General features: G+C 40.9%; 1 protein-coding gene across 4 annotated transcripts; it reads left to right on the top strand.

Annotated features, from left to right (window-relative positions):
- Positions 1 to 24708: 24708 nt before the first annotated feature.
- Positions 24709 to 143328, top strand: LCLAT1 (lysocardiolipin acyltransferase 1). 4 transcript variants are annotated; one of them, XM_057400054.1, is made up of 8 exons: positions 24711 to 24876; positions 25000 to 25111; positions 34571 to 34679; positions 65598 to 65766; positions 68664 to 68862; positions 80216 to 80362; positions 89154 to 89270; positions 139231 to 143328. In XM_057400054.1, the coding sequence occupies exons 3-8, from the start codon at positions 34651 to 34653 to the stop codon at positions 139737 to 139739; spliced, it is 1170 nt and encodes a 389-aa protein (XP_057256037.1). In that variant the 5' UTR covers positions 24711 to 24876; positions 25000 to 25111; positions 34571 to 34650; the 3' UTR covers positions 139740 to 143328. The 4 variants fall into 4 exon arrangements, with proteins under 4 accessions (XP_057256040.1, XP_057256037.1, XP_057256038.1 ...); XM_057400057.1 differs by lacking the exon at positions 80216 to 80362 and having other exon boundaries at positions 24709 to 24876; XM_057400055.1 differs by lacking the exon at positions 34571 to 34679 and having other exon boundaries at positions 24712 to 24876.
- The last annotated feature ends 851 nt before the right edge of the window (positions 143329 to 144179 follow it).

The raw sequence follows: 144179 nt of genomic DNA, 5'->3' as shown, positions 1-144179 counted from the left end.
CAGTGGTCACGTCATGTACCAGCAGATGAAGTGATGTGCATTATCAGGTGTTAATTTTCCCCACAGTGACAATATGCTCACTGCAAATAAAGACTGAAAGGAGCCTTCATGCCGTAACTCCTCTCTACCAAGAGTGTATTGGAAGGACTGCAATATTATCTGTCCTTGTGAAGCCTTAATTAGGCTGTTACATCAGTATCTGTTCAGAGATCCTGGACTCTGTAATTATAGGACTATGTTGTCTTGAAACATGTGGACCATGACTGTGGGGAACCCTGAGCAGTCCTAGAGAGAGGTGTTAATCAAAGCCCTCTGAAGTCTTTGGGATTCTTTGTACTGATGTGGATGGGTTTTAGACTGAGGTCTCAAAACCCAGCAGGTTTAAGTAAATTGGTATGGGTAACAAGTTGTTTCTCAAAAGCTCGTTTTGTCGTCAACAGGGAAAATGCACTGCAGGTGCTCCAGATGCACAATTCAAACAATTCAAGAAGTTGTGGTTTTTCCTTTTGAACAGAGAAATATTTTTTCTCAAAAATACTGAAACTCTGAGGGTTCTTATCAACTTCAAGCAAAACTGCCTCCACTTCCCCATCTCTCTTCTGACTCAAAGCTGCTTTTTACTTACTATTTAAAGTAAAAGGAGATGTACTGCTAGCTCAGGAAGATTTGCTCCGAAGGGGGTAAAAACCTGTAAATATGAGCTAGACTGCAGGTCAGCATGTTAACTGGCAAGTAATCAGCCTGTTCTTTAGCTTAGGTTCAAAGTTATCCCCTAGTTGGGCTCTTATGCTCGTTTTTGTTAACATTCTCATCAAGAAACACTGATGGGCTAGAGAGGAGCCAAAATATCCTGCCTGAACACCTGCAGACCTTGGACCTGGAAGCAAACAGGGCTTTGGCACTGGCTCTGTGTTGGTGTGATGGGTGAGATCACAGTCAGGTCTGTGTGGTTTTCAGGGGGGTCAGGTCTCAGCCTGGCACTGAACTTTGTCTTTTGGGAAAGGCCAGCTCTTCCCTGCTGTCCTGTCACGTGCCGGGTGGTGGGATGAGCCAGGCGACGGGGACAAAGCATCACACAGCACAATGAGGAGTGTTAATATGAGTAATTGTTGCAGTATGTCACTGTGCTATTTTAAGGCTGCTTGCTGCATGCCAAAGAGTGCTCTGGGCAGGGTTTTCATTACAAAATCCTGCCAAGGCACTTCCTGAGGGGATCATGATAAATATAGATAGCAGAGAGCCAGTCTGAATCCATTGCAGCGAATAGCAGTGGTGCACATGCCTTAGGGTCCTCAAGGCCCATAAAGCAGAAGACACTTGAGTTGGCTGATGTCCCTGAATAATTTGGCTGACTCCAGTGAGAGGTTTTCAGGTAGCCTTTTGATATGGTATATAAGAAACACTGGGGAATCATCTCCCAGCTCTCCCTACCAGTGCTGTGGGGGTCACTTTTATTTCTGGCCCTTGATTAATCGTGATGGAGCCTTGTCAGATGTTTTAGGCCAACCGCTTTTCTCTTTTGTTACACAGCTTCATTGCTGACCATCTGTATGACATTGCTCTTTGCATCATGGCATGGCAGAAGAATAAAGAACAAAGGGAAAATGTCTGGCTGTTTTTAAACTCTCCCTTTATAGCAGGATGACTCCCAGTTGCACATGTACATGAGCAGCACTGCCCCTTATTTTGCAAGCAGCTTTTTGTTCTCCTCGCTGTCCCTGAGGCTGCCAAAGGTGCCTAACCCAGCTGTTGTATCTGCAGTGTTGTCTAGGGATTACTGTCCATCTCCCAAGGCTGCCAGGCCTTAACGTTCCATTCAAGTAATGCAAAGTAATGACTGCGCTGAAGCATCTGTACGTGGGGGTCTGAGCAGGTTCATCTCACCTGGACCAATTGGTCTAGTAGCCCTGGTGCTGCTGCAGTGGGACTGCTGTAAGCCAGTGACCCCATGTGTGCAGCAAAGGCTGTGATGGCTTTGGCCTCTCTGAGAACACTTCTGGAGCACAATGGCATGCCTCATGGGATCAACATGCATTTCATGAAGGCTGATTTTCACCACCAGTCCTGCAACACTCAGATGTGCCAAGAGGTGTTTTGTGTCTCAGTGGGGTAGCGGAGTTGAGGGGCAGAAGCATCCCCATGGTGATGTGGGAGTGGAGATGTGACTATGCTAATTTCTGCTTGGAAACCTGTAGTCCCTCCTTCATGCTCTGTCTCTAGGGGCTGGTGTAACTTGTTTCCCCATGTTGTTGTAGGTTGTGGGCTGTTGCCAGTTGTGAAATTGACATTCTATGAGCTTGTCCTGGGTTTCTGCTCCTGTTTGGCACCAGTGTACCCTTTGCTGAGCTCTCTCCTAAGGTCTTACACATTTCTTAGATTGAATGTTGATTTAGTTGAAACTTTCTCATCTCTGTGTCTGTTGGAGTCTCCTGTGGAATGCTTCTCCAAGAGATTCTTTTGAGTCCTCCTCCCATCCCGGCCTCATAAGTGACTTCATCTCCTCTCCCAACAGAAACCGAGAAGCTTACTCAACACATGAAGTCATGAGGAGTAGTAGGGAAAGCTAACAAAGCGGACCCATTCCTTCCGCAAGCCAAAAGCCATTCCATTCAGGGACAGCAAAACACCCCTTCTGTAATAATTCCTTGCTGTATCTTCCCTTCTCACCTCATTTCCCTTAACGTCCTGGCTCTGAAAGCCGCCTGAGAGAGCTCCAGCACAGCCCCTGTGGGCTCCTTTCTGCCTTCTCCATTCCCCCATCCTGACCAGGCACGTTTCATCACCTCCGCACCGTGAGTGCGCACAGGGAATGGAAACATAGCAGCAAGTTAAAACTTCCCGTAGCTTCCAACGAGTGTGCTGTGTGTGCCATATGCTTCTCCAGAAAATACCTGTGTGCTTTGAAAATAATGCTGCCATAATGGCTCTGAATGCTTGAGGAGAAGGAAAATACTGGTCAGCTCGCTGAGAGGGCGGATAGCGCATCAGCAGCAAATGAACCTTGGTGTCTGTAGCTAATAAACCTCACAGCTCTGTGGGCTGTGGGAGGGAAGATATGAACTTCATAGTTACTTTCAGTTCTTTTTCTTTAAAGGGTAAAGTTCCAATCAATTCAAAACTGCCCACACTGGATAAGGGAGGGTTTGTACATGTGTGTATGTGGTTATTGATGTTTATTATTTATTTTCTTGGTCATGACAAGATGAAAATCAAAGCCCATTCTCTTATCTACTTGGGTAAACCAAACTTCAACTGTCTTGTTAAAGAGATGCTAATTTGCTCTTAAGTTTGTTACAGAGCAATGCAGACAAGGTACCTACTAATCAGCCTGAACAAAAATGCAGAAAAGGGTGTTCTAGTCCTCTTTGCAGCATCTGCATTGCTTTCCTTGTAAAAGAATAACAAGTGACTTTGTCATAGTGAAAATGTCTACTCCAGCAGTTCTGTTCCTCTGCAGAGAACTCCCTGTACCTGCTGGGAGAGCTGGATCAGTTGACTGCTAGCCACTCTATTTAATCACCTGTTTTTGTGAGTGCTGGGAGCTGGAAAACAGGAATAACAACATGTTTAGAGGTCTGATCCTTTCTCATGACCCACAAGGACTGTTTCCACCATTCATTCCAAAGGGAGAGTTGCAGGTAGCGGAAGTGGAAAAAGTTACGAGGTAAGATAGCTGTGAAGGTTTGATTTGGACATGTTCATCCAAGCTAAAAACAATGATTATTTCCACTTCCCACCCTCATTGTCCCAGACTGCAGTCTGACCTGCAGTTGCATGTGAAGACGTGCTTTTGACATACTTCTCTGTAATACACAGAAGACGAGTCAGGTGTGAAGGGAAGATTTGGGGTTCCCACCTCTTTTCCACCCTAATCCTCTCCTGTTCCCTCAGCATCCTTCTCTTCTCCGGTGTGTGCTTTGACTCCTCTGCATGGTGCTTAAAAGGAGCAATGAGGTATTCCAAGCCCCAGAGGTTGCCACCTCTTAGCCACAAATAAGACCAACCATGGCAGGGAGCATGCACCAGGTAAAACACTGCCAGAATGACTCCGGGGACCTGTTATACTAGTGTCATTCCTATTTCCCTTTCATTTTATCCCTTGGTTTCACCCAAGCAGGCTGATGCAGGGGTGGACCAGGTCTCAGGCATAGAGAACTGGTTTTGGTGAGAAACCCTGTCTCCACAGGACGCTGGTGACCTTCAGACTTGCGTAGTCGCTCGGCCTACGGCTGTCTGTGACTGAGAAAAAAGGCTTCTTGAATAGAAAATACCAATCGTTGACCTCATCAGGACAAAATTCATATTTGGGGGGGGAGGGAGAGGGGGTAGAAAATAGCAGTAAAGAGCTGTAATTGGAAGCACAATCTTGAGCTGTGACCAAATGGGAATTGGAAAAACCTGGAAGTTCCGACTGAAAGTCACATTTTTCCCCTTATGCAAAACTTCGTATTGCCCCTAGAGATGAGTGATCTGTTTTTACTTCATAAAGCTTACAGCAACAGACCTCAGAGCTGCATTTTGGCTTGTAGAGTCTATGTATTTCCTAGCAGCACAGTTCTCACAGTGAATCCAAGCCTCCTGGCAGCATATGCACTTAAGTGTCCTGTGCTGGGCCCCCTGTAGCTCCCCCAAGACCCTTAGGGACCTGCAAGCGGTAGGTTGAACATCTCTGTCCTCCAGCTCTAAAGCAGCATCCCAATTGGAGGTTTCTTTTGTAACCTGAATAGACCACGTGGAGCTTTGGGTTGTATTGGAGAAGGTGGCGCTTTGCATCCATCTTCACCTGTCTGGGATAGCAATATATTGCTTGAGAGCAGCGCGTAGAGAAGCACCAGCTGCTGTCATGGCTCAGCAACCTGAAAACTCCCTGGAGGCAGAGAGCTCCTCCCCAAGTCATGTAAAAACTATGTTTGAAATGCCTTTTTTTTTTTTTAATTAAAAAATACCGTTCTGGTCCGCCTTTGCCGTGGCACAGATCCCCTGCAGGCTGAGCAGTTCCCATCCAACTGGAACACATGTTCAACAAGAGCATCCCCCACCGCTTATTTAAGCAAAGTGCCTAGTAAATCTGTGGGTGTTGGAGCTGACTGGGTGCAGACAAGCCTGGAGCTTGTCTGAGGGATCAGGGTCTATTTGCCAAATCACTGTGACCTCCAGACAGTGACGTTGGCTTGGTCACAGCCACTTGTTTCATTCCATCATACTGACACAGAGCCAAGCACAGCGCAGGCAGTTTTCTCCAAAGCCATGTAGCTACTGGGGACATCCAGTTTGGAATCCCATGTATGTCCAGTTTAACCAAGACCCTTCTGGTCTGAGAGTGCTGGTGACCAAAAGCAAGGCTGAGCTCCCATGGAAATCCCAGCAGTGACTTGCTGTGGGTCCTTGGCTGAGTGATGCAACTTCTGAGTGCTTTGGTTTTCCCAATTATATAACTAAAGTGAAAACTCTGAGGTGTTGTCTGACAAAAAGCTGTAATAATCTGGGGAACTTTGACTCCTTCTGCTCCAACAACACAGAATAACTCACTTCAATTACCGGTGCTGCATCTCAAGGGTTAGTCAATATTTGTATACCTACAGGATCATGTTAAACACTGTATATATGCTTTGGAATGTTACCACTGTTCTTTTCTCACTTGGAATTCTTCTCTTTTTTCCCACTTTTGTCTAGTATATAGAGAATATATAGGAAGGGCAGAAAAGCAGCAGCAGAGTGTGTGAATAATTCTAGGTCTTCATGTGTGGGGGTGATCCAAGGGAAGTTCACATCAAGCGCTGGTTCCCTAAACCTTGGAGAAATTTAGAGTTCAGGTCCCTGCTTGACTCTTAGGACTGCAGAATCACCTAATGAGGAGACTGATTCAGGAACCACTGCTCTTTGAAACATCCTCTTTGCAAATTAAATTTCAGACCAAAGCCTGAAAGCGGTAGGTAACTTCTATGCCTTCCTCATCTCACTTCAGAAAATAGTTGTCAAAAGTCATACCAACAACTAAACCCCAGAGGAATCTACAGCTCCTGCTCTGTTCTGTTTGAAGGCTTCACGTCTCTTACTGTAGTGACAGGACAAGGGGTAACGGGTTAAAACTTAAACAGGGGAAGTTTAGATTGGATATAAGGAAGAAATTCTTTCCTGTTAGGGTGGTGAGGCACTGGAATGGGTTGCCCAGGGAGGCTGTGAATGCTCCATCCCTGGCAGTGATCAAGACCAGGTTGGACGAGGCCTTGGGTGATATGATTTAGCGTGAGGTGTCCCTGCCCATGGCAGGGGGGTTGCAATTTGATGATCTTAAGGTCCTTTCGAACCCTAACGATTCTATGATTCTGTGATTCTATTCTTTTGGACTCTCTGGGGCAACAGCCTGGAGACAGTCCATGTGCCTCACTACAGCAATAGAAAGCGGTGAGCGCTTTGTTCAGCACAGTGGTGGTCAAGGTCAAAGTCAAAGCAAATCTGGCTTTGCCTGTTGTGGAAGCACCAGCCAGGGGTGAGGCTCCTCACAGGAGTGGGAGGGAATGGCTGCACAAATCAGTGTTAGATCCTGGATGGCGCTGGCAGTGTGGCTAGTGCAGTGTTCAGCTCCGTGGGTACCACTGCTGTCTGCAAACTCCAAAGGATGTGCTTCCAGACAGATGGGTATCTTCCCAGTCATTAGGTAAACAAACTTGCTAGCCCCCTTTAGAGACTGGGAGAAGGAAATGGCCCCAGACACACATATCACAGTGTATGCAATATTCAACAGTGGAGAGATTCTGGCAGAAAATTGCTCAGTTATACCAACTTGCATGCCTGAAGTGCCTGCACCTGTATTGAAGGACTCTGTAGTCAACCAGCAGCTTGTTTATCAGAAGCCCTGAGTACCCACTATTGTTGTTGTCTTCAGTAAGAGCTAAATGTTTCTAAAACAAAGTGAAGGAAGTCAGACTATGGGAGCGATGAGCCGTGGTCAGCATGTAGGGATGCCACACACCCTGCTCATCCTACCAGCCAGTGCACAAGCCTCGAGTGACTCTGCAGCTCGCTGCCTGCAGATGCAAACCTTTGGGATCTTGGTTCAGCATGCTCTCACTGTGTCCTGGCTGCATGCTTCAGCTGCAGACATGCATTGATTGTGGTGGCCAAAGGCTTCTGTCTTTCCTAAAGGGGTTTTGGTAGAGAAGTCTGTGATGTTTTTCCCAGTCACCATAGGTTTTCCTGGCACAGTCGACCTGCTTTGTCACCTTCTTGTATAGTCACGTGCATTGGGTAAGCTTGGCATTAAGTGCATTTTCAGAGTGTTTTTTTCTACAGCTGTGCTTTTCTCTTCCAGTGGTAGGGTATCATAGCCCTTCACCCCTCTGCCATGAGCTCTGCCTTCTGCAGTCTGGTCCTTGCCTAATCAAGGGAGACAGCTTTCCTGTTGTTACTGTTGAAGCTGCAATAAATAGCATATCCATTTCTCCATTTATCTGCTTTTTGAAACCCAGCCTGTAATGCCAGCAATAATTACTCTATTTCTATATTTAGAGATCATCAGCACCTCATGAATATCAAATTGTACTGTTATTATCTCTGTACAATATGGGCCAGTCTCCTCTCAGTGTAAACATTTATAACAGTGATTATCGGTAGGACTGCAAGAGGTCCCAAAATAGACAAGGCTGAACAGAAGTCTGCCATTATTTGTTTACTGGGAAGGCAGGGGGAGAGCAGAAGAGTCGGCTGAAGGTCTCATAGCACAGAGCCCATCTACCACTGGGGTGGGAAGGCTGGTGCACAGGGATCTCTAGCTGGTGGGACCATTAGGGGCAAGGGTGGAGAGCCCTCTGAGCCTAAGCAGCATCTTAAATCCTTGGCATAGACATCCTGCCCCACAAGCAAATTCCTTTGTATGCTTCCTTAGGGTTTGTTTTTAGTCTCTTCCCTTGTCTGTGAGAAGCTGATATTTAAAGCTCTAGTCTGACTGGTTTGGCAAATCATAGAAACTTTATTTCCAAATTATGGATTCAACTAATTTTACTGTCAGCATTAGCTGGCAAAGGGGAAACGGTTGATGTCCCTTCTGTGCCAGAAAACGGTGGCATCTGAAGGCGTTTGGGCACCCCTCACGGCAGTGCCTGCTGTTGGCTTGAAATGAAACTGTGCTCTGCGCTCAGGCAAATGGCAGGATGCACAGACGGGAGGGCAGTGGAAGACTGCTGAGCATGGGAGAATGCCAATGGGTTTCTGCTCTCGTTTGAGGGCTTTTTTTTTGTTTTGATGGATGTGCTGCATTGCACTGAGAAGGGCTAAACTAAACCTCTGTCAAACAGCTGAAGCTCAGTGAATCCGGCTGCCTCCTAAGAGACCTTTTCTACCTTCTGGATCTTCAGCTGAGGAGCTTCCCAGGGGACGCTCACTCCCCATCACCATCTTTCAGAGCTGTCAGGATGCTTCAGCAGCTCAGCTCTTGGCATGGCTTTCCAACCTGCCCTAATGTGGCCCTGGTCACATATACTGTTTTCCATCCAGATGGATACCTCCCTACCACAAAGGATTATTGTCATTAATAATGGCAATGCTTAATCAAGTTACTTGTTTCTTTCCCTTACTTTTCCCTGCAATTATTGCTCTGGAGTGTTTACTTGGTAGCTCTGTTCCCACCTGGGCATGGCTAGGCAGAGCCACCTCCTGGCAGGATGCTAAGCACCCAGTACTTACCCTTGCACAAATATTTGCCCGCTATCAGCAGTGTGTCCCCAGTCTGCAGGCTGGGAGGACAGGGTTACATCTCAGTACCCAGCTTTTTCCACCCAAAAGGGTATATCTATGCTTCATAATAACTGTTATGTATATAAAGTGGGGGTGCCAAAGTCCAGGTAAATGAAAATAGTGGCTGGTTCATTACTAGACCATACAACTCAGGGGTGGGCAGGTGAGCTGCTTGGAGACAGGGATGATGGTTCTGAGGGACACCAGGAAAATGGTAAAGCGTTATGAGCACAGTTGATGCTGTGAAATTGCAGGTCCTGTGTTTTACTCCAAGACACTGGCACATGCACACCCAAACCCACCCTTTAGTTTCCAGCTCAAAACATTTCAGTAACACTGAAACCGGGCCTCAGCATCATATTTTCTGCTTCAGATAGAAAAAAGCTAGTAAACAAAGCTGGCTTCTTATCAATTCCTCATCCATGAAAGTGCTGTAATACACCCACCCAACAGTTTCTGTCCTAGCTAATTTCTAGAATCAGCTTTCTTTTCAGAGAAACCTCTGCCAGAAGAGGACATGACTAAGCAAGAGGAAGCTCAACTACAGAAAAATGTGAGTGAAATAGAAAATAATCACTGAGTAAACTAGTGCTTGTCTGTTCAGTGGGAAACAGATTCTAGATCATTCCCTGCAGCTTTGAGACTCTGCTGGCTTTAGCACAGCTGGACTGGAGAGGCAAACAATGCACAAACCAGGAGTTAAGGGCTCCAGGGCCTGTGCATGGCACCTAGCTCTCATCTCTTGCACAAGGGGATGTGTCTTTCTGACAACAGAGCTCTTGTACACGTGTTTATGCTGTGAGAAAGCTGTCTATGTTTGGTTTGGAAAAGCTACGCTTGCTTAACAAAACCTGAATTTATCCCTGTAATCCTTCCCTGCATCTCCGTGGCCAGATTGGAGCAGCCTGTGGAAAAAATTCCTGTCTATTTTCAGAAATAGATAAAAGCATTCAGATTACAGAGTGCAAATCTCAGCTCGAAATGGCTGGAAAAATCCATTCAGCGCCACTGTCACTGACCCCAGCGACCTCTCCATGTAATGAATTTCAGTCGCCTCTGCCTCCTTCTCCTGCCGCTGCCGGAACTGCCTGCATCTGCAGAATGTCAGCCTGTGTCCTGCTGTTTATCCCATGGGGAGCTGGAAGGGAGGTGTTATGTAAAAGAGTGGAGTTTGTGGAAATTGTTATTGATCTCGCTGCTTGAGACCATTGTGGGATCTTTTTAGGCTGGTGCTCATTCCGGCAGAGCGCTGGTGCACCAAGGATGAAGGGCTTTTTGCCACAGAAATGAAATGCCAGGAATTTGCCTCATTGCCCGCAGCCACCTCGGGACTCTACTCACTGCTATGCCTGGAGATGGGTACTCTGTCGTGCTCTCCACTGCTGGGAGATCCCAAAGCAAATGAGCCTTTAGCATCATTTATTAGTTCATGAGAGTGAAGATTCGATGGAGGAGATTACTGCTCATTTAGAGGGATTGTGTGCTTTAGGTAGCCCCTAAGGCTTGATGAATTCCTGCTCATGGTGGATTAGATGCCCTGTTAGCAAGCAAAATATTAAACACAACTGCAGCAAGTTTACATATCACTCATATTTTGCTTATGGATTACAGGACTAGTCTTTGTAATTAATCCCAAGGAAGAATGCATCCAGATGGACTGCAGCTTTTGAAAGATTAACATTAATGGGATTTCTTTTTTTCATTTAAAACTCTGTTTTTCTCTCTGTGATGTTCAGAGCAGACCTGAGATGCTGATAACTTTGTGCCCAGCTCATCAAAGTGTCTTAACAGCAATCCTGTGGTCCTCCCTTGGGGTTCACCCATCTGATGATCACTGCGTTTGTGTCTCCTTTCACAAAACTGGGCTGAATCCTGGGAGGTTCTGAGCAACCTAATTTAGACTTGAGGGTGGTTCAGATGTCTTTCCTTCTGTTGCAGGATGATGAGCAGGATATGAAAATCTAAAGGAGTTCTGTGTGACAAAATGAGATGTTGGAGAGATCATGTGCTATGATGAGTACATGGCTCAGGATGATAACATTTCTGGGTGCTGCTCTCAGCCCTGCTAACCAGCAAGGAATGAGCTCACTTCACTAGGAAACTTATAAATATACCTACTTTGCAACAGTGATGAGAGGCTTAATTTTCATGTATCTAGTGTGGATAGAGAAAAACATAGAACTGAGCACACTGCTAGTGAAATAAGTGAACAGGGACAGAGTACATGACTAAACCAGTGGGGTATTTGGTTCTTAAGTTACTTGAAAATACTTCAAGATTTTTGATTTAAATACTTCAGCAAGGCATCAAGCATGATATAAGCATGAATTATGTATCTATTTTTCGCGTATATTCAGAGCTGGGTTTATACCTGTGTACATACCTGCGCGTGTGTACTTACATGTGTGTGGTTTGATTATACAAACACAGCTCAGCTGAACATAGAAGTGAAGGAAAGGGGGATCTGTGTGTGTGTGTGTGTATATACATACACATATATTGAGTGTGTGTGTGTATATATACATACACATATATACACATATATTGAGTGTAAGTGCCAAAATACACTGGAAAACACAACACATGTATTATACTCTGCCTACAAGTCTAATGCTACGATCAGAATGCGTTTCATCCCACTGCCTCATTTTTAAGGCCTAGAGAAATACTCATAGTAGCCAAAATAATCTGACTCTTGAGCTCATTTCAGTATTTTCCATGTTTTCCAACCAGCTGTCAGATGAAACCTCCAGCATTTGTAAATGGTTGTTGAAACTTTAAAAAATGCTAGAATCTCACCATTTAAAAACATGCAAAAGTGCTCTTCTTTTAAGGTATTGCAAGCATTTTTCATCATCTTTAACAAAGCTTATATTGTTATTGAATATAGTATACCTGAAGCAAAGGGTATAACTTCAGTACTTCAGATAATGGTGCACCAACAGGGATACCACAGGAAAGACCACTATTGCCTACAAAGGTTAATTAATTTAAATCTCCTTTAAGTAGTCATGAAGGGATACGTATTGATTCAAGGTTCCTGGATCCACATATGCAGAATACAGTCTGAATACATAAACCTAAAATGTATCTATATATGAAAATGAAGCTGTTCATTAGTAAACGGAACCAAATTGCAGGTTGTAACAAATTTACTTTAAATATCAGAAGATTTGGAGGTGTTCCCATTGCGATTGTGAGCCTGAGAACTATAATAATGCATTCCTCAAGTAAAAAGCTGACCTGTTCAGCGAAAACGTGGAGACCCAGAAAAAGATTCAACTCTGACCCATTTGGAAGATACAATAAGCCTGTGATATCCTGTTTGCTCACCAGGGAGTCATACTTATCATTGAATTGCTACAGCTAGCCAGAATACAGGTAGTTATATATTCTGTATGATCCAAGTCCGTAAAACTGTTCTCATCTGTTGACTTCAGCAGAGATGAATGAAAGAAATTAAAGGACTGCTGTGATCCAGGCTCTTCCTGCCATGTGTAATGAGCCCAGGAATATCTGTGTACATCATTCCTGTCCATTCCAGGAGTTCCCAGGGCGTTGTGCAAACCCTACGGCAGAGACATCACCATAACTACAGCTGCCAAGTCACCCCACCGTCTGGGGCCAACTGGTGGCTGCTCAGCAGGGAACGGCTACATGGTACAGGTAAGTTGTATCCATTTGGTTGGGGACCCTCTGGTAAAAGAGGGGGGAGGAATAGGAAAAAAAAAAGAGAAAAGAACAGAACTAAGATGAAACATTTCAGGACGGATGGGGAAGATGAGTCCTGTTCCTCACTGAAACTGTCCAGACTCTCTTACCTCTGTCCACGTCGCATGATGTGTTTGGACAGCTAGGTGAATGGCTGGATGTGTTATCCAAACACTGAGTAATGCTTGTCATTGCTCTGCTGTGACACTGACCAGTCAACACGGCTTCCCCTGGGCATCAGCCACATGTGATGGAGGCAGAGAAGAGTGAATCTGCCTGAATAATGCCCACGGACAATTCATGTTGCCTCTTTGCTGCTGTTTGGACTATCTCTGTCTTTTCCATGTAGTCTTCTTCTTCGGTCCTTACTCCTGCCTGTTGCTTCTTGCTCTGGACTCAAGGCCATGAGGTGTTTTAATGGGCGATTCCACAGTAGGAGAAAGCAGCTCCCTTTTCTTCTGGAAAAGGTAGGTTTAAAGGGCCTCCTCAAAAGGTTTCTCTTAGGTTTTCTGATTATGTTTCTAGGTTCAGGATGGGCAAAAAGTATAAATTAGGCAAAAGGCTGTAATATGCAAAACCTGGAAAACATCCAAACCTCCCACACTTAGCATTTTCCACATACACCTTCCCCCAAAACTCCACAGCTTCATCGCTAAGATTAATGCTTAGTTTCAAACTTAGTTGTATGTGGCAAAGAATCCAGCCTAAAGCTAACTGAATTAGTACCCAGCCCTTGTGTAATTCAGTAATCTCCACACATGCCCAGTAAGGCAGAATGGAGGGGGAGAGCAATAGGTTTTGTAATTGAAATGCTGTCTGTCTCCTAAGGTTGACTAAATGACTTAAATTTTCTAGGCCTTTCAGATTGAAGATTAGCATTTACATCTTCAGCCCCAAATTATTTATAAGCAGTTGCAGATGATGGCGCACATGTAGAAATACCTCTCATGGTAAATACTGCCTTGGGCACAGACTAGTCAGCATGGAGCAGCAGCTTCCATATAGTTTGGAGTTACAGTACTGGACAGAGCAGGTTACAACAACCCAACAGACAGGAGAGGTGAGCTTCTTGCCTCTGAACTGGAATGATGCAACCTCCCAGTCAAGCACAACTGATCAGATAGAACAGTTCTGGAAAACACATTTATTCCTTTCCAGCCTTAAGGACCCTTGTGCTCAGGACATACTGATGCGGACACCTGACTTGTATGGCAGTGTCTTGAAGAAAGCAGCATAACAGTTACACAGGAAAGTGGTCTGTCCCTTGCATACCTGGGCTGCTTTAACAACATGCCATAAAGGTGTCTGGAATAGTGCTTCTTTCTCAACCTCTGCCTGTAAGTTCTACCAGGAGGCAAGAGTGCGATAAGAGTAAGCGCAGTGCAAGAGGGTAGACCACACTCCAACACCAGTTTGGGTGTTTGGACATGGGTTGATGGCACTCTGTTGCTTAAAGTCCTGCCTTGCAGCTCCATACTACATGGCTGATTCATTCAAAGGGTAGTATGGAGCATCACCGGGTCTTTGGGTGATTGTGCAGGAAAGCTGAGGGCTCTTCTATCCATAGTACCGGCAGCAAAGCTGGGGTCCTCCATTGCTGCCTTGGCTAGGACTGGTCACTGATCCTGACCCCAGGTGGGGTGCTGGAGCCACAGGGCTCTCCCTGTGGGACTCTTTTCACTAGAGGGAAGTGGACCCCTGCCAGCAGGTCTGAAAAGAGGGGTCTTTTGCTCATTATCTGGATGTATATTGCCATTGCTGGTTTTGCTTGTCTTTATGACTGTGCTCCCTCTTGCCTAATAAAGATCCAGGAATGCAAGTGAGTGGTGGAAATCCATCTCTTTAAGAGCTCTTGGGGAGGATATTTTAGTTTTCTCAGGTTTCTAAGTGGAGATTGGAATTTAGTCCTTTATCAAGAGGGGCCACGGGTATATTAAATCCAGACGTTTTCCTCTGCTGTTAACCACCTGGCAGAAAGGTTACACTAATTACATCAGATGTATTTTTCTCAGATTTTCCTGCTTCTATTATGAGCATGAGGCTTATGTCAGAGGAACCAGTCTGACAGCTGAGAAATGCAACCTCTCTTATCCATGTCTCACTTCCCACATTAGCCAAGTGACAGACCCTCATGGAAGGCAAGGTGTGGACATAGAAATGGGCTGGTCAAGGGAGATGAGCACAGAGCCCCAGGTCCATATGCATGTGGCAATGAGTTGGCAGGCACTGTGCCAGCAGTGTGCAAGACTATGTGGCTTGGACTTTGGCTTAGTAGGAGCAATGAAAGTAATCTTTATGCTGTGCAAATGGCTCTCCACCTTCCTCCTAATGCCCAGCAGACATTTTTAGGGCTTGCCATTGTGAGAATGATGGGAATGGTGAAGTAGATGTTGGCTTGGTCCAGAGTGGGAGGAAGAGAAATGAACAAGAGCTGGGAAAGGCTATGTTTATGATACTGAAGATGAGCCTTCATATCCTCCAACAAATCTGTGCCCCTCTACCAAATACCACACTGTGGCTAGCCATCATCTCAAGCCCTGCAGTATGACTCATGGGAACTGGGGTACTTGGCCTTTTATTAGTTGTGTAGTATTCAGTATTTTTTCTCTAAGGGTGCAGCATATCTTGGACATGTTAAGCTGTGGGCCAGGCTTTGGTGGAAACTTACAGTGCTTGGATTTTCCTGGAAAGCAGCATTAATTCTTATCTCCATCCAAAACCAGATTGCCCAGAAGTGAGAGTGGCAAAGCCAGGTTTTGGTAGGAAAGAAAACCATCGTCATGCTTGAAAGAGAGAAGCACAGTAAAAGCTCACTATTGAAAAGGGAGAAAAGTAAAACATGATTTAACCTTGTTCTTTCAAGATGAGACTCAGGCATAAAACCACATTGTGGGTTAAAACCTTTACATTTAAAGATAGGTCTTCAGACACGCTCCCACCAGATGCTTCGATAGATTGGAAATGAGCACCAGGGAAGAAATATGGTATTTTCTTTACATGATGCAACAAGATGTTGTATTTCCTGGCCACATGTAAAACGAATTTACAACGGAAACATGCCAGAAATGCCTGAGGGTAATGCTAGCCATAGCAGAACACTGAGTCTTTCTTTTTTTTCTCCAGCTTTTAATAATGGGACTGAATGTCATTTTTTAAAACAACCCCAGGATGAGTGGCCGGAGAAGGGAGATCAAGGGTCCATATTTCATAAGGCACATCAGGAAAAGGTTATCGTGTAATCCGATCTCATATGCACATATGTCCTCTGCCACACATGCTAAGATAACTCTCGAGGTTATTTGTTGCAACAGACCCCTATGGTGATGACAATTTGAAATTAATGTTATTACTGTGAATAATTGCATCGTTTTCTCTGATCCTAGTTATTCTTCTTTTCTGCTAATACATGCATGTCAATGCTAATTGCTGCAGTGACTGTAAACATTTCACATGGTTTGCAGTGGGTAGGTTTAACATCCTCCAAGCAAAGGGGAAAAATACACTTGGACTCTTTTTTGCCTTGAAACTATGCAACTGGTTTGCAAAATATTTAAGCACGGGGCTATCTGATCTCTGTTAAGGTCATTGTAACCTATAAAAACACTCCCACTGATTTCATTAGGCTTGATGTTACACTGAAAGGACCAGAGCAGTCAGAGCTGCCTGTTAGTACAAAGAATAGAGAAGAGGGATAACCAATCTTGCAATGCATGTACAATAGTAAATTGACCTGCACCGAGTCCTGCATGTCTCAGAGGGCTGAATGTCAGTGCTGAGCAGTAGGTGATGAAAATCAATATGGCGAGAAGAGTGGATTCAGGTGCTGATTGCAATAGTGCAAAACCTCCCTTTCAGCATAAGCAATCCCTTACACTTTATTCAAGGAACAGGAGAAAACACCACTGAGGAGTAAGTTGAGAGACCTGGAAGATCTTAATGCCATAGTTAGGGCTTTTTGCCTTAGTGTCAGCTCCTCCACACTGATGCACATATGCTTTCCTAACCACAATGCTATCCGAAGCCCCCATCTTGGTTAACATTTCATCATTCACACTCCGGGAATTATCATTTCCTCTAGACATGCTGACAAAGCTCATTGTTTATTGCTCACAGCATGTCAGAACTGCTGGTTTTGCTTTGGACTGCAAGATGTTTGGAAAGCCACATGCTTTTTCTGAAGCCGGTTCCATCCCCTCCGTGCCAGCCTCAGCTGCTGTGTTTGCTTACGCCCAGAATGCCGGATCTTGTCCACAATGAGAAAGAGCAGAGGAGAATGTCAGCTCAAGACTGACCAAACAGCACTGGATTTCATGTAATCATGGCCAAATTCTTCCTGGCAGTCACTTGTACAGCCTTCCCAAACCAATGGGTAAGCCCATGGATAAGAGTGAGCCAGGGAGGGTGTGCTGGAGATGCTCATCATGCTGTTCCCCACACCCAGGGGAGATTACAGCTCTTCCTGGCAGCAGTATTGCCCATGGATGGATTATAACAGGGGAGGAGACCATGCACCACCCCTTCTGGAAAAGGAAGTGATCTTCAGCAATGGCTCTGTGCTCTAGGTCTCCCTGTCCAGAAATGGGGGCAATATCTGGCTGCTCACTGACCTATTACAACACTGCAGTCACGAACGGTTGCTAAATGTTGCAGTTGGAGAAATGCAGATCATTATTTATTAGGTACTGCAGTTCATATGACAGGACATACACAGTCCTATGGATGGTTACATCTGGCTGCACATTTAAGCCCTCATTTCAGTACAGCAGGAGCGAGAGCCGAGTTTTTGATGGAGGCTCCATTTCTGTCTTACAGGGGAAGTCTTGAACCACATAATCTGATCTCCCCAGCTAAAACTTCTCCTGGACAACCTGTCCTGCTCAAAGCAGTTCTGCAGGCAGGAGAGAGGATGCATGGCAGAGGAGCTGCCCCGGGTTCCTTTACATGAACTGAAGCCACCCAAATGCAGGCAGGGAGGGCAAGTGGGCAGACATATGTGATGAGTGGAGGCAGAGTAGCTGGAATGGACCAAGCTATAAGTCCAGCACAGCACCGGCCAGGGGCTGACCTCAGTACATAACGGTTTATGGCCAGAGGTGAGTGGGGTGATGGCAGCACTCCTTGTTACATGGGGCAGATGTGCTCAAAGGCACAGGGCGCATCCTTCAACAGGATGTAGGTCTCTCTGCATGCAGTGATTGCTCCCAAGGTTGGTTGCTTCCCCCATGGTAACCCCAAAGGGACTATTCCAGGCCAGGAAGATAGGAAGGAGAGGTGGTCGGTTTGTTACCACTGGGAAATCAGAGTGTTTCAAATAGTTTTTGGGAAGGCAGAAAACTCCTGAGGGTCACTGGCACTGATGACAAACAGCAGCTTGACCATGAGCCCATGGGCAGGTATGTGTTACTGGGAGTGCTGTCTTTCCTCGCTCCCCACCAGCACCTCACTCTGCCTCGCTTTGCTGTGTTGGCCTGACAAGCTTCTGCAGATGTGACCCGTCTCTTGGAGCTTGTTATCCCACATTTTATTTGCATCACACTGGGTCTGTCCAGGTGATTAAACAAAAGGCATCTTTTTATTATTGTTGTTGTTTTTACTGTGCAATTGCTATGTCCTTTATTAGGGCTTTGCTTTTCCTGTGAGGAATAATCCATGGAAACTTGGACAGGATCCTTTGGCTCACACTAGAAAAGGTAATAAAATCCTGGGAACCCAAAATGCTTCCCTGTTGTTTTCACCAAACATCTCTTCCCATCTTGAAAAATGTGTTTCTCTGTTCTCATTTGTTTCCTAATTTAAGGAAAATTTCTTCCTAACCTGCCAGCTTTCCTCCTGTCCAGCAGACCAGGGCATTTGAGAGGCTGTGACCACATGCTCAGAGGGCTCACAGGCCTTAATTCCATTCCCCACCACACACTTCTGACTCTCCCCACAGTTACAAGGAATTCACTTATTTTCTCATTGCTCTGGGTTCTTGGTCTGCCACCTTATCATATAATATTTAGTTACTTTTTCAAAGCATTTTAAATCTCCATAGGAATGCATTATAAAAGTGCATTAGTATTATTACTATTCTCCATTGTGTAACTTTGAGAAATAGCTTATATAAGGCTGGCTCCTCTATCCCGTCTCTCCAACCCCCATCCATTGTCCCAGTGCTGCTGCTTCTTCCTTCCATGACAGCAATAATTAAGCTCTGGTTTCCCAGTACCTCCCTAAGGCTCCTACCCAGACCTTGGGGAATAATCATCCAGTCCTCTCTACATGAGTCCAGAGACTGGGAACTTTGGATTCAAAGATCCTGCTGCTTCTCTCTGCACCTCTGTCAAACATGCCTGCATTAAAGTCCTATTCTATGTTTTCAGAGGCTCCAGAGTTACTTGTATGATCTCAAAGCCCTTTTTTCTGGCATCTCTAAAGTACCCCATCAACAACAAAATCAGGTATTTCCTTACAACTATGACTTGAGTTGTACTGGAGGACATTTGTAACCTTTTCCCCCCGCACTCTCTCAGACTTTCACAAGCCAAGTATAGTAGGACCAGAAGAACAGTCAGCCAGTAACCTGAAGTAGAATGTATTCAGATAGTATGGTGGGAAGACTGAAGCTCCCTATGAGAATGGCATAGCTGAATGCTAATGTGCTACCGACCGTGACCTGCTTTCTCTGCCACAGCATTATTCTTTTTAGTAGGCATTTTGGTTTTGTTCCTTTCATTTTCTGTCATGCCAAAGCACCTATTTTCAGTGAGATAAAAGGTTTGTCAAAACAGTAGGTACTTGAACTAACAACACCGTGTAGGGGTTTTTGCTAAACAGGATGGTGACAGGAATCCAAAGGCTGCAAACTAGTGACACTCCTCCATGCTCTTTCTCCTCTTTCTTTTCCTCCTTTCCTGAAGGATATTGGTCCACATCCTTACCACTTTATGTGAAACAGCTGCCAGGTTTCATGCCAGAGATGACTGCATTTCAGAGACAAGCAAATGTACTGCTGTATTGCTGCCAGTTACTGATCTCATGTACATTAGCTTTGGTTTTCCAAATGGCTCCGTTGGACTTCAGTGATGCAGTTCCAGCCTGACCCCAGTGGAAAAGAGATCTGAGCCCATTCCGCTATTTTTTGGCATTCAAAAAATGTAAAGTATGTCTTTTATAACAATGTACCCGTACATTCTGCCATCCTGTTAAGTCCTGCCTCAAGCAGGCATTCTCTCTCTCTTGTAGCCAATTATTTAGACAAGAACTGGTGACTAATAGGAGCAATTTGTAGGTAACATGCTGTTCTCAAGTGACCAACAGCAAATTGGTAATGACTGGCATTAGAATGACCATTCTCCGAAGAGGAATAGTTGAAAGCCCACTGTGCACAGCACTGATCACATTTAACAGCAAAACAACCCTCCCTCACACTGGCACCTGCCATTTTTCCTGGCGACTCCTTTCGCTGGTACATCTGCAAGGGCAATTACACTGAAATGCAGCAACCACGTATTTACTTACACAAACATGAGATGTGATTTAAAACACTTCGGTAATGTGACCTTCTAAACTTGATGGACAAAATATTAAAGCCCCAAATGCACTATAGGGAGCAATTCTGGGCTGCTCAGGAGGCGGATCATAAGGCTTAATAGATCGTTTCCATCTCTGAAATTTCTGAGTTGCGATGAATGGAATTTCTGAGTATTTGAAACAGGAGGAGTATTTGAAAAAGGCTGGAGAGGACTGCAGTGTAAAATCTTTGCACTATAAAAAAGGCAGCCTTGGCTTTTATTGCCCCTGTGGGGAGTCTCCTGTGAACCAAACAGCAACTAAATCAAATAAACATTTGTGAATTAAATCCATCTTCTCTTTAGCTTTGGGGAGCTAAAAACCCCCAGTAATTTATTGAATTGCCTTTCATAGTTATACCTGCAGTTGCCTTTTGAATTTGATAGCAAAAACATTTAAACTCATAGTGTTTCCCAAATCAGCTAAATCCATTATATCACCTGTGCCAGTTACTATATTTGTAGGGCAGTAAACAGTGGCCTTTATTGTTTGCTGTTCATGGGGCTGTGCATAAGAACGAGCTTAGTCTGTCTCCAGAGATATACACCTACCTTACTGGCACCAGAAATATTATACCAGCTTAAATCAGTGCAAGCATTCCATGCTGTCACTGCCTCCCCTGTTTTGATATAATCTCTTCTCACTGCTGTGCTGATACTCTTTGAGTCAAGGTCCCTTCTCTACTTCTGCTGTTTAAGAAAAGTAATTTAAAAAGTGCAGCTTAGGCATGTTATGAACAGTTAGCAAATTTCCACACCTAGGAAGGTATGTGGGCTCAGATATCTGCTTTTCTTTGCAAGCAGATGGAGAGGTGAAAATCCTTATGTGGGCTTGTCATATCCTTATCTCAAACCCTCCAGAAAAGTACAAAAGTGAAGGTGAGAAGGTGAATGATCCAGACATCAAGTAACTCAGCTCTTCTCACAGGCAGTGAAATTTGCTTAGAAAACCCAGGAGAGAAGAAAAATCTAGGTAGATACAGAGCACTGCAGTTTCAGCAAATGAGATACATGAGGTGTGTTAGGGCAGAGCATGGGATTAGGGCAGAGCCAGCCTAAAGGGTTTTAGGAGAAAACACTGTAGAAGCTCTGATGAAGGTATGTGCACTGCTCTCGGGGGTGGAGGTCTATGGGGAAAGCATCAACAGCTCCTACCTCTTGCATTTATTATGATCCCTTCTCATCTTTACTTCACACAGTCCTCTTCTTTCCACTCTTTCAGTAACATCTCTGGGGTTAATTCTTCAATTGTTTACAAGTCATAGGACCATTAGGAAATCATTTAACATGTTCTGATGTGATTTAGGAGGTGGAAGTAGCCATGTGAACAGCAGGCTCTTGGCAGACCCGTAGTAGCTTACGGGTCACAATTTGAAAACCTTTTGATGCAAGCGCAGCCCAGGCCATTTAGCAACGAGAGTCTCCTCATTCAAGTGACTGAGGCTTTTGCTAGGAACAGGAGAACATGAGTTTTCTTTCTGCTGTTTTTTGGCAGCTCTAGGGAGGCGTGACTGGCTGCTTAAAGATATTTTCCATATTGCTTATCTTTTCTCTCCTTCTGAGTGCCACATGGTCTGTCATTTCTCTCAGCTCAGATATAGGCCCCAGGGGGACTTAGTCTATGAGTAAAACACAGAATTAAGCAACAGTGGTTAAAACTAAAAAGTTTTAGGCATACTGCTGTAGTTAATGACACACTGATTTCAAGTGCTTTCCCCTCCTCTCTGTCTCCCCTCTGTTATGAGCTCCAAAATGCCGCTTGTCATCCAGGTGAGCTATGCCAACAGAGGATGGATGGAAGGGTTCCACTGCACAGCATATCACTAAAAACATTTTGTAAAGCCTACCTCGGCTATAGCCAAAAAACCTCCCTTTTCCTGTTCCTACAAGATCTGTTAGTACAGCACACCAGCACGCCAGAGGAGCGAGAACTAAATTCATGCCCCCACTGAGCAAACATTATTGTTTCTTTTGGCAGCTGGTACTCACTGGCCAACCCGCACCTCCTGCTTCTTGCTTTGCGGGGCTGTCATCTGTGGTATGGGGAGGAGACAAAATTAATGCAGTAGGGACAGAGATGAGGGATACAAGGAGCAAGTTTATTGGCAATCAGGCCTTGCTGTTTCCAGGTCTTCCCACAGGAATTGTTTTGTGGTTAAGTTAAATCTATATTGTTTCATTTCAAACATGTCCAAAGCTTGACTTCAGCTTGAAATGGCGTTATTGGTATGGAGGTAAAGCCAGTACCTTGATATTATTTCAACAAAGCCTTCTGAAATGCACATACATTTCCAGTCAGCTGGATTCTTCCTTTTTTGCTGAATAGTGAACATTCTTTTCTTCCCCTCACTGTTGTCTTTGGCTGTAGAAATTGTACTTTCCACTTTCACAAAAACTGTAGGGGCATTATGAATGCCTGTATTTTTCTTGAGCAGACCTTTTGCTTTCTAACAAGACGGTTACACTAACTCACCTCAAGCAAGTTCAGCGCTAAGTGCTGCAAAGCACAAGGTGCTTATCTACTTTGCCTGGGTAGCTGCAACTGACAGTGAAATTCTCCTTTGTATTTTCTAATAGCGTGCCATGGAGAATGGTTGAAAAGATGTCATGTTCTTCTTCAGTCGGCTGCATGTCGACGTGATAGACAAAATGATTTCTCTACAAACAGTCCAAAATTGCTTTGGGCTCCTCAAGGAAAACAAGAACACAATTACTCGTTGTTATCTGTCTTAGCAAATTGTTTTCTCCACAGTTACAAGTCAAATAGCTTAACTGGACGCTTGCATAGCCAGGTATTGGTATTGCAAGGAGAGCTGGATAGCATTTCACATTTTCTACTCAAATTACAAACTTTGATTACTATCTCCTGTCAGCAGTCTCAGCAAGAAGGAAGTGTCATTATTCGTACTACACTGACAGGGAGAGGGAAGTGATTTTTCCAGGGTCACCCTGGAAATGGCATAGGGTGGACTGCAGTAAGATTCAGGCCCATGTTTTGGTGCTCAGTGATACAGAATGCCAAAGCTCCTTACTTAACTACAAAATCTTCAAGATTTTATGAACCCATTTTAACATGGATTTCTTCCGTACAGAGATCTTCAACCTGAGACAATTAGCCACATGCATTTTTTCCTTTATCAGTTTATAAGCTAATGAATAGAACTGTGACTTCCCTGCATTGCAAATACCAGAAGCCGCACGTAGACGACTGCAGTTTCCCCTCTCTCACCTTCCTATACAACAGCAGTAGAATAATGTAGGACAGCTTTCCATTTAGCATTCCAGGGTTGTACCAGGAGGCCTGTATTGCAGATGCCATCACTACAGATGCCCTGATTCAGTTCAGACTTTTGAGGCTGCCCAGGAACTTGGCCACAAGTCAGTGGCTGACAGCCCAAGACACATGTTCCCCTCGGAGGCAGTCTGCCTGTGTTATTTCTTCCATTTTAAGGCTTAGCTACTTTAAATTCTGAGGTTTGCCTTCCTCTTCTCCTGATTTCCAGTGAGGATTCATTTTACCTGGCTTTAACTGTCTGACCAGTAAGAGCACTACCAAAGTCAGCCATTTCAGCTCCCCATGTGCTGAGCTTAGACATCCCAGCTCGGGAACACACTAGATGGGGGAACCTCGATAACCAAGTCTGACCAAATGCAGGTTTTATAGTTAGCACAGGCCAGGTAAGCTGAGCCACTGAGCAAACAGCCTCCTGACATGAGAGGCAGTGGTTGTCTTCATTGCTTCAGCTAAGTAATTTTGAAGGCTTTAGGATGCTATTATGACTTTTACTGAAGGCCTTGTCCATACCAGTGTTGAGGTTGCACAAGGTCTTTGGACTTTGTACAAGTCTCTTCCACTGCTTGAATTCAATCCCAATATCTATTTGGGATTTCTCTTGCTGCAGCAGGGAACCAGTGCCTCTCATCTGCTTGCTGTGCCCCTCTGAGAAGAGTCTGGCTCCAGTTCTCAATAACCTCCCACCAATGGAAGACAACGGCTAAGTCCCTCCATAGCCTCTACTTCTCCAGTCTGAATGAACAAATTTAATCCCTCAAAAAGGGTTGACAATGGAGTGCCAAACACTTTTTTATGACTTTTAGGGTGAGATTCCCTGAGTGCTAATTCCCTATTTTAAAATTTATTTATTTATTTAGCATTTCAAGTATTGACAAAACTGATGAATGATTCTCAGCTCTGGCAAGGTACTTATTAAGGCAATGAATTCTCCCTGGATGATGGTAGGTGCTTCAGAAGAGCTGATGCTGTCCTCAAAACTAACTGCAGTGGAAAAGCGGGATCCCACCAGGGACAAATATCCCTAAATGGGTGTGGGATCAGGCTCTGCCCTGATGTTTGTATTTCGCAGGACACGTTCGTCTGTGCATGTTAAATGCTCGTGGGGTCAGAAAGAACCTGGGTCGCTTTGGTCCTAATCCGGCAGCTTTGGGCAGCAGGGCATGGGCTCACCTTGCTTTTGCGCACACATAAAACTTCACTTAAAACCTCCTGGCGTTTTCCTTCTTGGAACCCCAGGGCAGCGGCATGTTCCTTCTGCTGCCCCCATGGCTCCTCCGAGCACCGGGGGCTGTTACCCAGCGCGGGTGCGGGCATGGAAGGAGGGGGTGTAGGGGTGCATCGGGTGGCTGCTGGCCCTTTAAGAGAGGCCGGGGCAAGGAGCGGTGCCATGGCAACGGCTTGACAGCCGTGACCGGAAGTGATTGGCGGGTTAGAGGTCGCCGGTGGCAGCGGGAACATGGCGGCTGCCCTGGCGGCGCTGGGTGCTGGCGACGGCGCGGCCGCGCTCCCCCGGGCGGCCGCTCCTTGAGCGGGGCGGGGGCCGAGCCGAGCCGAGCTTCTTCCCGCCGCGGTGCTGCCCCGTGTGAGGTGAGAGCGGGCGGGCTCGGGAGCTCCGTGGCAGGCGGCAGGCCGGGACCATGGCCCTTCGCCGCTGGCCCGGCCTTGCCGGTTTGTTCTGGCCTCTCTCACCCGCCGCCCGTCTCTCCGCAGGCATGGTCGGCGCGCTGTAGCAGGGCTGGGAGCCGCGGCGATGCCAGAGGAGGAGCCGCGGGAGGAGAGCGCTTGAGCCGGCCTGAGGATACGTTCAGTGTGTGTGAAACGTGTATGTTACCGACAGCGGGGGTTTGGTGCTGCTGCTTCTGTTGCCCCTAGAGCGGCGAACGGAGGCTTGTTCTCATTCATCTTTAGTATCGCTGCATTTGGGAAGAGTAGCGCCTCTCGTTCTGACTTGCACATACACCAAAGTCAGTTTTTGCCAGCTGTAGCAGTGTAGTTTTCCGTGTTTGCTGTGTGTATTGCCCTTCTCCCATCCGTGTTGTCGAGTAGGCTGCTTCCTCAGCTGGGGTTGCCCTCTGGCGAAGCTAAACTTTGACCCGAATGCTGTCTTGTGTAAGAAGCACAGGGTGAGTGTCAGAGCAAGGCATGTAACTGGCACAAGCAGGCTGTTTGGAGCATAACTCTGGCTGCAAAAAGCTGCAGACTGAAAAAAGAATGCTAGAATTAAACTGTGTGTGCAGCTTCACATTTGTGCTTATGTGAATTCATTGTGATACAGGACTTGCTTGTCACTAGTTTCCCTTTTTAATCTTTGGTTGTGCCAGTGGATGGAGTGGACTATGCTTGCATGATGGCTAGTTTGCTTGTTGATTACTACAACTTGCCACATCTCACTCCGTAGTAGCTTGTTTTGAAGACACCACCCACTCTCTGCTTTTGGACCTTTGGACTTTTTAGTAGTAGTTACCACAGCAATATTTTAATGTTTCTCAAGCACAAACTTATTTCACTGAAACACAGATTAACAGATGGTTGCCACCAGCACCCCTCTTCTTCTTACTTTACAAATGAGGAAACTAGGATTAAAAAAAAAGGAGAAAAGCCGAAGTATGTCTTAAATTGAACACAGAAACCTGAAACAAGTTGTTGGACTTTGCAATCAGATTTTATAGTATCATCTAATATTCTGAACATGAAGCTTTTGTGGCAGCTGTAATACTTGGCTCCTCTGCAAATTAAGGTACAGTTTAACAGTGTGAATAGTCTGGTCAGTGTGCGGGCTGCAGCTGAAGAGTGTGGTCTCACTCCTTCACCATGCTTATAGATGGTTATGGGTTACTGTTACTCTCTTTGTAGTGGATTAATGGTTAGATGATTTCATGGACAGTTGATCCAACAGGTTTATGGGGATGGCTCTCTGTCAGATGGAAGTTATTCCAGTGAGTGCTCTGATATGAACTGAGAGCTGTTTCTTCTTCTGCACTAATGTAAACCAGCTGTGGGTTAAGTATAATGTGAAACTGTACCTTGAGAAACCAAAACTCATTATTGGCCATTCAGAAAATCAGGGCTATGTAGAAAACTTCTGTAAAGTTTGGATTTTAAAAGGATTACAAAAAAAAAGCCAGCTGTATGTAAGGAGCATGTGGTAAGAGTGAAGGAAGTATAAGCCTATGAAGGAAGTATAAGCCTGTGAAGGAAGTATAAGCCTGTGAAGGAAGTATAAGCCTGTGAAGGAACCTTCCCATCTTTCCAGAGTATTTTCTCCATTCACTTCATGCCACAGAGCTTCTGTGCTGAAAAATGGAAGTCTCCCAAAGCCTTGTTTAGACTTCAGGGGTTGGTCCACCATGTGTACTCAGTGAGGCAGGAATCTTGAAAGGAAAATAATACTGTATTACAGTAGTATACCTTACTGTAAAAACCTACAATAGGATACCTTACTGTAAATACTGTGTCATTGCCACATTCACCTGGGGTTTTAGCAGTGTTGGGCTACTTGATCCAGCAGATCTTTTCTGCAGTTGCTCAGGTGGCAGCTTGTCATGGTTCATCTATTCTTGCAGAGTCTCTACTTCTTCAGCAGCTGTTTTTAATAATGCCAGGCTAGATTCTTAATCACCTGAACTGTCTCAGGTGCAAATCCTCTTGTGCTTCTACTCGCTTTGTATTTGATTCTATACAGAACTTCTTACTGTAGAGTTTCTGTCTCTTAATTTTTGTTTAGATAGTCTCATTTATGTCCCTTCTTACCTGTCACTTGTCTTGTCCTTCCATGTGCTGCTGCCCAACATGCCCCCCATCTCTGCTTTGCTAAAGCACACCTTTTCCTTTTCTCGGCTGCTTCTTCCACCTTCTTGGGACATGCAGAGTCTTTGTGTCAGTTTATGCTTTTCTTATACCAGGTCATCACTTACAAACTATCTCTATTTTCCTCTGTCCTCCTTTCCTTATTTCATTCTCCTGTTCTCCACTTACTCTTGTTCAAGGCTCTCCTTCTTCCATCAGGTTGTGATGCTGAGAACACACAAACAAGATTCCTCATGTTCTGTATGTGATACTCAGTTCCATAATCTGGTTTAATATTTTATTAGTTAGGGACTGAGGAGAGCTGGCTTGTTTGTGTTGCATGTGTGTTGTTTAGTCAGATAAGACCTGGGAGGGGGAATCTAAGAGAGGGGAAAAATAGAACTTTTATTAGAGTTGACTTTTTGTAACAGGTCCATGCAGAGTGTGGGCAAAGGCTTGAAGTTTGTTTTTATGTGACATTTATTGATCTGACTGAAAAGTAAGTTGCTGCTGAAAGACAATTCTGCATTATCATAGAATCTCACAGAATGGTTTGGGTTGGAAGGGACCTTAAAGCTCATCCAGTTCCAACCCCCTGCCACAGGCAGGGACACCTTCCACTAGACCAGGTTGTTCCAAGCCCTGTGCAACCTGGCCTTGAACACTGCCAGGGATGGGGCAGCCACAGCTTCTCTGGGCAGCCTGTGCCAGGGCCTCAGCACCCTCACAGGAGAGAACTTTTTCCTAGTGTCTAATCTAAATATCCCCTCTGTCAGTTTAAAACCATTCCCCTGTGTCCTGTCCCTGTCTGCAGTTGTCAAAAGCCCCTCTCCAGATTTCTTGTCATCTTCTTTAGGCACTGGAAGCTGCTCTAAGGTCTCGTCTGAGCTCTCTTTTCTCCAAGCTGAACAATCCGAACTCTCTCAGCTTCTTCACAGGAGAGGTACTCCAGCCCTTGGAGCATCTCTATGGCCCCTTCTCTGGACTTGTTCCAACAAGTCCATGTCTCTTTTGTGTTGGGGGCTCCAGAGCTGGGTGCAGTTATAAAGTCCATTGTTGCTGCTGCAGGCCACAGTGAGATGTGAGAGAGCAGTGTTAGCAGATTTACTGAAATGTAGACGAAATGTCTCTTCTTAGTCTTTTTCTCTTAGCTGAAATAGTTTGCTTGTGAACTTGTTTTGCTGTAATAAACTTAATTTACTCAATTTGCTTGTATTAGTGTTTCTTACATGCTTGGGCGCTCAAAACTGGGGGAGTCTTTATTCGTTGATACAAAATGAATTGCACATTAGGTACACACTCTGTCCTTTCATGAGGTTGAGAAAATTAATTTGCTGTTAATCTGACCGCAGGTTTAGTTTGGGTTTCATTGTTTTGTTTTGTTTTGTTTTTTATTTGGCTGAAACAGAACTGATTTTATTTTTTTTTTTCATCTTGCTCCATTTAAACATGCCTTTCCAAGACTTTTCGTCTGTGATGTTAAAACTCCCATGACTCTTGAGGGCTTTTTCTTTGGCCATCCTTTGGTATAATACCTGCTATTTATGTTATTTTAGGTATCAAGGGAGCAGGTATTGCTTTCCTTCCAGTGGTTCTGAAAGGTGTTGCTTAATCTTAAGTGCCTTCTCATTGAATTTATGGTGTTTTTGTTGTATTTAAGGCATCCAGCATATCTTAGATTTGAAAGAAATCTGTATCTCTTTGCTCTGTTCTTCAGGGGTGCCATGAATGCTAAATGAATAGACTGCATGATGAGTCTATACGAAGCAGTTATGTGGATCACACATTGCTTGTAGAAAGAGGATTAAAAATGCTGTGGTCATTTATGAGATTGCTGTTTGAATCACGGAAGCGTCACTCTAATCTGCAGTGTCCCCAGACATGCTCACAGTTCCTGGGTGCTTTCATATATGAATGATAAGTTGTTTTATATTCCCTCACCAAATCAATGAGAGGACAAACTGGTTGTAGTCACAAGAGTGAAAAGATAACCAAACACCCACATTTTTATAGGAAAACAAGAAATAAAACACGACTAAGCGATTCATTTCTCTTGCTAAATCAAAGACAAGCAATAGCAGGCAATGCGGGTGCTGGCCAGTACACTGACTTTTAGACAGGAATTGAGTTACTTTGATTTCCTGGAATCCTGTTAGTTGCATCAAAATGGTAATGGTTGTTATAGTTCAAGATTAAACTTACTGTTCAAAGTAACTGGAATTTATTATGGTTTAATATAGAATGAACATACAGATCTAGGGTTATTGTGCGATCATATGCATATATATATATATGTATATAAAATTTTGTTTTAACTTTTGCATGGTCAGTATGATAATGATTACACCCAAATATAAATGTTAATTGTGAAGTAACAGGAAATATGCTTCAAATCTATTAGCAAGATCCTCTCTGCTGTTTGAAGGTACAAATGTCACCGTTTTGCTACATGAGATGTGTGAAATACCTCGTATGGCCACTGATGCAGTTTTAACGGTGATAAAAGTGCTGAGAATCCTCTGTTCAGCTTCATCTCAGCTCTTGGAGAGTTGGAGGCAGTAGGTGACAGCTTCAAACCCTTTTTCTTTGCCCCCAGAATTATGTCTAAGTAATTAATTCCACATCACTTGGTAATTTTGCTCTTAAGTTTCATCAGGGTTATCTAGTGCTGATATTGATTCTTTAACATCGATTTCCCAAATTTTCACGCAAGCAGCAATCTGCAGCCTGAATTTGTTCAGATCAAGTATTAGTGTTATGTGTTTGAATTCAGAAGATAATTGCATATCTTGCAAATTACCCAATGTCTGTTTCAGCTTGAAACATTTAGAAATCCATTTTAGTTTCTCGTAATTACAATGTTTTAGTCAGACAGGCATCTAAACTTAGGACAGCACTTTGGCAGTGATCTGCTTGTTTTTCTAAAATGAGCACAGTTTCTGTGGTTAAATTTTCCTTTCATTTAAATATAGATTTTAATCGGCGTAGGCCAAACTTTTCCAACCATGTTTAAAATTAGCTCAAGCCATATTTTGGAAAGTATGTTCTCCTAATGTGATTTAACTTATATAGAAAAATGTATGCAGAAATGGATGTTTTCAGGCTGATTAATGCTTTTAAATTTGTTTTTTATTTGTGAAAAGGTTTATAGACTGGCTCAAATATGACTTGATACTAGTAGTGTCTTTATAATAAATACCACTGAGAGCACTTCATGCTGTGCTTCTGAAATCTGAAAGGTAACTGTTGAGAAAGAAACTGTAAATTCCAACCATCTAGCAGATAAGTTACATCAAAGTAAAATGCTTGCTGTTCTTCCAGACTTTTATGCAAGTGTTGTTTTGGAGATTACTGATGTTTTCACTGGTTGCCTTGTACTTCTTTAGGCAGGGTATAGTTACCATTTTCAGTTGGTAAGTTGAAGTTGTAAATAGATGCATAGCAAGTGTTGAGCTTTGTGCAGAGGATATTCAACATTGTCCGTATTCTCAAATAGAAGTGGGAACAATTTTGAGTTGAATCTCTCAGGTGGCTATTGCAGCTTCCTGAATTAGTGCTAAACGTTTGGTAGTTTAAGTTTGTAGAAAAGTATTAAAAAACCCCAAGCAAACAAAAATCAAACAAAAAGTCCCCTCTGTACTGGTACCAATTTTATATCTCAGTTTTTACGCAGAGGCAGGGAAAAAAGGTCTTTGCTATACCTAGAAAGTTTTGCAGTTGGCAGAGAGTTCAAAGATCATGGGAGTCAACCTGTCAGCAGATTTCTCTTCAAGTAGACTGTTCCTACTTATCACAGGTCAGTTGAGATGCTTCCACAAAGAGCTGGGAGGACACTTGTTGAAAGAGGGAGATGAGTTGTGTGGATTTCCATTCTATGGAATGCAGTGTGTTTTGATAGGAGGTGTGCTGGTTAGCTCTGGCACACTCTTTCTGGATATGTAGAAAATGATGCAGAAAAGAAATACTGTCATGGTTTTGACATGAGACTAAGAGATCTGACTTAGTTTTTCAGATGCTTTATTATTCAGATGCTAGAAAGACTAGGATCCTTCTAGGTTTTAATACTTAATCTTACAGTAATCATGTGTCTGTTCAGCTGATCAGTTCCCTTTTCTGTCAAGATCGTGTTTGTTACTGTGATTTTAATGATCTGCCATAATGCAAAGAACATTGGTTTTGAGAAAGCTGATGCTACGGCAGTAGTAAGCAATAACAAATTTGTCAGTGACCGGTAAATCTTACCTTTTTCCCAGCTGTTGCAGCTTGTGGTATTTTAACAAACTTAAATGGAACAAACACTTTTTAATTTCACTTAATTTTTCTTAATTAGGATTAATTCTTACCCAGAATTCATGTGGTACAGTGGGAATTTCTCAAGCATTTGTCTCACTGATGAATGTTACGTGTGAATCAGTAGTTACGTGTTTTGTGCTCATTGAAAACCAACTTTTAACTCTTCTGGTATGATAAAGCCAGTAGACAGTGATGGCCACATGCTGATCTATGGAAATCAACTTTATTCAAAGTGAGCCAAACTGCTTACTGGCTTCCAGCTTTCAGTCTATGGTCAGAGCTTGGAGCTTGTCCCTGGTTCTGCTGAGTAAAGATTATATATCAGCTGGAGTTGGGCGCCACGTGCTCTAGGGAGTCATCACTAAGTCCTTTAACAAAGCCAAGGAAAACTACCAAAGACTTTCAAAGAGCAAAACAAGTGGAAGAAATACTTACCTGTTAAGTCTCTGTTGGGTTTGGAGTCTGTCCTTTTTTTCTGTTTTGTTTTAATGCTCCACCCATGGAAAACCTCTTTCTCTTGAGTACATTTCATACTGTGAGGTGATACACTCCTGCCATGGTTATTGAGCCAGAGTTTGGTAAGGAGAGGCTAATCACATCCTTTCGGCCTCCTGATAGACAGTAGCTTTCTTCTGGTCTTCCCTCTTCAGTGTGAAAGCACCACTAAGTCTGTCAGCTGAACTAGTGGATTTCCTTGAAAAGAAAACAGTTTTAGCAATTTCTTTCAAGGTCTCTTGCCCAGGTCACTAGATTTGTCCTTAGGACATGTAAAAATGCTGCACTGCCAGTGCACTAATTTTGTGTAATTCATCATCAGATAGTGGAAACAATGTTGTGGGAATTGGCATGCATTTCACGGTTGGAAAGGGGATGTTTAGTTTGGTTTAATCTCTCTTAAATAATTGCAGACTGTTTGGGAAGATGGAATTTAATGTTCTGGGTACTTTTGATCTCTTTAAACTTTGAGGATAAACTGTTTTAGAACAGGATTGGTGGTACTGTGTTTTGTGCCGTCTCCATGCGATCGATAGATTTTGCACTAGAGTTTCCTTACAAAAATACTTGTGTGTCAATCTGATTTATAACAAGTGTTTTGCAAACTCATCTGTTTCTAACGACTGGATGTGACAAAGTGTGTGTCTCTCAAAATCATGGCTTTGGTCAAAGAAGTGCGTTCTGCCGTTAAGAACATCGGGTTTAAGTTTTCACTTGAATGCCAAGCTTTAAATAAAATCCTGACAGTTTTCCAGCGATGGCTGGATTGTTACAGAATGGATACTTCATTGTTTTGTCATAAATGACTGTATCTTTAGATCCAAATTTCCAAAATTTGCTTAAACCAGTCATTTTTTAAAAGCTTTCTTTGCAGAATGTTTTGGGGATTTTTGCTTCTATTGTAGTAAAGGTAGGCATTGTACTTACTGTATCTCAGCCCTATTCTGAAGAAAGAATCTCGGTCTCTTTCCTAAATATTGAGAAGCATTTAATTTAGCATCTCTGTTGGATACAGGGTTAGATGTTGAACGGTGTCAAGTCCACTAAGCAACAAAGAAAATCCCACTTTAAGGCAATGCTTTAAAGGAGTAACACATCTTATTTAGGTTTTGACAGTGAGTAAAAGAGCTGTGTGTTTATCTTGTGTGCCACCTTAATAGCTCATGAATGACAAATGCCTGAGAAGATGTCCTGTGTTAAACAGCTATGTCTTTGTGTGTTGCTATTGTAGTAGGTCATTGAAGGACCTCGAGAGATAACTGATCTGCAAAATTGAGGCAAAGGCTCTGTAGTTATGGCAGTATGGAAATTAATTCTAGGCAGAGGCAAATGGGGCTTGAGTGGTCACAATAGGGATATTGCTGAAGTGATTGTTGATAACATGGGGATATGTATTCTCTTCAGAGAGAAGATAGCTAAGATTATGTTTATGTTGTTGAAGTAGCTTGCAGTAGGTTAGTCTAGTGAAGAAGAATATGATATGATATGCAGAACACTTGTGCATTAGAGTATCTTTGAAAATATACAAATAGCAGTTATTTTTAATTAGAGAAAGAACCTTATGTAAAGTTTAGGGGATTCAGTAAGCTTTGACTGGGTCAGTCACATGTTAGCAAGAGTCATTTTACATATAGGCAGTGGCAAAAAGAAGTGGTGAGCGTGGTTATTTTTGTTTCTTTTTAACTCTATGTAAGGCACCCATAAAATTCTTTTAAGACTGATAACTGCACATGTTGTCCATAGCTTTAGCATGGGCATTGGGTGTGCAGAATTAAGCTTGCTTTCAGAACAAAAGGTATCATCATTGTAAGCAGAAAGCTAGAAGGAGTTTGCATATTAAAAAGAAAGATTCCATTTCCTGTGTCTGTCACCTCTCATTGTGTCTTGAAATGCAGAATTAGCTGAAAAAGGCATATTTACGACAGGCTTTTGCTGAAGTTTATATGCATGTCATTTATTCATAAACCTAAAATAAGCAAACCTTAAAATTTAGGGAAACTGGTAGCTGTAGCTTTGGATTTCAGTGCAAGATATTCTCTACGTATGGTATTAACACAGATGACAGTGTTTACTAGCAGCATCACAAAATGACATATTGGATAGGAGATACCCCAAAATGGAAAATAGTAGTGGCACAATATTGTTGTACATAAAGTTCCACAGGGTGCTGAATATTTTAGAATGGAAGTCTTCACAGTAGTGAAAAGGGTCAAACCTGGCAGAAGAGTAATATTTTAATGAATACTTATACCATGACAAGAGGAAAGAGAAATTATCAGCAGGTATTTCTTCATCACTTAAAGACTGCTGTTACTGATGTAGCTCCCCAGCCATTTAGCTAAGTGGTTTGCAGGTAGTATATATTACAGATTGCAGAGCAAATGGCTTTGTTTAGCTTCACTATGCTGTAAAGTTCCCATTTCCCAGGGTTTTTGCATGTGGGACCTTAGCTCTTCTGTGTGCAATGGGGGCAAGTCTTCCAGCTTTTAAGGACTTGGGATTTAGCGTTCATATGCAGGAGTACCCCCCTCCTGGAGTTGCATCTCAGTGTCTGTCGTTCTTATGAAAAAGGCTATAAATGATTTTAATGTTTAGAGTGAAGTTATCAAGAACTTTGATTTCTGGTTTGGGAGCAATTTGATACAGAACCATCAGTCTCTTGTTATTAATTGTATGATTGTTTTCTTCTTAACATCTCTCCCCTAAGCTGAACCTTCCTGAGAGCTTTCAGTTTTCTATCAAGCATGTACTGAGGAGCTAGAACATAAAAGTGAAGTTCATATTGGAATGAGATCTGGAGAGAAGCAAAGTTGTGGGCAAGTATTTTTCCATTTTCCAAACGTTAAGCTGCAGCCACATTAATAATATTTCTACAAAAACATTACTGGGCTAATTTAAAGCAAAACTCTAGAACTGTTATATCCCACATGGCATGAAACATTCCTGCATTTTTTTTTCAGTGGTGTATTAACTTCTTACACAGAAAGGAAATGAATTTTAGAAAGAATGTTATACATAAACCATTTGAGACATTCTCTGTTAAGGAAATACCAGCTGTCAGGAAAGATGCAGCCAATGTTGAGTTATATTAAAAACACTGTAAAGGAAATATTTCTTAAGGAAAAGCGGATTAATTAAAGCATTTTAACTATTCTTGCTCCAGAAGAAGGTTAAGGAAGTTCTATATAAGCCCCTTTTAAATGCAGCCATTATTAAAAGCCATGAATTTATTTTTCCAGAAGGAAGTAGACTTAGGTAAGTTGTTCCTTAATGTAGAATAAAGAAATTTGCTGACTAAAATATAACTAGTAGGAGGGCAGGGGGAAGAGACAGAGAAGAAAGACTTGGGAGTTGTTACACTTTATTACCTTCAAATTCTATAAGCTGGCTTACATTGGTTCTTCTTGATGGACAGAATTTATATCAAAAGGAAATAGGTTACATTTTAGGATTTTCATAGTAACATCTTTATTTGAAAATCAGCTCTTTTATGAGCAATTATTAGCACTAGGAGGCATTATTTGGCTTCTGTAGAGGAGAATAGTGAAGTGCACATAAAAAGGTACCTGGCTCAGGCGTATGAAACATTAAATATGATAGGATTTAAACTTTCTGTAATTCAGCCTAGCCTGCTGCCTTTAAGGAGTTGTACACTGAATACGCAGATTTACTGTAATGGTTTAAAACAGCAGCTTTTGGTTTAATTACCAGTTTGTTCTTTTCCCCATTAATTTGTTGATGCTCTCAGAGCTACCCTGAAACGTAGCAAATACAGACATAGTCGTATCTGTTACATTATGGACAACGCTCCAGTCTTTTTTTTTTCTTTTTTTTTCTTTATTTAGGTGAACAGGATGAAGGGGATGCTTAGATGTGATGTGACCTATTGAAATGCTGAGGTTTTGATTTTAGCATAAATAATGTATACGGGAGTGTTAGGTCTTCGCCTGTTTTAAGGCCCTACCTGTTCATTGTCATTATTTTCTGGAAATTCACGAAGATCAGGGTGTTTTGGTTTGTTCCTTGAAAACATTAAAATTGCATTTCTTAAGTTCCATGATTGCTCGTAGAGATGAGCAGATGTTGTTTCCCTAAATTCTTTTCACACTAGGCTTATGATCTTCGACTTCATTAAAATACTACCAGAAACCCAAGTACCAAATGATATATGGGCTAGATTTTATAGTGGCACCCACATCTCCACATTTGAACTGACAGTCTGTAATTTCATTAACACATTGCCTCTTTCCCCCTTTAAAAAACTTGCTGTTCAGGGTGGCTTCTATTTTAGGAATGCCTTAAAGATTTATGGAGTGGGGTCTGTAGAATGTGTTTTATTTTGCATATGCTTGATGTTGTACCGTGAATTGAATGAAGGATTGAGTAAGATGATCATCTGAAGGTTTAAATACCACTGAAGAGCTGGATTTTGCTTTTTACTTGATGAGCAAGACATGTAATGTAATTAACAATAACTAATTTTGATCCTTGTATTGAATAGTAAGGTTTCTGGTTGGGTACTTACAAAGAATGCAGAGCTTTCACAGCTGTAACTGAAACTAATAGCAACTGTGAATTATGCTTCTTATGTACTGCACCGTGACAGGTACTCTGAAAAACATTAGTCTGGAAACATTCCAGATTAGGCAGGCACAATTCATATACATAAAATGACTGATAAATGACTGGCATATACTTTCAGGTAGTAGTATAGTGTGCATGGAGGAAAAAGCTAAAAATAAAGGGTTTTAATAGTTTAGGCTAATTTTAGCACTGTACTATGAGAAGGGGAAAAAGCAATACGAAGTAATTTCTCCCTGTTAACCCTGCTGTCACAGCATGTGCATTGCGTGAGGCAGGGTTCCTGTCTGAAAAAACAAATAGTATGGCCAGGAAGGAACAGCCTTAATTCTTGTGTTTCATAACTTCTGTATGTTTGATTGTGCAGCTTCAGCATTCCAAATATTTTTTGAGTGTGCTATGAAGGTAACAATTCACTAACAGTGTGCTGGGTGGTGCTGACTGCCCTGATCTTTTAGTTGTGAACCTAGCAAACTGTAATCACACTGTGGACAAACCCTTACTAAAGATGATGTTCCCCCTCATGTAATTCCAGTGGTGCAGTATCAGACCTCAGCTTTTCAGGCTAAACCTAGCTATTGTATGTTAGACTTACTGTAGAATGGTTAGGGTTGGAAAGGACCTTAAGATCCTCTAGTTCCAACTGCCTGCCGTGGGCAGAACCCACAGAATCTCTTCATCAATATCCTTCGTCAGTATGCTTTACTGACGATCTGTTTAATCAGTATGCAAACTGATAGATATTGTAGATCGATGCAGACTCCAAAGAGAACTACACTGAGTTCCTGAATATAGCACCAAGACCACTAATCATGTCAGGGCTAGAAAAAAAATAATCCGAGTAACCCAGGTTATTTCTGCAAAGCAGATTCTGCAGTTTGCCTGAATTACATAGATCCTACTTTATGCCTATCACATAAATCTTTCTTTTGTTCAGAATGAAGTAGTTCTTTATGTATCACGTATGCATGATTGAGCATGTGATTATTGTTCCAAGAAGAAGGAAGAGGAAAAGAGCCTCTTTCTAATTTGTCAAGTCACATTGTGAAGTTTTATTTGTAGTGAAAACTGTATTAGCCATCTAGGACCAGTCTGATGACTCTGCAATCAAGATAAAGGATGTTGATTGGAATGCCTTTCTTCTGGGAAATTAATACTGAACCACTATGCACTGATTGACTTTCACTGTCTAATTAGTGATAGGTTTGCCCAGTCTTTGTTGGCTTTCACAGTGAAGTTAAGCCTAAAAGTGTACTTGAAGTTATTTGATCTAAATATATCTTCATCTTTTGTGATGCTTCGAATGAGACAAAGCCTATTTGATTAGCTGGCAGACATCTTTACAGGTGGATAACTTGCAGGGATGCATTTTGATAAGGCACAAAGCTTGGAGTTGTAGTTTTATCCCAGTTTATCTTATTTGATGGTCAGTTAAATCTTTTCTTCATCTGTTTATTGGGGGCGGGGGGGGGAAGCTATTGCTATAAAACATAATTCTGACCTGAATAATAGAAAGTGACTAAATATATTATCAAAATATATAGCAACTTTACCAAAATTGCAGGTTGTCGATGCTCTTTCATGGGTCATCTTACAGCTGAATTGAGCTGGTTCTTAACGTATAGAAAAACCTACTTTTGGTGTAAAAGGGTCAGTTATGATACATGTTAATATAATTTTCTGTCTATATGCCTGATATCTTTATCTGACAGTATAGAAGCTAGAGATGGAAAGTTACAAAGAGAAATGATTTGACTACGTTGTTACGGGACAATAGATAGATGAGTCCCATTAGCTGTGTTGTGTTGAACTGCAGCCAGCCATTTTGAAATACTTAAATCCTTAGCATTCCTGAACAACTGGAGGAGAATCCTCTTCTGATATTCCTTCCAAAAGTGTTTATTACTTATTTCTGTTGTAGTTTGGTGTAAGAATTTCAGTGAAGTATCAGGAAATGATTGAATTTTTCCTTAGTGACTAATGCAGTTAAACCTCATTTAAAGCTTCAAATCTGTTACCATTAAAAAGGGTTTATGATTATGGTGTTAGAGGTTTTAGATCACTTTAAAATTTCTTGTTTCCTTTAAAATACCTAAAATCCCACCAGTATAAGACATAAGCTATTTATCTACATACCTTAATTTTATTGGTTGAATAGCGAATCCTATAAGAGCAATCTTGTGCAAAGCTAGTTTTGCCAGTTATGCTTTGTTCTATTCATTACACTTGTGCAGATGCATTTTCATTTCCAAACCTCATCAAAGTTTCCAGTTTATTGACATTCTGAGATGCAGAAAATGATTGGTCTGAGTGTCTTTGTGGTGTATGGTTTGAAGATAAGATGTGTCTGTAGCCGCTGCCAAACTGAAGCCTGGAGCAATGCCAGGACTTTTATGCCAGGAGTTTTATGCTGAGTTTTCTAGAATGGCTTTCTCTATTTCTTGCTCTGTCACCATTAATCTCTTTCTTCTTTGCTACAATGGTACTTACTAAAAAAAATCTGGTGTCCTGAGAAATGCTTATCAAATAACTTCTAATTCTTTTTGTCTATTATACACTTTTTGCATACTGCAGATTACTGTAGGTTGCTCTGGAAAGCACTATGAAAAAGTCATGGCTTAATATAACTAAGTGAAAAAGATCTTTCAGTTGTTGCTCATGTCTTGTAGTCTACCTAGGTGGTTGGTATTGCATCCTCTTACCCAAATGTGGGTGGAAGGGAGAAGAGAGAGAAAGAAAAATATTGGAAGTTCATTGAACCTTTTTGTTCTGGAATATATTTACCTTTTCCCAACTTAGTTTAACTGTTTTGTTAGGCCATGTTATGACGTGGAATACTGAGAGCTTATACACATTATAAAAAGCTTTGAAATTGGGAACAGTTTTACCTGTTTCCTTTTTTCTGATTTATTTTTGGCAATGATTGGTTTGAAATTGTCGTCTTTGTCTTGATCTTCATGTTCATACAGTCCTCACTGGTTTGGGTTTGAGATCACCCATAGGTGATTCACAGGTGAAGATAATACTCCTTAAAATAAGAGATACTTTCTTTATTCCTTTAGAGGTCTCATCAGCTTCAGGAGAGAGAACCACTTAGCTTAAAGTAAGTTGCAGAATGAGGGGTGTTATTTGGGAAAGAAGGTTCCTTTCCTCTTTTGAGTCTTAGGAGGCATGTGAATTGTGAACTGAGGTAGTTTTAAGTGGCCATTAGAGCAATTTAAACATACGTTGTAGCTAAGCCACCGTAGGAAAATAATTTTCTTTCCTGGGGGAGGAAGGACAGAAGCACTTGTTTTGTGCTCTGCAGTCTGCTTTGCTATAGGCTGTTTCTACTGTTGTGTAATGGTCTTATGCTAGAAGAAGGAAGAGAAGCACTTTAAATACAGGAAAATGTGGTTAAGCCACAAAAAAATGAGAGGTTTCAAGAGCATGCCTAATATCACAAACAGTGTGTCTCATTCTTGATTTTGCTTTCAGTTCGAGAGAGGCAGTTTAAAGAAAATGATAAAAAAAGTGACTTTCCTTTAAGTGACAGAAATCTCTGTCATTTCTGTAATGAAAATGCTCCCACTTTGAAATGCTTGTTTATTTTCCCAAGTTTGGAGTGGCTCTAAATTCAGCAACTTCAAAACATGCCTGTAGGTTTGAATTGGCCTTCTTGACACACGCTTTGTTGTTAAATAAAACATTTTTATTGGCACAAACATATTTGCCTCACCTATTTTCATTTGCTAGTTGTGGGAACGGTAACATTAAAGGCCGTTCAAAATATATGAAGCAAGTTCTGGGGTCACTCCCCACCTGTTGTTTGTTTTGGTTTGTACAAGAACAGTGAAAAGTAATCATGTTGGTGAAGTTCTGTCATATAAGTTGTGGTTCTGTATCCTGCAAGGTGTAGATTTATACATCAACAGGTTTGGCTGGCTGCTTCTGGCAAAACTTGGGACTTCGGGGGTGACGAACAGCGAGCATTGGCAAGAAAGGTCACTTCTTAGCTTTAAAGTAACCTAGAGTACACTGTACTGCATTATGGAACAAAAGACTGTAAATACAGAAAATCTTTGATTAACTTCTCCCTTTCAAAGTGTCTTGACCTTTATTGAGTTCCCCTGTCTGACATTTTTAGAAGACTTTTAGTATTATTTCCTTTCATTATAAAGGGTTTATTTGCGTATTTGCTCCCACATATTTCGTTGTCATCTTCTTTGCCATGTGATTTTTCTCCAGCTGCAACGGCATCTGCATTTCATATCAGCAGGGTTATTGGAGTAGGGTAGTGATGTAGGCCTTTCTTATATAAAATTCTACAAATGCATTTGTGTAAGTAGATGTTACCTTGGTAAGCAAAAGAAAAATAAAACTAACGAGTGAAAAGGGGAAAAAATAGCAAAGCTGGGAAGTACCTACAAAAGCATTTGAAAGACAGCATAATGTATTCAAATTAGGAGTAAATCACATAGGATTCACATCACATATCTTTCTATTTTTAGTTTTGAAATTACTAGCTGCATTTTCTATTTAAAAGTAATATATTTAGACTTCATGCAAGTGAATCATAGTATTGCACTGTTATTGTATAAAATAGTGATTGTTGGTTGTGCTTCTTATACTCTTAATCTTTTAGAGAGGGGGGAAAAAAAGCCCTTTGTGCTTTGGAAGTATCTCAGACATTTCATAGTCTGGGGTGGTGGTGAATATATTTAAAAATGCAGGCAACAGGAATACTTATTTTTGTTTTGTTGGACTAGACTTCTCCAGCTGGCATCTTATCTTTCCTTTGCTTCTGGTGTCAGCAACATAGGCTGTATGAGATTACAAATAATTATTTTACAAGGAGTCATTATAGACTTGATCTTTTTACATGGCTGTTCATACTGGTTCTACTGTCTCAGCTGGAGGCTCCCAGCTGTTCCTTAAAGGTCATGCCAGCAGTGCCTATTAATATGGCTTTGTCTTTCCTTTCCCCAGTTCCTATCCTGCTGTTGCTGCAGCAGAATGGGAACTTTCTCCAACAGTTGAAGGGTGATTAAATCTTAGTGTTCGGTGCCTTGGACAGCTGGCTAGCTCAACAAGATCTTCCTGACAGCATGTCAAGAACATCCCTTGCTCCATAATAACTGTCTGAACAAATCCCAGATGCAAGAGCTAATTTTCTCCTGCCTGTTTTCTTCCTCTAATTCTGTGTTCCCTGAAGCCTTTAAGTTGTTCTACACAAAGTGATGTTTACGGCTAACAGTGCTTTCTAGTAAGATAGTGGTAAAATGGAACTTTTACTTAGAACAAGATAGAGAGTTTATACTCTTATTTTCAAGATTCCAAAAGAGGGTGGAGGGTGTTGACAAGAATCACTGATCATTTGCCTTTAAGAAGGTTACAGGATCCAGGGATCCTGTAGGATCCTGTAGGGGTGGAACTAGATGATCTTTGAGGTTCCTTCCAACCCAAACCATTCTTTGATTTTAATCAACTTGCTTCTGATTGACTACCTGCTACTAGTAGTTGAATGAAACTGAGGGTGAGATTTATACCTTTGTTATTTGAATGGACAAGTTGTCTGGCTGCTGTCAATCCCTTTCCTTTGTGGGTTTGGATACTCAGAACAGCGAAGAAGGCTTTAAAGATTGATGATAGAACAAAGGGATTAGGTCTGTTTATATAGAAGACAAGATCAGCCTGCTAATGAATGAGTAATGTTGAGAAGGATATAAGCCCATGTCTTTTATGGCTTAAGATAAAGGTTAACAGGACTAAGAATAAACTTGCCATCGCTGCCTACTGCAGGCTTTCTTCCTGCACCTTCTTATGAAGGACATAGTTCAAGACACTGTTAGACAAGATGACTGGGTCAACTACAGTTGATTCAGTTTGGCAATTTCTATGAGTTTTCCACTGGTCATTTTGTTCTTCAACATCATACAAGATAACAGAATCTTTTAGGTCAAGACACTGCAAATATTCATTTTGCCTAAATGTTGTTCTGTTAAACACAAGTAGATCTGAGTTTATAGAATCCTTTTTTCAGCCTGGGCAATTTTCCAATTTTCTGAGGGCAGGCAGCCCAGCAAGCACTCCTTCAGACAATTCCTCATCTTTCTCCTTTTTCCAGAATGAAAATCCAAAAATATCAGCAATGGGGGCCAAAATAACAAAGGAAAAGTGGGTGTTGCCACTTCTTGCCAGGCTTTTTGTAAATATGCCTCTCCTTCCCTGTCCCAGAATAATAACAAAACTTCCCAAAGAATCCACAAAATAAACCAGACTCTTTTTCAGCCTCTGATCTAATCCAGAGTAGGTGCCATAAGAAAAATGCTAGAGAATAAGTACTGTAGAGGGTATACTTTTATCTGACTATTAAAGGTTTTATTCCTCCTCTGTTAAGGTTGCAAGAAATTCTAGGGCATGTGCTAAGTCCTTGATGCTCAGCTGTTATTCTTGTTTCTAGGGTATTGATTGAGTTGTTGCAGGTTGCTTGTATTTTACTTGATAGTGAGGAATCTTAACTGGGGTGTGAGTGTATGGATTCTGTAGCTGAGGACAGACTGCGGTGAAATACTGTTATGGAGAACTGGAAAACTAGAGAATACATGCTCCAGGGGGAGTGATCCTAGGCTACAGGTTCTCTGATTCATACCTGCTTGTTCCTCCTCCAGCTTCAGTGACATGATCGGAAGTAGTAAGTAGGGTGAAGGGGTGCAATAGGAAGTCAGACCCAGGACTCAATGTGAAGCAGAACAGAGGTGGGATTTGAAACCAAGGCTGCACTGGCACAATTAGTTAATATAACTGAAGGGCCAATGACCACTGCTGGGAAGCGGATCAGAAACCAAGATAAAACAAGAGGGACAGGAAGCAGGTTTTTAGAGCAATAATCAGGATGTTATCTGCAGCTACAGAACAGCTGTTTGGGTTTCTTCTGTACCAGCTGTGTGTGACAAACACTGTGAGTTCACAAGGTCAGTTCATAGAATCATAGAATGGTTTGGGTTGGAAAGGACTTTAAGATCATTCCAGCTCCAACCCCTCTGCCTTGGACTGGGACACCTCACACTAGATCATGTCGCCCAAGGCCCCTGCCAGCCTGGCCTTGAACACTGCCAGGGATGGAGCATTCACCACTTCTTTGGGCAGCCTGTTCCAGTACCTCACCGCTCTCACAGTAAAGAACTTCCTCCTTATATCCAACCTGAACTTCCCCTATTAAAGTTTGAACCCATTATCCATTGTCCTACTGCTACAGTCCCTGAGGAAGAGTCCCTGTCCAGCATCCTTGTCGGCCCTCTTGAGATACTGGAAGGCTGCTGTGTCATTGAGAACCTCAGCCTTCTCCAAACTGAGGGTAGCCGGTTCTCCTGTTTCCTTCCAGAGAGAGTCCACATTATCCCTAGTCTGTCTTTTGTTACTTATAGAAGCCCTTCCTATTACCTTTGACATCCCTGGCCAGACTCAATTCTAACTGGGCCTTAGCTTTCCTGACCTGATCCCTAGCTTCCTGGACAATGTCCCTGTATTCTTCCCAGGCTGCATATTCTCACTTCCACCTTCTGTATTTTTCCTTCTAAGCTTTTTTCCTCCTAGGATTTCTCAGCAGCTCCTTATCTGTCCTCCTGGCCTTCCTGCGCCGTTTCCTTCTTGTTGGAATGCAGTGCTTCTGAGCTTGGAGCAGGTGATCCTTGACTATCAGCCAGCATTCTTGGGCCCCCTTGAATTCTAGCGGTTTATATTATGGTACATAACTGAGGAAGTTCCTGGAAAGGCCGAAGTCTGCTCTCTTGAAGTCCAGGGCAGTGAGCTTGCTGTATGCCCTTCTCACTGCCCTGAGGATCTCGAATTTGACCATCTCATGATCTCTGCAGCCAAGGCTGCCCTGGAGCGTCACATTCCCCACCAGCCCTTCCCTGTTGGTGAGCACGAGGTCAAGCACGGCACCTCTCCTTGTCGTCTCCTCTGTTACTTGCAGAAGGAAGTTGTCTTCTACACAATCCAGGAGGGATTGCTTGTGCTGGGCTGTACCGTCCTTCCAACAGACATCCATCAGGGTGGTTGAAGTGCCCCATGAGAACAAGGGCCTGCGAGCGTGAGGCTGTTCCTATCTGGCTATAGAGTGCTTCATCCACACAGTCCTGATCAGGCAGCCTGGAGCAAACCCCCACAGTAATGTCCCCCATTGCAGTTCTCCCTTTGACCCTAACCCACAAACTGTCAGTTGGCCCATGAGTTCTTTGAATGTTGGTGGCTGGCTGCAGTTTGTCTGTCTTGAGTCGCATGCGCTGCTGTTTTCTAAAGGTTGCTCTTAGTTTTCAAGTTGTTTCTTAGTTTTCAAGTTGTTTCAACCTAAGTTGTTTCTTAGTTGAAATTCTTGGTGTTACAATGAATTCACTATTGTGAGAGTTTAAAGATAATCCCCCCCCCAAGGTGTTCTTTATCAAGTCATTGAACTTAATCGTATTCGTACGTGTGATAGGAAAGAATAATTTCTTCATCAGTGGATTTACTAAAGGAAGTTCTGCTGCCTTGGTTTGTGCATTCAGACTCTATGAGATCGCTGCCTTTTGATGTGTCAGGTGTACACGATCGATCTGTATAATTTAATGACTGTATGAACTGTGCCTTGACAGACTCAGATAGCTAACAGAGATCATTCCTTGAAACCATTTCTACCCATGTGAGTTGTGGTGGGACTTGTGACCTCCTTACAATGTTTTTGAGGATCCTAATCGTGAACATTCTCCAAAGGGCAAGTATCTATGAAGTATTTCCTCATCAGTGACTGTCAGACTGGAATTCTCAAACCAGAGGGAACAGCCACCCAAACTCAGACATAGTCTGGAATCTGAGGACCATGTCTGTGTAAGAAAAGAGCTTCCTCAGTTCTTGTGCTTCTGCTTCTATTTTGATTGCTAATAAAGTTTCTGTTGTGGGTTTGGGTTTTGTTTTTTTTTTTTATAATAAATTTATTTATTTTGGAGAGTGCAAAAGATAGAAAATTTGATTCATAAGCTCCAGGCAATGTCTCATTGGAAGTCTCTTGGAAAACCACACTTGTTCTAGAGACAAACACGATGTCATTTCAGTAGCAGAATCCCTTTGTGAGCCTCCTGGAAACAAATGTTTTGCATGAGGCTCAATTTTTCTTGTTCTGAATTCATTCAAACAAATTACCCTGTGGACTCTATTTGTGGTAAACTTTTCTTGAGCCTTGTTCAGAATCAAGACTGAGTCTAAATGCTTTTTAGCATGTGAACAGGTAAACGTATCAGGCAGAGCACTGTGCCTTAGTCTTCTGAGAAGCTCAGATCAGTGTCCTTCAGTGCTTCCAGCTGGTGTCTCCATCTGTTCCCTGAACTATTGTGCTGTCCATAAAAAAGTACATTGACCTGGAAGAGCAAAGCAGCTTGCTTTTCTGTCTTTAATTAGGTGATGACTTAAGATATTCACAGGTGAAAGAAGATAATTTGCTTGAGTAAAGCCAACTGATAGTAGAACTTCTCTTCGTCTGTGGGGATCTTTTTTCCCCTTCTGCATCTGAACAATCCTAAGTGTTTGGTTTCTCTAATGCAGAAGCAAAGATAGAAGGCTGGCTCAGAGTGTCAGGGAGGGAACTAAGACATAAATCCAGATGACCTTGCTGAGACTTTGAAACATTTGCTTTCCAACTGATTGAGAGCATAGTCATGAGAAGAACGTGCTTGGGAATTTTCCACCTGCCCATTTGACATCGGGCAAGAAAGAAACCATTCATTTCCTGACAGCATGTCTGAAAACTGGAAGTGGAATGGTTAGTAAATGTGCTTGTTTTTTTGGCAATCTGATTCATAGTTTTTGTATGCTCGTAGTTGCCAGTTCTTGATGCAATACATTTTTTTTTGATTCCATGAATAAAAAGATGCAACAGACAAGTCTTGAGGGCGTCAGAGCATACTGTGCTCTATTCTCTGTTTTGTTCTGCCTCGAATAGCAGGGTAAATTAAAGTATTTTGAGGCCTGTCCCCTTCCGTCAAGCCTCCAGGAAAGAAAAAAGAAAGGGGGGGGGGGGAGGGGGGCAGACTGAGCATGGAAAACTTGATGACATTGCTCCTGGGTTTCCTTTTCATGTGAAATTTCCCTGAAATTTTCCCCATGACTCATTTCCTTCTTGATTCCTTTTTAAGTCCATAGTTGGGTCTTCTTTTCCCCTTCTTTTTCTTTTTTTTTATTTTTTCCTTTAAGACAAGCAGGTAGCCTTTTCCTGCCCAGTGTGAAGTGGACTTTGCAAAGGTATATATTCAGTGTTGAAGTTATTCTCCCATTTTCCGTAAGGGCAGATGCTCTCTTTTCTCTAAGCTCTCTTTATAGCCCATGGGCAAAGACAGGAAGCAAGGAATACACTTCCAAAGAAAACGGATGTTAGTCAGAGCTGTATTATGTGAGGGAAGAGGTGGTGGGAAGTAGGGTGTTTTATTTTAGCAGATGGCTATTGATGGTTGCAAAAGTCTTGTATTGATGGGAAGTTAATGAGGGAATTAGTTGTGGCTTCATAGCTTCTGACTTGCAGTTTTTAGTTCATGCTGACGTACACTTTTACTGCTGGATACAGACTTTCCTATAACTCGTTCTGTGAAATGCCACCTGCCGTCTTCTACAGTGGTAAAAGCAGCTCTTTTCTGGATCAAAAACTTACCTGATTAATTCCTTTTTTATTGGAGAACCAAGAAATATTGTCCAGTGTGAGAGATGTAAAAGGTTGATGGAACATCACAGTCCTTGACCAACCTGGAGTCATTTCCACTCATAAAATAAGTTCTATGGAATCCATAAATACTTTATTTACTATGGATAAATTTACTGTTACTAGTCTGACCAAACACTTGGATATGCTTGAAGCTTTGCAATGTAGCTTATCTTACAAGGAAAAGAAAACCAAGACTCCCTGGGTTTTTCTAGTGCCTGTAAGATAACGGCTTCTGTTGTAAAAGTATCCACAAAGAATATGTTCTTCTAGTGCAACTAAAGTTTAGCATAACAATTCCATGCATCTGAAGCATTGCAAACCCTGGAAGATCTTGGCAGCACTTCTTGGAATATCTTATTCCATAAACGTTTGTATGATCTGATCGCCAAACTATCTGAATGCTCCTTGCAGTGAATTATGGCCTGTCCTCTTTTCCCCTTCTTTTCCTACCCCCATCCAGGGTTCAGATAAACCATATTATTAAGAAGACCTGAGTCTTTTGAAAAAGCATGTGATCTCCCTAGTGAAACTAAAGAAATCATTTAAATTCTAAATGATTAATTTGCTGGAAAATTAATCTTAAATACTAGAAATAAGATCGCCTACAGAGGTTAATTCAGTTTTGATCTGCACATTGGTAGTATCTTTGGTTTACATAAACACATACTACATTTTACTAGCTGTTTCCTTTCTCCAAACTTACAAACAACCAAATGGAGAGCCTTGAATGAAGAATGTCACTTACACTTTAGTTAGAAGCATACCTATCTGTCCTCCTCATTCTCAGAGCAGTCCTCCTAATGTTGAAAATTCCATGATTAAACTCCTGTATCCTTTATGGAAAAGAAGCTTGTTTTGTAGAGAATTTAAGCTGACTTATTAGCTATGCTTTTCCCATATCACTAATAGCATCATTTTTAGTTGGATTGCTACGTATGAACCAAGTTTGGGATCCTTGAAAAGAAGTCTGAAGAATGAGCTAAAAACTGAAATCCAAAATAAGATTGAAGTAAAATAATAATAATAAAAAAATGAAACTACCCCCACTCACCCTCCTACCCGAATATAAGTAGAGAAATTTTCCTTGCCGTAATGTACATTATGTCAGAGAAACATGCAGATGCAGAGAGAAAGTGGCAATTTCCTCAACTGTGGCAATTCTGGCTTAGTTCCTCTTTCTAAAACGAAGGGGGTTTTGACTTAGATGTACTTGGAAACTAGATGATCTTAAAGGTCCTTTCCAACCCTAACTATTCTATGATTCTATTGCAGCTCAGTTTTGCTTTTGGTGTTATTTATACATTTCCAACGTAAACTGTAAATTCTTAGCTTGTTTTGAAGTATCAGCACATGTAAATACTGGTATTTGCTCTTCAGCTGGTTGTTCAACTGTATAGGAGCCCTAAGCAAAAACTTGCTGATGTGTTTGATTTTTACAATCCTGTTTCTGTGTTCTTGTCTCTGAACGAACAAATAACTATAAGTAGTTGTTGGAAAGGCCGAGTTCTTGTAAACTAGGTGCACACTCAACAAGCCCCTGGATAAACTAGGCAAACTAAATTTCCTAGCTTGGTCGCTGTTCACTCGTTTGAATTGGGAATAATTTGACTGGGAACAAATGTGCCTGTTCCTGAGTCAGGAGGGAAATTATCCATTGAATATGGTTGTCATGACAAAAGGAAAAAAAAGTTTTGGAATCAAAGTGGCACTTAAAATGTTACCACTTTAATGGTTGTATTAAATAGTCTGTTATTAAGGACTGGTATCCTATTGCTAATGCATTGCATATGTAAAGAGTGTGTCTGTGGAAAGAGGTTAGGGTACTCATGGCATTAGTAATAGTTATATCCTTGGGACTCTTAGAGAGTAATAGATTAGCCTCATAGCATGCTGAGTAAGGAATCCTTGTGTCTGGTGTGTTAATCATCTGTGGATTACTTCTTTTAATTTATAATATCTTGTAAAAATCAGACCATCTAAGGGAATATTCTGGTGGTCATGGTGATGCTTGGCCAGTGTGCATTTGACCTGGGATGGTCTTTGAATACATGTGATTATATGGAAAATAAGTTTGGTTGATCAAATTCAGTAATGTTTGTAATGTGTTTTACTTAGCTGTTCATGATACATGGTTACCTTTGTCCAGTTTATCTAAATGAAAACTGAATTGTCTTTATGGAAGCAAAATTATTAAATCAAAATATGGGTCAATAGCAGAATAGAGGGAGATGTTAGATACCTGCATGCTAGTGTTTTAAAATAGGGCAATCTTCTGGAATCTTGTCCTAGACAAACTGTTGTTGGCTAAGTGAACTGAATTGAATAGCCTTCCATAAACATTTGATTACATGATCGACTGCTATCGTCTGGCTTTAAGTTTTGAGGAGGATAACCCCATGACAAGTAAAATACTGTCTGACACAGTTTTTTTTAATATCTTCTGGTGGCATTGATGAAGCGTATTCTTTTGTACGTGTAAGTCAGCCGGAACAAACTGAGAGAGAACTGAAGAGGGAGCTGTGTTGCAGAAGCGCTTCATCTTGCAGGCTTTCTCATTGCTGAAGTTTGTTGTGGCTCTTCACGGGTTTGGTCACTTCCTGCAAGTAAAAAGAAAAATGGCATTTTCCATCCTCACTTCTTGTCCTCTTCATACATAAATGTTAGTGAGCCTGATAACCTGGGTCTTGAACTGATCTCTAAAACACCTTGAAGGGGCTAACCTTCATTATTTGCTGAAACTCTGTGCAAAACTCTAAGCTGTGTGAATGCACAGCAGTGATTGTATGTGGTTGGAGGAAGACCTTTATTCATAACAGGAAACTTCCATCTACCGTGTTTCTTCCCTTCCTTTTCTCAGAAGAAGAACTTGAAAAAAAACCCTGCCAAATAGTAGCTTTTGGTGGGTTCTGAAGTCACAAAAAGGTGAGGAGAGCGAGGCATCCCGGAGGTTAAGTGTCTCTTCAGCTTTTCCTACTGTGATTGCAAATTTTACTCAGGAGTTCTAAAGTATTAACCCCCTGTAGATCAAGCCTCCATGAAAATAAGCTGTGTGTATATTTGCTGCTTCCTAGGAAGAGAAAGTAGAGTTTTCTTTTGTGAAGTTAGATTATAGGATCAGCCTACTGAATGGAATGAAATGAGATGGGGAATGAGGGGGAATAATTCCGATGACCCAATTTAAGTTACTTATGTAAATGCCCAAAATGAAATGAAGGAAATCCTTCTTTGATGGATTGGTACTAGGCTTGGCAAACTCCAAATTGCATAAGGTAGTTTTGATCCGGGATTTAAAAAAGTCTGTACTACTTTGCTGCTATGAAGCAGAAGGCAGCTAATTTCTTTTCAGTTTAATCTTTTCTCTCAAACATTTGGGGGAAAAAACCCCCAACCCCAAACAACAAAAACCTTACTGCAGAAACACAGTAATGTTATTGTGATATTTATACAAAAGAGGTGAATGCTGACTTAAAGGCATTTCTTACAATCACTTCAATTCTTTTGTCCTCACTATCTGTTTGAGCTAAAAGACTGGAAGAAACGTGTTCCTTTACATAAGCATGTCTCGCTCTGGAAGCTGCTTGTGGTTTAATGTTTCATCACATAATGGCAGCTTATATGTGCTGCCAAGAGACCATTACTACTTCTACTTGTGCTCAGGCTGTTTCAGAGAGATACCTTTAAGGTGAGAAAATGCATATTTACCAAATCCTGTCATCACTGCCTGTGCAGTGAGAGAGCTTTGTGTGAACTCTTACCCCATTCCACCAAGCATAATTGCTGACGTTTCTGTGGAACAAGTTGCATTTAAAAAATTAAAATAAAAAGATGAAATAAAAGCAAATACTGGAATCAAGATGTGATTTACAGGGAGAGGCTTTAGAAATGGCTTATGTAAATAATGAAGATTATTTGAATGTAAATACTGCAGTCTGTCTAGAAAAAGTTTTGCTTTCTGCAAGGAAACCAATGGGCAGGTTCATCTGATTTGTTAGAAACTTAGAAAATGGGTTGTTCTGTAATAAAAACATGATACTTTGAATTTTTTTTTGTTTCAGCCCCTAGTGTTACTCTCTGAAAGCACCAACTGCAACTTTACCTCCGCATCCTTTGCCTAATGGGAGTATATCAAAGAGCAGCACATGCTGGGACTAGCACAGGGCTATGCATGTGCTATTTGAGCAGCCATTGCTTCCAAACAGAATTACTGTGGCTTATGTTGTCTCAGCATTCTCTTTGAAAAGACTGTTATTTGTCGCAGGATTAAACTGATGGGTGAATTTGTTTGTTGAACAAATGAATTAAAAGAGAACTTTGATTGAGTAGTATGGGTAGCAATATCTGTATTGCAAGCTGAGTTAACTCTGTGCATAGCCTATAAAACTTCTATTCCTAACTATTGATGTAGAAAGTTGTTTACATTTCTTGATATATTCAAATCCAGGGCAGAGGGAAAATGAAGACTTAAAGAACAGTTTCACGGACATTTGTCTTCAGTACATTTTTTTCATGTGCTCATCAATACAGCAAAATTAGTAATCAGCTTTAATTGCTCAGCAATCCTCGACATCACATAGTCCAATGATTGATTCCTCTTACCAGCGTTACTTTAATAATATATGTTTGATACCAAAAAAAGAGATGTTTTAAAGAACTGGCTGTGAAAGCTGCTTTTCTTACAGTAGTGGTTCAATAAAATGTTCAGCTGTGGCTGAATGGGGAAGGAAACACACGTTGTAGCTTGTATCTAGATTGGAAAAAACCTGTCGGTATGATAAATCTTGGCTGATGTTGAAAACTCGGGGCTCAGCAGGAATCCATGTGTCCTCAAATTTTCTCCTTACTGTGCTTTTGAAAACTTTTTACAACCAGGTTTACCCCTCCTTCAGTTTATGAGACAAGGGTTCTTGGGAAGGATGGGCAATGGAAAACTCTGGCTGATACATGCCTGAGTCAGGACATTTGTCTTCTGCGTATAATTGGCTTCAAATTGTCTTTGTTAGAAGGCATGTCGTTTTGCCTTGCTTGGCTGTAATACAGGTTTCTCGTTTGACATAGTAAATTCCTTTATTCCCACTGCTGCATTGTTTAGGCTCTTTCTGTCCGCTCTGTCTGGTTGTTAACCTGCGACAACAGCAGGAGCAGTGAAAATCATTGGTGTGAGAAGAAAGTGCTGAGTGTTGGTCAGCTTTATGTAAGATTAAAAATGATATGTTTTAGCCTTGAGAAATTACGGGCTTAATCTAGGTTCTTTGTGTTAATCCAATACTATATAAGAGTATTTTTCTCACAACACATTTGTAGATACCACAGTAGAAGTTGCAAACATTTATCTTCTATTTAAGCCATGAAAACTGTATTATTAATCTTTAAATAAAACAATATAATTCTCTGCGTATTTCTGTAGAGAGCTGTTAAGACCATCTACATGCTAAGAGGTACCCTCACGGAAAGACAATATTCTTGTATAAATTCAGATCAAAGTACATATGAGAAATCATACTTGTGTTAAGAGTGGGAGCACTCCAAAGAAGTGTCTGCATATGTTCCCCTGTCAAAATTAGGAGTTTTAAACTTAAAACCTTGCTTTTAATTTAACAGTCACATCTTAACTTTTCCAGAAGTGTCACTGTCTCAGTCATTGTTCAGCGTGGATGTGCTAAGGGGAGGATATCAGAACTCTGAAGGGCAGGACCCTTGCCTTGCTTGCCACTGGGGCTCTTATTTCAGTGCTGTTGTGGAGAATTAGGTTTCAGGGTGTGCTCAGGATGAGTTAAGATATACAGGAGTGTTTTTCAGTTAGGTGCCTCCACCAGAGTAGAAATTCGTATGCTATTCATTCTGCCCATGAGCTTGGAAAGCAGCATCCCTACATGCCTTCTTGGTTTTATTCCTCTGGGAAAAATGGCAAGTTGACCCAACTGCCAATTAATTAATTCATAAGGTTTTAGTAAGAGAGCAATTTTACTGTCTTGCTTTGAGGAAGGTCTTGTAACTATAATTTCTCTAAGTAGTTCCCATGCTTTTGTTAGTATTTGTTTATGGTAGCACGAGTACCCTTAATAGACTTCAAGTAATACTTTTGTATTTGATCCTTGTGTTGCATTATTTGCCATCACTACTTTTACTCTTGTTTATCAAGCTGTTTGCTTGATGGTCATGCTGACAACAAAAATATTTCAGAGCTTAACATCTCAGTATAGGGTAAGATAGCTGCCTGTTCTATGCTCAGATGGAACAGACCTCAGAAAAATGTCTCTTAGCTCTGGGACATAAGAACATTTCATAGTCAATGCTGTTATTTTTAATGCTAGCACTTCTGTATTCAGCTTTGTGGCTGTGCTTGTGATGTTTTCTCTTAACTTCAGCATGCCTTGCAGCCATGCCAGAAGCAGACTAGCTTTTTTGAGGCTGTATGGTTTTGGATGTAAGGATATACTGTCCTTCAGTTATTTGGGAGTACTGAGAGTTTCAGCAGTGTATTTACTTGCATAAGACACAAGGAGAAACCTCAAACTGATGATAAGGGAAGGGAAGCAGAATGTCATCAACACCTGGTTTTGACACATCTGTGATTTAAAATTTCCCCAATAAAAATACTGCTTCCACAGTGACCATTGCAATGAACTCATTAAAGGCATTTCAGGAGCTGTGGTTGCATCTGGGAATTCTTCTGAACTAGAAAGATGTATGTGCTTTCTCATATATCCTTAGCCAGCTGTTCAGGTACTTCACTTATTAATGAATGTATTTTACAGCTTGAAGATAAACTCTTCTAGCTTTTCTTTCTGTGATATGTTAGTATGCTAATCAGAAACAGCACATGCTTTCCAGGAGTTCTGGTTTTGTATTATCTTTTCCTGAAAGTTCAGGGCACTTGGTAAAAAGGGAGACATATGCCAAGGTGTGTTCCCACTTGGAAATAACTAAGAGAATGCTGGATCTTGGAAGAGAAATTCTTGTAGCAAGAGGTGAGGAATAAAAAGAAGAAAAACCTTATAATGAATTGCTCATGAATTGCTCGATCATTAAATCTGTCTGGCTCTAAAGAAAATTCTAGATACAGCTGATATAAAACATGTTCCTTGACTACAGAAACAGCTATGAGAAGATTCCTGACTTAGGTATTCCTGGTAGCATTTAGGTATTTCTCTACAGCCAAATCTGGATAATATCTTCCTTTTTTGGATATGATTTATCTAGTGCAAAAATTGAGTCACTGCATTTCGTCTTGGTTTCCTTGTTTTATTATTATTACTTTTAAAGGGAAGAAGGGAAACCAATAAATAACCTTCTCTAGACTACATCTACTTTGTCAGCTTCTCCTCTATCTTCCACATGATAGTGTTGGTGTAGGTCAGGGTATTCTTCTGGCTTCTCATCCCTGAAGTATGAGCAGTGTTGTTTCCTTAGCTATCCAGACCATTTTTGCTTCAAGAACCAGAGTCTTTTGAAAGTCGTTCTGTCTTTTTGTTCCTTTCTCCTACCACTTTGCAGCATTTAAGGCACTTTTGTAGCAACATTAGCTCTACTGAGTTGGAGACTGGGTCAGCTGCCCCAGATTTTATCTATAGCTCTTGTGAGGTTTTCCTTCTTTCCTGCCCCTTTTCTTTGCTTGACAGCTGTTGTTAAACTAGATCATTACTCAGGTGTAAAATCTGGTAGTCCTTCAATAGCCATAATGGCTTATTTCCCTGACTAGGTCACTTGTTGTCCTGTAATTATTTCATGGATATTTTATTCTTGGATTGCCTAGCATTCATGTCTCTGCCACAACATGTTTATCTAATGAATCGGCCACTGACAAATGAATTTGCAGCTGACAAACTCATTCTTACTGTAATACTGACTTGGCCTCTGTGGTAGGAAATCCAACACCTGTTAAACCACTTCTAATTCTTTTCTTATAAGCTCCTTTAAGTTTTGGCAAACCTTATTAGAAACTGAGGTTCTGTTTCAAATGTGCTACTGTTTTACATAATACAAAGCTAAAAAACCCAAATCTTAGTTTTAGATGTTGCTTTTTTCCATTTGTCTTCTGGCAGCTTAGTAAAGTATTGCATAAGCCCTGGCAGATAACTTCCCCAGTTGCTTCAGCATTGAATTACTTTATTTAGCTTCTTACACTGGTAATTTGTTAAAGGCTAAAGTGACCTTGCTAAATGTTCATGCAAAACATTTTGTTATTCATTTGTCAGTAGCACTGGGTCCTTTGCGTCTAAATGCAAAACACTCTACAAGTAAGAATCAAGTGTTTGTTCAAGTCTTCTATGTGTTTGAGGGACCAAAGCTATTCAACGTTAACAAGAAACATGAGTTGCTTTATTATACTATATTGGTAAAACATTTTCTGGCTTTGAGAACACTGAAGTTTAAAGAAAAATGTTGTTTGTTTAATAGAATTGGATTCAGTAGCCTTGGAACCAGAAGCAACATATCTGCATCAGCCTGCTGCTGTGCATGGGCTGAGAATCCCTGCTGAGACACAGAGCTTTATTAGCTCGAGTACAGATCATCTAACTCAGCTGTGTGTCCTCCCAGCAAAGCTTACTTCTGTGCACAACACCACGCAGATGTGTGAAGGAGGTTTTTACATGGTGAAATGCAGTGCTCTGTTAGAAATGGCTTTGAAGACGTGGATTGACTTGAAGCCCCAGGACACCGCTTTGGAGTTCTGTCAGAAGATAAGCTTCTTTTTATAACTGGTGGAAAGAATGTATTGTGGAGCTGAAGACGGGGTTAAAGATACAGTTCTTAACACTGGTTTGTAATGTAATCTTATAAATATCCAGATATGCTGTTGACTGATGCTGCTGGTGAGCTATGCAATTGAGATTTGAAGACTGTTCTCTAGAAGGCTCTGAAAAGCACAGCAGAACTTCATCTCCTACTGTAAGGTCTTGAAGCAGAAATATTACTAGTTAGTAGTGGGACAGCAGTTTGGCAATAATGTGGGTTTTGGTTACATCAGTTTAGGTGTTCCACCTCCACCAGAACATAGCAGTTTGAGAGCAGGATTTCATGTCCAGAAATGGAACAAATGCCACTAAACTGTTTCTGCTGCTTCTAGTGGGGGTGAAACATTTGTAAAGTCTCTGCAGGACTGCTGCATTTTCCCTTCTTTGTTTCGAAGCCTTCCAGGTAACACACCTGTTCTTGCTACTTTACTTACCTTGGAAAGCAACCAGCCTGTATGCGTAACTCATTAGAAAACTACCATTTAGGTGGCTTTTAAAGTTATTATAACCACGTGATCTTTGCTGATGTGTAAGTACGCTTCAAAGTGCCATGTGTTCCTGAGACAAAGGCAGCCCTGCAAAATTTCAAGTCCTCTGAAGAATGGAATTTTCCAATTAAGTGGGTAGAACATTTTAAATGTTATTTGCAAATGTTTGGGTTTTTTTCCTATCATATTTGTCTTGGAAAAATATTGAAAAAGCCTGAGGCAGTTGCGCAGACACAAAGGCTTGGCAGAGTTTCTGCAATTGATAATAGCAATTTATCTTTATCATTATTAAGAAAAATCCCATAGTGACATAAATTTGTCTGTAGGCACTGTTCACCGTCTCTCATACAAGCACTGTTTAGGCAGAATAACGTGCATGGTAGGGAAAAAAAGATAAGTCTCTCTAGTTTTTCTTTTCAGAAAAGCTTTCCATAAGCTGATCTTGCAACTGATTCTAGGTGGAGACTCACTGGCTTCAGTGAGTTTGCTGTTAGGGTTTTTAGCATGGGGCCTGCTGAAGTTTCACAGCATGTAAAGTGCTACTAAGAAAAGGAATAAAGTAGTTTAGCAATTCTGTTGTTTTACAGGTGATGGCTGTCATAGAGATATTTGAAAAGATAAAAAAGCAGCCTTTGATTAAAAAGAAAAACAATTACACAACCAACTGTGCCATAGTATTACCCACTGAGATTCACGTTTATTTGCAGCATACATTATAACTGGAAAAGCAGGAATTGTTTGGGGTTAATAAATTTGTTCTGGAACAAAGAGTTATTTTGTAAAGGATGCTCACAGATACAAAGCTTTAACTGAAACTTTACAAGTTGGGTACCTTGCTTAAGGCCTCCAAAAATCTGCTTTTACATCCCCCCTTTTTATTTTCCTATTTGGACTCTTCAGGATAATATGAGTTAGCACAAGTGTTCTGTCATGATTACTATGCTAGTGATGGTCGGTGGGTTTTGTAGCTTGTTCAATAGGCTGTTTGAATTTTGTTCATGCACATCTCCTGTGTTTCTTTTGAGTTGGTAAGCTGATGAGAAAATTCTGTCTTGATGGAGGTAGGAAAGGCATTAGAAGTTCCATGGATGTATCCTTACACAGAAGGGAAACGTGAGGTACTATAAGTAGCTTGAGAAAAGACTTGATCTTGGACATAGTGAACATGGCAGAGCTTTTAGAGCCTTCGGAATTCAATGTCTTTTAAAATTGTGCATACAGGATCTGTTTGCAGTGCGTATCAATAACTTGAAGAGCTTTCACTGTTCTCAGGAAGTGATTTTGGTTCAATGCCAGCAGCAGAGATTTTCAGATACTCCGCTAAACGCTCTACAAGTTTTGTCTTTGAGTAACTGTTCTTCAGCACAGAGACCTTGATTTCTGTTCCTCAGCTGAGGATTTTCTTGTGAAGTAGGTACTTCTGACATTATAAATGCCACCCTTCCCTGTCAAGAATAGCTGTGAACTAAAGTGTTGGGGTGCTCTTATGCAGGGGGAAGAAACTGTTTTATTGGTTTGCTTTTAATCTCTCCAATTACAAAGTGGAGCGTTTTATCTGTTTTTCATATTTTTTCACTGGGACTTGCCCTCTGCCAGAGTTGGTCAGCTATTTGATCTGTTGTAGACTTTTAAAACCAGAGGACTTAGATTTGCCAGCTATCGACCACAAGTAGCTTTTTTTGGTAAGTTAGACTGGGTCTAAAGCTGACCTGCAGCTTTTACGTAATATACCTAATAAAACTCCAGAATTGACCACTGCTCCATGTTTGTGCAAGGTTATGGGATTTTTTGGTTTTATTTAAAGACAGGGGATGAGGGAGATGGGAGGAAGACAATACCTGCCAAACCTATATTTGATGACTTTTTATACTGGTTACTGTTTCATATAGGCTTGTGAGGCCACAGTAACTTGCAGGGTAGTACAGAGTACAGCTATGTGTGGAAAGCCATGAAGAAGTAATTAGAAATTATTTGTGTCTGTGTAATATGCATAATAAAAAATGAGTTAGCTTTTGGTAGAAAAAGCTCTTGTGTTCTTCCTGCAGCAGCTCAAATTTGCCAATTAATCTGTATTTCCTGAATATAGTAAAGAATGAAAGTGAGCTACTTTTCCATAAATCATTCTTTTTTTCCTCAGGAAGCAACTGTAGCTGTTGCTTGATACCCTCTTACAAATGATTTTAAATACCTTAGCTCATGCTCTCATTGGTCTAATGGTAGTCTGGAGCAACAGTGTAAAGAGCGCAGGTAAACAAGAGTTGAAAGAGCATTGGATAGATTTGATGTCTGTACCCTGAGTGAATTATCTGCTCACACTATCAGAGGGCTGTACTGCGAAGTATCTTAGCCAGGTCTTTTTGCATTTGGAAAGACACCATTACTTGGAAGAACAAATTAAATATTCTATTAAATTTTTTATTGAATTATAATAGTCATATTAAGTCTTGGCGAATAAAAGAGTTAATAAATTGTAAGATGCAGCAATAATCATGTTACTGGTAATATTTACGGAAATTACACATTAAGTATGGTGCTTTTTATTTTGTGCATGTGTAATCTAATACCTGCTAGACTGTTACAGAGGGTGAGGGATGTGGTTTGTAATGGTAATTATCTTTTATTGCCCTATCCTGTATTGTTTTATGATACACGGTAAATCTCTTGCAGGTTTTTAAATGCAAGAACTGAATAAGAGGGAAGTAGTTTTAATGGTCAAGTGCATGTTTCTTCATGTTTTTTCTGTGACAGTGATCTGTGCCACATTTGTGTGTTCCTTAAAATACTGCAGTGCTCAAGAGAAGGATGAGAAATAAAATATACTTCATAGACAAGCCTGTGGAGGCTGATGGAGCTTCTTGCCTGTATCATGTGGGCTACTGATTAGAGTGGATATATGTGCAATTAATAATTCAGCTTCTTCCTGTCATTGCTTCCCATATAACCTCTGCTATTTGTGCAGTTTTTTAACTGAGGCATGACTGAGAAGTTATGTGGTCAAAGAGGTGGGTTAAGTTGTAGATCTGGCAGTACAATGGAGTTGGTCTACAAAAGCATGCTGTGAGCATTTTTCTTTTTACAGTGCAGTACTACATCAAAGCTAGTGTTTTGTTCTGAGTGCAAGAAGAGGTAAAAATTTCCTTTGAAATGTTGTGATGAAAAACCCCTAAAATGCTCAAACAGAAAAGCCTGATTCTTTGCTGGGCTTGAAACATTCTGCTGGGAACTTTGCCTGGCTAATGTATTGTCACTTGGCTGCTGGCTTGGTGGTTGCTGAGACCCCTGCGTTGTTACCCTGGGAAGCTGGAAAGGATTTTACAGCTGCCTGAGCTTCTGTCTTGGTGATTCTCTTTAGTAAACAGTGAACAAGTAAAAGCTGGGGTCATTCATCCGATGGCCTGTTTAATGGTCACCTCTGGAGTTGGCAGTCTTTGTGCCCCACTTGCCAGCTACTTGAAGTACAGTTCAGTTCACCGTGATGAAAGTTGGTAAAAGTCGTTGTGGAAATTGTGTCGTCTGACTTGGAAATGATGTTTCAGAATGCAAAATTGAACACGGGAGCTGGAATTTCCAGCCTGCCTCTTTCATTTGCCATACTTCGAGGAATGAAATCAGTTTGCAGTTGACTGCTGGCTTTCTTTGCAGAGCTGTTAGAGAAGAGGCATCATTGGCTGGCTATGTGAGTTTCTGCTTGATTTTAATTGAAGGTAACGTTTACCTTTTCCAGTGGTAATTGACTGAAAGAAGAATTAAACCCAGTGCCTAGTATTCCCAATTCAGTTCTTGAAGACTAATGAACAATTTTATGGCCTGTTCTGATTGAATGGAAACATACTGACCTGGAACAATACAATGTTGTTTTATTGGCACTAAAGAGCCTTTCCTTATTTTTTCAGTAGTGTAATAAAACCTGATCTGCTCACTGCAAATCAGTGCTTAAAAATCTCTTCAGTTATCAAGCAGCTGGCTCTGTTTGTCCAGGTTACTATTGCTTAATTCCATGCTGGGCATTAAATTTGTTTTATGTTGAACCTGGAAGGCGAATTAACCTGTTTGTACAAGAACTTTGAATTAGCCAGGAACTGTTACAGGAACGTGAAGCGTGTGGTGAGTCTTGACTACCGTGAAACTTCTACACCTTTAATTTTAGAGCTTGTGTTGTTTCTTACCAAGTAAACTTATTTTAGGGTGTTGAGGCACTGGAATGGGTTGCCCAAGGAAGTTGTGAATGCTCCATCCTTGGCGGTGTTCAAGGCCAGGTTGGACAGAGCCTTGGGTGATATGGTTTAGTGGGAGGTGTCCCTGCCCATGGCAGGGGGTTGGAACTTGATGATCTTAAGGTCCTTTCCAACCCTGACTATTCTATGATTCTATGATTTTGCATCCTTTGCCTGTTTACAAGCCATAGAAACGGTTATGAAGAAAACCTACTTTTCTTGGAGAGAACAGGCTGTTTAAAACTTTTTGAAATCATCATCCTCATAACAAGCTGTGGTTTGTCTGTCATTCCAGCTGTACCTGGAATAAAAGCATGTATAGGATAAGCAGAACAAGCCAAAATCTGATCACACGGTGGTGCCTCTGCTTTATGTTACTATGCAAACAAAATGTTTGCGTTAGAATACTGAGATAATTTCAAGTAAATATTCTAATAAAGGTTAAGTTTACAGGAATGCAGCCAATTTGGAAAGCAATTTGTCCTGTTGTAGCCAAGAATTTTTAAAATGAACTGAAATGTGAAACAAAAATTGTATTTTATGAATTACTGTTTCTTGTTACCTGGAGACGGAGCATGTTTCCCTTCTGCTATGGCAACGAGAACATGTGAAGTACAGTACCCCAATAACTTGGAGTTCTGCCACTAAATAGATGAAGAACGACAAGCCTGGTATGAGGGTGCTGTCTTTCTCACAGTTCGCAGCTTTCAGTCTGAATCTTAAAAGAATTTCACTGTCTCTGACCCACACAGCAAATGGAAAGTAGCTTTAAGATGCATAAAGGCTGTATTACATGCTAAATCCAGTGCTGAGAGTGATTACTGCATTAGGAAGAGAGAGCTGTCAGCAGCAGGAAAGGAATACTTCTGCACCTTGAAAATGCTTGGGCTCTTTTAGTCAGACTTCCTATTGAATCCTTTAGTTAATTTCTTGGGTGTCTCATCTCCGACATGAATCATCTCCCAGTTTCTTTGGTTTGAGATTTTTCACATTTGTTTTAGATCATTTTACAAGTCCTTATTAAGTACTCCTTTCCCTTTGAGATTATTTGGTTGTTTTTAACATCATGTTTTGAAGCTGCTGTATTTTGTAGCTGTTACTTTTCTTGCTGAATGCATATGTTATATTTGGGGTGAGTGACATATCTGTAAATTTAATTTGATTCTAAGCTAGGTGTTTTAAGGGGCTGATAGATGCAAAAGGGTGCTAATAGAGTCCATTCCCTGTTGTCTTTGGTAGTAGGTGCCTGGGAATTCCTCAGGTGGCTGGCACAATGGTAAACTGCGTACAGTAAACAGCCAACACAAGTTGACACCAGTGTGCAGAGCCCAGCCTGGCCTGGAAGGAATGCTGATCCTCCATGCCAGTTGTGCAGTCCTCAGCATTACAGCGTTCCTTCTCAGCAGGGTGTGTGGCTACTTGGAGCCTTCTGCTCTTTGCTGGCCCAAATAAGCTTGTTGGTTGAAGCTTGGAGCAACCTGCTCTGGTGGAAGGTGTCTCTGCTGGTGGCAGGGGGTTGGAACTGGATGAGCTTTAAAGTCCCTTCCAACCCAAACCTTTCTAGGCTTCTGTGACTTTCGCTGACTACCCCAGTGCCTGTGCTGGCGGTGGCCAACACCCAGCATTGTGTGGTGAATACCCATCCTTGACTGTTGACGAAAATGAGAGTGTATATATAAATGTTTCTAAACTGACATGTATAGGTGACATGCATTTTAAATCATGTAACCTGTTTCCTGGGCTCGAACACCACCACGTGAAGCCGCAACGGAAAACACATGTGTTGAGTGTGTTAACAATTTCACCTTGTTGCTAAAGTGAGCTTGCTGAGCGCTGTTTCCAGAAGGTCAACTGGATGGTGGCTTTCTGCTGTAAGTTCTTCATTTTATCATAGGTTTCTTTCTCATTTTGCAGTTTTTCTCAAATTTATGAAGGGGGAGTTGTTTTTTCTGTTCTCATACCTGTTTGCATGTTCTGTGCTTTATTGTGGTGGAGGTGATTCTGAGACAAAGTCTATCCATTATTTTGGATAAATGCACACATATATGTGTAAAGCTGTATAATATATATTATATTATATATAAGCAATAAGCAAAATGTATGTATCACGCTTTTAAATGTGGCTGCAAGAAAGATAAATGACATTGATTTAACACACGTGGTATCTTTTTTGTCTAGAAATTTAACCCAATAGAATGCAGTATAATTTATATATGCATGTACTGTAATGTTAAAGAAAATAGTGCTGGGTGCTGTTTGAAGAAGAGAAACCTTAGAACTTCCCTGGGTTTTTTTTTTCATAGCTCAGATGCCTTCATCTTAAAAAGAGTCTGCAATAGTCTTTCACATAAAAGAGAGAAAAGATGGTTTTTTTTTCCTTGAATATTTGGCTCTGTGCTATGACTTGAAGGAGGGACCAGTATAAACTGTGAAGAGCCCAGCCTGTGACTAAGTGACCTACATTGCTTTCCTAGGAGTCAAGGAGGATGAAAGAGTGATGTCTTCCAGCATTAACTCTGTGGTTACCTGTGTCCAGTAGTCAAGTGTTTGGAGCCAGGACATGCACCTCTGCATTGTCCAGGACCTGCGTGGAACCAGAGTGTCTGTCTGGCAAATGTCATTGTGTCTGACCCGATGAGCAATGGCTCTGAGCAGCCTCACAGAGGACCAGAGTTGCCTGCTGAAGCTAAACGAAGTCATGTTCTGTGTCTGCTAGGGGGTTTTACCTGTCTGAAAGCTCTCTGTAGGTGTTCCCAGATGTTTTGGTGTGTGATTTCCTCAAAAAAAGCTTGATTAGATCAAACACATTGAATTTTAATCCTCCCTGCTGCCTTTTGCAGTAGGTCTCAAATCTTGTCAGGAGAAGGCCTTTTCTTCTAGGGCTGCTGCAACTAATGCTTTTCTTTGCCCTTTCTATATTTCCTGTCCTCTGTTTTATTTTCTTTTGTCCTCTGCTACTTTTATTTTGGACTTTCCACACACAGGTTTGCAGTAACAAACACAATAAGGCAGTTGGATCATTGTTCCTTCAGTGCAGTGCTCTTCAAGGATCCCTTGATATGTCAGAATTGATTAGTGTGTGCGTATGTAGACAGCTGGTTATTTAGTTCCTGCTTTTTGGCAGGAAAGAGAGTGCTCTGTGCTCCAGGATGTGAATAATGTGTATTTGTTTGAATTCCGATTTCATTGTGGTAAAATATTTCTGATATAGGTATCAGCAGACATTTGTGTTTAGTGCTGCTTTATTTGTTGCTATGCTGCAGGAGTTGGGCTAAATGCAGCTCGCTGTGTCTCTCTTACATTAACAGATTTGCATGGGCTCTTCTTTTGGCCTTCCTCCAAATATGTACAGTTTAGAAAATCGTTTAAACCCAGAAGTATCCTAAAATAGAGCTACTTTCTTGTCAACATGAAATAGCAGAATAAAACTGGTGTGCTAGCAACACTAGTGTTGCCGTTTCTCAACTTCTGAATGCTTTGCTGTGCAAACATTATTGCTATGGACGTTGCACAAAACGTGCTTGAGATAAATCATGTATGTTACATTACACAAGGCTTAATGGATTACTTTTCCATTGCTCATTTTAAAATGAAAAACATCAGCTTCCTGTTTTGCTTGTCTTGAAGTCCCGTCCATCTGAGCTCTTACAGTTTCTAAAATAGCTTGTCAAAAAAGGCATTCAGTGAAGTGACTGAAAAGTGACTTCTACTTAACCTTTGGTCTTCTAAACAATTGGTTGAGTCCTAAATAGATGAAACCAGACTATTTTTAGGCCCATATCTAGAGAATTGAGATTTCCACATTTGCTTTGTCGTAGCTGGTAGTAGTTGCTAAATTGTGAAAGCTTGTAGCTATTGCAAATGCTTGGAGGATTGCTGAGCGTTCCGCCATAATGCATTAAGAAGCTCTGTGCACTGTACATTTCAATTTATAATGAGGGAGTCTGGCTGGTAGCACTGAAATATTCCCAGTCTAGACTACTGTCTTAAAAAACAGAGGATATTGGCTTTTTGGTGGAGTAAGATGGAAAATAACTGATAAGGGCAGTTGAAGTACAACAGACTTCAAAAGGTCTCAAATTCTCTAAGCCAGGGTGGGTCGGGAGGTTTCAGCCGCTGCTTGCCTGCCCCGCTGAGATGAAAAGGAGCTGGTATTTGAAATGGTTGAGCAGTCTCGCAAGCTTTGAGTGGTTTCTGAAGGAGGTCACATGTAGGGTGTTGTTAGGTGGGGAAGACGAGTTTCTGCGACACTGTGTTTACCAAGAAGAAACAAAATGGATAAAGAGAAAAAGCAAGGTTCCCTGTCTTTAGAAAATGCTAACGTTGATGTGTTGCCAGTTACAACGATAATGGCTGAAAAGTTTCATCTAACAAGTGTTCTTAGGTGTTTTTAGCAGGGCCTGTTCTGATAGGATGAGGGGTGATGGTTTTAAACTGAGGAGGGTAGAGTCAGGCTGGATGTGAGGGAGAAATGTTTTACAACGAGGGTGGTAAAATCCTGCCCAGAGAGGTGATGGATGCGCCATCCTTGGAGAGGTTCAAGGCCGGGCTGGATGTGGTTCTGGGCAACGTGATCTGGTTGAAGATCTCCCTGCTCATTGCAGGGGGTTGGACTAGATGTGCTTTGAAGGTCACTTCTATCACAAACTATTCTATGATTCTGTGATTCTCTTCTATACCTTGTTAATACCTCTGGATAACAAAAATGGCTTGCTCAAGAGTTTAGAGTGGAACTACGTTGTGTACTAAGCGGAGGAAATTATGATGTATCTGTTACTTTTATGAATCCCTTTAATACCCCGTTGCTCCTTACAAATTGCTGTGTTTATGAAGTCATTCTCTTACTGCTGCTTGTGAAGTAGAGCATCTTGATTGCGTTTACTGTCATCATGTGTTGTTAGCCATGGGAAAAAAAGGAGCAATATTGCCTCAAACTAGACTTATGGACTTGAAGAGTTATGTATTTACTTTCAGTTTATCTAACACAGTGCCAACTTTCTTTTTTCAGAGCCATGGTGTCATGGAGAGGGATATACTTTGTACTTACACTATTCTTGGGAAGTTTTTTTGGAAGTATATTCATGCTGGGTCCTTTTCTACCTTTGATGTTTATCTCACCAGCCTGGTATCGCTGGATCACCGATTCCATTGTGGCCACTTGGCTCACGCTCCCAGTGGTAAGTTTCAGTGTGATGAGTCAAGTTCTGGGCAACTGTTTGTAATACCACGATTTAGTTTGCTCACTTACACGTTTAATAGCTGTTTTCTTTCCATGCTTTTGTTAAAATGGACCTTAATACACTTACTAACTGTGGAGACTTAGGTTTTAGCTCAGTGATGGAGATTGTTCCCCTCTTCTTTAACAGTTTTAATTTAAATGTAAATGTAAGCTAATACCATGTCTTAATAGTACTCTTGAAAAGGCCTTGTTGTGACATCTCCATCCAGTGTCAGTTAGATGCTGATCAGAGGGGTGTAGGTGAAGCACTAGGAAGCAGGATGACTTTTTAACATTACATACTTCCTAAATGAATAGTCAAACAAACTACTCGTTTCAAGTGTGCTCCAACTATCTAATTAGGAGAATTACTCACTGCCTGGTACACTGTTGCTGATCTTCACTATTCTCTTACTTAATCCCTCTTAGAATTTAGTCCTTGTAGTTGAATTAGAGCAAATGATTTCAGCTGAAGAAGAGCTGCCCCTAGAAATGATGTCTTCCTCGCTTATAGTGCATCAACTTTATAGGTATAGGAGAAATATACCAATATATATTTCCGGCAATATATATTGGAAACCAATAACAAAGCCCTTCCCTGAATTGTTCCTGAGGAAAGGCAGTATGAATGGGATCTGTCTCTTCATCCATCCTCTGAAAACAAAGGGACTTTGTTCCATTAGGCCTTTAAAGATTTGTTTAACTTTCTATGAAGTAAAATGCTATGTTGGTGTGCAGAAATACATCTCTTATGTCATAAAGTTTTATCTTTAGTGCGTATCAAATAATTTACTTTTTCTGTTTCTGTCTTGTGTGGTTTAAAAGGGATGTGAGCTGTTTCCTGTTCTAAAACTTTTGTCCTTTTCACCATTACTAAATGCAATGAAATTAGGAGGGAAGAAATAATTACCCATAAAGGGAATAGAGGGATTGTTAGTTCCTGTGATGATGAAATTTAGCTGAGTAGTGATAGTGTCATAGATTGACTCTTTCACTGTTTGTGTCCCAATTCTTCTAAAATTGCAAATCCCAAAATCAGATACTGGTCTTCTATCCGATTAGCTGCCTGAGCTTTATAATTTGGATCATTGCAACTAGTTTGTGATAACATTTGTTGTCCAGAAGTTTGATTTCAGCCCACACTGGACCTAAACCAAAATAATTTGAATACTTTTGTGAAAAAGATTGTTTTGTAAGGATCTTGGGAATTTAGGTTCAGGAAAGAGGTCTAAAAAAGATTTTGCACCCAACCGTTTTGAGGCTCAGACCTTGTCTGCATTAGTTTTCTGCCCTTATACTATTCCATTGTTAGTTAGGAGAAGCAGGTACTTGGGTTTGTGTCTCCAGACAATAAACTAATGTTAGACCAGTTGAACTCCAACAGGGAAACTCTGACCCTGACCTCTGTGGTGTAAGAAAGAAACTTCTACTTTCCTCACTCCTCTGCCACATGCTGTTTCCTTTCTAGCAGAGTCTGTAGGATGGGACAGTGAGGTGGGTCTTAACTGTTTCAATTTAGTTTGGCTTATCCTAGCGCTAGGGTATGTAGAACGGGATATCTGTTTGTTATTATGGTTAAGTAGATGTTAAATATGTAATGTGATTCTTATTAAACTATCAGAAAAAAAGCTGCTTCTTTCTTTCCTGAAAAGAAGATAACTGTTTACCATTTTGAGCTCTACAGCCTGTTCTGCTTTTGCAGTTGTCCGCAGTTACTCTCGACAGCAATACCTTTGCCAGAATTATAGTGAGCTATGAATAGTATTAATATTTGGCACATAGAATGCTTTTCATTCTGAGAGCTCAAGCCATTTGCAATTGTGAGAATGTCATTCCCATTTTACAGGTGACTTAAACTGAGAAATGTGTGTTCTTTGAGGTTCTGTGGCCCAGAGGTGACAGAAATATGAACAGAATAGAAAGTGGTTTTACTTCCTGGAGCTCTGTTTAAATCCCCAGACTTTGCTTTTTTTCTGTATTTTTTCTGGAGAAAGAATGAGGAGGAGAAGGTAAGGAGGTAATTTGAAGTTCTGTACCTTAAGGCCAAATGTTTATTCCTCTATGTGTCCAACCATGTTTTGGTGATTTCTTTTCCTGCACTAACTAGGTTGGACAGTATCCTGCCAGTGGCCCTGATCTTAGGGCTTTGAGTCCTATCTCTAGGTAGTATCTGTTGTCTGCACCTGGTTCTTGGGATTTTGGACCTTTCCACTATTTTTCCACTAGGCTTTAAAAGGTTGCAAGGCACTAGCATTCAGCCAGTTGTGGGGTAGAGGCAGGTTTCTAGGTAGCAGTGTAGACCTGTACAGACCTAGGTCTGCTTTAATGTACTGTGTCCAAGCTTGTTTGGGATTTCTCTCTCTCTGCTGCTCTTTGTGCCATTAGGTTCTAGCTATTTTTGCAGGTGGAAGTAAAGCACAAACCTGCTGACCATTTGGATCCAAGCAGAAAGCAAGGCAGCTTCTGATGCCTTCCCAGCCCTGCCAGTATTGAACAATAGATTATTTGTGCAACCAGTCCCTCCTTAGATTACCTACCAGGTTATAACTGATACCCTTACTTTTATTCGTATTTGATAGTATTCCAGGAAAACCAAGGAAAGGTAAGTTTAATGTTGGACATTGACTGGAAAAGAGTGTTTTTTAAGAAGCCCTATTTAATTATTGTTTCCTCTTCCATTAAGCAGCTGACTGTTACTGTGGGAAAGCTGTTTGCTTTATTAGAAAACAGTCAGAAATTTGTTTACCAGTGATTATGGGAGTGACTAAGTGAAATAATGCAAATGAGTTTTTATTGCTGATGGGCTGATGCTTTTCTTCTGGGAGTGCAGCCATAAAATTGAGACATTATTTCTAGGCCTTGCTGGAAATGGTGTTTGGTGCCAAGGTGGTTGTCACTGGTGATGGATTTGTTCCTGGAGAAAGGAGTGTCATTATCATGAACCATCGCACACGAATGGACTGGATGTTCCTGTGGAACTGCCTGCTACGATACAGCTACCTCAGACTTGAAAAAATCTGTCTCAAATCCAGTCTCAAAAGCATTCCGGGATTTGGTAGGTGGCTAAACCCTTTCGTTTGAAGGGAAAATGTGTTTAAATTTTGCCTAGCACTGTTCATGCCCTGTTAAATAACCTAGGTTTAAATTCTGTTTCAGTACTTTAAAAGCAAATTGTGCACAATATGGGGCATATTGAACGATTAAACCATAGATCTCCCAGAGGACACCTGGACTTCATACTTAAGCATTTCTTTTTAAAGATACTACATGTGCTGCTGTTTGCTTATAGGTAAAAATATTTCTGCTTTATGTACTGAAAACATTTGTCAAAAGTTTGCAGATTTTTGAGTCTTTTCAAAGTCTCTTTCAACTCTGTGTTTTGATGCTGTTTCACCCCATGTTGCAAATGTTCTCATCAAGCCTCTTTCTTCATTATCAAATTGATACTATTGAGAAGATTTATAAAAACCGAAAAGCCCTGTAGGCAATTGCAGAGTTGATGGTTCATTTTAATAACTGTAGTTTTAAATTGAACTTGGTTACGTAAAATATGCTGTACAGGATATGAAATAATCAGTATTTATAATGGTGTAGGCTGGAAATGGATCCGAGTTGCATATGCTCGGAGAAATCGTTTCAGATAGGCCAACAATTGATGTTCAAATGATTTCTGAATAAATAGGCAGACTTAGATGAAATAAAAGCATCTCTCTGCCTTCTTTTTCTCTCTTAGATTTATTTGCTGTTTTATACAAAACTAGCTTGGGTAGGATATGCATCAACTTTATGATGTCAAAAGAGTAACTTTATTTATGGTTCCCTTTTGTCAGGCCATTTATCAGAACAGATCATTTTGGCAAGATTCCATACCAAGAAGCTCTCTTACTTTTGTGCTGTTATTGCACTCACTTGCTCAGCCTTTAGTCCTCTTAAGTAGGAGCAGCAACTAGGTAACATACTTTCCTTTCCATAGCAGACAAACATTAGGGTTAGTTTTACTTGACAAAAGCCATTTCTTTTAACATTACAGGTAATGAGGAAATACATATTTAGAGAAATGTTTTAGCTGTATAATGCAGCAGAGATGTTTTGAAATCCTTTCTGGAATGTGCTTCACATGCAGCTTTTAAAGTAGGGATGGAAGATGCAATCAGGAGTATCGGCTGGAAGGTTCACAGGTTTATCTCTTTGAAAGTAGCATATATTCTGTTTGTAAGAAAACATTTGTATGTATGCTTGTTAATACCTTTAATGAAACTGAAAGGTCAGCTCCAGGAGCTTGGATGCTACGTTATGCTTGACAAAATTTGTATCCTGAAAGGCTGTTAGGAGTTATTTAAAGGTTGATTTTATTATACTTTTTTTCCCTCTAATTCTCATTTCTTTGCATAAACTGAGCACATCGGCTAGACTTGATGAGTAGGCTCAGGCAGATGGAGCTGTAGCAGACAAGTGTTAGCAGACTACAATGCCATCTTTGTTCAGTCTGACAGAGTAGCTTAAGGTGCTAATGAAATTCTGGGCTCATGCTTCACTTTGTGGGCTGTGATGGTAGACATTTACTCCTGGTGTCTGTGCTATAGGATTGTAATTTCTGGCAGTAGAGTAGGTGCCTGGATCTCTAGTGTTATAATCCACTGTTACTATGCCAAATCCCTAAGTACCCTCCACAATATATAGGCTTTGAGTATTTTGGTTGCAATGTTGTGAATTACAGCTTATTTTTTAGTAAACTGTTAATGTTGTGCTATTAATCACAGGAAGGGAATTAAACTAAACAACATCCTTCACTCAAGCCATAATTTGATGCCTAAAATTGTGAATGATCAGCTTCTCTTCTATCATAGTGTATCTAAAAAGAGGCCTTAGAAATACATGTCTGTGTTCAGTCAGGCTGTGTTTTGGGTGCCAGGTTCTTGCAAAAATAAAGTATTCCCTATAGCCACATAATCAGGGGATAGTTGGAGACTCTTAGATTAAATTAAGATTGCTGGAAGAAGATGACTGTATGCAGTTTGGTAGGGCAGTGATATAGTAGAGGATGGTGTCTAAAGAGGACAACCCTGAATCTCATAGGTAAGAGCAGAATTTCTCCTGCTTGTCTCTGCTATGCTATGTGATAGACCTTTCATAGCTGTTTGTCAGATTTAGTTTTGGGGTTTTTTTAATTGTTTTGTGTTTCTCACGTGAAAGTTTTGTTTGTTTTATGAGCTTGTAAAAGTGAGAAGATAACTTGGAAATCAACTAGATACTTACTATAATTGATCTTGAGATGTTGCTTGTTTAAGGTGTAATATTTGTGGAAATTAAACCATCTACTTTCATCATGTCTTTCAGTTGCATCTTCTCACATATTTATATGAATTAGTTGCACATAGTCGAAAGTACAGGATTATGGATATATTCATCTATTCGCTAGATGTAGCTTAATGGTAATTTTGCTTTGGTTTTGAGAAATACTTTAAAAATATAGTGTATTGCTCTCAGTCCCTTTTTTTTCTGATATTTCAAAGGCTTTTTGTTTTTTAACAAGCATTTAGTTTCAAATTATGTGTGAGATAAGGCTTATAATGCAACGCTTTCATTTCCCCAATTCTGAAAACCTGGCTAGTATTAAGCATAGCACCTTTGTTGTCGTAAGTACTTTCTCATTTGGGATGTAAAAATAGGCCTATGAGAGATTATACTCATCCAAGTGGTATATAAGATAGGTGAAGAGCAAAGCTTGTCATGGAAATAGATCCGGAGTCCTTGTTGCCCCCTTTGTAGGTTAAAAGTATAAGGGTATCAGATTTAATAAGCCTGTGTTACAAGTAGGCAGTTATTTTCTAGTTAATGATAATTAAAATTGGAGGAGTCAGTATTTCAAGGAGTCTCACTGAGTCATTTATCTAGTTCTTAAGTTATTAATTCTTTGTATTCCAGTGTATGAAAATACTTTAAATTGATTAAAGGTGAGCCTTAAAATAAGAAGTCCAAAGAAAAACAGATGGTCCTCTCTTCCTGGAACTGTGGCTTTGGCTTGATAAATTGTGTGCAGTAAAGTTTTCAAAAAGAGGTATTATGTTTCAGTAATCTCAATTTCAGATACATTCTTGCAGTGTTTCAGTCCAACTTGCCAAAGTTGGTGTCTCAAGGGAGCACTGCTCTGCTCATAGCTGTTGCTGCAGTTTCTCATCTGACATCATCAGGAACTACTGACACATTCTGCAGTGTCAGTTTTCAAGGAGAATTTCTAATGGCATTGACAGTTTCCTGAGTAGTCTGACAAGCCAGGATTTCTCTACCATACTTGTAATAGATACCTACAACTTGTACTCTCGTGTAGTCTCAATTAAGAAGGTGTAGCACTGGAAGTGATGCAGATGATGATGCAGTTGTGTTCAGCATGCAGTATGGGATACATACTGGTCAAGTAGGTACCAAGGGGCGCGCACAGTAGTGTCAGATGACCCGTTAATGACTAGGAAACAGTTGCATTCTTTCTCTTTTTTTATTTTGCTTCTTAGTTTCTTTTGTAAAAGTCTTGTGATATGAACCAGTGGAAATAGAGATCAAAGAATCATAAGATGGTTTAGGTTAGAAGGGACCTTAACTATCATCCAGTTTGAAGCCCCTGCCATGGGCAGGGACACCTTTCACTAAACCAGGTTGCTGGTATACTGCGGAGTAGTTAGAAGCAAAGATGACTGAGTAACTGTCCAGATCTTCATCTCTGAATTCAAGTTATTCTGTAGCTAACATTGATCTAGAAGATTACACTGCAAGGTGTAGGTATGTTTTACTTGTTTTTTTGCTTGTCTGGTCGTAGTAGCTCTCAAAGGCTCAAGTTAGGTTTGTTTCTTGCTCAAAGTGCCAGGGAGGGAAAAAATATAAAGGACTTGTGCTCTGTTTCAGTGCTGGCCTTAACCTCACCAATCTGTTACTGCAGTTCAGTTGATCCATTATAGCTGTCCATGTGTGCAAGCTTCGCCTGAAGCAAATTCAAAGTAATTTGAGTCACCTTAGTTTTCAATGAAGCAAAGCAAAACAACTCAAATGATCCTGCCTTGGCCACGGGCTAAGAGCATGCACACCGACAACTGTGATGGATCAGCTCCCCTGAAGTAAAATATTGGTGTTGCTAAGCCTAGAAAATTTTAGCATTTAACTGAATTGGAGTATCGTTAAAGCAGCACACTACAGGGAATCTGTGCATTTATATTGGCATGGAAGTGTTTGTGCTGCTGCAGCTACTTCCATAGGCAGGGGTATAAATACTTCAGCATAAAGCATCTTTGTTCAGGTTATAGCTGGATTTGCATTCAGATCTTTATCAATAGAGCAGATTGGTTTAAAAAAATCAAAATTGTAACCTACTGAACTTTCTAGTAGAGCTCATGCCTTGAGTGTCTTTGTTATGTTAAAATAGGCTGGAATGCGAGTTTTGAGGAGCTGTGACATTTTGTCTTCTAGCAATTCAATTATGAGCTGCCAGACTTTAATTACCTTAGAGTTGTTATCCTACGTGATTTTGAAGTGGAAGTTGAAAAGCATGCTCTTTAACGGAAAGAACAATTGTTATGCTAACAGTTGTTCACAGTGAAGACTCTCTTGAAGAAGGTTTAAGTGTGAGGAAAGGATTATTACTTGGAAGCAAAAATACAGTTTAATTTGGTTGTAATTCTATGTGCATTTTTTTATGGATAAGAAAAGGCTCAGGTGCCTGTTTCCCAGCTTGGCTCTTCCAGAAAAGGCATAATAGGAATATTTTCAGAAGAATACTACAGAAATTCTCCTGCCTCTGTCTGGGAGGGGGAGAAAAGCCCCCAAACAACCAAACCCTCTCCCAACCTTCATTAAAACTTTCCTTATGCTTTCTATATGATAAGGACTCCATTTTCTCTCCACCTCCTTTGTCCCTCCAACATGCCCATCAGAAGAGTGATTTTGGATGCTATCCTTTCTCATTCTCCCCATACTATAACTGGCAGGTGATGGAGCGGTTGTTTTGTCCAAACTCACAGAACAAATAACAGAAGAATTAAGGTGACATGTTTTCCCAACCTACATTCCTTTGATGGTATCAGTAGGTTATGCAGCATCTGTACAGATCAGTGTATCAGGCTGAGTTAGTTTTGTGGTCCCATCATAAAGAGATAGAGCATCTCAAGAGGATGCAGGGCTGCAGAAGAAATAATGTATAGTGAAGATAACACATCCATGGCAGAGGCTTCCCTGTGAACTAACAGCCAGAGGTTGTTTCCTTTCTGCCTTTGGAGATTCTGCAATGACGTGGGGCTTAACTTTAGGTACGCATTGAGCAAGACAAATCTTTTTGTTTCTTTGTGATTCTTCATGTGCTGTTTCACTGCATTGGTGAATTTTAAAAATGCATTAGAAACAGCAACTTTCTGGTCATCCAGAGGTTCAAGCCTCTGCTTTAGTTTGCTGTAGGTTTTACTGATCTTGTATTATTCTGATTGTCCATATCAGGGGACACCTTTCACTAGACCAGATTGCTTAAAGGCTTATCAAACCTGGCCTTGAACAATTCCAGGGGTGGGGCAGCCACAGCTTCTCTGGGCAACCTGTGCCAGTGCCTCAGCACCTCATAGTGAAGATTCATCCTAAAGGGAAAAGATAGACTGAATCAGATGTTTTACTGTAAAATTGGGAGTGCTACTGTGAATCTGTATTTGTGGATTTTATCTCTTAGCTAGGTTTGTAATTTGCTCAAAGAATTCATTACCTCAGATGGTAGCTGTTCAATTTATTATACTCCTATTAACTGCATTATTGGAAATGAGCATGGTTTAACAAAAGCATGCCAGAAGCACAGATTGTGCTCTACAAGAGTCTTTCAAGAAGCTTTTTTATTTTATTTCCAAGTTTTTGCATTCAAACCATTACACCAAATTTAAGAAAATCTTTTAATTTTCATTATTAGACCTAAAGCTATCTAGGAGAAAAAAAAACAAACCTACCCCACAGTTAAATGGCTGATCCTAAGAGAATTTGCAGAAACCTGCTCAGCAGACTATACTGATAAAAACTTAACTGTAAGCCCTGGCTTCCTGTGTGATTTTCTATGTGCTAACATCTTTCCAATACCTGCGGATCTTTGAAATAAGAAACATTAAGAATTGTGTGGTTATTGTCTTGTGGGTATTTTATGCAGCAAAACACTTACCATAACAAATTGTTAATGGCCCCAATTATTTGTCTGTAGTGGGCTTCTGCACTTCCATGTGATTTCCCTTATTAAGCCTAGATGTCTGGTTCCCTGTTACCTCAAAAGCCGTGATCAGGACCAGACTGCTGTTGAATACAGGCACACTGAATAATGCTTGTATTTTTGACCAAGATAATGCTATGCAAAACCAGTGACTGATGCAGTCGAAGAAAAGAGGGAGGATGAATGAAGTGAAAGGGGGATGAATAAGAGTGAAATCCCATAGTTAGACCTCCTACTTTCCTACTTGTTTCTATTTGTTTGCGTGTGGGGGGATAGTACTGTTAGCTGTTTTGTTACATTGCTATAGGAAATACATAGATACCATTTTCTTGATGTGTCATTGCTTTCAATACAGCCTCTTACAGCGGCAGGACTTTTTGGGGAACATCTAATTTCTGAAATGCTTATGGAAATATACATAAAATTGTGATACAAAACCAACCGCTTTCTTTGCATAACTTATCTCTTTCTCTCTTTTATTCATTGCCACTTCCATCCTTAGTATCTACTTACCCCCAGGTCACCCCTGCAATGAAAACACACTTAAGAAATTTCAGATTTAGTGTTATTTTCTTTTGAAGGAGTTTGGATTGAGGAAAACAGAAGTGCAGGGTCTTAGACTTTAAAAGCTGTATGCTTGCAGCTACCATTTTTAGTACAATGCTGCAAATTCTCAACCTGCATGAGCTATAATTTGCTTTATCCCCAAGGCTAGGAAGGAAATGCACCTGTACAGCACATTTCTCTTGTTCACTAACACGCTTTTTTGTGTGTGAGTGTGATTTTTTGCTGTGTTATGTCCTGACAGAATACGTATCATAGCATGTCACTGGAGATTTGAAGCTGCTTTTGCAGCTCTGAAAAGTTGATTTAAGGGTCAGGGTGACTAGTTACTCTACCCGGTAGGTTTTTGCACTGCTGTTTTGCAGTTTTGAGCAGGAGCTGTGCGGTGTGAGGCTTTCTGTATACTCTTCCAAGTGATGTTATTTATCCAAAATGTCAGCTCCTACAAGAAGATTGTTTTAGCAAAGAAATTGATTTGCATTATTATGATTTCTTTAGCTTCACTGTTTCTCTGCTGTGTTTTTGTAATCAATCATTTCTCAAGAACCTGCAAATCAAAAGGCAACCGTTTTTCCGCCATCAAGTAAATGTTGCCTTTGCTAGGAAAAATTCTTGTTGCCCAGGAGCTTTTAGACGACCAAAAATGCTGTGCAAAAAGAGCAAAATATAATTGCTTTTGTTGAACAGTATGTTGACCTAAGCTTAATATTGAACTGCACGCGATGTCTCACTGCAGGCTGCATGTGGGAAGGTGTTTCCTTCTGCTGCTTGTTCAGAAATCTTGCTGATTAGAAAAACCTTTCATTTTGCCCATTGCTTTACTGAATTCTCCCCATTTCCCTCTGAGTTCGAATTTGGATCCCACATCGTGCCTCAGACTTGTTACATGTTGTTTTTCCAGCAGCACAATGCAGGCCCGCTGTGGAATGGAAATCAAAGGAAGAGTTGCTTTTGCTTTGTTCAAAGGCATGCGTCTGCAAGCCTGTGCTGGGTTTCCTCTCCTGCTTGAATCTGGTGGGGTGGTGAGGCTTGTAAACAGCAGACATTTTTCCCCATCAGTGCTTGATTCACAGCTTTGGTTGAAGGCAGTAATTCATCATTTTTATTGCCTTTCACTGGAGACCTTGAAGCTTGAGCAAAATGTGGAAGATCCTTCCGCTGTCATAGATGGTAAAATAGTTTAGTCCAGTGTCCTGTGCTGGCCTACGTGGGGAGGAAAACCTGGGCCCTTTACTATTAGTCATCGAGGTGTTAGATAATCTGTTCTTATTTGAGCAGTCAGGACTGTTTTGTCTGATTAGATATACACTTAAAGATAGAATAGTTCTTCCAGGACACTGGATGTTATCTGTTGAAAAGGTGAGAAAATCAAACCTGTTGTTTATTTTTAAAAACAGAATGCCTCCCAGCTCCCTTCCCTTCTTTTCTTTCTTCCTCTTTCCTGACACACTACTGTCATTACATTACTGCCTCTGTTTAATATTTCATAGCATATATAGAACACCAACACTTAGGACAGGAATGGGAAACTTCTGCACTATATCCTCTGCTTTAAGAGGTGCAGTCAGGTCAAATATGAGTCACCCTAGCAGCTTTCTTGGTAGCTAAAGGTGTTTGTTCACAGTGCTGTAAAAGAATGATTGCTAGGAAGAGCTTATATGCAAGTTTCCATGTAATTTAAAGCCTTGTGCTGCATGAAGAAAGGTAGGGGAGAGGATGGGAAATGGCAGTGATGGTTTTTTTTCCATGCTTCCTCAGTTATGGACCAAAATCAACTCTTCCTAAGGAGCTGCTGACCAAGGAAGTTATCAGCAGGCTTTTACTTTGCTTCTTGTTTCTCTTGTTTCTGCCTATGGATTCTGTCCCAATGAGAATGCAATGGCTGAATAATTCAGGTGTGATGTGTGATGCCACACAATAAATTGGTTTTGCACAATACAGGTTTTGCATAAACTAATTTAGGTGTAGTGCCTAGGGTGCATGCAGAAGGTCTGGGCTGAGAGGTAAGAATGACTGGAAAGCACCAAAACCACAGCACAACTTTCCTAATCTTTCTATATTTTTCTTTTCTGTCCCATTTCAGAGTTGTACATGGTACAGTACAAGGCATCTCTTTTTCTGCTTAGAGGGATTTGTTCCTTTGCTGTGTCTATGAATTTGGTTTCAGATGAGGTAGAGTAGAATGGTTTGAGGTGGAAAGGACCTTAAAGCTCATCCAGTTCCAACCCCATGCCATGGGCACGAACACCTTCCACTAGACCAGGTTGCTCCAAGCCCTGTCCAACCTGGCCTTGAACACTGCCAGGGATGGGGCAGCCACAGCTTCTCTGGGCACCCTGTGCCAATGTCTCACCATCTTCACAGTGAACTGTGGAATATCTCAAGTTGTAAGGGTCATCAAGTCCAGTTCCCTGCACCTTGAAGGACTACCTAAAGCTAAACCATGTTACTAAGAGCATTGTCCATATCTTTTTAAGCTCTGGCAGGCTTTGTGCCACCATCACTTCCTTGGAGAGCCTGTTCCAGGGACAAGCCACCCTTTCACCTTTCCCTAATGTCCAGTCTGAACTTCCCCCGATGCAGCTTTATACAATCTCCATGTATCTTCTAACGAAAATAAATACTTTGGTACCATTCAGTACTTGGCACCAGGGTAGTGAAATTTATTGTACCAGTAGGAGATGATTAAATGCCAGAAGAAAGCCGAGTTAAATTATGAAAGCTATATTTCATGTTTTTTTGCATGTGTTTTGTTTAAACATGGATAGCCTCTATTAATAAAGCTGTACTGATACTTCTTGACACTGCAGATGTAGGAATGTGCTATATGTGTAAATGCACATAAAACGTCGTGGTCAAGTTTTAGTTCTGTTTACAGAGGGGTTTTAGCAAGTACAGCGTGCAAGATTTGCTGAGACTGCATTCTGGCCATTTCTTTTCTTAATTCATATAACCACTTCCAGTATGCAGTTATCTGGATATCATTAATTATCTCAATATCTGAGACTCATTAGGTCCAGATTGCAGAAGGCATGTTAGTTATACATGCTCCATCTGTTCTTCTGACGTAAAACCAAAAAGTATCTACCCCATGTTACACATCTTTAATAGTACAGTTAAGGTTCCTAAACAATACAGAAGAGATTCTGCAACTTGAGTAGTGCGTTATTCAGGCTGATTTATGTAGTTGTTTTAAAAATTGGTGAGTTTAATAAGTGATGTCCTAGCATATTCTCCTTTTAAGATACTGACACAAACAAACAGAAAGCAATCCCTGCAAAGAGGAGCTGAAATAAAGTGCAAGAATAACATGCTGTAAGTCACCAGCAAAGGAAAAACAGACTTTGAGGATCGTGGGGAGCAAAGAGGAGGATGGGAAGCTGTGATGTTTTCGCTTTGATGTGGAACATCCATCTGCAGGTTTTCTGATGAGATACACAAGCTAGCCAAGTACAGTGGTAAGGCAATGTCATGCTCTTCTGAGCCCTGTTGAAGAAGGGAACATAACAGGCAAGTGGTAGAACTGGAGCCCTGAGTTTTCATCCTGCTTTCTGAACTATTGGACAGAACTTCTAATATTAGGTGATATACTGTATACTAAATTGTGCCCAAAAAGCAAAGAACGTTTATTGAAGACAATGGTCTGTGACCCCAGAGCTGTAGGCCCAGCAGCAGTTCCATTTATTTAACTGCCCTGCATTGCCAGTTTGTCAGGCTGTAAATCAGCACAGTTGTCTTATGTTTTAATACAAAAGAACAGATATACATCAACTCTTCTATAAGCAAGTGTAAAGAGCAACTTTGTATTTTCTTCTATTAGTAATGGAAATGGTAAGAAGGTGTATGTAATAAAGCCTTCAAGGACAATAGATGTTTTCTGCACAATGCACATGGTTAACATGCACAACTAAGCACAACTGTCTCCATATAATGTAGCTTTCTGTTGTGCTGCAGTGCATTTCCGAGATGTTTGGCCATAGGGCAAAACTGTGTTGCAGTGATTAAGGCAATTATAGTGAGGGACATGGATTTAGATACTCCACCTCATAGAATCATAAAATCGTTTAGGTTGGAAAAGACCTTAAACATCATCAAATCCAACCTTTAACCCAGCACTGACAAGTCCACCCCTAAACCATGTCCCTCAGTGCCACATCTGCAGGTCTTTTAAATACCTCCAGGGACAGCGATTCCACCACTTCCATGGGAAGCCCGTTCCAATGCTTGACCGCCCTTTCAGAGAAGAAATTTTTCCTAATATCTGGTCTAAGCCCTTGAGATAATTTCCTTTCGTCCTGTTGCTTATTACTTGGACAAAAGAATGACACCCACCTTGCTACAACCTTCTTTCCTGACAGCATTGACTCTATTCTTGCTCTCTTGTAACTCGAGTTTTGCAAAACTGTAGTCATTCCAAATTTATTTAGACTTACTTATTTAGATTATGCAGCCTTTGCTTCCTATCCAAAACTCCTTTTCAAGGTAACTAAGTGCTCTTGATCAGAAGCCAGTGAAGGAGCAAATAAAATATTGTATGTAAGACGATTTATAGAGTATTTTGGAATAAGAGACGCCGTAGAAGTGTCAGTGTGAAACGTTACTAAAGATGTGTATTTTTAAACCTTAGGCTGGGCGATGCAAGTTGCTGCCTTTATTTTCATTCAGAGGAAGTGGGAAGATGACAAGAGTCACTTTGAAAAAATGCTGGATTATTTCTGTGACATTCGTGAACCGCTGCAACTCCTCATCTTTCCAGAAGGAACTGATCTCACAGGTAGGGTGTGTTTACCGTCTCCTTGTGAAATGTTCAACATGGAACTTCTTGGTTGTGTATGGAAACAACTAAAAGGAGTCCAAGGCAGGAACAAGACTGGGTTCTCATGGGCAGTTCAAATCATAGTAAATGGTCATATGTGCTGATTCATTTAAGAGGCACAAACGTAGTTCCACTGAGCGGCTTTGCCAGTCTTCCTGACATAACTTATGTTTCAAAGCATTGATTATTGAAATGGCTTTTGATTAGTCAGTGCTGTATGTACATTGCATTAGCAAAAGTAGGTCTCCGGATCAGGAATAAATCATAGGCATGTTTTCCTTTCCTGTATTACTGTGGCAAACAGGGCAAAATCATTTCAGACCCATGGAAGAGGAGCACTAATCTATGAGACTTCTTGCCTAATGTTTTGAGAAGAGAAAATTGAGATACTTGTTCCTTGGGCCGTGTAAGCAGTCTGTATCTGCCTGTGTAAGAAAAATATCTCCCTTGAACAAGTGTTGACATTATCGTCAGAGTAAATCTAATGACTTTAATCCTTTAGTATTAATTCTTAATAAAATTATATCTACCTTAATACAGGTGTCTTACGGCATCAGTAGCAAGCTGCTAACCAGTGTTGAAGATAACTCAATTGCCAATAAAAGATACAACACTGTATGAATATTCTCTGGCTGTTCATGCCTTCAGCATGATTTGATAAACATCATCTTTAAATAGAAAATCAATTACAGTTAAGCTCCTACCTTTTATTGTATTTAAAAGAATTTTTACTATGCTTCCATTGCAGATATTTTCAAATCATATTTTATCTCAATGCCAGATCAGTAAGTACTAGACATAGTATAAAAATAACAAACATGTACTGCTGTTTTTCTTCCATATTTCTGATATCCATAAAAATTGTATGCATAGTATTCAGATGCTATCACACTGTAGGGAATTGTCATCACTTCATCAACCTTCCTAAAAGAGGATAAATTCATTGTTTGTTATTGGGCTGCTTCACATGATATCTCTTGTTGAATTAGTTATTTTGTATCTAAAATTAGGAAGAAGGATGGAAATTATCTCACTATGAATGATTTTCTTTTTCCTTTCAATTAATGAATAATTGTTCCCTCCTAGCTCTGAATTACGAGGTGAAATCTTTATCTTATTCACGGAGTCAGGAGACCTCTCCTTGGGTCACTCACACCCTCTTTCTGAGTAGGTGTTTCCATCTCAAGATGACTGAAGGAATTGGATTGTTTCTAGTTTATTCCATAAATGTTGTAATCCCTCCTGATATTCCTCAGGGCCAACAGATTTTAAGGAACTGAGGAAGTTTCATACTGCAGCTTTAAAAAAGAAGACCTAGCTGTGGACTGAGACAGCCACTTGTGCTTCAGAGTCCCAAAGGCAGTGGTGGGGATGCTCCTACCTGAATGTGGAATTGCTTAAGGAAACACAGGTTTTTCTCTCTGCTGTTGTAGCTGATTAGTATTCCTGTTCTGATTTCCTTCCTCATACATGTGTAACACGTCCTCTTTAACTTTGCATTGTCAAATGGGTACCTGCACTAACTGTGCTGTTGTGAAGCCAGCACAGATAGGTGGTGATCATTTCCCCCTGGGTTGTTGAGCAGCCCAGGGAGGAAGCAGTGCAGTGGGAAGGAAGGAGTGATGGGCAGGGAAGAAGGGAAGATGATAGAGCACTGCTTCCTTGGGCAGTGGTGCTGGCTTCTGACATGTCAAACTGTCTGGTGTTTAGCGCTCTAACTCACCATCAGTAATGAATGCCACTTTGAGATTATATCTGAGCATAAGATGTATAGAGACAGGTAAAACCCTGGGGCTTTTTCTGGGAAAGTAAATAGCTCTCCCTATCTAATTGTTTTCACAGGAAACATTAGCTCATATATTTTAACATATTAAAGGAGACAGGGCAAAATCCCTTGCCAAGCTAATAGGTTTATGCCATATGAGAATGATAGAACATAATGTATTTTATGTAATGTTTTGAAAAAATGACTTTCAGCAAACTGTTACGTTATTGACACATTAAGACCTACTGCAGCCTCACGTTCCATCTTTTAGAATAAGTAATAAACTGCAGTTTTGTTCTGAATGATCACTCAGTATCCTAGGGGACGTTCTGCAAACGTACAGGTAATGGCTCTTGTTTTCTGACCACATTTCAAACCTGCTTATTACTTCTGAAAACAAAATTCTTCTGGTGCTTAAAGTGAGAAATAACATTCTACATGTACTTCACTGAAAAGCAGAATTGCTGTGCAGCCCTGTGCTCCTATCATTGTTTTTATCCTCTTAAGTGGCCACATGACAGTGATATGTTGACTTCTCTTTATGAGAAATTGTAGAATGTTTTCAGGTATTTGAGAAGAAAAGATGTCAAAGAAATGTAAAGTATGACTATTTATACATGAGCCATACCTGAATGTAGGTTGGTGAAGTACTTTGCAGTGGGAGATGCTATGTAAATAAACCTTAGAAATAGTAATGTCATGAACCGTAAGCGATGTTTTTTGCCACTTGGATGTATAGGGTGTGAGGTAATAATTATATACTTATTTCTGATAGGTTGGTCATCTTTTCACTCTGGAGTACTTCAAGGTTAAAGCTAAGTGCGTCAAAGGTATTTTATTGTAATTGCTTAAAAAGAAGCCCTCGGCAAATAAATGTGTAGCCAGACTTTCTGAAGCCCTGAAGCAAACAGAGCAACCATAAGTCTAATGCTTCTGGAAAGCTGGAATACAACCCACCATTTTGCTTGTTCTTTTGTTTTTCTTGGTGTTCCTTACAAGACTCTTTGTGGTAATTCTTCAGAAAGCGATAACAAAAAATAGTTGATGTATTGCTCTGCACCTGTTAAAGCCTCATTTCCTATGGATTCCTGTCTGCATCCCTGTACATGGTCTCTTCACCCCAATTTCTCCTTTCTCCTTGTGTTTCCTTCCATGTGACATTTCCTCTGCAAACCTCTTGCTGCTGTCTCTGCAAGAGGCATCATGCGATCTGGCTCATCCTCACCAACACTTGTGTTAACCGATGGCCTGCTGCATGCTGTGCTGAAAGCCCTGATGGAGCCTGCCCTGGCTCTTCCTGTTGTTAAGATCTCTACTCTCAGAGGCTGCCTTTACTCAAATCATTGTTTTTTCTAAATCTCCTGGAGGCTTAGTCATCTTTGAACTTCTTGTCTCTGTCAAACTTTGTTTGCAGGTGGCAATAGCTTCAAAAGTTAAGGGGAACAAACAGGTGGACAGAGTGTGATTGCACAGACCTTTTATACTTGAGGAACAGCTAAAAAATAAGTAGGAAAGCTTGCTAGACTCCAGATTTTGGCAGGAATTTTTGATGTCAATCACAGAAGGTAACTTTGTTGGATTCTTCTCTTTTTTAGTAAATGTGATGTACTTTGGTAATACAAAAAATGATTGCTCAAAAGCACTGGTGGAGGTTGGTGTAACATGTCGTATTTTGAAAGTAGCACAAATAAGAACAGTTGCTTAATACCTTTCATGCTTTCTATGCAAACCTCCTATAGATAAATGAGGATTTTAAATTTTAATTATTTTTTTTCTTTAAGAGAGATTTTTTGAGTACTTGCTTATTCTTTCGTTGTCTGGCACCAATAGAATTTGAGAGTACCTGAAGTCATAGAAGTACATGTATGCTTTTATCACAAGTTAATTTAAAGGAAAAGGTAGTACTTGATATTCAAATATCAGTGCACTAGTACTGCTATTTCAATATTAAATACTAACAAACAAAAATAAAAGTAGTGGATAATTGATCAGAAATAGTTGTATTAAAGTTGCCAGAATCAGCTTTCCAATAGGATGATGAGGGAAGTACAGGAGGATGAGGGAAGTTTATAGTTCTTTTGGGTGACATCTAGCAAAACGCATCAGCCTGGACAATGCTGGATCTGTAAAAGCATGTGAGCATGTTTGTTTGAGAGGAGCTAAGTCTGCGTATGTATTCCATGGGGAGCACAGGCTTACTTTTGTGGGGTACAGGTCTTGGAGTTTTTGTACTCTTTGTTCTCACATGAAGTACTCGTACTCTTCAGGCTCATACGAATGCAGCTTGTTAGTGCATTATGGCTTTCATCAACGTCAAAATCTAGAGATTTCTGTTTTAATTCAAAACTAGCTCACAAATTAAAAGTATAATTTGACTTAAAAAAAAAAAAAGGCATTTGTTCCCTTTATCCTCTGGTTTTCAGAAGCAAAAGCAATTTAACTTCTTAACAATCTGTAGCTCAAAATGAAGAAAACGTGTTAGCGTAATTTCTTCTCCAGTTCCTTGAAATGAAATTCTGAAGTGTAGTGCTTCCAGAAAGTGCCGACTTTCTGAGCTTTTCCAGCCTACATAATTTTGAGATAAATGGGGAAAAGTGTAATCAAATGATGTACCAAAGGCAGCACCAAAGCAAAATAATTGTAAGAGGTTATGGCCAGAACCCTTACATTCTTGTTTGTTTGTGTAGTTTGACAATTGCTCTGCAGTAATGTCTAAAGACTCAAATAAATTGACTTCTTGTGCTTGTCACCACCTTAAGAACATACCCCCTGTGAGGCAGCCTGTAGTCATTGAAGGAGACGGAGGGGGAGAGGCAACTCAGTGCAAGACTGGAGAAGACAGAGCATGAAGCAGTTCTGGATCAGAAAAGGTCCCACATCACCCTCTAGGAATAAATTGGTTGCTTTGCATGACAGCTGATTATTCTACTTACCTTTTTTTTTTATCATAGGAGCAAATAGAACCAAGCAGTTAAGATTAGAAGTACACGTAAAAGGAACGATGAGCAAAAACTCTGGGGGTAGGTTTACTTTGGCTTAAATACAGTATAAGTAAGAAAATACTTATTTCTAGAAAGCAACACTTACTTGTATTTGTCAGAAAGGGTGAGCAAGAGTGGGCATTACACTTAGCCAAATGATGCGAGATGCATTTTGGGATTGAGGGGACCCAAACTGAATTAATTTCCTATCTCTGTTTCAAAAGCTGCTTTATGCAATTTGTGTGTACTGGAAGCAAAGAAGAGAACATATGTTTCCTCTTTTTAGGAAGTGTTTTCACTATCAGCCTTACAAAGCCATCTTTCACTTTTTCTGTTCTTTCACCTGAGGATGTGATAATCGGGACTGATTATGTAGCTGACAGTGTAGCCTCATCTTTGGTTAAGGGATTTTAAAGAGGGTTTGTTGTGTGGATTCCCTCACGTTGGAGAGGGTATAAAATGGTTTTCTAATTTCCTGGGTCTCTAGGTGTCACCTAATGGGGAACATCCCATTTTCTGCCTTATGTTGAATACAGTTCTAAGCAGGAGACTTGCTCTGAATGTTCCCTGTAAGGTTTAGGTACAAGTGTCTCTCACACAGGGACCCCAAACAGCAGTAGGTCTGCACCAAGGGGGTTGCGCTGGATAAGATGGTAATCAGTGCATTTATTCATAAGCAATAGCAGAGAAAGAAACTGTTTTCTTCAGTTGCTGACAGTAGCAGGAGGGGGAGGAAGAGCATTCTTCCTTTTCAGTCGAGAGAAGGCACATCCTCGCTTTGCTTTCAGGATAGCATCAAAACCCTTTGACCTTCCTGACTTGCAGTAAAAAATATTGTTTAATGCACAAAGACCTGTGGCTTGATAGTTGTTAGGAAGGGAAAAAGGAGATGATGTTTCCAGATGACAGTGATCATTGTATTAGCTGGGAGTGTTATTCCAGTTCTAAAATCCCATTACACTAGAATCATGCAAAAGGGGAAAGGAACAACCTCTGTTATATAAAACTTAAAGTCCAGAGGCAAGGCACAGATACAGATATCAGGAAATAGCTGAACAGTGTTGGCTGGTGTGCCAGTGTCCAGCTGTTCGCACGTTTGTAGAAAGGCATTGTAGTAAAGGGTAATTTGTAAGATGTTTTGCAGATGTTTGTAGTGAGTTCTTTCCAAGTGCAAGGAGGTGCATTAAGAGGAGGTTTGAAGATGATTACTTCAAGGCAGTGGGCAGTGGAGGTCCCAAACCTTTTCTGCAGCATCAGTTAGGTCTTGCTTAGAAAGCAGAACTGTGCATTTACTCTTCGGTGTTCCTGCAGTGCAAGTAGGAGTGTTTTGCAAACACCAAGGTCTTCATTTTCATGCTCCCTCTGAAACAGAGCACTAGTGAGAGGGTTTTTCTGAGTGCTCATTAAATTTGTGCACTTCAAGATGCTCAAGACATTTAAGATTTAAATTTTTTTTTGACTGCTTAACTTTATGTAGATTTACATAGCACTTGTGTCTCAAAGCTTTGGATTGACTTGATTTGCAGATTGTAAATGTGCCAAAGTGAAACCCAACTTGGATATGCAGAAATTGAAGAAGATAACTTCTGTCCTTTGGAAGAAACAATACATTAGCTTATAAACGTTGTGATTAATTAATTTAGAACATTTACTTGAATCACCACAGAATCTGGAAAAGAACTGTTGACTGGCATACTTTTTATGGGAACACTCTTGGTGATCAGCGTCATTTCTTAGAAAATGGAGAGTCTTTGTTGAGCTAATAGTGCAATACAATTACATCTAAGAGGTAGAATCTGCCTTTTCAGAGGAACATGTAATAATTACAAGATTACTTTTGCCATTTCTGCCATTCCAAGTCTTGCTCAGACCTCACTTAGCAAATTTTGTTGTCACAGAGGTAGGAATCCTAAAGGCAAGTTCCTTTCACTCATTCAGAATAGTCCATTTTCAGTATTGAATTGAGTAGTAGTCGAGCAGGCAAAAATAGATACTTGGATCACATGGTTAAAGGCATAATGCATATGTCCAAGGAAAGATAAATTTATGTAGCCAAGTGTAATTTTAGTATTCCACACATTCTGTAATTTTAGCAATGCTTCTGGAAGATGTAATGTTTTCAAGTATTTGTACATTCTGGCTATTTGGCAAGAATTAAGTCTTTGGGTTCTCTTTGCTGAATCACTTGCTTGGCTACCATGCAACAGTTTTCCTTTCCTCCAAATCAGGAAATGTGTGCACTGAATCTCAAGGGTTGTATGTATGAAAAGCAGTGCTTTTACACATGGGAAACAGTAGGTCACAGGGAAAAAATACTCAATATACTGATACGCTATGACATTTATTAAGAGGTAGATAGTCCTTTAGGAGAGACACATGCATTTTCTGATAATCAAAGGGCTCATGTCATTTAGTAAAAAAAGAAAAATGCAGGAAAGTTGCATTACTGCTACAAGGACATCTCACACTACTGTTGATTTTTCTGCTTGAGCTATTCTTCATTTACAGGAAAAAATATGATTATAAGGGAAAAGACTTACCTATAAGTATCAGTTCTGTTAAATTATTAAGCAGCAATATGTTTTCATTACTCTGTTTCCCATCTCTGTTAAGGTTAACTCTGGACTCTTAAAAAAACTTCTTGAAAATGAATAGATATTGCTTAAGCAATGATCCTGTTCCATAGATCTGTTGCAGGGATTTTGTCTTTTAAAACTGTAAAGCTATACAAATATGAGTTGTTTAATAAGATAGTTGATCAAATTAAAGCTAAAAGAGGGGAGATTTAGATTAAGAAGCTCTTACTGCGAGAGTAGTGAGGCCCTGGCACAGGGTGCCCAGAGAAGCTGTGGCTGCCCCATCCCTGGCAGTGTTCAAGGCCGGGTTGGACAGGGCTTGGAGCCACCTGGTCTAGGGGAAGGTGTCCCTGCCCATGGCAGGGGGTTGGAACTGGATGAGCTTTAAGGTCCCTTCCAACCCAAAGGGTTCTGTGGTTCTGTGTTTCTGTGCAACTGATGATGTCCACATTGCCAAGAGAACACAGCATGTTCCATTGCCTTTGGCCCCAGGGTTTGCACAACAGTACACGCAATGATGGGGGAAGTATAGCCACCGAAGTCCATTGGGCTGCTAACCGAGGCTGCTTGAAGAGCCTCCTGCACATAGCTGGAGAAGAAATTGCTTCCTCTCCACCTGTCTTCAGAAGTTTTTGCTGTAGTGTCTGTGTCTTCCATGCTTAGTGAGCTCTGTTAGCAACTGCTTCTGAAAAGCCTTTGTTCAGTTTCCTCATGAGAGACTTCTTTGTGCCAGAGGTTTGAAACACGTTTGTCATGGGGTTTAGCCACGATGCTTTCCGGATGCCTTGCATGTACTCTGCTCCAGCATAAAGCATGTGTGGTGACACTGAGGCAGTTGGTCAGAACATTAAACCACGGTATGTATGTGCAGCGCAGCTTGAGGAATAAAGCGCGTCAAGCTCAGAATGAAGATGGAGAATACTATTCTAATGTATTACGTTAACAGTTTTCCTCCATTTAACATTTTGTTTCTGAAATAAGTTTAATGTGGTTAAACATTGACCTCAAGGTATTTCTGTACATCATAGCAAATCTGCATTACTATATATTGTGCCTTTTGAGTTTTAAAAAAAATAATTGAGCCAGTTAATGCATTTTACTGTAAAATGAGTATTGTAATGTACAGAGAACTTGTAACAGACTTTATAGATTTCAGAGTGCATTTGATAAATATGAAAGCTTTGCTGGTTATTTTCTAAAATGAAAGGAGAGGGGAAAAAAGCTTTTCTTGCAATCCACATGGCTCTTCCTCATGCCATGCTAGAGCCAAGAAAAGCGCACTCACTGTCTGCCTCCACCTGAAAAGCTGTTGCATATTCGTACTGTGTGAACTGCTGTTGTAATGTTCCTGTCATATCATAATTACATGTAATTCTTGGTCTCCGTGCACACTAATTGAAAGTGGTGCTTTTTGTTCTCTCCTTCAGCCAATACCAAAGCTCGCAGTAACGAATTCGCTGAGAAGAATGGACTTCAAAAATACGAGTACGTCTTACATCCGCGGACTACTGGCTTCACTTTTGTGGTTGAGCGGCTAAGGGAAGGTAATCCTGCTTTGTATTTATATGTTCTTTTTGTCTTTAAGATAACAAATCTCACCCAAGCTGTAGAAGCTCACAAAAATGCTTGAAGATCCCAAAGAAGTTCAGCCTTATTGTCTGTACCAGTCTTTACTGAACACACAGACGTGTATAAGACTGACTGCTCTGAAAAGCTTCTGGTTTTAAGTCCGAGAGCAGAGATGAGTTGTGATGTTAAATGGGCAAATGGAATGCACAGCAGCATGTGGATGCAGCAAGTGAGCTGCACAGTGTTGCCAGGTTTTTCAGGTGATGGTGACTCGGAGAATCTGTGTAAAATAGTTGTGCTCTTGGTAGAGAGGAGAGGAAGAGAACGTTTTATACTTGCTTTCTACTTGGAAATGGTCTTCCATCCGTGTATGAATCTGCAAGTAGAGGTCGAGTCCCTGTTACAGAGGATCAGAGTATAAAGATGTGATTGCTTGTTAGATCGCTATGTCTGTGGGTCTTTTTGGGAATGGGCGTTTCAATGAGATTTAAGGCCATAATAGTGTAACCATTAAATAATACTGATGTGGCAGTGATTCAAATACAGATGAGTTGGTATGTGTGTAGGATATATGAATGTGTGATTGAAGAAAATAAACATATGCAGTAGATATGAAGTAACTTATTTATAGGTTAGTTATTCAGAGAAAAACGTTTCTAGATCTTTAACACATGCTGGTTATTCTGACTGCCAAAGGAAGAAGTTTGAGATTATTAAAAGGAATAAGGGCCTGTGGGAAGGTTTTCTCCCTTGCTGGAACCCTTGCTTGGATTTTAGGAGCAGAGCTGGCTTGCATTTTGCCTGATTCCTACTGAGCAGATACTCTAAAAATCACTGTAAATGCTTTGATATTTTGTCCAGCTGGACAATCCTAGCTGGACCATGTATCTATTTGACCCTATTTATTTAGGCCATTCAGTGATGGATATCTTAGATTTTCATCTATCTTGAATGTTTATTACTCAATTTGCTGTAGTAAAGAATTGCCACATATGCAATTTCAAAAGCTTGTTTTACTTAAAACTTTATAGCAGCAGGTTAACCTCGTGCATAATAATATTTCTAGCCTGGAATACATTTTCACTTAAAGGAATGTTTTCCACTCGAAATATTATCAACTTAAAAATGAAAACCCAAATCCTGTATTTGCTGCAGAAATGAGCTTTGTGCTTGTACAGTCATTTTCTAATTTGGTCAAAATGCTTTTCCATTTCTGTATGAGAGATCTATGCAAATTAGCCTATTGGGTTATAAAAAGGAAAATATTTGAGGCTGATTCCAACAACATTCCAAGATTTTTTCAGGTCTTTTTTTTGTCTAGTCTTTCAAATGCTTTTAAGTCCTGCTTTTCTTTAAGGCAGGCAAATCCGGTGTAAAATGTGAATGTCCCTTTAGCACTGAATTTGCTACATGTTGGGAACCTTGATAGGCATTATAAGCTATATATATATTATAGGCTATATATATATATTATGACTGTGTGCTGTTATGTACTAAATTATGGGTGAGAAAGTAGTACAGCTAGCGTTTCAAATGCTTAACTCTTAGTTATTAATATAAGAATTTGTTTTCAGTTGTTTGCAAGTGTGCCAAAACCAGACCATTTGTGTTGAAATGTTTGATTTTTATGGACAACCTAACTGTAGTTGCTTGACTTTAAAACACTTCAGTGCATTATATGCCTGCATATATATATATACGTATAATTACAATATAGATACCCAGGTAGGTTTTCAGATACAGACGGCCTAGGGTTATTGTGCAACTCTGCTTTATCTTATCGTTTATACTATTTATACTTCATTCCCAATGCTAGCAGTAATAAGAAAACCAGGTTTGTTAAGGATATGGTGTTAACATGGGTCCCTGTTTATGGACCGTCCTAATGCTACAATAGCATTGGCAGTAGCAATAAGCATAAAAATAGAGTTGTTTCCTTTTTTCTGCTCATTACTGGAAGCACAAAACAGTGTCTGTGACTTTAACATGCAGGGAGGGAGTGGTGCAGATTTTAACATCATATTTACGTCTTTGAAAGTATTTTTGTGCATAGATGACAACCTTATTGCCCTATAGCTCTCCTGTGAATACATTTTGGCTTGTGGCTGTTTTTCATTCCTGAAGCTCAAGTGTCTTCAGGCCTGAGTACATTATTTTACTCCAAAAATAGGTTGATGAAGAGAGGGGGAAAATGTCAGTACAAGTTTAACTGCTTTTTGAATGCTGAAAAAACTAATTTAATTTGGCAAGAACCCTGATTAATATGCATCGCAAGCTGTAGCATGAAAGAATTACCTGTTAATACATAAAAATAACTATTAATGACCCTTCTCAGTAGGATATAAAAAAAGAGGAAAAAATAACCTTCAGTAAAATGCTGGTTTTTTTATCTGTAGGAGAATTTCTTGCTCTAGGAAGTACAGTCAGTACCCTGACAGCATAATCTGTCAGTAATCAGTCCTTTGCTTTCCATAGGTGTCAGGAATTTCTGAACAATGTGATGCCAGTGATCACCAACACTCAAATTCCTCTGGCTGCCTTCTTGCTCTTATACAATCATTATTTCAACTCTTTGATCTATTTTACCTGTAGATGATGCTATGATGGTTTTTAAGTCATTGCTGAGATGATGAGAGCTAAGGAAAAAAAGAGAACTATACAACCTCCACCAAAAAAAGCAGTAAAAATTATTTAGGCAATACATTTCCTTGGCTTCCCTTATTTTCTCATACCTTTTTTTCCCCTACATTCTAGCTCTTCATGAGTGATAGCTCTTACCCTGAGAGCTGACTGTGCTAAACAGAAACCCAGGTAAAAGCTGACTGGTTTTGACTTTCATTATGCTCAGGTGCCAAGGCAGTGAAAATATTGTTTTACTTGTAAATGATCACATTACTGTTTTCTCATTCATATAAGCCTTAGAATCACCCAAGAGTAAACACAGAGTATGAACATGCCTCAGATGTATAATTAATAGTACACTCAGGAGAAGAGGCACTGCAGTTGTTGCTGGTTTTTAAGCAAGAGATTCAGGACTGATTTTTGGAGAACTGTGCTCTTTGGCCAAATAGTAATATTAAGTAGGATGGTTTAGTATAACGGCTTTGTGTATGGTAAGAGAAAATACAGTATAGACAAGAGAACACAAAGAGGGAAAGACCGCATGGTAGCTGGATAAGGTCAGCTTGCTACCTGATACACAGTATAGCGTATTACCTGAAGATGTGGAAGTGAGTGAGAGAGGAACCAAAATTTCAGTAAGGATTAATGAAGATAGAAAAGTATTAAATATACTTAGGTTAAATATAGACTAATGAAATATATGCGTTTTTCACCCCTGCAGGAAGATGATACTTCTTGGGAACTATTATTGAATTTCTAGTGAATTATGCAGTCTCTGCAATAGATAAATCAGGTTTCTGAGATTCTTCATTAATCTTTACTGATGCATGTTACTCAAAACACCACTAGTCTTTTCCCCTGGCATGCTTTAAAGTTTGCTTCTGCAAGCACTTTGGTCTTAGTCTATCAAATACTTAAAATATATGAGCTCAATTTTCTTAATGCTGAAGCACATTTGATCACTTTTTGGGGCAACCAGAGGAATTGTGCTGTGGAAGAACAAACCTTTGTTGACCAGAGTGACCACTGCAAGCCCAAGGACTATCACATCTGGCTGGTTGGCTATTGATGGAAAGCAAAGAGAAAAAAAAGTTGATTTGCTTCTTTCTAATTCTGCTTGCTTCATCAAGTATGTATGAGCAATAGAAAATGAACTCTAGACACCAAAATGAAGATTGGTCATGGCTCCTTTTCTTTTTTTTAACTCATCATCACATACCTCTCTTTAACCATCTCCCAAAATCATATTTAATCCTTTTTTTAAAGCTTGAAACTTTGAACAGATGTTAAGTATGGAGTAGTTTTTGGCAGGACTTGGGTTAAGGCAAATCATCTCCTTTTACAAAATGTGGGGTTTTGATAATGACAAAAATGTGCAGGAATTTAAATAAGACTTTTATAGAAGCGTGCCTTTAACATTGCTAATTAAAAACATTGGTGGCTCATGCTCCTAAAGATCTAGCTTGTGAGATCCTGCTATGAAAGGTCAGGAGGCTACTCATACATTAAATATAGGTTTTCAGGCCTGGTTGTATTCTATAAAGTTTCTTCTGAAGTGCCAAATGACATTGAAAGTTCAGATGGCTTGAATGTTCTGTTTCAAAGAGATGGAAAATAATACTACTTGATTTGATTCAATATTGTCTGGATTCATTGAATTACATATATTATCTTGGCATAATATCTGTAATTGTAGCCAAATAGTCTGTCGGGAGAAAATAGCTATTTACAAATGTTTTCTTAAAATTGCTTCATGGCTTTTAAGTGTTTTCTCTGGACTAAATAAACAGTAAGTGTTAAGACAAAGAAAAGGTTTTAAAGCATCATTAGAAGATTATTCGTACTTTTGTAGTCAGTTATTTCTGCCAGTGTTAAATTCTAACTGAGCTCTTACTGGCACTTCCTTTATATCCATCAGCAGTTTAGTATCTGGATACATTGGACTGGGTGTTCCTTTTATGGGGTTTATATTTTACTGGTTTTACAGCATGATGAAGACTCAAAATTATTTGCCTTATTATAGTATTTCAGCTTCAAATTTATTTCTGGCTCATAATTAGCCAACTGAAAAAAAATATAGCGGATAGCAGCTGCCAACTGCAGCATTCTAAAATAAAGATACAATTTTAACATGTTTGCTTTTATTGCATATCCTTACCGATGGAAGGGAACTGTGGTTCTCATCCTGCTTCCATGATTGCTTCAAAATTGGTCCTTTTGCCCCAGAATAAATGTTTATATGTGCACCTTCAGAAACCAGTCTGTATCTCCTGTTGTTTATACCTGAGCTTTACAGTTGTACAGCATTTCAGTATGCGAGTATCTCAATCTGGTTTGTTGCTAGGGAAGGAAAATTGTAGTTAGGTGTTCAATCCAGGATATATCTTTATAACTATGTAAATATTTTAATCCTTTGATACTTATTGACTATTACGCTTTTCCGGGAGTTCTGGTATCCATGTATATTTATGTACTTAACTCTTATTGCCATTGATTTGGGTTTTGGTACAAAGTGTTTATATGACACTTTGGAGCTAATAATATAGGGAGACAGTTTGTGATTTGCAGTGTAATACATATCTAAGTTAATAGGAGATGACACTCAGCAGGTCTTGAAAGCTTACACATATGGTTTGGTTCACCTTCGCTGGGGTGTGAAGTAGCCCAGGAGTTATGCAGCAGGTCCTTGCAAGCCGTATCTGAACGTCCTTGCTGTTCATGGAGAACATAGTGAGCTCCCATGTAAAGCCATAAATAGCTTATGGACCATCTTAAAGAGGTGATTCTGTTGACCCCTGCAGCCATCCCATGAGTCAAGGTGCTCAAATTTGGTGTATTTGTGTAAATGGTGTTTACAGTTGGGACTCTGGATTCAGTAATTCATTAATGAGGCCCTTCAACTTGAAGCAGTTCCCAGAGATTTCTTTTTCTTCTGACTTGGAAAGAGAAAGAGGCAGGAGGCTGCTTTTATGAGTGGCTGGAATTTCAATGAGGAATGCTACCAAGATACTGCCAGAGAGTTGTCTTCTGGTGTAAATGATGCTTCTGCTCTTTGCACAGTTATGTCCAAAGCACCTACATCTTATGAGACAGATGCCATTCATTCTTTCAAATGAAAATTGAAGTAATACCCATTTCTAAGTGTGTTATATTTGGGTTTTCTTAAGGGAAAATTGATGCAGGTGTAAAATCCAGGTCTGTAATAGCTCTGTTCATTGACTGAAATGCTCACGCTATGATGGGTGTATGAATGAATGGATGTATGTCTTACACACACAGCTTTCTAATTTGATACACAAAGTTTCTTTCCTCTTCAGATTAATCATGGGTGAGGCATGTGGGTCTAGATCACAGGAATGTCTGCTGAATTACCTTCAGAGGTTTTATGTTCTCAATCTGAGCACATAAAACTTAAGCAGTTTTCAGGTTCAAGCATAATTTGTCTTCCACATAACAAAGGTACAGGACATAGAAAGGCCCTGTACAAATGACAGTAAGGGTTAGATCTGTTGTTTTAATGCAAGCTAGCCTCCCTTTTGGTGACGGAACACATTTCTCACTCCCAGGATGATATGCTGGGCTGCTGCCCAAATTTCTGTGGGCTCTGGCGAGGCTGGAGCTTGTGCACTGACTGGCACTGCCATCTCTCAGAGCAGCTCTCTCCTGTTTGTACTGGTTGCTCGGTGCATGTGTAAACCAAAACCAGTCTGTTTTGGAAACAGGAAAGTATAAGTGGCCCCATGAGCATTAACTTTAGGTCCCCGGTCAACTCATTTCACCCGTGCATCCTTCAGATTTGCAGAGATTAAGCAGCAGCTCTAAATTATAATTTTTATTTTATTATAATTCTTTCTTCCCATTTTTTTTCCCTGCTGTGCATGTGTGCCTCCCAGAGTCATGTTACTAAGTAGACTAATACTCAGAAATTACGGAGCTGTTGTGAAAGAGCTTTGAGCAGGTTTTTTAGCTGAAAATGCAGTATTAGAGCTTCACTGGCTGCTGTTATAATTGAACTTGTGCTTTTATGAGAATTGGATTCCGTGCATCAAATAGCATAGCCTTTGAAATAGAAATATTGGTATGTAAATTGAGGTTCGCGTGCCTTTTATGCCTTTTGTGTGTTGGTAGAAAATTCGTGACAAATCAGTAAATTTAAAATAACAACAAAGACCTTGTTCAAAACCACACTTTTATCTTTTGGCATGGCTGTGAAATCCAGCAATGCAGAAAATCCAGTGCAGGCTGTTGTGCTTTATTGTGAATGCTGACAGTTGTCTCTGTAATCTGGAACATGGGAAAGGGCAGCTCGACTTTTTCCAGAATCAAGTTAACTGTTGATGATTACCATATCTCGCAAGCATCTGCCTCTATTGGCTTTGACGTACTTCTCAGAATGAGCACCAGCTTTCTGTTAGCTCATTTCTGGCCTTTGGTACTCATTGAAGGTTTTGTTACTGTCTTCTTTCATCTCTTTACTGGAGCAGTATTATGTACCACTTGCCCCACCGTAGTGGCAAACAGGCCAACGTTCTGCTCCTACAGGGAACAATTGTTCTTTTTCAAAGACACTCTTTTCTCTCAGCCCCCATCCTTTCCTCATTCCATCCTCCACTGCTTTGGAGACAGGAACACAGCCTCTCCCTGAAGGCTTTATGCTGGGTCCGTGTAGTGTTTGCAGGCTGACATGTTGTTGTTTGTGTCATCCGCATATCTCTGGTGCTCATCGGAAATATTTCAGGTTTTATGTTCTTGAGCCTATCAAGATCCATCTACTGAAATAATCTCCTTACGCTCCCTTACGTGTGACTCATGGCTTGTGACAAGCAGATATACCATGTGGTGGATTATTTTCCATTTACCTCCTTGCAGGTTATTAATAGTCGCTGTGGTAACCATATTAAAGAATTATTATTTGCCAGCAGTTACCCCACAGTGGTATTAGAGGTTTCCACTGTTTTCTCTTAACTCAGAATACACAGTATCTGTGGTAACGATGTGGTAATGTTTGGCAACTGTGGGCTTTTTTTACTCACTTCAACTGGAGCCTGGAACAATGTTAGCTCATCAGTTCGCATACGTAGAAGTGAAGCTTGGCCACAGATGAGTTCAGGAAAAAATGATTGCTCAGTAAAAACTAGAATTTTCTTCAAAATGGAAACTATGCCCCTGCCTTTTTTTTTTTTTTTTCTCTCTGTACTATTGAAAAGGTTTTTCTGGTTATGTACATGATTTGGCCAGGTGGACCAACAGTGCGTGTAAGATGTATCTGCTGAGCTAGGCTTGGTCAGCATCTCTCTGGGTGTGCATTTGGAAAGGTTATTAATCTGATTGGAATATTTATTTGGTTTGGGTTTTCCTATCGTGTCACTCATGGCAGTGCAGTTAGCAAAGCACAGGGCCTTGCAGTGCCCTTGGTGCTCCCTTGAGCCTGCACGGAACACCAAACAATCAATTTTGTGGGCTTGTTCACTACATCCTTGTGTCAGCCTTGGTACTATTGAAGTGTACTGAATGCTGCAGGAGTAGAAGTTGCGTAGAGACCTCATAGCAGCCTTCCAGTATCAGAAGGGGGGGGCTGCAAGGATGCCAGAGAGGGACTCTTCATCAGGGACTGACTTCATCAGGACAAGGGGTAATGGGTTCCAACTTAAATAGGAGAGATTTAGGTTAGATATAAGGAAGAAATTCTTCCCTGTGAGGGTGCTGAGGCGCTGGCACAGGGTGCCCAGAGAAGCTGCGGCTGCCCCATCCTTGGCAGGGTTCACGGCCAGGTTGGACGGGGCTTGGAGCAGCCTGGTCTGGTGGAAGGTGTCCCTGCCCATGGCCGGGGGTTGGAACTGGATGATCTTAACGTCCTTTTCAATGCAAACCATTCTATGACTCTATGAATCGTCCAGGGGATTTGGGGTGTTATGTCAGAGTACTGAGCTTTGAGGTTGGTTTTAAAGACTTATGACTGCAGTACAGACAATAGATGAACCTCGGGTAAAGTTCAACTCTGTCAATTACTGCTTGTTCTTGTCAGCCAAGAATCCATGATTTTGTAGGTCATGTTGGTTGGATTGGTAACATATTTAATTATTGAAGTTGAAGTTAATTCCTACAAGCAGGGGAATAGTACTGGTACCTATTTATTTCACATGGCATTACCAGATGCTCTACACAGCATACCCACTTCTTGTCTCTAGTAAGGCAGATAATTGCTTTAAGCAGTCTTGAGTAGAGAGGAGCCTAAACATACTTTTACCAGGACAAAATACTGCTTTAGTTTCAGTTAGGAGATGATGTTTCCTGATGTGTTTTGTTAGAGAAATAACAGCATCTCCAGGCTGAACAGGCTAATCCCAAATCAGAGCCCCATTGCAGAGGAGATTCTCAGTCCTATTTGATGGATTCCCCACTCTTCCACTTTTTGCAGATGCTAGCTGTTTTCATTTCCAGCTGCATTAAAGTTGCTGCAAATGTATTTTGTGTTTTCCTGATACCACTTTTCTATATGAGCAATTGCTGGCAGGGGAGAAGATCCGTGGAGTATCATTACAGTTACTGGAAATGTTGGAATCCTCAAGCTGTTCAGATACAGCCCCCAAATCTGTAAGTTAGTAATAAAGCTTTCAATCTTCTCTACTTGCAGAATTCATGGCTTATGTATCATTAAACCTTAAGTAGATCGTTTCTTTCATTCCTTTCTGCTGTTGCAGCTTCAACTCTTCTTCCCTTTGCCCTCCTTCCAGTCCCCTGCCATTATTTTCATTGCATACAAAAATCACTCCAGCATCATGCTTCTCCAGGCTGACTTAGATCCCTGACTTTGGCAGTCATTTGCAAGGCTCTGCTCCAGAGATGTTGAGAGCAGTGCCACATTCATGAGTTCTAGATGTTGCTATGGGACCGATACTGAAAAACTAAAAACGTAAGAGGGCAGAGGAGCTTGGGAAAAGTTGTAATAGAGTATGAATGCTTTTTAAAATAGATTTTTATCAAAACTTAAACTTCAGCATAAATTCAACCCTTTACCTCATTCATCACCTTATATGTAATCTGAAATACTGCTGCCTTTGGGAATTATTTTGTCAACCTTTTCCTGAACCACAGGGCAGGAAATAAGGTCTTGGCTCTCTGTGTTCTCACTAAACACTGATAGGTATAGGGAGGGTTTCCCTTTACTGGTTATATACCATGCCAGTTATTTGAAGTGCAGTATAATGTGAATTTACTGTTACAATGATGTATATTACAGATATAAAGTTTGAATATATTTTCCCATAAATTAATTTTTCTTTGGAACTGGAGAACTGTTTTTAGTACACGTTCAACATGGTAGTGTCTCTCCCTAATCATATTTCCTGCTGGTAAAAGCTAATAATATCTTAAAATAAGCATCTCTGAAATGCATGACATCTATATTTAGACTTATGCAAAACCCTGATTTTGTTTGCATTGGTAGTCATTGTTGACCTTGTAGTATAACAATAAAAGTGAGTGCTCTTGGTGATTATAAAACAGTTCCAGAAGCAGGGACCTGAGCAATCTTCTGGCTGGCTTATTCCAATCACCTTCACTGCGCTGCTCTGAAAGAGGCCAGCCTGTCCTGATGGTTTCTGATATTGCACAGACAGTAAGAACATCTATTAGGAGAAAAGCATACCATGCATGATAAATAAAAAGAGGAGAGGCATTTTTAAGAAAGCTTCCGAGACTTTGGAATTTGCGAGCAGTGGCACGTTTGTGTTGCCTGGAAGTTGCTATGGGTACTGATGTTGAAAAGCCAAACACGCAGAGGGCAGACCTTAGAGACATAAGTCCCATTCAAAATCCTGTAAGAATCAGTGTTTTTTAAATCTGCTTGGATGCTTTTGAAGAATCATCCCCCAAAAGGATTCTTTGCCTAAGTACTCTCCAGGTTCATCCTGTCAGCAGCACCATTGTGATTTAACGAGTCCTCTTCTGCCTTCACTTAGCCAAAGAAGCATTCCTTCCAAAAGACCTGAAAGCTCCCTGGCTTCCTCTATTAGTCCTTTGCTTTGCTGCTCTTGTAGCATGGATCAGAGAATTAAATGAAACGTATGCTCAGCAGCTATGGCTGCTTCTTTCCTTCCCATTCTTCACATACTGTCTGCTAGCACTGTGTCTTTTTGAGGCCGATATTTTCTTTTTGTACATTTGAAACATCTCACTGGTATATTAGCACTGTTGAAGCAGGTAGCAGTTAAGCTGCAGCTGTCTTGAATAGCATGTCCGCAGCATTGCAAATATTTAATAAACCTGTTAATAATACATTCCAAACCATACTGAGAGGCTGTGGAGATTCATCAGGATTTATGCTACCTGTGGTGCTGACAAATTCAGTCAGCATTGCACACACAGACACGCACATAAGCAAGCATTCGATGTTAAAATATATGCATAATTTCTGATCTATAACAGCAGTGTTGTACAATAGGAGAGAATATTTTCAAAGGATTATTCTTCTCCTTGAAGGGATAAATTCTCTTGACTTCTAGTCTTGTGCCTTTCTGTATTCTGGCACATGTTGTAATCAACCAGCAGCATATTCTTTTTCACGTCTTCTTGTTTGGACAGCAGTGGACAGCACTGAATTCATTAAAACCCAACAGCCAAATGCTGGTAGAATATAATGAGCCTATGACTCAGATGGTGGCGTTTTTCCTGTAAGGTATGATATATTGTGTACGTACAGAGCTGTGTATGCATAGAGGAGTTTTGGTGGCTGATTTGTCTTTCTTAGCAAACTAGGATGAGGATTGTGTTCTAAAATGTAAATACAGCTAAAGAAAACAAATCTTACCTAGCCTTAGAGTTTAAGCAGTAAGGATATATCCCCCATGATTTTTTACAAGCAGAATTACTTTGCCACTCCCTCTGAGCTGACCGAAAGCACTGTGTCCAGGCAAGGGCTGCTTTACACCCAAACTGAAGAGATTGTGATAATGAAGCCAAAATGGGCTTCAGGTAGTCAAGACCATGAGCAAAGGGAGTTCACTCAGTCTGCAGAATGTTCTCAGGCATCCCCAAGCTATTGTAGCAATGTTGTTCAGAATGAGTGTCACCGGCTTCTTGCTAGATGTCCATTGCCACCTGGTTGAGAGGAAGAACTCTAGTAGTTACACATCGCTTAGAAAACATTCATGATCCGCTGTAGGGATGCTCTGTCTTTATCTACAAGTCAAACGGTCTCATAAGGCACTGCATCTTTTCAAAGTATAACAGGAGAAAAATGTGGAACATTCAGACAGCATAACTAAAAGCTGAGAAATAGGAATGTCAAGAAGTGAGATTGAATGCAGCCCTCTTGTGGTGCATGCTTTAGAGCAAGGGAACAAATGTGTTTTGCTGGTCTGGTATTTCCTCTGCTTAGAATGACAAACTTTTAACTCTGTATTTTGTGCTCTTTCATTTCAAACAAAAGAAAGATACATTTAAAAAGAAAAAAGTCAGAATGGCGAGCTTTTGCTTTTACTGGCAGGGCTTTGAGGCTGAACAAGAAGCTATGAAAAAATAAAGCAAGTTCCATAACCTGTAACGTTCTCTTGAAGAGCCCGAGGAGGATGAACCTGTGGAAAACTGAGGAGTGTCTTCATAGAAAAAAGGTGGAATTTGGGAGTCTCTGTTTATAACTCCAGAAATATTGCCTTCATTTTCCAAAATTCTATAGAAACTCTTTTACAGCTGTTATCTCAACATTATTTGCTTAAAATATTTTGCTATCCAGAAACACATTCCTAAAATATTTCCATTATTTTAGCAGAAAAGTATTGGAGGTAGCTGAAAGAAATGAGAGAGGCTTGGAAATATATGCTCTGACAGCCAGTTCTCAAATCCAAATCTTATAAATACAATAAAGTGGTTTATGTCTGTGAGTAATCCAGAGTAAACTTCAGGAAATGGTGGCCTATACTCTGACAGCAGATTCTCAAATCCAAATCTTATAAATCCAAGAATGTGGCTTATGTCTGTGAGTAATCCAGAGTGCGCTTTAAGAGACAGTGGTATATCAGATGTGATATTTGGACATGCTGACATAATTAGCATCTTCTAGCTCTCAGATTTTGTTCACAAAGAAATAAAAAAGACCAAACAAAAAACCCACCCACAAATGTTTTTCTAATTTTCAAGTGATGCATTTCTTCACTGACTTTTGTTACTAAATTGTACTTCTTTATAGAGCAGAAATGTCATGTTGCTGTTTCCTCCCTGGAATTCACTGTGTATGTCTGGTGTGCACAAAAAAAGAGTTATCTTGAAAAGCAGCACCAGCAATCCCAGAAGTATGACACTTCACGAAAGTTCTTTCTCTGAATAAAACAAAACACACTAAGAAACCAATTAGAAAGAAATAAGAACATGAGCAATACGCAGGTCAGGCTTTTGTCACAGAATAAACAAAGCCTATTGAGAACTGCATGTAAAATATATTTTGTCTGCTGCTTAGCACACAGTGTAGCTAAAATGGAAAATTCTGTAGAGCCAGTATACTCTAAGCGATAGCACTAAGTGAATTGGCATTTGCAATTAGTTTTCCAGTGGTTTGGCGGCATTAATAATGCAGGAGAAGGACAGGATATCCTTCAGCTAAGTTGGTATGAAAAAAGCTTTTCATTAGCATTACAATGAACTCTGAGAACCAGGTATTCTTACTCATTGGAAAAAAAAGGTTTGGGGAAGCAAATTTTGTGTTTGACAATGTTTGGCAAGTGTGATTATTGTCAGAAACTGTAGTACAGTGTAGGGATAAAGTATCTTTCTCAGGCTGTTATTGTAATTCATAAGATGTTATTTTCAGCAGTGTTTATTATACAAAAGAATGTTCAGAACCGGATAAATACACTTGGGAGCCTTGTTAAATAAGAATAAACCAAAGGAGTTACTTAAAGTTACAAGAGAAACAAAATGCTGACATAGATGAGATAAATTATTCTTTCTGTTGGTTTTCCATAATAGTCTACTTTGGTCAAAAAAAAGAGCAGTCACTAATATGGTTGCCTATATGTGGGCAAATTTAGGTGAAGATCGCAAATGTTCTGATTTATCAACCAAGGTAAAAAGAGATTGAATTGGAGCTGATGTTTATCAGCAGATCCTTGGAGCTAAGAGATTAATTAGAAGCCATCAGATGCAAGTTGGTGCCAATGAGTGGACAGATGAGGAAGTAGCATGCCTTTTGATAATGCTTGTCACAACAGACCACAGGGCGCTTGTGTTTGTCAGAATGGTCAAATTAGCCCAGCCTTCAAAACAGAGCATTCAGTTCTGCTCAAATGGAGATAACCATCTGGCAGCCTACAGCAACTTTGGAATTTGCTGCCTTTGCCAGCGTACCCCGTTCTGAATTCATAGAGTCACAGGATGGTTTGGGTTGGAAGGGACCTTAAAGACCATCTAGTTCCAACCCCCCTGCCATGTGCTGTTTGATGCCCAGCTGCATCTTTATCAGCCAGTAATATCTTTTAGGTGAATTATAATGCATTCTGTTACACAATAGCTCAAGAACATCCAAGTTCTTAATGTTTTCCACAAACTTGGTTAGAACACTATCAGGATTTTTTTGAAGGATCTCTTCCTATAGCTCCCTTCAGTAAGCACTCCAAATTCACTTCCATATAGTCGTTCATCACTCAGTTATTGTGATTCGGTCCTCTGCATGTCCTGATGCCTGTGCTTCAGGCCTGAAGGAGTATTGGAAGTGGTCTCACCAATTCTCCAGAAAAGTTAATGTTTTAATGTTCCTTTTCTCTTATGTCACTATGTCCTTGTTTCTCTCTTCATCTGAGAGTGAAGAGAGGGAACTGCCAACTCTGAAGTTGAAGAGAATTGAGAAAACTCAAGCCTTCCCAATCTTGTCTTTTAGATGTTTCTTCTTCCGACGCTCTCTGCACTCACCACCACAGTCTTGCTCCAGTGCCGACTATGGTGCAAGTGAATTACTAGGCATTTCTGTATATAACACTCAGCTTGTTCTCCTCTTGAAAGAGGCTGTAATTTGGATAGGTCACTCTTCTGTCAAGCATGAAAAACAATGATAGTGCTAACTTCCTTCAACAAAGGCACTCCACATCAGGTACTTGTCAGAAGGACCCTTGCACAGCCTCTGTGAGACTTTTGTTCTACCTCCACCCAAGGCAGTCCTGGTTGTGCTGATGCCTGGCAGTTGCCCTGTACAATAGCGTGTGAATCCAGTGATGAATCAGGTTGATGGATCAGATTTCTTGCCACGTGGCAGACACTTGTAATGGTAACATTTCCTATTCAACTGAGATATAGTTGGTTCCTCTTTTTATTGTTCAGTATACATAATGCATGCTATATATGACATTTTGAATGAAATTCAATTAGCAGCAATGCGAGTAAGGTTGGTTGAGTTCAGAAGGTTCCCCTTGTTTACCAACAGAGGCTAGAGGTTACACAGTGGAGGCAGCTTTGGGTTGCTGCTCTCTGTTTTATAAACAGTCATGAATAATCAGGTCCTGGCTGCCAAACTTGTGTTCTGGATGACAGCCGGCCAGCTGGTTGCTCTCAAAGGAATTGGCTTTGAGTGGGTTATATGCTTGAATGATCATATCTATCAGATTTGAAGGCAGATCCTTGTTGAGTAAAGCTCCCAGAGGATGTGAGTACAACTCAGTGAAGGACAGGAAGGTCAGTGTCAGAACCTTGAATGGTGTGATAGGCAGATTGCAGACACCTGGGGTAAGGTGTCCGACTTCAGCATTTCCATGAATTTTTGTCTGGGCTTGAAAATAAATGGCTGTAGCACCAAGTGTGGAAAGGGAGAACGATTAAGCCTCCACTAGCAAACAAGCAGCAGGTAGTCATCTTGTTAACCAAAGGTGAAATTTGGTCCAGAGTGTAAAGCACAAGACAGCAGATGTGAGTGGAACTAATCCCAGAATTGCAAACTGCTTAAAGTATCTTAACAGGGAGGGAAATGGCAAAATTGTTGTTATTAAACCTAGCTGTTGCAATACCTCAGTATTGCTCAGTCTTAGAGTGCTGTGAAAATAGAATCATCTTACAGGTGGTTTTGAAAGTAAAACGGTTCTGTCTTATTTCATCACAAGGCAGAAGTTGCTTTGCAAGAATTTCAGTGGCCTTTAGCGCAAGGTTAGGTTAAGATAACTTTAAGTGTCAATTTTGGCCTTCAGATCTCTGGCAGAATCCCTCACTTGTTGAAGTTGGCAGAAAACCTCATACTGCCTCTACTGGAAAGGTAGTTGGATGTGTTGTTGCACAAGACAGGAATTGTATAATGTTGATATACAAGAATGTTTAAAATCCCTGGTGTTCCCAGTAGATACTGATATGTTTACTCTAAATCGCAGTGAGGCTTCCTCTGCGTAACTGTCTTGTATGTCAGTATGTTGAGATAGGTAGTGTGGCTTTGAGAAAAGGTGAATGGAAGGAAGTTAGCATTTATCTGCCTTGGTTAGGCTGGATGGCTGTGAAGTTTCTCTTTAGTAACTGAAATGTGCATCCCCTTTAAGTGTAAAGCATCAGAAAAAGTAAGTATCAAAACACAGAAGAGGTGAAGATGAGTGGGAAATTGCTACTCATCTGTTGAATGGAAACTTGATGTTAAATAAGATCTTCTTATGTTTCACCGTTTGAAACATAGTAAGAGTTCCAGGAACTAATTATCTGGCAATGGATGATGACATGGAAATATATTAAATATACATAGATAGCTAACCATGAATACTTGATGCATGCAAAAGAAGAGTCTAGTTAATTTTTATGTAAATTAAGCAACATTGAAAGTGGCAGTATAATAAGCAAAAACACTGGTTTGCATTTGAATAGAACAAAGTGGCAAATTCGTGCTTGAAACAGAGCCTTTCTTCTTAAATTGTCTTTTGCTGGGTAGATATTTAAATGTAAGCTTTATTCACAGTAAAAACGTGGTCTTCATAGATATCATCTTGTCTAGAAACAATCAGACAAGTTAGCCTTTTAAAAGCTAATTTAATTCATTGCTTCGTGTCACGTCTACATTATTGCTTTTAATGATTAAAGGGACTAGTGTTGAATCAGTGTGATAAGCAGGCACAGTTAATACCAAGATTGCGTAAGGACTAGCTTGTTACCAAAACTTCATGGAAGTCATGAAAAGGGGTGGTGCTTCCTACCAGGAAACCAGGAATGTTCGGTGTGGACTGGCCTGGCAGAGGTGGGGATGCTCCAAGCTGCACCATGCTGCTTCCTCTGGGACACAGCTCCAGCATGAATTCAGTTCAGAGGTAGCCTGGTATCTGAAAGATAGGAAACTCACCTGTGGTGGCTGGGTTTAGAAGAAAACCTGAGGAGGCTTGAGGAAAGTGTTCAAAAAGAGGGTGCATTGATCTTTAGCCTTCTGCTGTGTATTGCTTGATAGATGGCAATGCTTGTCCTGACTCTCTTTATTTGTGTTGCTTGTATTACTGCATTTCAGAATAGTCCATGGATATAAAGGTCAAACGTTGAGAGTGAGGGAGGAGGGGAGGATATTAAAGCCGTTATTAAGTGTATTTTAATATGCACTGGTAAACAAAACTCAAAAACTGTTGAAGAACAGATGCCTTTGGCACGTTTCAGTGGTAAGCATATGGCTATTCAATTTTTAAATACAAATCCCAAAGCATTTAGATCAGTGCCTGTCAAATAGTTTGTCATGACAGAAGGTTCAGCTCTGAGCTGCAAATTCAGTCCTATTCCTTCTTTCTAATACACTGTTGAATTTGATTAGTTGAGCCCCACTCAGCTCCCTCTTAAGACAGGAGTCCTTAATCTGCGGTAAATACACTGCCAGAGGCACACAGGGCACAAGCTTTTACCTGTATATTATACAGTGCTGTGCATTATGAAGGTTTGAATACCTTTGGAATGGCTGAGAACGTTAGGGATAATTAAAAATTAGAAGCATTAACTGAGCTCATATTATAATGCCTCAAATAAGAATATGCCCTTATCGCAAACAGTTTATATGTGCAAAGTTTGTAGATGAGACTTTATCACTTGAGCTGCAAGTCAAAATGACAAAATCCTTTCTTTTTTTTGCCTTAGCTCGTTTCCAAATCTGCAACTTTTACAGAGAGTTCAAGTCTAAAATGAATGAATAATTTCATTTTATAAATGTCTGAGAAATAAAATCAGAAAAATCATAGTGAATTAGCTTGATGAGCACTGCTTTTATAGGACTTGGTCATTGACATTACAGAATTTGAGTCTTCTGTCACAGGCCAGGTTTGGGCTTTGAATTTAAAAGTTGATGCAAACCTGACTACTTGAAGGCCTAGTGCATTCTCTAAAGCTGAAGCCAGATTTCTTTATCATGTTTCAGCATCCAGTATCATTAAATGTTAAAGGGCTGTTTTAATCCATTTGTCGGGAGAATGTTAATTTTATTTGGATGAAAACAACAATGACAGCAAAATTTGAGAAAAAACCATTATAATGCTTGGAAAATGTGATGCTTATAAGTCAGCAAACATCACAAAGCTGCTTGTGGAATCTTAGTTTGGCTTTCTTACGTGCATATATGAGATGATCTGGTCGTCAGCTAAATGCGTGCCATGCTCCCCACACACACATCCTCTGCCTCATTGAGCACTCACTGAAGGAGCAACTTCTAAATATTTTGGTTTCTCTTTTTCTTCAGCGTGTGGCCCCAGGGCTGATATGCTGCACTAGTCAAGCTCTTCTAAGCATCTCTGCTCCTTGCTGCTTTAGTACTAGAGTGCTTCTTGATCTCGAAGGAATGTATTGTCACTATGCCTGTATTTCCCTCATGCATGTGGGAAGTCGAAGCTCAGGAAGACTAAGGTCAGGTCTACTGCCTGGTTTTAGACACCTATGGGCTTATTTTTCAATCTTTCCATGCAGCTTACAGCTGGGGATGCTCAGAAGCGCTGTAAAACTGACCCTAGAAACTTCCAGCTAGCCAAACCAGAAGATGAGAAATTAGAGTCTGTTTATGAAATAGGCAGAAATAGCACACAGTTCTCTTGGGTTTTAATGAGTAGGAAGATTGGTTTGAGACTCAGCTGCCTAACGTTGAACTTGTCCTCTTTCCCCCTCCTTCACTCTGTTCGTTGCAGACCTTTCTGGTCCTGCAGCAAATGAAGCAAAGCTCCTGCACTCTCTTGTTACACAACCCTGATTCACTGCAAGTTCAGGTCCTGGGGCAAAGTAATATATCGTCACAGAACTGAAGATAATATCCATTATATAGGCAGAGGCAACCTTAGATGTGGCATTTTCCTACATCTGAGTACTGAACTTTACAACCTAATGTTCTTTATGACTGATGCATTTTATGTTATTTTAAATGTTTTTAAACACTAAATCAACAGCTGATCATACAACAGATACTGCCGCCATCCCTCCCCAGGCTGGGTTTCTGTTTTGGTTGCCAAATTCCCTTCCAGAGCTGTTAAATAGTTGTCCCATTTGCATTTGAATCAGATGGCTGCCTTCCCCATGCTGCATGGGTGGTCACACAAAGGAGCAGCTAGAGTATAGCACGGACTTTACTCCCATGAGCTGAAGGCCAGAAGTTGGGAATGCTCAGTAAGGACAGATTCTTCTTACATTTCAGCTGTAAACTGTATAAAATGTTTGCTGAGCGTGTGCAAAATTAAGATTCTTCAAAGGCTCAAAGTTGTTGGCCAAATTTGGGATGTTTTCTTGGAAGCTGGCAAAAGGCGTATTACTGACACAAATACCATCTCCTGCCAAACTTCAAGTCGAAGTTCCAAGGCTTGGGGATGTTATTCCTTTCCAAAGAAGAAACCATCTGAGATATTTTTCTTTTTGGTGACTTTTTAAGTAACAAAAACAGGTTTTTTTCCATAGTCTCAGTCTTCGGTAGAGCTGAATTGCTTCAGCTGAGATTGTGGTGTCCCTTCGTCCCTTCAAAAAAAATACAAGAATCTGAGGCTGAGAGAGCCTGGAAATTTAAACCACTTCAGTCCAAGTGGTTTAAACTTGATGTTGTACATAGCAATTACAGTAGAGTCTTGTAATGAAAGGGCTAGGAAATTGTAATGTGGAGGTACTGAGCCTGCTTTATAGTAGAAGAAATCGGCTGTTGTCATCTGTGTTGTTTCATTCTAGCATAAAACTCAGGAATTTTATTTTTAGACCAAATAACCCAATCTGGTCTGCACAACTTGTCCTACTTTGATTTTTCACTTGATCAAGAGAATGTGTGATATGTTGGCATTGCATTGTGCAGACTCCATCCAACCATCTAAGGCTAGCTTGTTAGGCTATCATTTTGAAATACGAAACATCTTTTCATGAAAAGAATGCAAAGAACTTGTGTTACTAATAACGTCTTACCCTTTATGGATGAAGTTATTTTACTCCCTTTCAAGATGAATTCAGCTCACCGACTTCAGTGAGGATCTGCTCTGCCTGCCTGCTCTTGCAGGGCTGGATCCTTAGCTGCAGTGAATTAGTTTAGCTCTGTTGAAATATGTACAGCTTTGCTGCTGTGCGTCCAGTCAAGTATTTGCACTTCTTTTAACTAGAATGTTTGGGTTTGCACTTGGAAGTTCAGGTTTTCATATCCCAGATGAACTTTAGTCCATATAAACCAGGAAGTGCTTCTTAGGTTGCTTTTCTTCTCAGCAAGTTGCACAACTGGAGCGGATGGGGGAGTTATTAGTCCACCCAAAAGCTTTGTAACCAGCCATGTAGTTTTATGTACATCTAAACCAGCAACTGCCACCGGGGAAAAATACAGGAAAAGGGTTGTTATTCAATGGGGGAATTATTCTGATATGATTCACCATCTGGCCTGCAAATCATTGTGTCACAGCAGTGGTCGTGGGGGGAAGGAGCAAGCTTACAATGCCAAAGCCAGAGAGCAAGGGATGTGGATGAAGCTGTTTGATTTTGATGGTAATGGACATTGCCAGCCTAAGTGCTGCAGCTTAACCTAATGCAGCAGGGCAAACAAACCAATTGGCAAAAGGAAATTGGTTCTTACAGATACAAATAGGCACTTGACTCAGTTTGATACATCTGGAAAGACCATGGGGTTTGAACTTCTGCCCTTTTGTGAGAGGTGGGCATCTGATGCGTCCAGGTCTCCACAAAACCTCCTCCTTTCATCTGTGCATTCATTGGGCTGCAGAATAAATTGGTAAATCTGGCACATTGGCCATTTTCTGGGATACTGATTTTCTTTCCCCAGTTGACCAGCATCTTTGGAAATCTAATATTTGCTGTGTCGTATATGGGCAGAGGTTGCTGAGAATTTAATGGTTTATTTGTATTGATCAAGGAAAATAGCTGAATTTATTAGAAGTCAGCTTGACTATTAGGGGTCAGACATTGCTATTTTTTAATTGTTTGCATCTTGTTGGTACAGTTCAGTATAAATATGTAACAAGAACAGTTAAACATATTCTTTTGTAAAATATCTTTTAGGGTTGGTTTGTTTTTAAAGCTTAACAAATGTAATATACTTGGTATAAAATGAACTCTTTAAAATACTGGTGATCTCCATTTCCAGATTAGTCTCTCTCTGAAAATGAATGTATTAGTAATACTAAATGAGTAAAGATATTTACCAGCACTTATGGAGCTTTATCACTTGCTTTTTGTGTTTGCTCTTTCATGTACAAATATTAGGGATATTGCATGATATAATTCCTGTTCTGCTTTTTAAACAAAAGGAGTCAGAACAAAAGAAACTAAACGCTCCACTGAATGTGGCTGTTATCCCGTATTTAAAACTACTTAACTTGAAATTAATAAGCCGGCAGTGGCTTGTGTGTTGTAATGACCATAATAAAGGAATGGCTCTGATAAAATCAAGGCATGGTTTATGGCCTGCTGTACTTCATGCGAGACAGGATCATTCCGAGATGAACAATCTCCTCCTCACCCCAGACAAACAAAAACCCTTAGACAGAAACAAAATAACTTCTTGTACTCTAATGCGATTGTTTGGTAGCTTTACCAGCAGTTGCAGTTTTAGTGATGTTTATGCAAGAGATTGCATAATGGCAATTTGACACAGGAACACTCTAAAATGAGCTGTAAAAGCTGAACCTCTGGTTGCAGCCAACTTCAGAGACACAATGGGAGCCCACCTACCTCTGCTACAGAAACAAGCGCCTTTCTTCTCAACCATCCCAAGAGTTTAAGTAAGCAGAAGTATTTACAGAAGGCTGTTAAGTTCTTTTAAGATTGAGCAATCTGCTCTGGTGGAAGGTGTCCCTGCCTAAGACAGGGAGTTGGAACTGGATGAGCTTTAACGTCCCTTCCAGCCCAAACCATGCTGTGATTCTGTGGTATAGGCTGAGGAAGTTGGGGCTGTTCAGCCTGGAGAAAAGAAGGCTGCGTGGAGACCTCATAGCAGCCTTCCAGTATCTGAAGGGGGCCTATAGGGATGCTGGGGAGAGACTCTTCATTAGGGACTGTAGTGATAGGACAAGGGGTAACGGGTTAAAACTTAAACAGGGAAAGTTTAGATTGGATACAAGGAGGAAGTTCTTTACTGTAAGGGTTTTGAGGTACTGGAATGGGTTGCCCAGGGAGGCTGTGAAGGCTCCATCCCTGCAGTGTTCAAGGCCAGGCTGTACAGAGCCTTGGGTGAAATGGTTTAGTGTGAGGTGTCCCTGCCCACGGCAGTGGGGTTGGAACTTGATGATCTTAAGGTCCTTGCCAACCCTAACTATTCTGTGAGTCTATGATTTGAAGAGTAATTATTTGTCTCTGTAACACCAAATCTTTCACCTGTGGTGACTGTTCTGGAAATGTAAGAAATCAGTTCATTTTGTGCTGACCGCTGCAGCTTCTCTGAGAACATCTGATGAATTGAAACTCCTGAGGAAATACGCAGTCAGTTGTAATAAGTGAATATAGAAACAAATGTGGGTTTTGGAAGACAGCAAGACATGCTAGCTCATCCTTGTAAAACACTGATAGCCTTCTTGTTCTCTCAGTTGCCAGGAAAAGCACCACTTGTTTGTTTTTCTTTCGTGGCAGGAGCTTGAAATTCAAAGCCTAAGGCAGGGAAGTGTTTCCTTTAAAACAATGTCTTTAAAGGTCCCTTAATCCATCAGAGGTTTTGATACAGTTTCTTACATGAAGATTTGTTTGGGAACCTGACTTCATGCCAGTTTCAATTCTGGTTAGCCTCCCATCCCTTTTTTTCTCTCTTGTTTTCCTGCAAAGGGAACATGTAAATGTTTGGTTGAGTTAAAGCTTCTGTTTGGTGGTTTCTTGAGTTAGGTCTTGCTTCCCTTGCGCTCCCCAACTTTTTCTTCATGACTCACACTAATTTGTAGGTAGTAAAAGTATTGAGACCTGCACATTCTCCCTTTGCCACCACTGGCACTGTTCCAGGAGGGATTTAAATCAGTAATGGAGCCTATCTGTGAGGCCCTCTGCAAACTGTGGCTGGGTCTCCACCTCTCAGTAGCTCACGTAGTCTGGCTCATTTAGGGGGGATTGTTCTGGGTTTTTTTATATGACAGTAGTTCTTTCTCAGTTCCACTGTAACTTTAAATGCTGAACCAGATAGCTTACAGTCAGAATGAAAAGACAAGGGCCATCATAAGGAATAGTGTGGAGGGTAGCAGCAAGTCTCACATGTTCTCTGTAAAGACTTCAGGAAACAGCACTGTGCTGAAACTGGTTGAGAGCTTATCCAGAGATCCAAGCAAAGGATGGGATTTGAGAAGGCATTGCAGAGTAGTGGCAAGGGTCTTTTAAAGGAAAGTAACTAGTATCCAGACTCCTTCAGGAGCTGCTTCAGGGAGAGATGCAAGAAAGAATGAAACTGTGGAATAACCAGCTCAAACAGGCAGCGTGGAGCCTGCTGCCTAGGTCATGACTGGTTTGCTACGGAGAGAAACGTAGATTTGTACATGTTGCAAGCCTCTGGCTAGCAAAGTTTGCTTTTGTGAACAGTGTCAATGAGCTTGTGGGCAGACAGACTGGAGGGACATATTCTGCAGCCCTGCGGTGTCATGTCCCGAGTATGTGGGGAAATGGCTCAGCTTTACAGTTGGGATTTTCAGTAGAATAGCTCTGAAATGTCTTCAAGAGCCTGGCAAACTATTCACAGTATTCTGATTCTTCAACTATGAAATGGTGGTTCTACCATCACTACTTACAACCCTGTTGTAAGCAAACGCGACATAATCTGCCTTTTTTTGTATGCGTCTGGAGTTTTTACCCTATTCTTTTGCAACCTTCATGGGGCTTCAGTGTTCGTGTATTGTCTGTTCTTATTCAGTCTTAATTCCTTTGAGTTTAGGTTTTCTGGAGAGTTCCCATTATTGATGCATTGAAGAATATCATGGACAGAGGTTACCAAAAAAGGGTGTGACTTGGGAGTGGAGTAAATTTAGCACATCCACATTTTATTAAATTTATGACTTACAAAATGCTCAATATTTCACAGAGTCGCCAACTGACCCTCATTTTGCTTGTGCTGATGGATGTCCTGAAGCTTTGCCAAATAGTTTTGGAATTATATCCTCCAGAAAATGTTATTGCCTGTTAAAAGCTTGAATGTGACCTTTTCTCCTTTCTCTTCTCTCTGACCTCTGTTTCTGGATGCATCCCATATTGAAATTCCTTTTCTTCTCTGTCCATTTGGCAGGAGGATCCCACCTCCTGCACACCCTCTGTTGTGTTTTAATAAAGATAAAAATGGACATTCTTGCACGCAGCACCATCTTCAGAATGACATCTGTCTTTCTGCATCATCTTTCTTTCTGCATCTGGACAAGCTGATGATACTTTTAGATATGGATATTTGTAACAAGCTTCAGCTCTTCAAAACCTGTTTAATTGTTAAAGGGTTTTTTAAGTCTTATGAAATGTTCCCTTTTTTATGGTTTGGGCTTTTTTTTCCATGCAGCTGTTGATCTTGTGGCACGTTTGCAGGGATGCATATGTCTGCATCATATGATGCTGTCAGCTTTTTAGTAGCTTTTCCTGTTTATGAACTGGAGAACGTTTCAGATGGAGAAGAGCAGCTGGAGTGAGAGCAGTGTCAGCATTCCCTGTGGCGGTTTTGATCACGCTAAATTCTGTTAATAAAATTCAAGGTCTGTATATCAACATATTGGAAATGTTATATCAACATTTCCTAGGGAGGATGAAGGGTCTGTGAGATGTAACTTAAAAAGTCTTTTCTATTTCTTTAAATCTTTTCATTTCAGAACTCCTACAAAGCCAAGGTTTTTTGAAGCATCACCAGCAGATTTTTCAAAACAAAGATTGAGGAGTCTTTTTTTGGTAAATGTTAGAGGTAATACTTTTAATCATGAGCTAAGCCAGAGCTATCAAAATAACCTTTAGTGCTGGTTTTAAAAATGATAGCACTAAAGATAGGTAGGGTTAAAGCAAACTCTGCAGGTCAGTATATGCAGATGTCGTTTCCAAAATGGCTTTATATGGATGCACTCACCTGACCTGCGTCCTATTACAGGAACCACATGTGCAGACTAAAAGGGATATTGGATCTATATTCCTTGTTCAATAACCATGTGTTCAGGAAAACCAAATAATACATGTGAGGAAAGAATAACATGTTGTATATTGTTCTGCTCTATAACATGGTGCTTCTCTTATTCACTTAACAGCAGCCACATCTGGCCACTTCATGGCTTCCTCTGCTTGCACAGAATATGGTTTGTGGACTGCAGGAAATAAGGAGAAATGAAAGATATAGTTGGCACAGAGAACATTAATAAGCATACACACAGGGGTTATAAACTGTTCAAGGCACTGGTGACAGTGCATATGAATAAACAGGTACAAGGGATTAAAGGAGGTTCTTTAAGTTTTAGATCCTAATCTAGCAATTTCATTTGTGGTCAAGGGACTGCACAAATACACAGGGCAAGCTGTGCACATCTGATTCCAGGACTGTTATTACATTAGGTTTTCTAAAATAAAGCAATTTATATGAAACCCAAACAGCATTCTTTATGTAATTCATCTTCTGCAGGCATCTCCTTTCTTTCAAACATGTCGAAACACAATATATTCTTATTAGTTACCCTGTCAACTAAAAAAAAACAAAAATGCTTGATTTTTGTTTTATTGTATTTTTCCTCCAAATTTATTTTGTACATTTAATAGAATGCTCGCAGTAGTTGCTTTCTGTCCAATATTTTTTTATTTTAAAACTACAAGAATAAAAAGCATCAACTTGCTTTTTTCAAGACATGTAGATAAACAGATGTAGCTACCTATAAATACATATATATGTAGTTGTCCAGATCAGGAGTTGCTATTTCTTTATACTTAATTTTAATAACTCAATTTGCATTAATTTTCAGGCTAATTTAGTAGGTTTTGGTATATGGAAAAAGTACTTCCAGAATGCCAGAGTAAGTTATATTTGTCATTGCTTTTCTCTCTAAAGCAAAATCACCCATCTTTTTCTGTGGTAGCTGTGTTAGGGTCTTTTGCACACACAGGACATTCAGTGCTATAATGTGGCAAAGGAATTCAAGCTTTGATGTAACCAAATACAGCTTGAGCATCTTTGTTTCAGAATGGCTGCATTTTTATATGTTTTTTTTCCAAATAGCCCCTTTCTTTTCTATTTTTGAGTGGAATATAAATAACTTTTGTGAAGCCTTGGTTGATTTCCTCTCTAAATGTATGAGGTTAACATTTAGTTGCAATTCTGCACATGAAACAAGGAGTTGAACATATCATTTAGTTGTGTGATTGTCTTTCCACTTAAGAAATGGAAAAGTACAAACTCAAGTTCTGTTTGAACAAGGCATCCTTAAACTGTTGATTACTTCAGTGAAGCAACAGAGAAAAAAGTGAATCTACCACACTCAGAAGCTTGATTTTCAGAAGCAGGAAGTGAATCACCGCAGAAACTATTTAAAAACCTGAACCAAGCTTTTCAGCCACCAGCCTTTATCATTTTTAAAGATAAATCATGTCCTCTATCCTAGTGAGAGCCTCCCTGGAACCCACTGGATTGTTTTGAGATTCATCCATAGAACTAAAAGTTGTTGTAAGGAATTGCATTATGGTAACCTTCTGCAGGTCCCAACCAGGACCGATATGTTTGATTCATATCTTCCAAATATAGTGAATACATGATAAACACACAGAAAGATGCAAATCCTTCCTAAACAAAAGGTTTTGTAAAGAATTTTGCTCATTCTGCACGTGGTGGGAGTATTCCCAAAATGCAGCATGGAACATCTTTGAGCTTTAACACTTCGGAGATTAGGGTATTGGGTGGGAGAGAAGGGATTGAGGTAATTCACGTGCACTGTTGCCAGTAATTGTGCCTGGCATGCAGTTGACTATAGTAAGCAGTTCTTGGCACTTTACATTTACATGGGTGAGTCACATCATTTCTAATAAAGAATCCTGTGTGTAATTTAGGATGGAAATTCTAGATCTGTTTCATAAAGGCAGGAAAGATAATTCGACAGGCTTAAGCATGCATGGGTTTTGTACACATTGTGTATGGAGCAAATAGCCCTTTTCTCCTACAAAAAAGTAAATTCCAAATATTAAGTGCACAAACTACAATCTTATTGAGAAAATGTGTTCACCATCATTTATAAATACTTTTTCATAACTGTAACAAAAGTCATAGAAGAGAATGCCTGTGTCTGGTTCAGGGTTGTCATTTTCACCCCCCTTTGACTGCGAACCTCCCTTCTTTTCTTTGGCTGAACCAGCTTCTTTGCAGGCTTGATTATTGAGTTTTATTAGTGAGTAGCTACATGCCTCCCATGAACCCTAGGTGGGATTCAGAGCTACTGTTTCTGTCTCTGCAATTAATTCTTTGATCGAGCACTTGCCATTTGTAACACAGTATACTGCCAGGGAAGCAAGACTGAGGGACTAGGCAAAGGGGGTTTGTCATAGATGCAGTATTTGATATACAGTGGGTTATTCTTAATTGTTTTGAAAAATGTGTTTACTCATTTTCAACAGTGTTTTTTGTAGCAGAAGTAATTCCATGGCATTAAGCATCAGCACCGTTCGATCTGTCAGTTTACAAATGTGTGTATTAAGCATTCCGTGGAAATTCTGATTTTCAAACCGAAAGGCACTGAAAGCTTAAAATATGCTGTTTACTGAAGACAAGATCAGCTTTATATGTCATAGAAGTAGCTTCAAGCATCTTGCACTGTAATAAGGAAGACACAATGTTTTGTCAATTAGCTGTCAGTTACGATCATAATGAAAGAACGGGCTGAGTGATGGGAGGCAGGAAGCGTCTTGTAGAAACTGCTGTACTTAAACACAGCCCCTCAGTTTGGTTAAAAAGAAACAAGGACACCCCCACACACACCCACACCCCCCCCCCCAACCCCAAAACAATAAATTGAAGTCAGTTCTGGCTTTGTTGCGCTAATTGAGAAGAATGAAAAACCTAAGGAGCCATTCCACTTGGTTTTCTTTTTCTTAAAGATGGACTCTGCAAAACTCAAATACTGAGGAGTTTAAGCACATCTGGAAGTGGTGGCATAGCCCAGTCTTTGTTCTGCTCTTCCCTTGAGGCATTGCACCCTTCCTTGGGCATCTCCTGTTGACAATAGAGGTGTATTGTGTGTGAAGGTGTCAGAGCTGAGCACTGCCTCATGGCAGAGAGTGACATTTAGTATGGATTTCTTCCTTCCTGGAAGTTTTTAACTTCGGGAATCTACTGAAGCTGTCGCTGCTTTAGATAAATAAATGCATAAAGCAATTGGGGGAGAGATTAAAAAGTTCTAAACCCCACAGTTTTATCACATCTTTAGTACAACATTGCTATTTTCTTCCCACCTAGCTTGGAGATGTTTGCGCTAAAATGCAGGAGGCACGTACCTATTGTGTAATCAAAACACTGTTGTGTTTTGTCAGTGGTGAAGAAGTTCAGGGCTGAATGGTGGTGAGGTGTCCAGCTGATGAGCAGAGGGCATTGCCTGCAGGAATAGAACAAGTGGCTACACCTCTTGTGGGAGGGTGTGCTGCTCACTTCTGTTGGAACTTGTAGCTTGAAGGTCCTCTTGGGTCCTTCACCATTTCAGAAGAGGAACAGCTGTGGTTCCATGCCTTTGTTTTTTTCCATCCATTGCTAGCCAGGAATTTGTGAACATCCTTCTCGGATGTGGATCTTGCTGAGGTTATTCATGTCTTTGTCACCTCCCGGGCTGAAATACTGCAATTCATACTTGGAGCAAATGTTCATAAGCCTCCAGAGCGTTTAGCTGGTGTGTAGAAAGCAGTGGCATACTTCCTGAGTGAGTTTAATCAGCATGGGCTTGATTTTTCCAGATAGCTTTGAGGCCTTTTAACTCTGTAATGAATTTGCTGAAAGCTGCAGGTGTGTTGTATCTCTGAAAATTAGGTCTTGGGAACACACTGAGCTCATGTCTGTTACTCTCCTTTAGCTACCTAACTTGTTCCAGATGCTGTTCTAGGCAATAGCAGCTAATAGAGGAAAATGCTACTCTAGGCAACAGTAGAATAATGAAGAAAAAATGTTCCAACCCTTGGCCCAGAATTCATATGAATTACAGGAGGACGCTGTGTTCTGTGTAATCTTGTTTTTGCATCTTACCAACACAACAGATGTGAGCTGCTGGTTGGGTTTTCTGCCATGGGAAGACAAGCCTGCACACACATCTTGGGTGGGTGGGGGAAACAGAGAGTGCTTATCCTCTTTGATGGATGAAGGACGAGGTTTCTAATAAGAAAATATACTGTGTGTATAGTATCCAGTCCAACATGATGAGCTCTCTTGACTCCACGCGGTGGGAATACATGTGTCCCACTGGTATCAATAGGAAAGGGTACAGATTCCCAGCAGTACCAACATGGCTGTGTGGCAGGATTAGCTTCTGCTGGCTTCAGCTTCTGCTGAAGGGACTCACTGCAGGATCAGGGGGAGCAAAGGGAGCATTCAGTGTGAGGCAGGAGACAGGAAGATTGCTGCTTTCTGAAGTGCCTTATTACTGTTTGCTGTAACACCTGCATCCTCAGAATGAAAATGGCTTAAAATCTCCTTTTGAAGAGAAAGGTGCTTGCTATCACACCAAACAGGCTACATTCCTCCTTTACTAGCATACTTAACAATTGCATTCATATCTAGATCTCCGTCCAGGACAGGTGTCTCAACAATTAAAGCAGAGCAAGCACTGGATCAGAAGGCTCCACATTCAAGGTAGTCCCAAAGGCCAGAGAGCAGTCCTGAGCTCAGATGTGTTTATTTGCCCAGGAGAACGCAGGTCATTCTGCTGATGATACAAGAGCATCTCACATACATGTCTGCCAACTGTTCCTCCTGCTTTGAGCAGTCACTTCCCCTGCATCCAAGTTCCCATGGGCCGACCATGGTGCACATTTCATAAAGTCCTTCCGAGCAATCTCTCTGTGTCTCATACCTAGTAAGATCTCAAACAGAAAGGATGCTGGCCTGCATCAAAAGGAGTGTGACCAGCAGGTCCAGGGAGTGAATTCTCCCTGTATCCAGCTGCAGGGGCAACAACACAAGAGGGATGTGGAGCTGTTGGAGTGAGTCCAGAGGAGGCCACAGGGATGCTTTGAGGGCTGGAGCACCTCTGGTATGGAGACAGGCTGAGAGAGCTGGGCTTGTTCAGCCTGGAGAAGAGAAGGCTCCGGGGAGACTTTATAACAGTCTTCCAATACCTAAAGGGGGGCTACAAGAAATCTGGAGAGGGCTTTTTACAAGGTTGTGTAGTGACAGGACAAGGGGGAGTGGCTTTAAACTGACAGAGGGGAGATTTAGGTGAAACATTAGGAAGAAGTTCTATACTATGAGAGTGGTGAGGTACTGGCACAGGTTGCCCAGAGAAGCTGTGGCTGCCCCATCCCTGGCAGTGTCCAAGGCCAGGTTGGACAGGGCTTGGAGCAACCTGCTCTAGTGGAAGGTGTCCCTGCCCCATGGCAGGGGGTTGGAACTGGATGAGCTTTAAGGTCCCTTCCAACCTAAACCAGTCTGGGATTCTATGATTCTATAAATTTCCACCTCAACATTACTGAATTCTCAAATGTAATCCATGTGCAACAGTCCTTGTTCCAAGGGGGCAGGAAAAAAAGAAAAAGGAATGCAAATATAGATCTTGTACACAGAGATGCATCTTGCCTGGAAAGCTGATGTCTATAAAAGGCTTACAACAGTCTGCTAAAGCAGTAAACATTAGTAATCCCATCTTGCAGAGAAACAAGGGGTTTTCCATAGCAGTGGATTTTAAAAAGAGTAAAGAGCTGTTGATGGGTTTCCTTTCTTCTTGTTAGGAACCTAAAACTACTTTTGTTATAAAGGGCAAATAGAGAAGATCTAAACCAAATCCCCTCACTGCTGTTCTTTATCTGTAGAACAGACTCAGAAGAGCTGAGTGGGAGGGTCAGCCAGTGCTATTTTCTCTATTTCTACAGCCCTGTTCCAGTCTCTAGAGCTGATCAGTTATAACAGCAGCAGCAGATTGCATGTCAGGACACTTTATGAAGTGAGAAATTAGGACTGTTGAAGACTACTTCACAGATGTGTGAACCCAGCAGTGAAGTGAGAATTAGATGTAAATAGCATGTATAATATTATGAGCTGAGCCTGGCTTTGGGTTTGGTTTTTCTTTATTTGTGGATATTGTGACAAGGGGTAGAAATGGAAACAGTACTAAACTGACAGGATTTCACAGAATTCTAAGGGTGTGTCCCCAGCATGGTGGTTGTCTTGTTCTCTAGGTAGAAATACCGTGTTTAAAGCAAAACCAATATTGATTCATTCCTCTATTAAGAGATAATGAAGAATATTTATACATGTCTATTCACTATGTATTGTGAAGACAAAAAATGAAATACATCTCTCTCAGGAGCATTTAGGAACATGGGATTTATGATGTGCTGCAGTTGCGTGTTTATTGTGTACTGTGTTTCATAATGTATGGTGGTCTCACATTTCCATCACTTTTCCTTAATGTATAACATGCTTCTGATGCCAAAACATCACGCTGGGGGTTATCCACAGGCTACGTTGGATTTACGATTTCCTACTTCACCATTGTAAGCCAGAATGTTTTCTGTGTCTTGATAGATAAACGAGCACATCTTGCAGTAAAAAATTATATAGGAATTCCTGGAGCAACCAGTACAAAAGCTGTGGCATGCTATACATTTAATGATAAGACTTCGGCTTTGCATTTATGTTGACTTGTGAAAGGAAGTATGAAATCGCTTTTCTTAACATAAAATACTTAAAATCAAGCATTAATTATGCCTAGATTTGATAAGGCTACTTATCAGCCTAGACATGTTTGCACACAGCAGTATCTTCTCATTTAAATTCAATCACAGTCACAAAACAAGCCTGGCTTAGACTAGCTGAAGATATAAACTTCATTTTCATCTCATTAGGCCACCTGGAAGCAACAATCAGTGAGTAGTCCTGACGTCAATGGTCTTTCTACTTCATTAAAATGTTAATTTCATGGCTTTAATTCCCTTTGTAAAACGTGCTGCTGCAGGACACTATGCAGATTTATTCTGAAGCAGACAAATCTGCATGCCATATTCCTTTTTTAGAGCCTTAGGTTCTTTTGGATTTTTATTTTTAGCCATTCCTATTTTTATAAACTGCTGTGAAACTATGATCACCATAACAACCCAAAAGTAAATATTTTCTTAAAACAGCCCTTTGAGAATGTATACTTAAGAATCAGGAATTCAGGGCATCATGCATCTAGTGGTATTTTGCTCGGCTGTTCCCTTTTTCAGTATTCAGAAATGAGGCAGGTGTTGTTATTGGCTAACATTTTCAGGCAGTAGATCATGAAGGGAAAGCATCCTGTAACAAATCAGAAGCAACTACATAGATGAGCTGTAGCATCAACATTTTTAGTTGAGGGCCTGCTGATGTTAGGATGGAATGATGGACTTCATCCATTTTAGAATCCTTCCCTGATAATATGTACTTCCTCAGCATTTAGTCATCTTCATCCTGCTTTAGGGGATACATTTCTGGTTTTATAGCATACTTCAACATTGTATTGTATGTCATAGATGGAGTTCAACTATTGTTAGTAGAAGTGTGTCTTCAATACAGGAAAATGAGAAGGTTCATTAAATCTTTTCCCCTTTTACTGTATTCAACTGGTTTTGAAGAGACTGAGTACTACTGTATATTTTTTAAAGTGCTATATAAACTCTATGTTATAGTATGCCTGTGCTATCTATAGATACATGTGATCTATACTTCTGTTGCAGATGGTAAAACCAATGTGCAGGGTCTGGATTTCTCAGAACCCACTGCTGATATAGCTGCCTGGTCAGGAGTACTGTGCTCAGCCAGGTGGCTCTGATGACAGACACTCTTGGGTCTGGGCTGGTGACAAGACTCAACAATAGGTCTTCTTGCTCCACAGTGGCAGACACTGTCACTTTAGGCTCTGTACAAATCTCACTGAGCCCCCACTGGCAGGTGGTACCAAGGCCTTTTTGTGAAGAAACCTGAATAACGTGTGTAGTTTGCCTGATGTTAACCTGACTGGAGGTGACAGAGACCACTAAGTCCCAATCCAGCAAATAGAGGAGCTATTTTCCTAAGCACCGGACACATCTGAAGTTTTACCTCTGGGAATCCTAGCCAGATGCCCCTGGTAAGCAGCTAAGAACAGGTAGTTAATTTGGCCTCATGCCCATCCAGGGACTGCCAGGAGAGCAGTGTAGATGCTGTCTACTACTGTGTACATCTCTGCTAGCTCTCTGGAAGGTGTGTAGCTCAGGGAGCAAAACAGAAATGTGTCCTACAATTGTAACTGAGAAGTAGCCAAAATAGCTTTAAAGATGTGGATACAGTAGACAGCCTTCAGGACCTCCATCAGTTTCCTGTTTCAGATTAGCTTAGATAATTTACCAATGAGTCTTAAACCACGTTAGTACCTATTTTGTCACTCTTAGTGTTAAGGGAGAAGTTTTTGAAAGTCAGTGAAGACAGATGGACTGTAGCCAGTTCATTTCCATCTTGGGGCTCTTGCCTACAACGTTATTTCATCACAGGCAGTGCCATAACTCAATGTACCAGTCAGTTTAAAATGCCAAAGTGTGCCAGGGGTTTACTCTATGGATAGAATTATTCATTCATGCCTGCTGTTGGTGAGAGTGGAGTGATACTATGACAACTTCTCAGATCACAGATTGATCTAGAAAAATATTCCATTTTGTAACTTGAGATTTAGCTGTTATTGCAGCAGCATATTCACTCTCCTAACGCTGTGTTTTGATTTGACATACAATATATCTTAAAAACTCATCAAAGCGTTTGTCACTTTGGTGTGCAGTCCACTTAAACACAAGTTAACTACAGGTGTTTGAACAGTTGTCTTCAGTTTGCCAAATGAATTTTGTTGTCAGCCTTGACATTTGCAAGGCCGTTTCTAGGATAGAGCAACTTAGTTAAAGCTGCTGTCCTCACTTAATGAACTTTGGACTGTAGGTTGACATGGCTTTGGGAGAATAAAAAGACATCTTTGTGTTTTGTATTTCTTTTGCCTCAGTCTCTAATTATGTGTAGTTCCAAAGATATTCATGTTATAATTGCCTATTGTTTGGTTTGTTTACTTGTTTTTAATGCTTTCAGAAGCAGGGCAGATGGAAGAGTCAGTGGGTGTTAGTTTTTGTCACCACTGCTTAGGCAGAAAACATACTGAGATGAGTGGTGGGCTTTGGGTTTCAGCATTTGTCATGCCTTCCATGTTTCAAAAAGTAGAGCAAACCTGCTGAAGTCCTCCTTTGCTTGTGCTTGCCTACAGAAAGGTTTTTACCAGAGCAACCTCTTAGAGCTAAACTGGCTTTGAACTCAGCCAAGCTAGACACGATTTTTCATCGCCCCATCATTTATTTGTGAAAGACCATCTGGCAGTTCATCATTCTGCAGCTCTTGAAAAGCCTAACTTTAACTGAACCTCAGATGAGAGATTATGCTCTTCAGGTAAATGTGAACGCTCTCACTGCCTTTGCTGATCTACTGTGTGAATCAGTGGCAATGTCTTTGTTCCCATTTGTAAGGACAGCCTTTTCCTTTCCCACTGGGTTGGAAAATAGGAGACATCCAGTTGCTCCTGGCTAATAAAGACATTGTGCTGTACCATGGCAAAGCTTTCTTGTGGGCAGTTCAGAGTCTTCTACCAGCTCTGGGCCAGGTCCCTTCCTGACTCTCATTCCTCCAGAGCAGAGGTGCTGGTGCGTTTACTGGTCAGGAGGGCTCTTGTCCTTTCCCTCCTGGTCGAAGCTCTCTTCAGCTGTTTGTATCCATAGATCAAATATGAGTGAGAATAGCAATCTTCACCTAAAGTCTGTGCAGATGGTGTCTATCTTGTTCATGGCCATTGAGACTAAGTATTGAGACTAGTGAGGCTGAATGTTGACTGGAGTGAGCTATGCTACTTGAGGGAAAATATCAAGGTACTACTGAGGAACATGGAGTTTTATGGGATGTGCTACTGATGTGTGTGTTTCCAATCTCTGCTGTTCTGTACACCCTAAGATCTCCCAGTAGAGAAAGCTGTGTAGCCAGGACTACATGATGCCTTTTGTGCTTTGAGTGGTGAGCCTGGGGGGAGCAGCGCACAGAGACATTGTTTAAGTGGTCTTGAGGGAAAGGTTTCTGACGTTTCTGAACTCAAATGTGTTAGATATATCAAAGTGTATTTATGGAAAACATAGCTCAAGAGCCTCTTCTGCTATGACAAGCAGTTTCTCCCCTTAATTAAGCATTGTCATCTCAATGCACTGTGTGAAACTTAGGGGGCTTCATTTTTCCTGAGTCAAAATATTTAAGGAAAACAATTGTGTGCTGCCAACAATGGGCTTTTTAACTTGCAGGCCATTTGTTTCTGTAATTCCTCTGGAATAATGTGCATTGCTGAAGTTGATTTTATTCATTGTGGTTTAGTTATGTACATATTCATATTTGTGTCAAAAAGCAATGTTAAAAACATTTGTAATGACTGCTCCCAGAGCTTTCTAGCACGCAGTGCCAACAGAGTTAAATGCTTTGCAGGAGTTCAGAGGCAGAAGTCTATAGCAGATATTTTCATGAAACCAGTTTTGGGCTTCTGTTCAAAGAGGCCTGCACAACAAGGATTTGCAACATTTTCTTATCTGTGACTTCAGCTGCCAGCATGGGGTTGCCTTCTGATCTGTATAAAAAGATACCAGCCCACTGCAGCCCACAGCTTTAACATGAAGGTGCAATGCATGGATTGTGAGTCTAAACCTGGTCATACTTGCCTTGAGCAGAGGGACACATTTGGCTCAGTGTTGGGCCATTGGGTACTGGGATGACGTAAAAGGTCTCTGTCAACCTTGTTCTTGCAATACTGAGACCAGGTCTGAAGATGACACTGGCCTCTATCTGACACTTTTACTGTCGTTGAGGTAGGAATTCAGTTTTTACTTCTCAGGCTGGCAGGCTGACAGCATCACACGTGTGGAAGTACAAGTTGGATGCTTAGAATTCAGCTTCCATCTGGGCACAGGAATGACTGTTCAGGAACTCTCAGCAGTCTTTGCTCATTTTCATTCAAAGGCTTTACTTTAGCATAGTTTTTAATAAGCATCCCTACGAAGAGCAGTTGTTGGAACAAAACTATAAGCAAATAATCTTATTTCTGGAGACAGATCTTTTTGCTGTTGTGCATTTAAAATTACCACAATCCCTCATTTATCTACAAGGCCATGATGTTTTGTTTTCACAGATCCTATGGCATCCTTTTTTACATTGCATTGGACTGTCACAATAGGTTCTTACGATACAGCCATTCTCACATCACCAATTAAACATGAGCTGGAGCTGAAGGCATTGATCAGTGGTTCCAGCAGCCACCATCAGAGGAAGCTCACCTGCTCCTGGGCTTCCCCGTGTCACCTGCAGGGTGGAGGAGCAGCTGCTTTCCATGCTTCATTTTTACTAGTGCTTTACCAGGGAAGGGAAGGAATGCTGTTTGAATTGACACTGTAGAAGAGTGATGCGGGATGAACAGTGCATGTCCTTCACCTTGGCTTGAGTGAACAAGGCGGGTAGCAGCTAATCCGTTTGGTCTGTAGAGCAGGTCTCCAGTCTCTGGTCTGGAGAACAGTCTTATGAGGAATGCCTGAGGGACTGGAGGGGGTTTAGTCTGGAGAAGAAAAGGCTCAGGGGGACCTTATTGCTCTCTACAACTGCCTGAGAGGAGGTTGTAGTGATGTTGGTCTCTGCTCGCAAGTAGCAAGTAACAAGAACAAGAGAAATCAGCCTCAAGCTGCACTGGGAGAGGTTTAGATTGGATATTAGGAACGATTTCTTCACTGAAAGGGCAGGCAGGCATTGGAACAGGCTGCCCAGGGCAGTGGTGGACTCACTATCTCTGGAAGCATTCAGAAAACATGTAGATGAGGTCCTTGGTGGACGTGGTTTAATGGTGGCCTTGGCAGTGCTGGGGAATGGTTGGACTTGATTAAAGGTCTTTTGTAATCTAGTTGATTCTATGATGCTATAATGTCACTGGGAGAACCGGTGCCATCAGGATGCAGTCAGGAGAATGTTTGGTTTTACAATAATAAAGGCTTGAGCAGCTTTTTGGGGTTTATTTAGGAGAAAAAAATAGGAGACAGTTATATGCCACAGGTACCTGTAGGGTGATACCTTCTTAAAGAAGCACATCTCTCATGAGACCTCACTTAGAGTATTGTGTACAGTTCTGGTGTCTTCAACATAGAAAGGACATGGAACTGTTGGAACAAGTCCAGAGGAGGCCACGAGGATGATCAGGGGACTGGAGCACCTCCTGTATGAAGACAGGCTGAGGAAGTTGGGGCTGTTCAGCCTGGAGAAGAGAAGGCTGCGTGGAGACCTCATAGCAGCCTTCCAGTATCTGAAGGGGGCCTATAAGGATGCTGGGGAGGGACTCTTCATTAGGGACTGTAGTGATAGGGCAAGGGGTAACGGGTTAAAACTTAAACAGGGGAAGTTTAGATTGGATATAAGGAGGAAGTTCATTACTGTAAGGGTGGTGAGGCACTGGAATGGGTTGCCCAGGGAGATTGTGAACGCTCCATCCCTGGCAGTGTTCAAGGCCAGGCTGCACAGAGCCTTGGGTGGCATAGTTTAGTGTGAGGTGACTCTGTCCATGGCAGGGGGATTGGAACTAGATGATCTTAAGGTCCTTTCCAACCCTGACTATTCTATGATTCTATGATCCCCATCAGGAGTGGTCAGTCATTCCTGCATGATGTTGATAGGAAGGGCTAGAGGGATTTGTGCTGGTTGCCCTCCCTGTCTGCTCTCCTTCCATAGCGGCTGGGAGGGTGCATGTGTTACATGAGGTTTCTCTGTGTGAGGAGGATCCAAAGGCAGTCAGACCTTTCAGCTTTATGGCTCCTTTCCACTAGAGGAGCTCCACCAAGTAGCTGCAGTAGGGTTTGGGTCTGATCCCATGTCGTTAGGGAGGAAAGGAGCTATATAATCATTATCCTTTTTAGAAATCTTAACCACAGCCTGTGGAGGGATGGCAGTGCTTTATCTGACAAATATGTTACTGTCTTTCATCAGTTGATTATAATCTTCTTGGAAGTTCCAGTGTGGCTGTTTTTCCCCTCTTCTTTTTACTATTGTGTTTTGTTTAACTTTCCCTAATGAGCCCAGTGAAAAGCAATTGTTCTAAATAAATCATGTGCACTACAAAGCAGTATATCACAATTAGGCTTCCATTATACTTTAATTGGGCACTGCATTATTAAATTGATGTCTTTGGCTTCTTCCAGGTCTCAGACTAATCCTGAAACAAATTCCTCTTTGTGGATAAATATTAGTTAGTCATAATTAAAGAGTATTCATTGGAGTTGCAGCTTTTCATTAAATCCCTTTCTGATTAAGACAGCTCCCCCAAGTACTGGGCTGATTGAATTTAATAAGATTTGTCCACTTGTGTGTATCATGGTCTGGTGGAAACTGTTTTAGCACCGGGGGATTGGGAACAATAAGTTCATATCTCAGTGCAGGCAGTCATGGGTCTAAATGCCTGTTATGTGCACTGCTGTATGCTCTTGTATCAAGGGGCTTGATGGATTGTGTGGCTGGTCAGTGGAGGAAACAAACCCCATGAGAATTGAATTAGTAGTATTAGAGTTGAATATCAAAGGGTTACGTTACATCTAGAGGGTTACAGTAAAGAATGGAAGATTAAAGTGTGTTAGAGGCTCTGTTTTGTTGACTATTTCATGTCTAGGGCTTTGTTGTATAATTGAAAGCCATGTGCTTTTCTGCCCCAAACTGACCACTCTGTGAGATGTATAGATGAGCTTGTTTCTAGAGCTGATTCGGGAACTAGACGTTCCTGACTAAAGTTCTTCTAACCGCAGAGTGTGAAATGCTATCAGAGCAAAATCCTTGTCCTGGGTTTAAAATAAGGTGAAGCAAAAGCACAATGTGGCTTTCTAGTATATATATGCATCAGAATGAAGTTATCAGCTTTGTAGTTTTCTGTGTGCTGAAATTACCCCTTCTTGTCAGGCTGCTGGTGCTGTTCTGCATTCCTCTTGCTTTGTACGCAGAAATGAAAACAAACCACTGTGACCAAGAATGGCAATAACACAAACCGGCAAGGCACACAACGCAAGAGACCAGCTCGAGATGGCTGTGGAAGCACTCCATCCAAATATTTGAGGTGGCTGCTAGCAGGTGTTTTTTCAACATCTAGTTCATGCTCTATTTTTGGTGCAGAGTACGTTTTCATCTAGTGTTTTGTTTTGGTATAGGCCCTGTTTGTAATAGCACATCTCTCAGAAGTCTCAATGCGTTTTCAGTTTCTTCTCATGTATCTCAAATACAATGGGTATATCATCTAGACCATCTTTCGTATTGAGAGGAAGCCAAGTTGACCCCTAATTCCAGATTCTCCTCCTGGTGCTGCTGAAGGCTGCCCTGACAATGAGTGATGCCTGGGACAGTTGGAAGAGGGCAGGGTTATAAAACAGTGTCAGGTCACTAAGCAGCTAAAGAGTACTCTCTAGCGGTTGACTTTGGGTATTGATAAGAATAGCGAAGTGCGCTGAATTAACATAAGGTTACTCATCCATAGCCATTAAAAAAAAAGGAAGAAAAATAGATCAAGGTGAGGAAAGGAAGATGAACTTTATATCTGAATTGTAGAAGAGAATAGATATAATGCAGTAGAAGCCAAATATAAATTGAGAAGGGCCCTGGGAAGAAAGACTTGGGGGGGTTTGTTAATGAGATTTCACCATTACCCAGCAGTGTGCACTTGGCAGCCCAGAAACCAACCATGTCCTGAGCAGCATCAAAAGGAGCATGACCAGCAGGTTGAGGGAGGGGATTCTCCCCCTCTACTTTGCTCTATACCTTGCAGTAAAGCACCCAGCTCTAAGGACAGCAACACAAGAGGGACATGGACCTGTTGGAGCAAGTCCAGAGAAAATTCCTATCCCACATAATGGCAAATCCTAAACTATTTATATATATATATATATATATATATTTGAAAAGAGTATAAACAATGGTTGTGGATGAATTGGGGAAAATAAATAACATCTAATAGAATGAATAGGGAGATTGGGAAGGGTAATCCCTTTAATGCTTGTTTTAATTGGGACCCTGAAAGCTAATGTATGCTTTTGTGCCACAACATGGCTGTTCATATATACTGATACTGCAGAAATTCCAGGTTTTAAGCCAGCTGTATTGTTTACCTAGGAGTAATATCCTGCAACGTTGGGCATCATTGGTATGGCAGTTGTGTATGTAAACTGTGCCAGAGTATTTTGCTTTGCTATTAACTCAGCGAGGCCACTCAGAAATGACAGTGGAAAATGCCGAGGTAACAGCTGAATTCTGGCAGAAGTGGATTACCTCGAATGGGAATGTGTTTTCTTTTGTCGAGATTGATGCTTAATTCCATCTGTGTTGGAGAGAGATTGTTCATCCAGGCAGAGAGCAAAGAAATGTACAGCGGTGGATTACTTCTTTCTCAGATTCCCAGTGATTTCAAATGCCCAGCAAGTAGCAGAAGAATTAGGGGGATAGTCTGTTACATTAAAGAGAAGAATAAGCTCTGTGTGTGTGTGTGTTTATGATTTATTTTAAGGGTATTTGATGTCTTTATTTTGCATAATTGTCATCATATTTAGCCTTCCAGAAATACTTGAATGAAATAAATAAGCTGTTTCCTAAATTTATGTACATTTGACTCTGTAGCAAGACGGACATGGTAGTGTGTATGTGATGCTTTTTAGAAGGATTTCTGTACTGCAGTAGGATTACTATACTGCAGTATAGTACATTATCTTCATTTCAAGCATAATTGTGATTCTTGTCTGTTGGTTGTTTGCCAGGAAATTCATGTTAGAGCTCCATGGAGTTGGAGAGTCGCATACCAATGCCTCTCACGTTATATGAAATATCATTTTTCTGTATGAAAAAATGGTGGTATACTGTAAGCCTAGAAACAACATGTTTTCTCCTTCCTAACATATAACATACCTATGAAAACCAAATTCCATATGTGTATGTAGAGCAGACTTGTACAGAAGGTAGGAAGAGAGCAGATATGCAAGTGAAGGAATAAACATGGCATTTTTGTTATCTGGAATTGATAAATATAGTTTAGGAATGATAGGGTGAAGAGTGGTGAGTCAGTTATGCCTGGTCATCCCTAGTGACTGAAAATAACTTGTTATTCCAACCCTTTTATCCCTGAGCTCCCTCCTCTCCACATATTTTTGTATTTTATTTATAGCTCAACCAGCTTTTGCTTTGCAATCTGTAAAATAACCCTTCAGAGCCAGGGAGGGAAGACCAAAGGGCAGCAGCCCCCAGGCAGTCTTGCGGATGGAGGCACTGGGTTGACATGGTCCCCGTTGCGATGGCTGCGTCTCCCCTCTCTCCTGCACACCCTTCCCTCATCCGCTCAGAGATGTGTCTTAAATGAGCAAACTCATTTCCTGCAGTCATTAGTTGGTTTGTGTTGACAGCAATACGCAGGAGCCATGTGCAGTGCTTCACATGAGCTGCCTGTGGCTTTGGTAGCATCTGAGTTGGAGGGCCCATGCTCAGGGATGTGGCAAGATAGAGTAAAACCTTAACGGAGGTTGTAAGCTGTTCCGAAATGCATGAAATCCACCCCCACAGCCCGTACTTGTATTTATCCCATAAAGCATAGCTGTGCAAGCAATGCCTGCAGTAATTGTGAGCTAAATCTATTGCATTTTGCTTTGGCTCAACATGTGCTTAAGTATTTTTGTACAGTTTAATCCATGAACTAAGAATCAGTTTAACACTGGATATATCTTAACTTATAATATACATCTTGATCTGCTCTTAGCTTTCCCACAGCGCTTCTGTTACCACAACTGAATTACACTGTGTCTCCCTTCTTGTATTAGCTCAGATTTGGTTTGGAGAGGAGGAAGGGAGCTGGCAGGTTTATTTGCTGAAGAAAAGAGGATCCCTTGTATTCAAATAGAAGAGGATAGATCTACTTCTGCCATCATAGTACCACTGGTTTATAGCCCTGCAAAGAATCACACAAGGCGCATTTAAGTTGACTAGATTTTATTGGCACAACAAGTTCAGTGTAGTGATGCTGATTAAAAGAAGGTATGTTTGCTTAGCTGCAGTGCTCATTATTTTGACTTATGGAGAGCGGAGAGACACGTTAAAGCAACAAATGAGAACCTGACCAGCTGACACCAGCCTGGGGTGGGAGGATCTCAGGCTCTGTCACAAGTGAGAGTGCAAAAACTATCCCATAGCTTGTTTATTTGCCATGATTCAACTGGGGCTCAGAAACCTCTCATGGATGGTTTGCCAGGCTGTATTCTCCTTGCCTGGAAGGCATTTCCTGGAAACCAGGGAGTGGTACTTGCCAGCTTCCTTTTACCATTTCAGCAGGTCTGGTGTAAGGTGGCTGCCCGGTTTAGCTGTGGTGGCTCAGCATTGACTTTTGCACTGGAAAATGGTGGGGTTTGCATCTCAACCCTGTTGCACATCACTTCGAATCTACCCAAGTGCCATCCTGGGATACTCGCTGTAGCTTGCTGGCTCCATTGCCTTCTAGGACATGGCAAAGGGCTTTGTAATGCTTAATAAAGAGGCTGGATATCAGCTCTCACAAAGAGGCTGTAGCTGCAAGAAAGGATGTAGTCTTTGGAGGCATAAAAATGAAAACCAAGTGGGCACGTTAGCACTAGATGTCTGTGTATAGACTCAATGAGGCCAGTTTGGAAAACTCTGCCTAGTTCCAGCACCCACACTTTGAAAAGTATGGTGGAATATTAGAAGAGATTCAGAGAGCTCAAAAGGGATTTGAGCTTTTAAAAACATGCTTCATTTTGACATTTCAGAAGCTCGCTAGGTTTCCTTTGTTCAGGAGCAACTTCTGTGGCTAGCAGACCAAACGGACACTTACCCACGTGAGCATGGACAGCTCTTTAATTTAGCCAAGTTATATGGTCAGGAAGTAAAAGTGTAAATGTAATGTACACATGCACATACCTCCCTCCCATTAATTAAAGGAATTGCCAATCTCATGTAAAGAGCTTGAAGGCATTCTACATAAGCTCCTGTGGCCTGTGTTATTCAGGAGATCAGATTAGACGATGATAACATTCCTGTCTAGTCGTAAAATAATTAAAGGAGGTGTTTGCAGAGATTTCAAAGTCAAGCAGATCCCCTCCCTAACAACTTCAGTTAGTGGTATTGTTTTACACATTAATGAGATGTGGCATTAGGCAGTAGAACTGTGATTTAAATGTATTTAGCAAAGGAGTTAAATGCATGTAATGATTGCTGATAGCTATGAGGGTGTCCTTATATCTCTTGATCTTTGCACCAGCCAGGCTGGAGGTACCTTGTAAATCCCAGTAGTCTTCGTAACTCCTCTACGGGGTACCCAGAGTACATTTCCTTCCTGCTGGGGAGCAGGAAACAGCCAGGGCTGCCCCTTCCCCAGGCTCTCACCCTCAAGGACAAGAGGTGCAGCTTCCTTAACTCCTTTGTGTTGGCAGTTGGAAGGTCTTCCTCTCTCCTTGTATCACAACACTGGTGAAATTCAGAGAGCTAGAGAAAGAACTGTATGCAGGATCGCTCTTCTCTGTTAATCAAGGCCAGCATTATCATTCTGTCTTTTTTTTGTTTGCTTATTTGATTGCTACACTTACCCAAAAAAGATTTCCAATAACTACTGAGTTGAAAGTGATTTAGATTAACCCTGGCGGACACCGCTGCTTTAAAGAGGGCTGCCTGACGTTCCACATCTTCACAAGGATGATACTTCCCAGGAGGGGCTGTAAATCCTTGAAGCTATTCCCTCCTATTAGAGTATCCTCAAAGAAAAATGACTCAAATCTCAGGAGCTAAGACAGTACTATTTCCCAGTAAGCAGTTTTAGATGGCTTTTGTTTTAATGTCCAAAGATGTATCTTTGTTTCAAAGGTAATGTACAATACTCAGATATAGTGAACCGTAGCAAGTTTCTTCTACTTGTTTCCATCTCTGCCTTGATTGTGTTGCTGATCAGTTTATTTACAGAAATGCCAGGCATCCTCCTTTAGAGTTTCCCAAGGACGTGTATATAAAGTTGAGGATATTAAGGGATGGGTCAGGGAGTTGCAGCCAGTGTATAAAACAATAGACTGGAAATGTAGGGCTGGGTGATGAAGGAACCAGTTATATTATGGTGGGAAGTGAAATGAATGGGCCTCACACATTGGTTCCACTTTTCACAGAATAGCTTATTTAAAGGTGGCCATGAATATTTTGCTGTGAGAGCATCTCAGTCTACCTCTTCCCGTTCTGGCTCAACAGCTCATCACGTGCTGTTCTGGGATGTACTGTGGTTAAGAATAGCATCTTCTCTGCTGGATCAATGCGGGGGAAGAGACTATAATCCTTGTAAGATTTAAAGTAATGTCAATGATAGCTAAAGTAGGACAAATTACAGCTGCTGAGATCCTTGCTAGGGATGGAAATGGATAATGGCAGTGTTAATGCCAAGGAGACTTGGCTGTCTGTTCACCTTCCCGACTGCTGAGAGCCTGAGCAGTTCATTGCGTGGATTTGCCTAGGGCCCATCCTCATTTTTGGCTCACTGGTGGCCATTTTGGCTTTAAAATCTTCTGTTCTGAATCATCATTTTGGACCATAGTCGCTGCTTGTATAGATCCCCTTGTTTCTCAGAGAGCTTGCTTAGCATTGTGCAGTCCTGAGTATGAGCAAGGAAGTGTCCTTGCCGTTGACGTGAACCAGAACTGAGGAACGAGCACTGCTCGAGCTCCTGAGCCATGCTCATAGCAGAGGGTAATAGATCCATCCCCAACCAGCCCACTTACTCCTGATTATGTTGTGGGGCTGAGCATCACTTCTAGCAGTTTTCACCAACTGCAGCTCCCTTGCAATATTCTCTTTGTAAATGTGTTTAGAAGAAGCTGAAAATAGTTTAATCCTGCCTTTTACATTCATGCTGGGTTTTTTTTCCCCTAAAATTCTGTGCTGACATGGTACTACTGAATACATGCAATTAAAAGTAATTTTCAGTTTAGCCATGACATCTTTATTTTGAGCCTATTAAGACTGATGGTTGTAAGGTTTTTATAATAGGTTGAGAGATAACACGTTTGTCAGCACACATGCAAGGGAGCACGGGGGTACAAGGGCAGGCAGGGCAAACCCCAAAACCCAGATGGACAAACAGAACCTTTGTTTCAACTCCATAAGGGCTGTCACAGGGGAGCTGCAGCCCATGAGTCAATGGGAGAGGCTCCTGTCCATCTCCTTACAGATTGAGGGGCCTTGCTGCTTGTGGGACTCGTTAGAGGATGCCCAGGAGGAGTGTTTGTGGACTGTACAAGATTTATTTATGGGAAATTTAGGGAAGGAACCAAAAGTGGGAAAATGAATGGTTCGGTGTGGTTTGGGAGGAGCAAGTTTGGGAAAATAGAGAAATAAGGAGTAAAAGGGGTTGGTCCCATGTAACTGGGAGTGGTCAGTAGACTTGCCTGGATATGCCTTGCACTGGATCAACCCAGCCTGCCTCATCTTCTCATTAAAACCTATTTTTAACTATTTCCTGGGCTGAAGGAACTCTGTGGTTGCGTGTGTGAGGGCTACCAGATGCTGCAACTTCTAACAGAGAATAAAAATCCCGATGCAACAGCTGGTGTAGTGAAAAAAAATGTCCTCATTTTAACTTGTAAATGTTTTTGAAAAGAAGGTGTCTTTCCGTGATGCTGTTGATTTGGTCATGTGCCTGGTACATTCTTCCTCTGCCACCTCTGAGTGCAATGCCCAAAGCAACCAGCCGTGCATTGGAATTGCTTGAAGTAATGTCATGTATCAACAGAACTCAAAATAGAAATAACTTTGATTGGAGCACAGAAAGAAAAGGAAAAAGTGTTTAAAAAGAAAAGGAACAGTGCTTTTGAGGCATTTCATCATCCCAGAATGGAGACCGCCTCTTGGATTAATCATCATCTGCATGTTACGCAGTTTATAGCTGCTTAACAACAGTTGCACATAAACTTTTTTTTCACTCCCAAGCACTGTAGCAAGGTTTCCTTTAGTGAAGTGCTTTTATAAAGCATAAAACAGAAGAGTGTTTAGTGGTATGAAGGATATATGGTTGTACTACTGCAGGAAGAAGGCCCTGAGACTGTGAAGCTACTGAAACTGGTATGTCTCTGTCCCGAAGAGCTGGGCTACCTCCCTGACTAGCTTTAATGGCAGTTTCATAGCTTGACTAGATTTCAGATGCAAAACTGTGAACATTACTCTATTTCCTCTGTCCTTCATCCCTTCCCCAATGGGATGTGGATAAAGACGATCCCTTAGATTTCACTAAAAACATAGCAATAACTGGTTTGTCCACCAACAGCTTCTCTGATCTATGAACGAATACACTTGCTTCATTTTTGACCCACTAGAGCTGAGTGATGTGACTTCCTTTAGGGCAACTTGTTCTTACAATGTACAGAAATGGGTTTTTTAAGTAGATCTTTAAATTCAAGTGGGGAATCAGTGACTGCCTTGCATCTTCACTTTCCTTTGCTGGTTGATGGCCACCTTGCTATTTATCTGCTGTTAAGTATCTTCAGACTGCAGAGGCAAGAAGTTTAAGTTCAGAGGGAAATGGAGACAGTAAAGATGCTCTAAGCAAGGATGCAGGTTCAAAACTGCCTGATTAAATCTAGCCTAAGGGAATTTTGTCCCTGCTCACAAATGGTCTACCTTCATCCACTATGGTAACTTTTCTCCTTTTTTGCTGATTTCCTTGTAGGACATTTGGCAGTGGTGCACTGGTCCTGTCCGTATTGAAAGATGCAGTTGATAGATCAGCAGAGACTCATAGAATAGTAGAATGGTTTGGGTTGGAAGGGACCTTAAAGATCATTTAGTTCTAAGATCACGCAGAACCTTTTTGTTCAAATGTGCAGTGTGGATCCCACAGCTTTACTGCACCTAACGCTAGCAGGGCATGCTTCTTCCAGCAGCCGTAGAAAACTGATTGAAGCTGGTCCTCTTCACATGCTTGCCTTGCTGGGGAATTAAAGCTTCAGGCTGCCATTTGTGTGGAGTTTTTAAATATGTATGACCCAAACAAGGGGCCGGTTGAGAAAGGCTCTAATCCTCTTGCGTATGAAACCTGGTATTCTGGTCTTCTCTCTTTCTGATGTTTCTGTGCTTTCAGATATGCTAAATCTATTTGAAGTTTCATTTCTTCTTATGTAAAATACACTTTAATAGGTGAACCTTGCAGCTGGGCAGTAGGAGATACCGGTTCAAGTTTGGACACATCGGTTCATGTAATCATCCTTTGCCTTGGTTTCTGCATTTGCAATGCAGAAAGGGTTATGTCCACCCTCCTGTGCATGGCTTTTTAAGCTTTGTTCTGGATGACTAATTTAGAAGCCACAGTGTAGTGTGGGCCTTCTGCAGCCTGGTGTGAAGCCTTGCTGGAAGGTATCTGTCTGGGGATGCTACTGATCCATAGGTAACGAGCAGAGGCTTCCCCACTTCTGATCAGGAATTCACGGGAAGAGATATATCTGCCTGGTGAAGAGATCAGACCAGCTGTGTGTGTGTGTGTGTGTGCAGGGAGTCCTGCCCAGTCCTGACAGTGCCGCTTGTACAGAGTCAGAAAATCTGTGTCTTAAGCAAATCTGATGATTTATTGCCTGTGGTCTGCATGCCGGTGGTCCTTATGAGTAATGCCTTGGTTCTTCAAGAGCATTTGCAATGGCAGACGAACTGCCATTGCAAGACACAAATGGCTGCATGGTGGGTGAGAAACTCACGTGGCCAAAACCTCTTCTCATAGAAGACTTTTTTCATACAAGGCTCTCAGGAAGGCTGAACCTTTCTGGCCTCCCTCTTGAGATAAAGTGCGTAGGTTTTATGTGCCAGTAGGACCTGGGGAGTTACAGACAGATTATGAGAGGTGGATATATCTTAGAGGCATATGTAGCAGCCCTTCCCCTGGCTGAGCCAGGAATTAGGGGATGTCTGTCCTGTAGGATGACTGTAATTCCTTCTGAAGTATTTGGTGCAGGGGGGAGGAAAAATGCAAGCTGTTCTCAAAATAAAAATGCTTTGTGCTAGGCTGCAGCAGGCTGGTTATCGTTTCCTTCTGTAAGGGCTGGGTTTCTAAGACACGTCCAATTCTGGAAGGAGATCTGACAGGTTTTACCTGTGCGGAATACAGCGATTCTCTGCTTTGATAGAATGCGATCCCATCGCTGGACAAAAGCTGAGTATTGAGTTTGCTCTGATAGACCTCTTAGGAGCCACGCATAGCTCTTTAAAAACCCAAGCAACCTGCCACAAATCTGTCCAAGAGAGATTGCTGTAAGACAGCAGTTATAAAATACTCTGAAAGGCTGAATAGGGTTTTTCCCCCTCTTGTGATATTTGGAGTTGAACTTTAGATACATCATTTTGAACATGGCCTTTTAAAGTAACTTTCTGTTCTGTGCCTGTCATTTTCAGAGCTGTAACAGAAAGACAAAACACCAAGGGAGGGGAGCAAATGAAAATAGGGAGCAGGGCAAAAGAGTAGGTGCTGATCATCTTTGCAAGAGGTTTACATCAGCTATGAGAACAAAAGTCTTCAATCGCTGCAACTGGAGACAGCTTTTAGTCTCCAATTCTATTTTGCCCTGAGCCAGCTAGGCAAATAAAAACAGCGGCATAAATCACTGCTGGCAGAACTTCACAGTTATGCAACATCCAGTGCACCAGGCACCTATTTTTAGATCAGTTTTACACTAGCAGAATTTACTTTATGAAATCTAAAAAGAATGTCTGGTCAGAGGCCGGGGGATAGCGAGGGTATTTAGAGAATGCAGAGTGTAAAAACACCTACTTACAGAGATGCACAAAGTGTAAAAATACCTAGTACAAAGATAGCAAACCCCGCTTTGGCAATACTGGTATCCTTTCAAGAGTGTTGGCTTGATCAGGTGTGGTAATAAGGGTTAGGTTTTTAATAAAGAAGGGTTTTTTATCAGTATTTGCTTGAATTTCTAATCCAGAATTGCTGTTTAAATGTTAACTATACTCACTTAAAGCTGGGCTTCTCTGCCATTTATGCTGTACTTTTGTCTTTACCAGATCTGGGATGCAGTAAGCAGCAGCTCACCTCCTTACAGTAGTGACCAGGCGTACTTAAAGCAATCGTGTCAATTGGAGTTCTCTGCAAAGCTGGCTGAGCCACAGAGATATTCCTCATCCTTTATGAGATACCTTAGATTTAATGAGCTCCTGATACTTAGCTGGTATATGTTTCGCCTATGTTTTCTCAGTCTTCAATGGATTAGGATTGTGTATGCTGCTTGCTTCAGATCAAACTGAATCTTTTTCAGTGTTCACCGGAGCATACACTAAATCGTATTTCATTAGTTAAAAGCAATTTCAGCTTGCAGCACAGATATGAGTGACTGAAGATCAGTCTCACATACTGTGCTCTTTATCCAAGAATGCATACGCATCTCTTCGCTTCTTCTCTCCTTTAAATTGGATTTTAAGCTCTTACTCACTGTTGTAATTCCATGATGGTTTGTACTGCATACAGTTTTGTTCCCAAAGTTTCTTGCTCAGATTTGGAACAGATGATGATTGGGAAACATTTGGCCTTTCAGCCTTTTCAGAGATTTTAGCAGATACAACGTACTCTGGATAGCTAATGTACCTTGGGGATTTCTGACACAATTTGGACAGTTTTCAGTCACGCCTTGAAGTGAATTAATGTTCTGACCGTTGCATGATCTGTACTGATTATTTTCTTTCCCCTCCAAACCTTTCTCTAGGTGACAATCTCGATGCCATCCACGACATAACTGTGGCATACCCCCAAAACATTCCTCAGACAGAGAAGCACCTTTTGAATGGAAACTTCCCAAAGGAGATTCACTTCCACGTCCAGAGATACCCCATAGAGACAGTCCCCATTTCTAAGGAGGCGCTGCAGCTTTGGTGCCGGAAACGTTGGGAAGAGAAAGAGGAGAGACTCCGACACTTCTATGAAGGTGGAAAATGCTTCAGTACAACAGGGCAAAGCATTATTCCACCGTGTAAATCTGAGCTCAGGGTCCTCGCGGTCAAGTGCATCTCGCTCCTGTATTGGACGGTGTTCCCGCTGGGTATGCTTGCACTGCTGTACCTCTACAGCTTTGCACAATGGTATTTTGCAGCCATGATCATCTTTTTTGTTGTGCAGCAAAAGATATTTGGTGGGCTGGAACTAATTGAACTCGCTTGTCATCGATATTTTAAAAAGCAACAGAAAATTCATGACATGAAAGTAAAAACCAATTAGTTCTGGGGTAGAGAAAGAGGTAAAAATGGGTGGGATTGAGGTGTCCTGTGAATTTTATGCGCAGGGAAGAATTTTTGCATGAGAATTGTCTTTTCCTGTTGCCATTGTTAGACATTTGCACTTGATTCTGTGAAGAGAAAGAAAAATGTTAGTTACTGCTACACGTGAAAATGGTAGTTTTTATCTCTGAATGTAATTTCAACACTGCTCTTGCAAGCAGCTAGCAACTGCATTCTGCTGTAATTAGCAAACAAATTGCTGGATTATTGAACAATCATAAGGACGTTAATAAATGTGACACGCACTGAACTTTCATGTAGAAACCCAAGCTGTCCAGCTAAGAGAGGAAGATGTATGATTTCTGTATGATCGTGTTGTCGTGAAGTAAGCACTGGGTTTGGAAATGATGTTTGGGTGGTAGGTGGAAGGAGGAGAGGTTGTTTCTTTTTTCTATTTCAAGTATTCAGACTTCTTATTTTAAAACCGTATTTTTGCATAAGCTTTTCCAAACACTACTGAACCTACCGCTATTCAACCACACTGGCTTGGTCACTAGAAGGATTTTTAAGCTTTGCAGTCTTGTGTTATCGTACAGAAAACAGTGCTGGTTTTGCCTCCACTTAAGTCTCAACTGATTATTTCATAGACCTGTGCAGCGAAGTTTTGATTTCTCACTGTTTCATACTGTTTTGATCTCCCTCATAGCTGTGGGAGACTTGTTCTGCTGTAGTACACAGAGCTGTGGGATAGGGGAGCTGGTTTTTTGTTGGTTTATTGTTTTCTTTTTCTTGTAGAGGCAAAAATAAGCGTCTGGCTCTGAGTAGCTGGCAAATGTTTCTCCAAAAGTTCTCCTTGTAGACACTGTTTGATCGAAAACATTTTATTTCTTTTTCAGGCTAGGCAAGATACCTTTTTTTGGAGCATTCGTTTTGATTTTTACATAGCTTCCTTAGGCATTTCAAGAGTCCATATAATGAGTAGGAAGACTGCTTGTCCCATGTGTGTCAGCCAGACTGGTTGAAATGCATCTGACGCAATGGTTGTCTCTTTACAGACACAAGGGATGGGTTTCAGACTTAGCACAGCACAGGCAACTTGAGCTGCACCTTCCTTTGCAGTATTGATTGCCTGATGCCATCATTGCTTTTCCAACTTCCTTTGCAATTGCTGGGAGCTTCTTTTGGGGCTCCCATTATAACACTTTACCCTACTTTCATGACATTGAGAAAATCCAAAGGCTTAAACTCAGACAAGGAACTTTCAAGCATGTTCCTTGTCATACATAATAAGCGTAATATTCATGCTCACATAATAAAAGACCTAAACATTGCCAGCACTTTGGAGGCACTTCAGGTTAGATTTGGACTTAAACCTCAAAACTGTTAGACCACTTGATCAACTGTATTGCTATAAAACCTTCCTGACTTACTCAGTATTTGTTGTTTATTGCATGAAGGCTTGGTTGAGCTAAACCGAGATGGCCTGGCTCCATCTGTTGGGTGACATTGCCATGAAATGTGAAAGTACAGAGACTGATGAATATCTCAAGCATTGGGTCAGCATGGGAGACACATCTGTTTTCTTCTAAATTACAACTCTAAGCATGTTTGTCTAATGTGTTTGTATCAAGGACCATTTCTTGAACCAATCACCAGCTTCTATTCAACTGTCCCTTGCAAGGTGACAAGTATTTTTTAATCTCTGTTTCTAACAACATTGTTTATTATGGGGGAAGTACTTGAAGCCACCTGGGTTACTCTGGGTTTTTTAATCCCCTTTTTCAAGAAATAAACCTAGGTTTATATTTAGGGTTATGTTTCTTAATGTTTTTTTTCATATTGATATTTGACGACTGACAACTGATCTTTCATTGTCACGAGTGGAAGGAGGCCCTTTCTGCACTATGAGGACTTTAAAAAAGCAGAATTCTGTGATATCAGAGGCATGGTTGCAGCTTAAATCTTCATAGCGTGGTTCTGCTTCGCCTAATACTCTGCTTTGATGCAGTTCCTTGCACATCAGATAACTCGTTGCAAGGGAAAACCTAAAAACCTCATTTATGGTTAATGCAGGGGAGACCCAAAAGGCTTCTTCTAGTCTGTCCTGAGCCACAGCTGTGCTTTCATACCAGGAGTAACCATGGCCAGCCGACTCCAACAGCCTTAACACAGTCTTCAGGAATGACTTTGGAGAACAGATTATACATGTTGGTGACATAAATGCCAGCTACACTTATTTCAGTCAGTCAGAGAACTTCGTGGTACCACCAAACGTATCAGAAAAATCAGTGTGAATCTTGGTCGTGGAGCAGTGGGAGATTTTCATCTCTATGTGATTAGATGCAGTCCATCATTGACTCTTACAAGGGGTTTTCTCCCAGCTGGAGCCAAACATACAGTGTGGTGAACATCCTGCAAATCTGTAATCCACCCTCCTCTCACTTGTATTTGGATTAAAGAGGAATGATCTTCTTGTCAACTGCTAATATCACATCTGCAGTGCCTGACTCCATGATGTGGGGCAGCACATGGTAAGTGAAGACTCCTCCTCTCCCAGGCAAGGGTGTTGGCTTTGTGACTGACATAGATTTTCAGATCATGTGCATCAATTTCCATCTTAATCAGAAATACAAGATGGGAAAAGAATGACTAAAACTGAAACAGCTTTGTAGATATAGAAACTTCTTTGTTTACAAAGTGGTTAAGGAACTGGGGGAAGATCTTTCCATGAATGCTTTTTTCCCTCTTTGGTCAAAATGTAGCTCTTTACTCAAAAGGTTCTTAATATACACATTTTTTCTACACTGTTTTGTTCTTACACTTTTTCCCTCTTCGAAGTATACTGAGATGGCACTTAGGGCTATGGTTTAGTGGTGGACTTGGCAATATTAGGTTTACAATTGGACTCAATGATCTTAAAGGTCTTTTCCAGCCTAAATCATTCTATGATTCTATGCCAGGTAAATCACTCAGTGCTGTTGGGTTAAAGGTGCTAATACTCCAACAATCACACACCCCCCTCTTCCATGGGATGCAATTGGCACCAAGACTCGTCTCACTCATTAGGTCACCTCCTCTCATGGTCCCAGCAGCAGCAGTGCTCAACAGCAACTGCCCTGTCTATGGGACTTACAGGTCTTGCTAGGTCTTGCTTACATCATTTGAGATCAGTGATGTGCTTTAAAGACACTACTCTTGTTTGCTCAGTCAGATGTTTCCTCATCAGCATCAGGGGTTTCTTACTCTCTGCTCAGAAGGTTGAAATCCTGCCATCTGTGTGTGTCATGTGTGTAGTGGGATGTCAGACCAAGACATTTCTCTCTTGGTTTCAAAGCTAAAAGGCCCAAAGCTGGTCTGAGAGGTGTTGTCTTGATCATACAGACATAGTTCCTGATTTTATGCGTTGCATCAATCTGTGTTAACAAAGGTCTGTGTTTTTATAACTTGATTTTATATGTACACTCAGTGAAAGGAAACACCAGGATACTACAAACCTACAGAAAGCCTTAGTTTTCAGAGTTCACTGATTATATTCGAATGGTTTAACCATGTACCAGTTACTCTGCAGCAACAATAAAGACCTGAAGCATTGAATGTTTCATTTTGCCATTTTCCTTGTACTGCGTGACATATTCTGTATGGACTCATAAAGAACAAACTTTGTCTTCAATCATATGCTGTGTCTTGGGCAGATGGGTGTCTGTTTGGATGCTCAACCTATGGTTTACGGCTACTGGGGCAGTGTGACTCCATTCTCTCCATGGGAGGCTGGAAAGGGGCAGCTGGCTGAACTCTCTTTTCTGCCCTCTTCATGTAATGGAGACCTTTGAGTGTGCAAGGCTTTGAACCTGCTTTGCTGCTTAACCACTATTGTTAGTAAGCTGTGGCTGGAAAGAGTGTTAGGTAGTGCTGTGGAGGGAAGTCCTCCATTTTAGCTCTATCCTGTTAAAACCCATGTAATTACTGGCACAAGAAATGAGCTATTGCAAGTTGCACGTTCTTTAATGTAACGTCGAATCACAGGCTCCTTAATTTCTCTCTCCATTGAGGGTTGTGTTTCCAAGGAGCTGTTGTGCTCCCCATTACCTAACAGGAAATAGCCTTGCTGTGACTGCCACAGCCCTATAAAACACCTGCATCTCCAGCAGGCAGCACGTGGCAGAAAGGCTACAAGAAACGGATATCCTGCTAGCAGTTTTTACAGCTGGAGATGCTAATCTGCAATGCCTACATGTGCTCTGAGCCTTCAGCTCAGTCTGCACAAGTCCAAATGAGCCATGCTCTGTACTGAGCGGCTGTCACTTCCTCCTTGTTTCCTCAGAGCACAAATATGCAATGAAAAAATCGATTTCTCTGCCTTACCTGCCATTATAGCAAATAATAGTAACGGAGGCCAAAGCTTTCACCCTCCAGCTGCCCCAGACACCTCCTTTGCGGTTCA

The sequence above is a fragment of the Pezoporus wallicus genome, unplaced genomic scaffold, assembly GCF_028554395.1.
Source record: "Pezoporus wallicus isolate ANWC-B61680 ecotype Strahan unplaced genomic scaffold, APGP_CSIRO_Pwel_v1 contig_7339, whole genome shotgun sequence".
Lineage (NCBI taxonomy): Eukaryota > Metazoa > Chordata > Aves > Psittaciformes > Psittacidae > Pezoporus > Pezoporus wallicus.
The sequence above is the reverse complement of the archived record's forward strand: the minus strand, read 5'-3'. Positions and strand labels throughout refer to the sequence as shown.

Coding starts and splice junctions, on each gene's coding strand:
- LCLAT1 (XM_057400054.1), top strand. CDS start 34,651: ATGAGATCTGGAGAGAAGCAAAGTTGTGG. Junction 65,767..68,663: donor CTTGGCTCACGCTCCCAGTG/GTAAGTTTCAGT, acceptor CATTATTTCTAG/GCCTTGCTGGAAATGGTGTT. Junction 68,863..80,215: donor CAAAAGCATTCCGGGATTTG/GTAGGTGGCTAA, acceptor TTTAAACCTTAG/GCTGGGCGATGCAAGTTGCT.